At 39.2% G+C, this 144,179-nt stretch overlaps 4 protein-coding genes across 4 annotated transcripts; 3 read left to right on the forward strand and 1 right to left on the reverse strand.

Annotated features, from left to right (window-relative positions):
• Nucleotides 1–1,675: 1,675 nt before the first annotated feature.
• On the reverse strand, nucleotides 1,676–75,151 carry tnn (tenascin N). The gene is made up of 21 exons (XM_042497247.1): nucleotides 75,004–75,151; nucleotides 73,157–73,229; nucleotides 66,086–66,178; nucleotides 41,470–41,667; nucleotides 40,850–41,050; nucleotides 39,964–40,338; nucleotides 33,270–33,403; nucleotides 33,028–33,157; nucleotides 30,886–31,068; nucleotides 29,598–29,687; nucleotides 20,045–20,308; nucleotides 17,771–18,034; nucleotides 17,112–17,375; nucleotides 14,256–14,519; nucleotides 12,177–12,307; nucleotides 10,693–10,831; nucleotides 9,916–10,067; nucleotides 8,536–8,632; nucleotides 8,274–8,438; nucleotides 6,265–6,428; nucleotides 1,676–4,323 (listed from the first exon to the last, which is right to left on the reverse strand). Exons 3-21 carry the CDS (start codon nucleotides 66,102–66,104, stop codon nucleotides 4,174–4,176), a joined length of 3,384 nt encoding a protein of 1,127 aa, XP_042353181.1. The 5' UTR covers nucleotides 66,105–66,178; nucleotides 73,157–73,229; nucleotides 75,004–75,151; the 3' UTR covers nucleotides 1,676–4,173.
• mrps14 (mitochondrial ribosomal protein S14) lies at nucleotides 74,554–77,279 on the forward strand. The gene is made up of 3 exons (XM_042497246.1): nucleotides 74,554–74,658; nucleotides 76,313–76,477; nucleotides 76,677–77,279. Exons 1-3 carry the CDS (start codon nucleotides 74,590–74,592, stop codon nucleotides 76,857–76,859), a joined length of 417 nt encoding a protein of 138 aa, XP_042353180.1. The 5' UTR covers nucleotides 74,554–74,589; the 3' UTR covers nucleotides 76,860–77,279.
• A 627-nt stretch (nucleotides 77,280–77,906) lies between these two features.
• Nucleotides 77,907–83,243, forward strand: LOC121951058 (calcyclin binding protein). The gene is made up of 6 exons (XM_042497244.1): nucleotides 77,907–78,002; nucleotides 79,531–79,741; nucleotides 79,854–79,950; nucleotides 80,060–80,159; nucleotides 81,682–81,776; nucleotides 82,147–83,243. Exons 1-6 carry the CDS (start codon nucleotides 77,985–77,987, stop codon nucleotides 82,307–82,309), a joined length of 684 nt encoding a protein of 227 aa, XP_042353178.1. The 5' UTR covers nucleotides 77,907–77,984; the 3' UTR covers nucleotides 82,310–83,243.
• Nucleotides 83,244–85,165: 1,922 nt separating this feature from the next.
• plk3 (polo-like kinase 3 (Drosophila)) lies at nucleotides 85,166–94,591 on the forward strand. The gene is made up of 15 exons (XM_042497375.1): nucleotides 85,166–85,486; nucleotides 86,433–86,540; nucleotides 86,645–86,761; nucleotides 87,064–87,193; nucleotides 87,323–87,410; nucleotides 87,921–88,016; nucleotides 88,188–88,386; nucleotides 88,511–88,637; nucleotides 88,908–89,023; nucleotides 90,405–90,525; nucleotides 90,624–90,710; nucleotides 91,173–91,335; nucleotides 92,011–92,140; nucleotides 92,251–92,361; nucleotides 92,528–94,591. The coding sequence occupies exons 1-15, from the start codon at nucleotides 85,271–85,273 to the stop codon at nucleotides 92,723–92,725; spliced, it is 2,007 nt and encodes a 668-aa protein (XP_042353309.1). The 5' UTR covers nucleotides 85,166–85,270; the 3' UTR covers nucleotides 92,726–94,591.
• Nucleotides 94,592–144,179: the final 49,588 nt, after the last annotated feature.

Below are 144,179 nucleotides of genomic sequence, written 5' to 3' on the forward strand. Positions count from 1 at the left end.
TTGCCTTCCTTTTTTTTTTTTACACTTATCCAGACCTGAAAATCAATAAAATCTGTACTGCGCAGGAACTCTGTAGACTGAAATGTCACAAGGAAGAAAAGTGTGATTTTGTTCTTTAAGAGATCTCTCATAAGAAAGGGATGTCAGTGTTTAGCTCGGAGTAGTACGGCCTCTCAGAGATACGACCATGTCGGTAGACTTTCAGTCTTGTTGTGTTTCCTCAAGATGGATCAATCCAGTGAAACAGCTGCACCACAGTGGTAGTTCAAATACATAAATCCCCTCCTGGAATTCCCATGATAAATGTTCAACGTCCACCTCTGCAAAAAGGTACTGATTATTTTGTTCAGCCTGTTTCCCTTAAGACTCTAGAGAAAGACAATGTCTTCATGTAACAAAATTATTATTATTTATTTATTGTGTGAATGTGTGGCATGAATATGAATGAGCAGCTGTAATATTTGTCAGAGAATACAATTAGCAAAACAAAAATAGATTCATATACAGGTTTTTAAATTCCTCAGTGACTGTCCTTATTCTTGACCTTGAAAGTTTTGATTGAGGATGAACGGTATAAAACTTTATGGGTCATGAAGGCTTAAAAAGACATTTTTAGTGGATGCAAAATTTATGAGGAACGGGGACTATAGATCAATTCTGGCAGATCAGCAGAAATATTGATTGATGTGCTCCATCCCTGTCTCATAAAACAACAGTTTGCAATAAAAGTGTAAAAAAAAAAAGTAATTATGCAATAAAGTCAAAGTCAAAGCAGTATTAATAACCTTTGTCAGGTTTTTAGATTAAAAACAAGAGTTTGGTCATTAAGTCTCGCAGGACGGGGCAAACACACTTCATTCTTACTGACGTCTGATATAAACACACATCACATTGATTGATATGCACTGTCCCTGTCATATGAATGCAAAGCAGGAACAATATGGTCATTCAGGACGGCCAGCCATTGTTATTCTCCGGCTCGTCCTGCACACGCTAATGAGATGTGACAGCGTTTGCGGCACAGTGACAGCTGAATGTGACACAGCCAGCCAGCATCGGACTCAATAAACTCAGGGCACTAACTCGCTAATCGTTCACAGTTCAAACAAAACACACAAGCCTTTTTTTTTTTTTTTTTTTTTACACTTTTTAAAAAAACATTTATGTTGTTATGACAGTGCTGCTATACACAAGAAAAGCTGCTACTCAAATTCTCCATAGGACATGAAATAAACAAATAAACAAACACCCCGGGCTGCTGCCCTGAGGTTTGAAAACAAAGTTAAATTGTATGCAGTAATTGGATAAAAAAATTGGATTTCTTGGTTCCCAGTTTAATTAAAATCTACTGTTTCCTGATTAATAATTGAGGTTACTACCAGAATCAGTGAAACAGGATTTTTGAAAAAATAACAACTGTATTATAACTGATAAGACTAAACTTGTTAATGTTCAACTTCAGTTCACTTAAAAACAACCAAAAGGCAGTTTTCTATTCGTCACTCCTCCACAGTCACACCAAACCTCAGCATCTCTGATGAATCTCTTAGTATAAAAACAGATAATAAGTTACTTTGGTATATGAACATTGTCTTTGCCCAAAGAAGTGTATATTGTCCAAGAGTTTAGACTAGTGTTGTAGTCAAGACCACATAAACTGAGACCAGTTTGGGGCCAAAACCAGAAAGTAACGAGACCGAGACAAGACCAAGACTTTAAAGGGGAACCACACCCATTTTCAAAATTTTTCCTATTGTCTAAGATAGTCCAAAATATTATTAAACATGAACAGCTCTCTCCCAAATCCAAAATCTAGAGTGCTGAAACTCCAATTTGTGATGTGATAAGGTATGAAGTCTGCTTCTGCTCCACTAACGATGAATCATGACGCTGAGAGTGTACAAACACATTTTCTGGTTAAGAATTGAGAATACTACAATATAATTAAGCTCATTTGGGTAAAAAAGGAATACAAAAATTCTTTGGGATCCACAAAAGGTCTCCTATTCCCCGTCCATGGAGCAGCTCCAGACTTAATACCCAATGACTTAACAAGTTTGAGATTTCTCTGGTTTTCCGGCTTTGAGAGAGTGGCGCTCAAGTTCACAAATATTGACTGAAATTTCCTTAGCCATGACAATAACGAATTGGAATTCTTAATTTGGGTGGTGTTTCCCTCCAGAGGTTGAGACAGAGCGATGACCTGACCGTCATGAGTCTCGTACTGCATGTCAATAAAATGTGGAGCATGCAAACCAAAGGCACTCCAACTAATCTAAAAGATCCACATTCCCATAAAAAACCCACAGAAAACAAATGTGTATTTCCCTGTATTCACCTCCTTTATTGCCTAACTGTATATGTGTGTGTATGTATAAGCGTTCCACTAGAAACATCTTCAGAAATAAAATATGAAAATAATCATGCAAAGGTGAATTTTATGTATAGGTAATTTATCTTTGTTTTCTATGAGCGAGCAAATATAAACAAACACTAAGGAACTGAAATCAACTCAACCATCTTTATTCAACATTCCTTTTTTGCACAAGCAAGTCAGTTATGTCCCTACAGTTGTGGTCTTGACTAGTCTTGAAATAAAATCCTAAGCTGCATTTCATTAGCGGTTCCACCTGCCCTCCTTCACTCCCCCTCAGCCCTTGGTATTACCTAACAGCTGACGTCGCACAGAGGCCACTCAGAGAGCCGAGGGAAAGCTGGCGGGGGATTGATATGAAACACACCTGCCCTCAATCACTTTCAGCCCGACTATCACAGATCGACTGTCAGTTGCAGGATTACCGCTATACCACGTTTTAAAAACCACCAGAAAGACGTATTAATAAATACAGTAAATACCTGTCGACTACATTCTGAGAGCTAAAGGCGTCTTCTGCAGGTAACTACATCACACCAACGGTCACTTACTACTTAGCTGCATCAGTTTCTGATTTAATAACTTCTGATTGTGATCTGCATCATGATTATCATATTATTTTAAGAGGTTTATGATATCTTGCAAAACGGCTCATACAAGCTGAACAGAACATCAGTATATATTAACTGCAATTAATTAGCCTATACAGCAGTTTACAATGAGCAACTGTCTGCTGATAGACGAGTAAATGCAGACACATGTAAGCCGGCCTCCAGACCTATAAGACACGATAGAAAAGGTGAAACTGAAAAGTCAAATCGTGCATATATTTCATTTTTTATTCAATTACCAATTTATTCATTTTCTCCTTCTTCTGTGGTGCAACCAGAGTTCTACTTATAACTGCCCCCTAACCATCGATGTATTTTCTCGCATGACATGCGTAACTGCAATGCATTATGGGTGATATCCACCTCTGGAGCGTCCATCGTTGCTCACTCGCTCCCTCAGCCCTTCGAGGGTCCATCTCACCAAGTACACTTCCTTTTTTTCAGACAACTGGACCGGCCGTTGAGATGGCGGCTGGGATTGAACGAGGGCATGTTGAACGACTAACGGAACGCAGCGCCGGAGTCCTATTTGTCTGAAAGCATAACAAGACAAAGTAAAAATGCAGTCGAGCCTAAGACGAGACCTTCAACAGGGTTCCCACGGATGTTCATGGAAAAAATTTCCGAACTTTCCCCATGGTTTTCAAGGACCCATAACAAAGATTATGGGTCAAAAGACATAAAAAATGTTTTCTTGTTTCAATTGCCAACATATGTATCTGATTCAGACGTCAGAGACATAATTTCAGCTCGCTAAGTTAAGTTAAGGGAGAGACAAACTGCGGGAGAAAATGAAGAAATGTACACGATGGTTAACAAAACATTGTTCGCGCATCAACAATAATAAAGCTATGTTAAGTCGACAGCTACAGAAAATTATATTTGCCTTTATGTTACTTTACATAGAATATTATCCATGAAAGATCATTGTAACAATTTCATTACACACAACAAAATTTCATGAGTTTTTCCAAATAATTTTGACTAATTCCATGACCGTGGGAACCCTGCTTTAAAGCTGATCTTGAGACCGTTCTCGAGTACTACAACACTGGCTAGACACATGGAAGCATGTAGACCAGGGGTGACAAATGTATGTTCACATGTACAGAAACCAAAATCTAGCGTGACGTTAGGGTCTTAATGGCACTGATGACGACTGTTGTGTTTTTAGTGGGAGGGGCTCTATTATTTCTTTTGGAGGTTTGTGGTTCTGCTCTTCTCTCTGGCCATCAACGATCGCCTCTTCCTGCTGGACAAGGCTCCCACAGGTCGGATCTTCATCTCGGTGAAGTCAAGGGACACCAGGTGGCCCTTCCAAGGTTCCCAGTTCACTCCCTGACAGCAGATTGAGCGAGGAAGAACGGAAACAGAGGTGAGAAGATGTTGGCGTGATGAAAGAGAAAGGAGAGGGGAAATGAGGGAGACAAGAAACAGGTGAGAGACAGAGTCACGGAAGAGGCAGGCAGCAATGACAGACAGGCAGAATGACAAACACTAATAAACACAAGCCGCTGGCTTCATTTCATGTGAGTACAAACTTGTTTTGACTGTTATTGCATTTCGCCAACAAACATTGCGGGAGACATCTGCAGCGGCAATATTATGGATGAAATCTCGACAAGAACAGAGAAATCCCCTGGCATTTTCTTCAGTTGCAGACTCCCTTAGACATAATAACTGTTGTTGTTACCCTATCAGCCTGGTAAAAAACACTCATGGTTTATAGCTGGTGTGAGAAATGTGTTTTCTTATCACTGCCGATGGATTCAGGCCATTTCTGTTTCATCTGAACAATCCAAAACAAAACAACTAAGAGTGGGCTGGGGTGAAGTTTTCTTTGATTGCTGACCAGGGAATAGCCCCCCCTGGTCAGCACACTCTTTTTAGTTTTTTCTGTTTGTAAGTATGTGTCAAAAAAAACTCTAATGACACATTTGTAGGATCATGAATTGGTCAGTTGCAGTTTCTGTGCATCATGTTGGCAAATGATGTGAGCTGGTGGTGAGTGGTTGTTCTAGATCAACTGATTGTATTTCATTTATTTATAGATATACAAAATGAAAAATGAATAGAAATATAGCAGAACTCGAAACCTCCACTGACTGCTGAATGAATCAAGAACATCTCTAAATTAAAATTGTATTCGCCACATTGACATTTTGAGCTGAAGGGGACTCACCTCTGAATGGCAAACACAGAGAATGAAACAGCTTTGGGATCCAATTATTATTCATGGACAATAAGTCTCCAGTATAGCTTAACTTCATGAAGCAGATTTCAATGCTATAACTTCAGCCTACAGCTTTATCTCAAGGATTCACACTGATAAGTGGGAATCCTGGTTCGTGTAAATCTGTCATCAAATAATACTGTCAGTGCCACCTATTGGTTAGAAAGCACACTACAAGAGAAAAATTCAATACTTTATCCTTGATGTCAAACCATCAAGAGATGTTGTGTTTGGTCAGAGTTTTAATGTCATTGACAGAGCAGTATGATTTAAATGAATACTTAAACCACAAAATTACCATTTGTATGTCAATAAGTCACTGCGTGTTATGTTGAATTCACAAAGAGAACATGTTTTTTCTTGGATGCTTCTGCAGTGAACAAACAATCAAAACTACCGTATACAAACCCTAAAACAACTCATGCAGTATAATTCAAGTCCAATCCTATGCTCTACTCCCAAAACACATGCATGTTCGCATGATGATGTGAAACATAATTTTACAAAACACTTTGTCATGAACAGTCTCACACACAGATGAGTAGCGCACCTTGGCAACTCAGTGGACTGCATGCTTCTCCTAAGCACAAGTATTTGAAATTGTAAGGTTTCAGCAAAAATACATGTGTTTAGGAATACTGAGCATTTGACTGGATAAATGAGACTTTCATGAGTTGTGTGAGTTTGTAAGCGGATGCATTGACATACTTTAGCTGTTGTTAAATGCTGCCACCTTTTACCTCAATTCATCAAGAATGTTTGCCGTTTTTGCTCAATGTGAAGGCACTGAAGACAAAAATTTCTTCACAAATCCAAAAAAACACAGTGAGCAACTGATATAGAAATGGTCACATTGTGGATGAAGAATTCCTATAATACACATATTATTAATTTTGTTCATGTATGCAGATGTAAGCACCTGAGAGTAATGGATGAACCACTCTACTAGCTGCCGCTGTTTGAACTCACATTGGCAGATATTCAATAATGGCAGGATAGCATCATATGAGCATGATGCGTGAACCAACGCCTCACTGCTCACTCACCAAACTGTGCCTGTTGTCTCCCCATTTCCCGTTGAGATTGGCCAGGTGACAGTTTTTGTACCACCAGGCACCACGGTGGGTCAGGGCACAATTACCCAGGGCGATGTCATTATCTGAGTCAACAGTAGTCCAGGGCCGGCCTTGGTGGTAGGTCATAGCGTCACCTGGGGATCATCAACAATATTAATAATTAGTAGACTTTAAAGGGACGCAGAATCAAAATAGACAATTTTCTTTTTACATAGTGCTATTAATAATCTGTTTTGGTTTGAGTTACTGAGTGTTGGAGATATCAGCCATAGAGATGTCTACCCTCTCTCCAGTGTAGTGGAACTAGATGGCACTGGGCTTGTGGTGCTCAAAGCACCAAAAATATATATTTGAGAAACTCAACAGCAATGTCTCTTTCTAGAAATCATTACACAGTTATTCAAGATAATCCACAGACCTTGTTGTAAACAGTTTCAAGTAGAACATATTTTCTTTTACAAGCACCTTTAAAAGCACCTACCAACCGCATCACAGCACAGAAAAGTGCACATCTATTGCTAGCTCACTTAGCACCACAGAGCTAGCTGTTGTTACAGCTAAGCCGAGGAGGACGACATTTACGTTTAAGTCGCACTATTACAAGCATGAGCTTCTCCTCCATGAGCGGATGCATGCTTCCTTTATAGTTTTGAGGACACCCCCTGTTTGTTAGGTCCGTACCTTAACGACTTAAGAACAATTGGAGTTCTTAAAACACCATTTTGAGGGAATTTTTCAGCTTTTATTTCTGAGCGAGTACTCTCTGAGCACAAAAGAAACCATGAGTGACACAAACATATGGTAACTGGTCAAACACAGCTAATGCAGCACCAATAAATGGCATTTTGAAAAAACAGTTAGCTGTGTAAACAGCAGACAACACACAACACAAACAGATTGTAACAAAAACACAAACTGACTGACAGTAAAGTCCAGGCAATACTGAGCATATATATGCAATGATGGAAATTCAATGCAACACTGAAGTATCAAAGTGAAAGCGACAGCCAGCTTATAGCACGTTGCCTTGGCATTCCTACGACGATGAGAATGCAAACAAAAAAACAGAGTCCCTGAAGGTTATGTAGTTCCTTGGGGCAGCATCCCAATGGACAGTTTCTCTAACAGAGTCCCAAAAACTGTTTGGTCTGGAAAAGGTCTGTGGATTACTTTGAGTAACCAGGTCATGACTGGAAAAAGACATTGCCACTGAGATTTAAATTCACTTTTTTTTGCACTTTGAGCACCACAAGCCAAGTGCCATCAAGTTCCATTAAATTTGAGAAAAGGCAGACATCTCTACAGCCGATGTCTCCAACACTCCACAACTCACACCAAAACAATCTTAAACTGATATATGGCACTACAGGCAAAAGGAAAAATAAGGCATTTTTTGATTTGGGCTGCACTGTATCTTTAAATATTAATAACTCTACAGGAACAGTCTTGATGGAGTTTAACCTTCCTCTGTCAATATATTCTCTGATCTTGCTGCTCACTTTTTTTCCATGCCTGCTCTGGTTATAAAAAAAATGAATAAAAGTCTAAAATAAAGAAATACGGTATACATTGTTTCAGCACACTGTGATATGTGTAGACACAGCGTCCCACTTGCTGTGCGCTGTATCTGTCTAGCTTCAAAGCTCACTAAAACTCTGACTCTTTCAGATACCACCTTCCCTATATAACTCCTGTCTATAACTGAGCGAATATAACTTTCTGAAACAAATATCCCACCTACTGTTGGCTTGTATTAGCTTTCTCAGCACCCCACAGAATGATGGGTGGGGTGCCTACTGCTCAAAACCCCTGGATTCCCACCCCTGTCTGTCTCATTGCCATCCTCACACTCTCGTCTTCTCCATAACTCCTTCTATCTGAGTTAAGTGTCAGAGAGAAATTATAAGTTTTGAAAGCTACACCTGCTGTCTGTTGTATTGCTGGTAGTTTGGGATAAACTTTAAGAGCAAAAGGCCCACCTGCTGTCCCCCTGTATTTGCCGATAGTGAGTTTAAATTTCTGCTTGACCGGTGCAATCTTAAATTCGTCATATACAGCATAGACTCTCTCAGCGCCCAGGCCCAGGTCAAACCTCAGCTCATATTGAGTAGGAGTGTTGGTGAGCTCATATATCTTCTCCAGACCTGAGGGAATGATGACACAGAATGTGACAGCGAGAAGATATACTCCATTACTGTTCATATGTGCATGTTTCAATGTCCGCAGAGACCGAGTGCTCACCAATCCAGAACTCCTCTGTCATGTTGCCGAAGCCGGCAATGTACTGTCTCCAGCGTTTCATAAAGTCCAGCCTGCCGCTGGTGCGTCGCTGGAGCACCTGAACACAACAAGCACAGGATGTTCACTGACAGCTGTTACACAAACTGTCTGCCATCCCTACCAATAAACGCCAGCAGCAACAACTGTCAGCTACTATCATCATCCAATGAACTGCCTTTCCATAAAGTTAGGGGACTCAGATTTTAAAGGGATACCGTGGCGATTTTCAACCAGCTTTGTAACTAAAAAAATGTGGGTTGTGGGATTTTCTGCTCAAGCAAAAATCAAAATGGGCTAATCTGGTCTGTAATTTCTCAATATTCCCATGGGTTTGAATTGAGTCAGATTCTCACCAATTTACCCACGTTTTTTTTTGTTTTGTTTTTTTAAATGGCAGGTGTAATTGGCAGGAGCTGTGTTGAATCAAGAGGGAAAAAATAAAGAGGGAGGACAGCAACAGAGAGAGAGGCAGAACAACAAAGCGGGAGGATTGAGGGAGAGAGAAAGAGCTTGCTTGAGAGGGAAGGAAAATGAGAGAAAAACAAAGACAGGGGCTGCACGGTGATGTGGTTGGCATTTTTTACAGTAGAAATTCTGATTTTTAATCAGGCTTGGGCCCAAAACTGCTGCTGTGGTTTGGGCTCGAGTCGGGCTTATACAGAAACTGTGCCTCATATAGGATCTGGTCTGATATTTTGGGCCCAATCAAAGCACTAGAATGGAGGCATTCAGTCGCATAAAATCCAACCAGACACAGGGCAAATTAATTGTTGCGTTGTGTGTGTATGAGAAAGGGATAGAGAGCATGTGTGTCAGTGACGCAAGTGACAGTTATATGCTGCCAACATAAACTGCCAACACTAACAAATACTCTGTGCTTCCCTTCACCACACCACAGACTGTATGGGTTGTATGCTGCAGTGGTGGGCTGCAAGCAAAACCATACAAATAGCCACTTTTTCCATATCTGGTTACAAAAAGGATCAAATGTCGTTTTGACTGGAGGAGTTTTGATACTGCTTGGTTCTGTGTTATTTTGGTCGTTACATTACAGGTGTTGAGTATTGATGCCCTGCCCTATTCTTAAGGCAACCAACAGCATACAGTATGGACATCATCAGGATAATTTTTCAGACTTCGAAAAAAACATAACGACATTAATGCAGCTCTTCTCTCAGGCTAAGTCGTTCTTGTGACAAGTGAGTAGAATGCTCCCTTAATATTTACTGGTATAAATTCTGCCCATAAAATAACCATTACTGTGAATACCAAAACAAAAAATACACTGTATTATTTATATTCTGAAACCTCATTCAAAATACAGCCTTTCCATGATCATACCAGCCAGCCGCCTCCATCAGTCTCCATGTCACAGTAAACCTCAATGGGTTTGGAGCGGTCATTGTTAATATAAGCGGTGTAGATACCGCTCTTCTTATTGCCATTCTTCATGATCTGAACACAGTCCATGGGGAAGGGGTACAGGAGGCCAACTGGGGAAGACATGCCACAGCTTTATCAGTGTTTATTTAATACTCATGATGTGATAATACAGCACAGAATTTCATGACCTGATAAATGTCAGACAAACCAACATCAAAATATTATTAAAAAAAATATATCAAAAGAGCATCATACAGAGAAAACTGGAAAATCGGATAGGAAAGTGATTGCCTTGAAAAATGTAAGTAAATATTAGTTTTATTATTTATTTACATCCAATTGTTACGTTTAAGTTGTTAAGTTTTAAGGTGTATTTACTCAATTGTTTGAGGTTGTTGCAACATAAAAATGACAAGTTTAAATAAATTAATCTTTCTAAAATCCTCTTTGTCATGATCAAGTTAAGTCAAACTAACTTGGCTTACTGAAGTTGCTAACACTTAGAAAGAAAAAGGTAATTCCACTTGTCATTTCAAAGATGCAACAGCTTCACAAAATTAAGTAAATATAGTTAATTTTTGAGTAAACTTAAAAATTAGAAAGTAAACATAAAGTAAGATGAATAGTTATATTTACGTTCCTTTTTCAAAGCAATTAGTTTACAGGCTTATTTTAAGTAAGATCAACTTGTCAGATTTTACAGTGTAGAGACTCAGTAGAGGGAAGTGCACAGACCTGTTTTGAAAATGGTCTCTACCACTTTGCTCTTTTTGTTCCCCCTGTAGGCGATGATGGTGACGATGTATCTCTTCCCCGTCTCCAAACCTGATACAGCAAAACTGCTCTCGCCGGCTCTGAGCCGCTTTTCAGCCGTCTGAGAACAATAAATGAAAAATGCAGTTAATCTTACTGAACACTTGTAATAAAATGAACAGTCAAACACTGAGCCATGTATGAATGAAGTTTACTCCCAAGACATATCTCGCAAAAAACATTAAAATGTGATATTGGCTTATGACATTGACAAGATGTTGAAGTTTTGAACAAAACATAAATGTGAATTTGATTAAGTTCTGCATCATGTGTATGTGGAGGGTCTGTCTATGTTTATGGACAACAAATACCAGAATAAAACTGACTTTTTTAATGTATTTTGATTATTGCATTGGATACCGGATTACAATGGATGGTATTATGATTCGCAACAGACTTTTTCATTTATAGTGATCACTGAACTGTCGGGAGCTTGTCTTGTCTGTGTATGATTAGTCTTTTCCTGTTTATTCTGTAAGGTCATGTGTAACTTTTTTGAATTGAATATACATTATTTTGAAAACTATAAATAAATGAATAAATGAATGAATGAATAAACAAAATACTATGCATGTCAAAAAACACAAACAAAAAAAACAGTGAATACACATAAGAGATTTTCAGTAAGCAACAACAAATGTTATATTTCATGTCCAAAAAGGAGTAGGAAGAATAGAGCCGGTGTCTTGTCCTACCTCAGCTCTATTCTAACCTAACAACCTATTAACCTACATCACCAGTGGCATGCATTATGATGTAAGATGTAATGGTTGCGCTGTCACTTTCTCATTGTAAAGTCGGTTTTCATCGACCCCAGGAAGAATAGCTGCTGCAATGCTGTAGCAAATGAGGATAAAAAACACTCTGTATGAGTGATGACATTGTCTTATACTTCAATTAGATACAGGCCTTAAGTGGGCTCCTCAATTTCTATAAAATCTTAAAAAGGTGAAAGGAAAATGATCACCCATGTGCTCAAAATTACTTCAAGTAGATTAATTTTAGTTTTGACCACAAGAGGTCAGCGTTCCACAGAGCTTAAATTGGACAAACCCCTGTACTGTAACCTCAGCATATTTCAAACAGCAGACTTGTTAAGACAAAACCAGGACTTAAAACCCAGCTTTCAATATTCCCACTTGGCCACAGGACACTCAGAGGAGCTGCAGCTTTGCTTTTACCCAATGCAGAATAAAAGGTTTTTGCATCCTTCTACACAGTCAAACTCAGTTTCCATATGATGGTGTGTTGTGTTTTTTAATGTAACACTTGTATAAAAAATATATACAAATATACCTGAGAATAGCAAAATATCTTATCCCTGTGGATGGTGAGACAAAGAGTTTAATAACACAGTTGTGGCATATGTGAATACCTTCTGGAGGTGAGAAAATATGGCAAGTTACCTGCATGTTGCCATCCTCATCTCTGTAGGTCAGGATGTAACCGTCAATGTCAGCAAGCGGAGGAACCCAGGTCAAAAATGCAGACTCAGCCTTCACTTCTGTCGCCTTCAGGTCCTGCGGGGCATCAATGTCTGTGGATTGGAGGTTAAATGAGAGTGGATTATAACACAAGTACATAGTGTCTACCATGTGTTCATTAATAAATCTTATTGACTCAGGTCTGGATTGGGCAAGCGGAGGATTTTGATGCTGCTTTTGAGTTTGATCATGAAAACTCAGGAATATAATCAATTGTGAGTGGAAAAACATCTCTTTAATTCAACAGATATTTAATAAATGAATTAAATATTTGATTAAAATGATGTTTTACAAAAAATGTTAAAGCACAAACCTTTCTCATACTCACATGTGAATTAAGTGTTTCTCAAACACTTTGCGTTGCAGTTTTCATCCCTATTAATTCCCTTTATCTCCCTCAATGACGAGGCCAACCTTGACGTATCTAACAGCCTCTTTCCACCTAAAGCATGACTCACAGCCGCCTGCAAAGTTACAATTTGCCTCTGCAGATAAACTGGCATTTATTCCTCTACCTTGTTTAAATGCTTTGGAGCTTTGACCTGAAAGACACGCTGAAATAATTTGTCTGACACAAAGACACCTGCTGTAACAGTGGGAGCCTTAAGCTCCCATGGCTCAAGAAATTAGAGGAAGCGTATGTCACCATGACGCACCACATCAGTCTGAGCAATCAATTTATTTAATCTAGTCAAAACTCACACTATCAGTCCTTCATGGGTAAAATCACTGCCTTCTGTTTTTATTCCGGAATCATCCAATTCTCAGTTTTACTACCGTGGAAAAAAATAAACCGCTTTTCTGGTAATTAAATTGTAATGGGAGAACAGAAGTGTGAACACTGACAAATTTAGCAGTGCCATTTGCGGTATCATTAGTGGAAATCAACGCTGCTGAAAAAGTCTGTGAAACATACTGATGTTGGTTTGAGACAGTTTTAACTGACATATTAATGGTGCTTGTAACTGGCTCTAATAAAATCACAAATGTAATAACACATGCTTTTATTTGTCCCAGGTGATATCTTTTGACACAATGGCTTTCCTGTATGAACCCAGCACACCGCGTTGGTCTGCAGCCACCAATGGCTTCTAATGAGTTACGACACGACAAGTTTATAATCCAAAACTCGGCCATTTGCTGCCTAATTGAAAAAGATCCAGCTGTCACTTAGAGCTCCCAGGTGATTTTACAGATCATCTGGCTCACACAAAGATAGCCCTGTTGTAACCTGTTCACCATGTGCTGCTGCTGATATTTTTACCTCACACTAAGGCCCAATCCCAGTACACCCATTGCCCCAACCACTTAGCCCTTACCCCTCTATTTTGTGTGTACATATCTAGATGTAGTGTGTGCTGATTCTTGTTGGGATAGGGGCGTATGTGAAAGTGTTAGGACAAAACAGCCCTCAAAACTGAGGTTTTTTAGAGTAATTTAAGTTATGAGAAATAATCAGCAAGATGACAGTGTAATAATTATTCTGTAAAAAGAAAACTATATAATAATGATAATTAGAAATATAGCTCTCTGGAACATTTTCTCTAGCTTTTAAAAGAAAATCTCAATCTATTCTTGCAATATGCAGGAAATTTCTTAACAAGCTGCTCATGCCTTTTTTTGCATGTTTTTGAAAAAATCAAACCATTTTGCTCAGGGTTCAAATGTTGAAATACTTTTAAAAGGCACTTGAATGCAGCACAAGAAAAGTGATTGTCGATCCAGGTTTCAAAGGGTTAATTATTAACAGATAGGTAGTTCTCAGAGTGATATGAAAGTCAGATGAAGGCCTCCCTCATATGGAGAAAACTAATTTGGTATAACATCTACCAGTGAAATACTGTTTTACCTGTGTGTCAATTTCTGTAAAAACCTACATCTAGACTGCAACATTTTTCAAAAAATATACCTTTTTTAAGGTGTTATGAAACTGTAATTTCAAGAGAAAGGACAGTTGTGTTGTTACTGAAAGAAAAGCCCGCCTACTCATGGTATATTAACCTGTCTCAGCTTTTGTTGAAATCTTCCTGGTGGCTTTGCTGCCCTTGACGGCCCAGATGTAGACAGTGTAGAGGACACCAGGCCTGAGGCCGGTCAGCCTGTAAGAGGAGCTGTCAGACCCGACTGGGATCTCCCCACTAGAGCCCTCAGAGGAGCTGTAGGTTAGGACGTAGCCATCAATTTCTGCCTGGACTGGATCCCATGACACGCTGAAGCCAGACTCTGTTTCATCTCGGGCTAAGAGGTTAGCAGGAGCGTCCAGTTCTAGAGGAAGATGTTAGTGGAGGTGGTTATTACACTACAGATGCAAACTACATGAACTACTGATGCAAACTACAAGATGTATTGTTTCATTTTTTGCCCAAAGGCAAAAAAAAATGAAATCTTTTTGCATGCATCTGCTAAAAGCCTTAGTAATATGACAGTAAAGAGGAGAAGATGGATGTTTACCTTCATATATTGCATCATTTAAAAATAACAGAAAAAAAACAAGATTTACTGAGATGCAATATATGTTTAAATCTTTTCAGTAGCTTTGATCCCCCCCCCCCCAACGTCCAGATGTAGAGGATGTAAAGGAAACAAGGACTCAGGCAGTAAGCCTGTAAGCCAGCATGGGATCCCAGAGGTGTCTCTGTGCTTGAGCTCTCATCAGTACTGTAGCGAAACTTACATCCATTGATTTCTTACTGCACTTTGTCTCACGACACGCTGATGATGGGCCAAGAGTTTAGCTGGAGTGCTGAGGTCTGCATATGGAGTCACGGTTATAGAAAGAGCTAGAAATACTTCCTCTGGAATAAGGATAGAAGAAAGTCCCTGCGGCCGAGTAAACTTGCAGCTCCCAAGTTAGGGGCAATACCTGTAAGGAAATTCGTATGAAGTGAGCACATTGTGACTTTTTGAATGTGCATCACACAGAGAGTGTGATGCTGAATGGAATCTTATTGATCCTGGTTTTCCCTGGTGGATGGAGTCTGGTGCACTTGCATGTTGCAGGGGGGGGACTGTCAGACATTTAGGCTTCTGGGTTTATGGGAAATGACTGATATCACTGCCTAGAGATACAACTCTCAACATCAAGCCAAGTTTTCTTCTGTCCATGTATAAGCTCTGCACAGAATGGACTTTGTTGAAACTCTCGAGGATGGCAGCGGCATTGGTTATAAGGTGAAGAGTGCTTGTCATTGAGACAACCCAAGAAACATGGTGATAGACCGCAGGAGTGAAGAAGGCTGTCAAACTGCGGGAAGAGTTCTTCAGTTGCTTTCTTCTGGTAAAAGGTCACTTGTGCAATTCAGATAATTGGGCATTTGTTTCAAGGATCAGGTAAACCTGTAGTTTACACACAAGTTTAACATGGAACAATGACAATATATTGATGGGGGACTGGGTGCAGCAAAGCAGACGTTAAATGAGGTCATGCAAGTGACGAGACAGCTGAGTCAAAGAGTCGATCTTTAATCCATCCTTCGTCTTGAATGTTGGGTAGTAAAGTGATGATCATATTGTTGGAGATGAGAGGATGAGATGAGGTTTCACAGCATGTTGGCTGACCTCAGTCTGTGTGACAGAGTGAAGAGTCTCTTCCAGAGAAGCAGGTAGAAGTTTATTGGTCACTCGGAAAGAATGAGCCAGAGCCCCAAGTGCCTCCTTATGCTCCAGGCATGACTGACTGAGGGCAGTCGCAGGACATGCTGGAGGGATTACACCTCTGAGCTGGCATGGGACTGCTCAGGAAGAGCTGGAGTAAGTTATTGGGGGAAAAGGATGTCTGGGCAGCTTTGCTCGCTGTGACCCGCATAAGAAGCTGGCCAGGAGATGCATGAAATGATGGATGCATACATTGGAAAACTCCCTAAAACAAACAAGCTGATTAGTCTACCATGTGAGAAACTCATTTTTTCTTTCGGGGTTTACAAGCGAGTTTTCTTGTCAAAATAACTGTGTAGAAGAAATGATGTATTAAACATAAACATGGCTCCATGAAAGAAAACGTAAGGTTAGTATTTCAGTGAACTTTCCTAAGCCCTGCCCCTTTTCACTCTGTGCTCCAATAACAGTTGAGCAAGCTCAATAGCTGGCACAGGGTTTCCCACACATTCATTTATTTGTGGCGGGCTGCCATAACTAAATCATTTGCTGCCACAAACAGATTTTTGTAGCTGGTCTGGTTTTTAGGAGCACTTTTGGAACATGTATGCTGTTGTGTTATTTATAGCACAATTAGGGCTGAAATGGCACAGCAGAACATCAAGCACATTGAAAGTGACCATTAACTGATAATTCTGCTGGGTCTAAACGCTTACGGTCACTTACAAACTAGTGCTCTCATCCATCAATCTGATCTGATCTGATCAATTATCCACTACGAGTGACAAACTGCTGCTGAGAAAAAAGAACTAATGGAGAGCTCTGGCTGTTGCACTGTGTTCACGGACCCACAAAACCGGCCGAATTTAGAGAGAGATTATACAAAGGCATTTTAATGATGCCAAAAAAGTAAATACATTTAAAAAAAGATCCTTTGTTAATATTATCTCTGTAAGGCTATGTGCCAGCCCAAAGTAACTTTTTGTGTTGATTACTTGGACATTCACAATGTCAAGTATCTCATCATGAATTTATCCTTCCATCACATATTGTAGTTCTTGCCATCTGCTTCTTGAAGCTACAGTATATTGCCAGATGCCCACAAACTAATACAAACTGCAGCACCCAGCTAAACAAAACCAGAATTGCCACGTTTCTTTTTCAAGCTTGTCGAATTTAGGAACAATAACTAAAGGGGGCAGGACTCTGGATTGGTCAACTGGTAGGGTAGCATTGTTTAACAGATAATGGTAGATTTGAGACCTGTCTCAGCTTGTGTCGAGATCTTCTTGCTGGCTTTGCTCCCTTTGATGGCCCAGATGTAGACAGTGTAGAGGACACCAGGCCTCAAACTAGTCAGCTGGTAAGAGGCTCTGTCAGGCCCCAGTGGGATCTCCCCACTAGAGCCCTCAGAGGAGCTGTAGGTTAGGATGTAGCCATCAATATCTGCCTGGGCTGGATCCCATGACACGCTGAAGCCAGACTCTGTTTCATCTCGGGCTAAGAGGTTAGCAGGAGCGTCCAGTTCTAGAGGAAGATGTTAGTGGAGTACATTAATGCACTACTGATGCAAACTACAGATTACAGAGGAGCTGTGGCTCGACCGATATCCATCATCCTATCCCAAGACCTGGTCTCATGAAATGCTGAAGCTGGACTCTGTTTCACATCAGACCAAGAGCTAAATAGGAGTATGTAGTTCTAGATATTCAGATGTGGTTTTGTAACAAACTAATTACCCAATCATGTTGGTTAGACTATACTATAGAAATATAAAAATGTTTTAAAATTTACATTTCTTTGAAAACATTTTAAGGTGCTTAAATATACTAGTGCATTCAGCATTTGACCCCAAATTTTAGCAATAGCTGGTAAGATAAATAAGCACTTTGAATTTGAACAGAAAGTCGTATATTTGAAACCTGTCTCAGCTTGTGTTGAGATCTTCCTGCTGGCTTTGCTTCCCTTGACGGCCCAGATGTAGACAGTGTAGAGGACACCAGGCCTGAGGCCGGTCAGCATATATGAAGTGCTGTCAGACCCAAGTGGGATTTCCTCACTTGAGCCCTCAGAGGAGCCGTAGGTTAAGACGTAGCCATCAATTTCTGCCTGGGTGTGATCCCAGGACACCCTGAAGCTGGACTCTGTTTCATCTTGGGCCAAGACGTTAGTAGGAGCGTCCAGCTCTGCATGAGGAGTTCTGGTTAGTATAGACTACTAAAGAACATCACTACATCCAGCACAAACATAACAACAACTACACACAGCTGATCTAAATCAGTATAATGTGGTTACCTCTTACACATAACTTTCAGTTACAGTGTAAGAGGGGAGAAACATCAAACTTGGATCACAGTGCCGGAGGTTTGATGGGGTATTTTTTTGGTAATTTATTCAAAATTAGTCCTTTTGTCATCAAGAAGATGAACTCTTTTTAGAAACGGTGAATAACTTTCATTTCACAAATGCTCAGATTTTTTCATTATTAATTGAAGAATCCCATGTGACTGATTTTCTCTTGAGGCTTTTAATCCAAGTTTGACATCACATCACATTATGCAAGCAGGCCTACTATGAGTATACTATGAGCTATGTTAATTAAATAACATGCAATAGATGGTGAGAGAACATTGCTACAGTGAAGAAAAGTCTGGACCACTCATGTTGTGTGAAACAGTATCACTGCTTTGGCTTCTACATGAATCTGTTTGTATCTTTCCTTTGCTGCTTTATAACACTGAATGTTTGTATGTAAACTCTTTCATCCACTGTAGTTAACACAGTGGATATAGATAAATACCTCATACAAAGCCACTTCAAAAAATCCAAACTAACCCTTTAAAGTTAATTGAGGTCACAATTGCTCACATCATCAGCTGACTAAGTGAGTTTTAAGCCACTTCAGAAATTTTCATCCTTGAACACTCCTGCTGATTGATGTACAAGTGAGGCTATTGGAGCTAAAATGTCTGCTTCTCCCATCAAACGGGACCAGTGAAAAACTGAAAACTGAAGTTGTATGAAAAACAAATTGAAAATATAAACACAGAAAAAAAAGACATCAGGTGTATTCATCAAACACATCAGCTCAAAGCAATTTTTTTTTTTTTTACCCATTTGGCTAAAAGCTAAACACACAAACTCACACACACACACGCACACACATCACAACTAAATGCAATTGTGAAAATTATGAATTTAACAACATATAAATTATAAACCATTAATTACAGTAAGTGTGGATTGTGCTGTACAGATGTACATTTGCTGCTCTCTACATTATTAACACTGCCGATAGTTAACAGTCAAATCAATACAAATGTGAAAACCAGCTCTTTAGTGCCTCTCTCATTGATGTGTAGGAATGCCCTTAAAGTTCTGGTTTCTGAAGCATTTTGGATATACGCCAGTCAGTCCTCAAAAGCGTTCTTGTGCTGCCTCTCTTCAGAGATATAAAGGCGAGCAGACAGCAGCAGCTGCTAACCCTCACTACAGCTAAGATGAAGAGACAGGAGAACACAGGAGAAACAAAATCGCTGGCTTTGTTAACGAAGCAAAATTGGCTCTTCTTAGACTTCTTCAAGACATTCAGCCCCGGGCTAAACTAAACCGTCTTTAAACGAGTGTCCAGCCTAATTATGTTGAATAGCCTTATTTCATTGAGAGTTCAAGTTTCCCTCTTGGCAATTAGGCAAAGAGGGGTTAGTGTGCTCGGTGTAAAATGTCTACTGTGACACTTTTTACTTCTTGCCACCACAACAAAGACAAGGAAATTATGCGGTAAGCCAAAACACAAAAGATCAAAAAGAAGTGACTGGTGCATTGCACATAAGAGCTATTAGAGGTAAGAGCGTCTCGCACAAAGAAGCTAAAGAAAGACAGCTACTTAAAACATCTTTGTCTCTTCTCACAAGCTGTAAAGAACAAAGACAAGAAACACGCTGCCTGACGACACTTGAGATATCTGAGAATCTGACGTCAAAACGCTTCTTTTTTACTTGTACAGCTGTGTTCGGACTACAGTGTTAATAAAATATCTTTTTATGTCAAACCTTTGAGGAATTCTATGCTGACTTCATATCAAACAAACTGTCCTGCATTTAGAGAGAGAGATAATTTGCTAAGCTATTTCATCATGGACACACACAAAAAAATCGAATGCATCCATTTCTTCCTGTAATGAATTTAAAAGTTACCTGTTTCAGCTTCTGTTGAACTCTTGCTGCTGACTTTGTCTCCCTTGTAGGCCCAGATGTAGACAGTGTGGAGAACTCCAGGCCTCAAGCCAAGCAGCCTGTACGAGGTGCTGTCACGTCCTACAGGGATCTCAGTGCTGGAGCCTTCAACAGATTTGTAGCTCAACATGTAGCCCTCTATTTCTGCCTGGGCACGATCCCATGAAACTGTTGCAGTGTCCTCTGTTACTTCAGTGGTGACCAGGCCAGTAGGAGCATCAATGTCTGAAGGAGAAAGAAGCTTTTAAAAAAAGGAATAACACACAAATGACCCCTCTAGTCCATCCATATTTGTTATAGAAACTCAGCTGAGCAAGAAGCACAATGTAACAGCACCCAGGAGACAGAAAACAGGAGACGTATCCCTGAAGTACATAACATACTTTACATTCACAAGACAAGCATAAACAATAAAAGTAAAAACAAACACAGATTGTATCTGTCAGTAGAGTACTGGCAGGTACAGTAGGAGTAAACAGCACAAGCTGCGAGGAACTCTTGCGAAGAATAAAGAGTTGGCAACTTGATGACAAAGCTTGTCCGTCAGTGCCTTCCACAACTGCCAGTATGACAGTGATTCATGTGGTCTGCCACCTCTGAAGGTTTGGTTAAGTTTAGGCCTAACTACCTGGTCATAGAAAGAGATCATATTAACGGTTAGAGAAGACAAATGTAAAGGCTGACAGGAGACGAACTGTGAACTGCTATTTCCAGTGTTGGTTATTAGTAGTTTTGAGGAGAAATAATTTGTGTAAGTACTAAAACTCTGGAAAATGTAACTATTAGTTATCTTTATCATTTGAACAATTGACTGTTGTTGGGATTTTTCTGACGAGGACAGTCAGGACAGTGTGGACTGCATTTTTGGGACTGACTGATGTAGCTTACATGTGTCTTCGACTATTCTTTCTTTTTTTCCACATATAGCATTCGAGAGTTTGAAAAGGGTTTGGCGGGACTTTCAAGGTGACAGTGACATTCACGTAGGGTGAGTTCAGGTAAAGTGGGACAATTAAGCATTGTAATGATTTGATATGTTTGAAATTAACAGCCAATCATAAAAACTGATCTTATATTATTGCTACATCACTTCTTGACAGTAAACAATGGTTTTGATTGGTGTGATATCATCAGAATGGGCATGGTCTGTGCAGTCAGCAAGTCTGTGCAGTGCGAGCACATGGTAAGTTCATTGGCATATAACAGTGTTTTTCTCATTCATAAGACTGTTAATGGAATTTAAGGTAACAACATGTATAACTGGACCATAATGCAGCGGTTTAACCACCGGTTGGAACACACACAAAAAAATTGTAAAATAAAAGAAAACAGCGTCCTTTGTGGCTGCAGCTGCCTGTACAAAAGAGAAGCATGAAAGTGAGAGGGACGTACTCTGCAGCTAAATCTGGGAGTTGAAACATCCCCAGAAGTACAATGCACACTCATGAAATAAAAAAAAAAAAAAATCCTAAACTGTTCAACTTGAAAGAATGTCACTCGACTGAGGGGTCTGAGACTATTGATTCAAATCTCAGACTTTCAGGGGGCATCCCTAATAATTACTTTGGCCGCTAGAGGGTTTTGTCATTTGAGTGTACATATATTGTTTTGGGGCACTTACTCAAAGGACTGATGCTGTTGTACTTTGTGGGAGGAAAGTCAATGAAGCAGCGATGCCTTTTAGTTAAACTGCATGGGTGATGATAGTTTTATGTCCAGAATGGACAGAGTGGATATGAGGTTGGACTCCTGCTTACACAACAGCATTGCTTAGACAGGTGAGAGGAAGCAGTCGTCTGCAGCAATGTTTGGCAAGAAGGAACTATAGAGCAGTCTCAGGAAATGTCACTGATGGTTTTTCTTTTTCAGCTGACAGAGAGTGTATGTGGCACACTTCCAAAATAAATGTATACAAGCTTGTTCTTCACTTTTTTCTTGTATGGGCGCTGAAGATGATAAATGAACCAACGTCTCAAAGGAAGGGCTCATTGAAGCTCTTAAGAAGAGCATGACTAGCTCACAACCCCATGCATGGCCTGGTCCTGGTCATTGAGCTCCACAGGATGAGCTTCAGCGGGACGAGGACAGAGGAGCGAAGCAGAACACAGAGCTTCTTTCTGTAAAGTCACTAGGTTTAGTGAATCACAGGGGACATATGGAAGATGCAGGCAGAGCAGTTGGTGGTGCATCTGTGCGGATGGGTGTTAGTCGCCATCGAGGGAATCTCGATGAAAGTAAAGAGAGAGAGAGAGAGAGAGCAACACAGAGAGGGAGGGAGACAGAAAATGAAAGAGCCACAGAGGCCTAGTAAGAGAGACACAGAGGAAGTGAAGGGAAATGTAAAAGCAATCATCATTTAGGATTATTCCTCTGTGGCAGCGGCTCAGTGGAGGTCATTCTTGTGTCAGTGCGCAGTCTGCATCATGAAAACTGATTGATGATGCATCCAGGAGAAGAAAGGCACCACGCAGCTGTCTAACTCTACCCCCTCTTTGTCTCTCTTCTCCTCTCCCATTGTCACTTTTCTGTCCTTGCGGCTGCTCTGCTTGACAGTCTGTCATGAGCTAAACCACAGAAAGAATTTATAATGGCTCCATTTTTTGGGGCTGAGTGTTTCCTCCAAGGTCTAAAAACAAGAGGTCAATCAGTGGTCTAAGTACCTTAAGTGAGCGCTACTAAGGGAGCTTGGAAAGCATCTATCGCCACATACACAACGAAGAGCATATCAGGACTCCATTTTAAATGTCTGTTTACTCAGGATACTATACTGGAGACTTAAAACCTACATAACCTCTCAGTAAAAAAAAAAATCTATAGCAGCTTGTATCAATATGTTCCAAATAAATCAATAAATATTACATTTTTTTGCTAATCTTAATATTTGTTTATACTTTTATCTTTTACTTTTAACTATTACACCGACCAATTTCCTGTTGCACACCAGAACTGTGTGAGTGCAACTTGGCACACACACAGGCAGCATGAACTGCCAGGTAGGTCATGTTTGCATATTGTAATTTCATAGCAACTGGGAAGTGGTTGTCACACATACTAGTAGTAATTACATTTCAGAAGCACAGAAGTGTCCAAAATTCCTTTTTTGACTCACTGGCAAAGGGGAAAGCAAGTAAAAACACATAAGACAGGAGTGAACACATGAGAATGTACATATATAACAATGTGCATATATAGCAATGTAAAACAAAAAACAACAAAAAGACACTGGCAAATTTAATAAGCGGTGGCATCTGAAGTACACAAGGGTAACTGAAGTGCACAGTGACCCTACAAGATAGATAGGATGCATTACAAGATCAACATCTTTCAATCATGGCACATTTTCCTCCTCAAACACCCTTGGTATCTGTAGATCTCTATAAAATGTGGTCATCAGCAACAACCATTATCATTCTAATCATCATCATCAACGTCAACATCATCATCATCATCATCACCATCACCATCAAACATCACATAAACATACTGGGCATAACAACCAGACAGCGTTTATTGTGAAAGGTAGGAACTAAAGGAGTTAGGCTTTTGTGCTGCCATTGACATCTTGGAAGGCAATAAACAGCTTGCTATCTTGGTTCAGACTACAGAGCCTCCGTGGTGTTTTTCTACTTTATTATAAGTATGGGTGCAACTCAAACCCTTCTGCTTCACATTAGCTGGTAGCTAGCAGCAGACTGGCAGCAACTAGTGGATCAGCTATGGATTCTGCATGGTAAACAGAGCTGCAAAACTAGGAACGCTCATGACTGTTAGTTTTGTGGCACCTTTTACATGTGCGTAAAATCACATCTGTAGTGTGTGTGCTTCAATCTTTGACAGACCTGAGAGGAACAGCAGGGTAGTGTTTCAGTAAATGATGTCAAAAATGTGGTCGAGACTCAGCACAGATTTTTATTACATGAGTATTTTAGACTATTTACTTCCTAAATGGAAAATCTACCCCCATTTGGCACATGGTGTAAGTTGGTCACTAGCAGTGGCTTTTAAATTATTTCAAAAGTTGCACATGTAATAGTCCAGGAGTTTGCAGAGGCTAAACTTGCTCACTTCACAAGAGGAATAATCTAATAACCATGCAGTGTAGCCTATAACATCTACAGTGGTATCATTTTCCCTTACAACCAGACATCCACCGGTGCTTTCTGTCAGTGTGTCCCGAGTGAAGACAACAGTGGACTAACACAGACCTGAAGAAAGTAGAACAGTTTAACAACCATAAATAAATCTTAACTCTTTACAACAAGCACTGCTTTGCTACAGTCAGTCTGAAGAGAGTGAACCCTGTATTTTTAAACCAAAAGTGATGTTGGCAAGAGATCTCCAATAAATTCAATAAAAATAGATTAAATGAATGGGTCTCAAACTGATTTACAACAGTCAGGCATCCTAAATAAACTATGGCAGTTAAAAGCATTTGACAGTTTGATAGAGAGAGGACTATTGCATTTTATCCCTAACTACAAATTAGTTTAAATTTGGTTTTTAACCATCTGAGTACAGCTTGTATCCAATGCCTTGTTCTTCAATACAAAGGTTTTCCTTCTCCCTCGTTGGTGCTATGTTGTTACCCTCTGCAGTCCCTTTGGCTCTTCTATGTGGTATAGCTGCTGTCTCGGCTGCCTGATATATTCTATATGTTATTAGATCTTTTTTTTCCAAACATTACTACTTTCTGAGGGCGCCTTGCATTTGCTCTGAAGTTACAGTGCATGATGGATTGAGTTTCTCCAAATGTTCTACCCCACTAGCTGCGTAGTGACAGTGGCTACCGGGCTACAAAACACGAGCTGTGGCTTTGGCCATTTGGAAAACAGCTTATCCATTATGGGTGGCATGTTCAGCAGAGGCATCGACCACAAGTCGCACAGCAACAGGCCATCTTTCATCATTTACACCCTCACTGTACAGAGGAAGCCATATAATACTTCTGCGGATAGAGCAGATGGAAAATATGTGTCAATAGACACCTTTCTTTAAGACACTACAGTACGTCAGGTGTGACATATGTTTTGTTCTGGACTCCTCTGGCTACCACAGACTTTTTTCATGTTCATCCAGCAGTATATTTGTACCACAAGCAGCTCATAATTCTTTATGACAAAATTGACATGTCTATTTTGCTATGCCTAGAAGCAGAAGCAACATATGATATGGATGATATGAAAGCCCCCTTCTGTCATCATAAATCATCCATTCATTATCTATAGGCTATGATGTGGCATCGCCAGACAAATTAAAAATCACAATCCTTATTCATAAATTATTTTGTAAATTATTAATTGCATTATGTGCAATTCAGTGGTGTGTACAGCTGATGCAGTTTTGTTTATAATGTAGTTTGCTTTATTGTAACTGTGAAGGTATTTATGGGCACAGCATCTGTCTCCAAGACCAATTTCCTTATGGGGACAATAAGATGTATCATATCATATTCAACCTATCATATTGTATTTTTAATTTCCAGGGGGCACTATTAACAGGTGCAGATCAAAATGCCCAAATGGACGCAATTAGACAGAGCTATAACCCATTTAGAAAAAAATGTGTAACATAGCACTTAGCAGCATAAGGAAGTTGGTGTGGTGCTTGGTCCATTTTCAAGCAGGAAAAAATGGCGGCCTACTCACAAACATTCACAAATTACAGCTAAACTGTACACTAAAATGTGTTCGCAAAAACATTTGAGAAAAGAAACAGGCAATGCAGTAACATAATATGATTTATATTTGATCTGTGCTGCCTAGTTAACAGAGACAACTGGACACAATATCAACCAATCACTGGAGTGAAATGTGTGGCATGTGACTTTTCAAATCTGGACCTGTGACACTCTGCTGTCAGTCACCGTATCCAACCCGCCCCATAGTAGACGGATAGATAGATCATGGCCAGGTCGACTGAAAATCAGTGTGAAAAGAAGAGGGACCGCAGACAATGAAACATGAACTCGCACGTTCATCTGGTTCCCTGGCCACATTAACTGTACTCGTACTAATTTCACACCCCATTAGAGCAACAGAGTTCCTTCAGTTTTTTTAAATTAAGCCTCCATTAATGCTATCAATCACAAGAAATCAATATCAATGCATTCTTACTTCTCAAAAGAATAAATATCAGCTTCTATCTAATTTCTAATTGTGTTAACATGTTCAAAATTAGACGTTATGCACACACAAGGAAAAGCCCAGCCTCAGCACAGCCCCAAACCAATCATAACTGTAACTGATGCAAAAAAAACAAACAAAAAAACCTTTGAGTTGGTGCTGTGTTACAGTAAGTATGTATGTATTTATCTGTAACTGAGAGCACAAATAGCAGATCCTCCTCCAAATGCCTCACACAGAGAACAGCATCTTTCCTCTACCTGAGCCTTCGTACAGACACATGCATGTGCACTAGGGCTGGGTATTAAAAAAATATATCAGTACCAAAACCAGGAGTGACAGCAATAGCAATGGACGACCTTATTTGATACATTCAGTTGTGTAAAAAGGCCACCATACCCCACAGGCGTCTTGACCTGTGTGCACAAAGTATCAAATGCAGTTATGTTTGACTGAAGGAGTTTTTAAACTGCATGGCATTGGCATATTTCGGTCGATAACTTAAAGGTATTAAGTACCGACAGTCAGCCCTAAAGTGCTCACATACATGAGCCAGCCACTAGAGCTGTCTCTCACCAATATCAGACAAAGAGGGGTTAGAGTTCTCGTTATTATCTCTATAAAATGTCTCTTCTCACATTTTCACTTGTCATTTTTCTGGCGTCAATGGCACAGAACTGTCTCGCAAAACGCTGATGGACAAGTTTGAACAGACAAGGTACTCCCACTGGGCCATAAGAGGTGCTATAGTGTGTCCAGATAACATAAAGAGTAAACATTCAACTCCTCTGCTAAAGCCAAGTCCATCTGCTTTTGGTTACATGGGCCTTGGTGGTGACTTTATTGAATCTGAATCAGCAGTAGCAGCCGTGGTATGTTGAGTTTATACGCCTTATAATCTTTTGGCAGGTCAGTGACTGTGAAACGTCTGCAGGGATCCATTTGACTCTGGTGTTTTCCTCAATGTTAGCTGTCATTGAATCATTTTACGCTGGAATTGATGGCAGATAAAGGATACCATACAGCCACCCACAGAATCTCACACACACACACACACACACACAGAGTGTAGATGCTGTAAGATGAGCATAAGAGAGAGGATGATTTACAGAGGCACACTGGATGCACATATGGAAGTCAAGCCATACATAACAAATATATTGTGCCATTCAATAACCACATACTGAATACAGTTCACAAGGCCAAGGACATAGTACCAGGTTCAGCACCATCCATAGTGTTGTAAATGAAAACATGTTTTCAAGTTTGGGGCTACTTCATCTGAACGAACAACATTAATAAATTCCCACACTGGCTAATTATGAGCTTATTTAGTTTTTCAAGGTTTTTTTTTCCCAGGTGGCATATCAAAAGAGACTGAAATACCCTTTTGGGTTTATGTGTTAGAAAACTCATTAAAGATAGGCGATAGACTGCTTTCCCATTGTCAGTAGAGCAGCTTAGATGAATACGCCTTTCTGTTTTTTTTCCAGGTACATCAACGTTACAAAAGGGCCAGAAAAAAAGGTTAGTCAACAATAGAGCAGCATGGAGGTCAGTGATAATGTTACAGTGGTTAATGCTTTGTAATATATTTTACTTATTCAGTCTCTCTCTTAAACTTGGTGCTGACTTAATTTTGACTGATGTTTGAGCTGTGAGGAAAAAGACGGACAGTATTTTGTGGCGGCCAATCATAGCCTTTCCTGGTAATAGCTCAGTTTCGTACCATGAATGCAACTACATAGTAATGCATTACACATTGCTACATAGACTCAAACTGCCTCTTTGTGACCCATTCATCTTTTATATACTGCCTTGATCTTGCTCTTGATTTCCCTAAATACATCTTTCTATCTCACCGTATCCCTTTTGTCCCTTTCGATTCCCGCTCATTTTCCCCTCATCTCTTGATGTAACCACAGCACTTACTGTCTCCTTTTTTTATTGCTGTTGCTTTTTACATTTCCTCCTTATGCTCCTTTTTATTTCTCATTGCGTATAACCACACCGGCCCGATGCAAACAGCATGTTCGCACAGATAATAGGTGAGTGTGGTTTCTGCTGCACCATGCCAGACATCATGAAACCAGCACATCCTAGCTGGCAAGCAGAGCTGAGGACTATCCTCCTCAATCACCTCTAAGCCTTTCTCGTGCAACACCTAAAATGAAGGATTGTAGCTACTGGAGTGAAGACAAGCCAGTGTCTGTCTGGTGTAGATTAGCACATTCTCACACACACACACACACACACACACACACACACACACACACACAATTACTAGAGGAATAGGTGGCCCACTCACACACAGAAAGATTAGCAGTTGCAGGGGCCCTTGAGCACCTGACTGTCTGCAAAAGATGAGAGGTGAGTCTTGAAAATACCTAGCTAACACTGATGACTAAAAACCATTAAATTGGCTGCCTTGGGGTCTAAAAAAACGAAGAGCCATCAACCTGGAGAATGTTTTTGAAATAAGTAAGCGCTGAGGGTGGTTGAGAGCTTAGGTGAAGCAGGAAAGAAAAGAAGGGATATGAAAGACATGAAAGTAGAAAATAACAAAGCATAAATGAGCAGAATAATGGGAGAAACTGAAGACCTGTCATGCCATTGTGGGCCATTCGTCTGTCACTTAAATAATAACTTTAAAGTAACTGAATGCCATGACCTGCTGTGTAAGTGAAACTGCTAAATAAATTCCTCCTCACGACCTAAAATCAAACGTTGGACCAACAAAACACCACACCACTAAATTCAACATTACCAGATGGACTGTGTAAATCACGAACCTTCTCACCTAAACCATCATGGAGCATCTTGTAGTCGTTACACCATCCGTATAAAGTTTCCTCTTGGTGAACAGGCTGACCACAGCCATTACGACCTGTCCAGATTATTAGGCTGTAAATTCCAGCGCTCCGTCATTAACCAATAACCGTGCTCCTTGCTGGCTGTATTTATTATGCTATTATCATTGGCTGTGTGCTGAAGGTAATACCAAGTTGTATCATACCACATGTCAGTATTGTGAATGACAGATTATGTGTTTTTCCTATTAGGTTCCAACCACTGCTGAATTACTGGTGGCTTGACAGGAGCTAAGAGCTGTCTTTGACGCTGCACCCAACTCAAATCTAAGTGGAATATGGATGTCCTCGCTGTGTCTTTAATGTGTTTCACTTCCACAAGTGGCCAATCTATCATTTGAAGTGTCATCCAATTCAGACACAGTCGGTGGTAGCACAAATGCACGTCTCTGCAATTTCCGTCCAGCGGCACTCCATGTGGGGAAAATTGGACCCATTTTGTGCTTACTGATAATATACAGAATTTGCAGCAAGTAACACATCCCTTGAGTGGATCATGGACATTGATGTGTTGACACTGACCTGTGACACCGGTGACAGAGGAAGGTTTTCCCTCAGTGGTTCCTTTGATGGCCTGTACTGAGATCTGGTACTCTGTTCCTGGAAACAGACCTGCAAAAAAACCCCAAAAAACACAAGTTTGAATCTCTGTAATTTCTGTTAGACCACATGTTTGTTTTTCTGACTTTCTTTTTCTTTTGCAAAATACAGGATAGTTTCATCTTGTCAGGCCTAAAAATCCATCAACTGCGCTATCTGAGAAGGAAATTTTCTTTTTGGTTAACCTCATCATAACTCATATCCAAACTAAAGCAATAATCTATGATGGAGCTTCTCAAGTAGACATTGCTTCATTTTAATAGTTAACAAGACAAAAACACAGAAAACCACTGAGATGCAGTATTACATGAATGTTATTGTTGGTATTAAAATGTTTTGTGCATATTGTGATATAATGATATGTAACATAAATATATGAGAAAATATTGCACTTTTTACATTTGCATTACATGCTTTAATGATGTATAATTCTGTATTATTCAAGAGAGATGTATTTACATTTATGTGCTGTATGTGTGTGTGTGAGTGTGCATGGTTATTGTATGTGATTTTAAGTACGTAATGATTTTAAAATATAGCACTATTCAAAACAAAATTACTTCACAATAAAAGCATTTTCCACAATATGCAGGTTGGATAGTAACAAACACTATAGCAAGCATCACCAACTCGTGGACCGCGGTCCAGATCCGGACCCAAATGTCGTTCTATCTGGACCCGTGGCCAAGTTGTAATAAAATATAAGAATAAGAACAATAATGTCTATAGTGTAGCGCTGGGCAATTAATCGAAAAATAAATGAAACCGACATTCGTTCTGAATGTCAGTTTCATTTATTTCACACCTGTCAGCGTAAATCTGGTGTTTTCTAACTATGTGGACGCAGATGGGCAGAAAACCATACTGTGGACAAGAGTTTTCAAAACACTTCCAAAGTTTGGGAAAATATGAGAAACCACACATAATAAAAAAGATCCTAATAGTTCCTCGTCACAATCGTGCATCAGCATATTGCGCCCATTCACGAGGAAGTATAACTGACTCTTTTGAATTGGATGATACTGAGAAGAAAGCTAATTACAAAGACAGCAAATGTACAAATGTCTCCTTTCATTTTAAGGCGAGTTTGTGCAACATCCAGCAATAGAGACTTTACAATAAGTGCGCAACAGTTCAGTCAGGGACTTAAGGGGTTTTATGTGTCTTTATGTCTTCTGTTCAAACTCGATCTGTCTGTTACAACACTTACCGACAATAGTGTGTTTGGTGCGTGCCTCTTGGCTCCTCCGTATGCTCAGCTCCTCCTCCTGTCCTGCCGGGTCAGTGTGTGTGAGCCTGAAGTGATCCACTTCAGATGGCGGGTTCTCCCACTCCACCTGGATAGAGTCTTTTGTCTGGCCAAGAACTCTGATGCCATCTATGGTGGACACATCTGGGAAGGATACAAGTGTTGGACAGCAAGGTGGAACTGGGAGTACAGACGTGACCCTTTAACTGGAAAGCCTGCTTTAAAGCCTCTTTAATCATAAGCATCTGCCCTGCTCTCCTCCCATGTCCTTGAGCCACATGATGAATCCCTTCCACCCTGAAATGTTACCTTCATTTCTGGGGAAGAGGCCATACAGGAATTTCCTTTTTGGCAATCAAAAGAATATCATAACCAAATTTGACATCAGAAAGTATTTTGCCCTATTAAAATAAATAAATCACACCATGTCCTACCACATACTGTGGATAGCATCTTTACATAATTGTGAGGAAAACTGCACACTGAAGTTGCACATATTTAAAACAAATACCAGCACTGAATGACTGTCAGTTATTATTATTATGTTTGGGTACATTGTGAATGGTGTAGAATAATTATGTGAGTACTGCTTTTATTACACAATTTAAAAATACTCCTCATTTAATAGAATTCTTCTTATTAGAAAGCAATGTAACTGTATAGACAGCATTAACAATACATTTGTAGTTGTTTGCCATGTCACTAAATTAAAGTCAAAGACATCAAAAATGTCCACATATTGATATTTTTATGCACATATTTTAAGCACAAGTTAAGGTTGGTTCAACCTATCTCTATGATTGACATGACTCAGAGGTAGTACATTTGCCAAAGATTAGAAGCAAAGGCTTTTTCACACATATGCCTTTTGATAAATACATGAATGTAACTATGTGAACAGATCGGTACTGTTTAGGATATTATCATAGCCAGGAGGGAAGTCAGAATAGGCACCATACGGTGAAAAAAGACAGAATGAAACCATCACACAAAACAAACAGTACCAAATGAAAAGGGTTAGATTTTTTATGCCAGCTATTGAGTTTTTCCAAGAGAAAAAGAAAAACATTCACTTAAACCCTCCTTTGAAGTAGATCATCGTTTGAAGTTGAAAACTATGTAACCAGTCTGCCTCATGCTGTGTGCTCCTCGCACAACCATTAGCCAGATGATGGCATGTTTTCCCATGCCCATATGGGGATGCCATGCTCTGTGAGGTTTTCCATGGCTAACCAGGCTAACCACACATTAGAGTCAAACTCAATCTCTCCCTCTGTCTGTCTGTCTCGCTCACGCCCGCCGTTCCTGCCTAGTAATCTCTTTCTCTTGACATCTGTCTCTGCCACATCTGTGAGCAAGTCCGATTTCCATTAAACACATCCGTGGTACCATTTCCTTTTAATTACCTTTAAATTTAATGGGTAACAAAGCGGCGCTTAATGAAACACTTAGTAATAACAGGCTTCAGCTTGTTCATTACTTTCTGGCATAGTATTTCCCTATAAGACATTTACGTTAGATTTAAATACAGGAAAAAACTCCTCATTTTAACTGTAACTGCAAGTAATTTAGCATATGTGGAACAGACTGTTCATTTATGCACGACTATATACCTTAATCATGTGACCACCCACATCAAGAAATGTTACTGTTGAAATCAGCAAATATCAAATCAATGTTACAATTGTCAAACTTGTGTATCCTCTTGCCGTGTACTTGCCTCTTTCCTAAATCTAGATTCCTAATCTGCAACACCTCCTTTCTCTAAACATTTAAGAGCTCAAGGTTTAAGTGTTTTCATGCCTCATCATGCACACAGTTATGTTTGACCTCACATGTGACCCTTTAATCCTGAGTAAATCTATCTAAATCCCCATGATCTGCAGGCCATACCTGGCCTTCCTGCCTCAGGAGTCTTTAATGGGTCACATCTGCCTTTGATACACCACTGACACAATTTAAAGGCAACATGATGCACCCAGCCCTGCACCACTTCACCAGTAATGGATCGTACTCTGCGTCATGCTCGTTAAGTCGAAAAATGAACATATTTTGAGGTCTTATTATTGTTTTTACATCCTGCTCACAGCAGTCTGTGCTCACCGGTGGTAGCTTCAATCGTGTCTGCTTCACTTTGGATTTCTTTGATGACTGCGTACACCTTGACAATGTAGGTGACCCCTGGAGTGAGTCCTGTGATGAGGTAGGAGTTCTTTGTGTTGGGAACCCGGACCTAGGATACAGAGAGTTCAGACAAAGGTTAAAATATTAATAAAATCTGATTCCATTGTACTTTCTTCATTTGACATTCCTAGAAAATGATCAGAAAGAAACATAAAACCTACTTGCTCCAAGGCTCTCTCATCATCTTTGGGATGATATGTCAAAATGTAATACTCTGCTCCAGGAACTGACTTCCACTCAACCAGGAGGGAGACGTCGGTCAGCTGGACCAACCGCAGACCCTGTGGGCCGAAAACTGACAGAGAGAGTGACGCAGACACAGACAGAGAAAGAGACAAAGAGAGCGAAAGTTAAACAGAAGTTGTAGCACATTTTAATTAAATGTTTTATCACTCAGATTGTTTCCTCTGCGGTCATTTTCTTTATGTCTTTCATTCTCATTTAATACTTTTACCTACGGGCCCTGAAAATACTTTGTCTCTGTAACACTTTACTTTAAGTCCCAAATTTAACATGTATAGTGAAAATATAAATGTAAGAAAGGGTCCTAATGCAGTGGTAAGCACATATGAGGAAATTTTCAGGATTAATTACTTAACAGTGTTTGTCTATGATGCTAACCTGTCCTATGAGGACTATTTCCCTCAGTGTATTTTACTGTATTGTCATTCATTATTTATTTTTTATTTATTTACTAGCTTCCACTTCTGGTGTCCACAGAGGGAGTTAAAGTTGTTGTTAGATCTGTTTGCATTTAAATTAAAATTATTATAAAACCTTCATTATACGTTTCTATACTCATTACTAATGATAAATAGGTGGACTTAATTAAAGTGCTGCCATTTTTTATTGCTTATTACAATGAGCGATGCCGTTCTGTCATAGTTAGAACTATTTTGGTTATCTCACATTAGAGATCTGTATTTTTTTGTTTTCTCTGTGTTCTTCACTCTGGTTTGTAGTCAGATGGTCTCAGGAGAAAAAAGATGATTCAGCATCTCTGCACCAAGGTTTTAGCTACAGTTGAGTTAAAAGGTGATGATAAGGGTTATGTGATTACGTTACCAGCACTGTCAAACAAATCTGAATAAAGCTTTTCTTTAACAATGAATATTTATGTTTAGATATAGTCACAGAATATTTAAGATTTCAAACCACAATTTAAGAGGCTTTAAGGAAGAACCTATGTCAGTGTTTCTGCATATTTTCTTTGTACTACAATATTGCTGAGCATTTTCTAAATAGTTCCATACACATGTATTTTTGAAAAATATTTTTCTCAAGTAATTTAATCTAAATCCAGTGGAGACAATGAAGGAAATACATAATTGATACACACTGAATAAATAATCTTAGAATTTCTTTTTGTTTCTTCTTTTCAAAGTTTTTTTTTATTTTTTATTTTTTTACCAAAACGTGAGATGGAAATAGGTAAAAAAAAACCCAACTTTTCAGTGGTTTTACAGGGCCAATGGGCTTCATTGGAGGTAATGGAAAAATTATGGCAGGGGGCAAATCACAAGGTATATAACTTTGGTGGTGTACAATAACAACACAGCAGCCAAAAGACAGAAGACAGCAAGTCAGCAGTGTTGGGGCAAGAGGCTTTCCACAAACAAGAAGAACTTTCTGTGGGTACCATAGAGCAAAATAAATGGTAGATGGTGGTACATTTCGAGAAGTACGCACAAACGTAAGCATATTTCAAGGGGAAGATTGTGAGCTGGGTGGTGAAGGAGGCTGCCATAACTTTGGCAGGGAAGGAATTCACATCAGGTTCAGATGCCGTTCCACAAGGCAAAGTCAGGAAGCTTAATGTTTTTTCTCAAATGTAGCAATCCTTTTCCATCCAGTAGCAGTTAATATCCCCCTGTTGCTACTCTAGGCTTGACTATCAACAATCTTTACCCTCGAATAACATCTCAGAACAGCTGGGGTGAATAAATTAACATATTAAGATTGGAAAAAGTGGAATCTAATAGTGATTTGTGTCTTCTCTGAGGAAAATATGACTGAAATGAAATGTTTGGACTTCTTAAAAAGGCTATAAATCTGCAGCACATGAACACTGAGGAAGTATCAGTGTTAATGTTGTTAAGAACAAATGAAATGGGAATCAAATGGGAGTCAACTTTTTTTTGTTCCTCTGAGTCCTATCTCTTTCCCATGTGTTCATAAATATTTTATATTAGACATATTAATCAAGTCTCCGAGACAATTCACTTATTGTACACATAAAACAAGAAAAGTGGCTGAATATGGTTTTGAGTTGAGGACAAAAGTCAATGGGTACATTATGTTGAACATAATCTCAGACATTTTTCAGACAGTCAAAAAAGAAACATTAAATCCATGGCATCTGCACTGTGTTAATATAGCTCTAAGGAAGTTACAATATTCACTTTTAAAAATCCCACTGCCTTTATTAAGAGGTTATCTTATTAGATGTGGTTGCTAAACTTTCCTTTTTTTTTTACTCTAATCTGATGGATAGACAAAAGTTCAGGCTACAAAAATATTTTCATTGTTAAAGCACCACTGATTCTTTGTACCACATGGCATCTGCTTTTGATAGTGGAGATAAAAAAATAATATTGAAACTATACTAACACTGATGGTGAGGAATGAAACCGCACCATGCTGGATGTACAGTATATCTAAAGCCATATTTCAAGGGTCATATCATCACTGAGGGAGCAGATTGACATCCATCATCCAAGGTGCTGACATGGAAAGTAGCCACATAAAACAAAGAAATGTCTCTTCTTCTCCCGGTGCTTATTGCCACGACTATTACTAACACCTAAAAGCAACACTATGTATTTTTTTTTCTTACCTCCCACTTTCCCTTCCTCCCTGACTTTTCTTCTGACACGGTGCCACTATTGATGTTGGACTCCATTCAACAGCACCTACACACGAAGCTGCAGCTCTGTCTCTATGCTCTGCCTCTGCAGAGCCAAACACAGCTTGAAGAAACTAAATCACCATCAAGGGTTTGACATAGCTGACCTGCTACTGTGAAGACTGTGGTTCAAGACCTGAAATTGGTTGTGGAGCTTCTTTTGGTGGATTCATGCGTAGCAAATGTTAAAAAATCTCTGCTTTAAAGTATGTGCTCTGCACTCTTGGTTAAATGTAGAGGAAGAAATGCCATGGACAAGTATAGCCAAAGGTTGCTCTATATAGAATATTATTTTAGAGCATTTTCTGCCCGCCAAGAGACGACACTTTAAAAAAGCTAAAATCTGTGCCGTTCACCTGCAGCTGAATCTTCAAGATATCCTAAGAAATAACTGTCAGAGTGTGAACTCAGTGTATTAAACTGTTCATGCCTGGCTGCTGCTGCTCACCTTTCTGCCTGCCTGGCCTTAAATTGCCATAAAATGCAATTTTCTACTCTGCTTCTGAGGCGGTACAGTAATAGTGGTTTAGCGAGCAGTGCATTTAACAGGAAAGGTGATGATTCTTCGAGGGGGTCAAAGCCAAATGGAGCCCCAAAACACTGATGGGTGTTCTTACATTCCCGTGGTATGTGACCTGATGTCATATGTCATCCAGAAGCGATAGCTGTCAGTGGTCATGGGGTCAGCCCACAGAAAAGGCCCCATCAGCTGCTCTATCTGAAATAACTATCTGAGAGATGCTTTGAATTCCCCAGAAGTAGGCCACAATGGCTACCATAATAACTGCCGTCCCTTTAGGTTCAGTCAGAGACACTTATGTCAAAAAACTGACCATCTATTGCAAATCGTTTGGGTCAAAATTTGGCAGAAAAGACTCCTTTTTGTAGGAGCTCTCAGAGTCAGCTGGTTATAACTGTATCTTTTAAAAAGTCAACAGTATTATTAAAGCCTAAAAACACAAGATAGAGTAGAGTTGGTGAAGACAGCAGAAGCAAGTGTTATTGGTAGAGCATTTAATTCAAAGTCTTTTTTCTATCTGACAAACTGCCTGCTCAACGCAGATTTTTTATTGAACTTTTTAACTCTCCTTGGTCTTTATTACTTGTAAAGACCACTGAACAGAACATTTGGGTTAAACAGTGTAGTCCAAAAAAGGGCGACTCTTCATAGAAGGAATTATCTTGCTGATTATGTCACATCATCTCAGGAGAGACCCCCAGAATAAGTTTCATCAAATCATACCAAGATTTTAAGCTGATTTTTTCCCCCTTCTTTTACTTGTTATTGTGCTGCACCTCTAAGATTTGGCACATATGGCTCATCAAAAATAAGGTGTAAAAGTAGGTAGGCTATAGTGTTATTTCTATGTGTCAGATACATTTAATAGTCATTTTAATAAGGTATTCAGCATACAAAAGGAGGTTCACAGTGCTGCTGTTAACCTCCTTTTCAGGTTGTGTGCAGGTTGTCAACATTCATTAGACAACCATTCATAACTGTAGATGCTGCAGATACTAGAATTATAGTTATTTATTATTATAGTTACTTGCAAGTATTTCAAAGTAAGTCAACCTGGATTCAATAAGGGATTTGACAGGATAAATACATTAGGTGGAAATAATAAATGAATGATGTCTGAAATGCAATTATGCGCTTTGGCTTCAGGGTCCTGGTATTGTGCATGCTGGCTCACTGCCACATTATCAGAGCTAACTGAGACACCTGAACACAACTAAACGACCATTAATGTTTGTAGTAACATTTGTACTTTTTCAACAGTGAAAGGTCATAATGTCAGCTGTAAAAGATGGTCAATGAGCTGCAGCATAATTCCAACAGATGATAACAGATAAGGTGCAAGCATAAGTGGATAGCTGTAAGTCTTATGAATTAATTCAGTTACATCCTAAAAGTTTTAACTGAATGATACAGGAATTAAATTTATATGAAGGTGAACTGGGCTTGAGGGGCAAGTGTTATATTTTTAATGATTCCAGAGCTCCTTGCTAACATCTGTGTTTGCCATGTGATGGCTGTTAACATTCACAGCTTAATGTCAGCAGAGCCATAGAGGTGACTAAATAAAAAGGCGAAATGTGAATCTTGATTCTCACAAGAAACGCAGATCAAACTTAATGCAAGCCTGGGTCATAATATATTATTATGCTGTCCTGCAGATACATAATTCAATCATAAAAAGATTATAGAGTGATGCTGGAGAATGCATACTCATACACTCCAAAAATGTTGGTGTTAGCTAAGATAAGAACAAAATTAAATGTCTGCAGGGATAAAACAGACTGGAAAATATGCTGATGTTTTTACTTTCAGATATCCTAACCAAAATTTCCAACATGGTCATCAAAGTCAATAACAATACAAATTTCAACTAGGCTTGGGCTGTATCAAGGGATTACCTATACCAGGGTATTTAGAAATCCTGATGGTAGGTTTTTTACCGTAAGAAATAGATGCTCCTCTGTCTATTAAACTTGTATGAAGATGCTGTATTGAGGCAAAACAATTTCGTGCACAGCATGCATCACTAGAGTCTTTACTGATTGAACAGGCATCTTACTTGAGAAATGTTGAAGTATCAGAGTCCACTATGGTGTGTCATCATTTCCTCCAGCAAGAAAGACGCTTACTTACTGCTACAGCGACAGCAACGCATGTAGATGCAGCAACCTGTAGCTCCTCAAATCCTTGCTACTTTTTAGCTATATTTTTCTATTTTTTCGACTCCATGGCCCCTTTTGCTGAAGCAAGACTTTTCTAAAAAAAGAGAAGCACTTATCATCAGCGGGAAGAGTTGTGTGGAGTTTAGAGTTAATGCAGCAGACCATGAGAGGATCCCCATTAATGACATACGCCAAGCGGCCAGTCAGACCAAAGGGGAAAATGAAACCGAAAGCACCAGACAAAGAGAGAAGGGAGAACCGTCATCAGGGCGAGGCTGGACCGGCTTGTATGGGGGGCTGCTCCTCTACCAAGCCTTCTTCTGGCTAATGCCCGGTCACAAGAGAATAAAGTGGATGAGATGTGACTGAGACTCACTTAGCAACAGGAAATCAAGAGACTGCTCTGCGCACATCTTCACAGAGACATGGTTAACCCATTAAATCCTGGAGCAAGCTATTCTACTGGATAGATGGCGCCATAAGAACACAAGACTCTGATGCTTATTCAAAAAATGCGCTGCAGGAATTGAATGATGTAACCAGCAGCAAATTTCCCAAATAACCAGATGGAATTAGCTGCTGGTTTTAATCAACTCAGATGTAGCAGGATCAAGGACAAATTAAATTTTGTTTTTTAAACTTTAGTTAATAAATCTACCTTCTTCTTCCTTCTACTTTCTATCTATTTATTATTTTATGGGCCAAAAGCATTTAAATCTCTCAAGACTTGTCAAAGAAGGCCAATTGCATTAACTGTCACATACGGTACAGAGCGCCCCAGGGACGAGATTTTAATGTGGGCCAATATGGAAGTTGGCATCAACCTGGTTCCCTCGTCAAAAAGCCTATCGGATTTTTCCATTGGATTATGGATCATGGCAGAAAAGAAGCAATGTGGTAAACAACCACTGATGACATTTGGTTCAGCAAGATAACCTCCACGGATGAACACCACTTTCAGGAGTTTTGAAGCCTTAATGCAATCACCATAATATTACCACCACTACAATGCTGTAAAGCTGTGTTTGGCGCAGTTTGGCTACATGACATTCTGTAGTCTCATTTAGCCACTTGTTAGCAACCGTCTTCTTCAGTTCATGAGTGGAGTATTGACTGACATATTTTATGTCTTAGAACAAAACCTTTACGTAAACCATTAAGATTTTACTACCTTTGAATGGATTGCGCTTTGAAGTGCGGTGCTAAAGCTCATGCACACAATAGATACAAATCAACAGAGTTCTTGTTTTGAGCATTGAATAACTTACCTAATGAACAGTCTTTGCCATAAAAGCCTTCTTCACAGATGCACTGACCGTCCACACACTGGCCATTACCGACGCAGTCATTGGGGCACTTCTGGATGCTGCAGTCATCGCCAGTGAAGTGCGCGAAACACACGCATTTTCCATCGATGCATTGGCCCTTGTCGTTGCAGTTGTCTGGACACATGAGCTGGCTGCAGTCATCACCCGTGTAGCCCTGATGGCACACACACTTCCCATCCACACACCGGCCATTGTCATTGCATTCGTCAGGGCAGGAGGAGACGGAGCAGTCAGGGCCCTCCCAGCCAGGGTTACAGAGGCAGCCGCAGGTGTCCTGTTGGTAAGCACCATGGCCACTGCAGCTTGTGTCCAATCCTGGAGAGGGAGAGAGGGGTGAAAGGGCTTAATTACTTTTAAATAGTTAGGTTTCAGTTTCAGGGTGCCAGGGGGAGAAGGATCTAGAGCACCAAAGGAGCTAGAACCGCCACTGATTTTAACGCCTATCTCTTTAAGCCCCCTGAAAAAAAGCACAATCTGCTCTGATCGGTGAGTATCTCAGAGTCTTGTGCTCTCCGCATTTTTGCAACATTATTGCAGTCAGTTATTGCTTATTTTCTGTATATTTACTATTTTCTGTGTGCATTTGTTTGTGGATTGAGCGTATTAATACTTTCACACTATTTATATGCATTCCCTATTTCATGTGTCCCCGCCATGTTAAAATGAAGCCACTATATAATAAGTAAATCATAAAAATCCAGTTTCGAGGCAAAGTGGAGCTACCTTCCTACTACAAAATCTTTTTTCCACTTGTTTATGTTATGAATTTTTGGTTCAGTTGTCAAAAGTAGGTTTCATTAAATTATCTTGTGTTTTATAAATTTACCTGCAGCCCCACGGCTCCCGCAACATCCCTGAGTACACTGAGTCTTAAGGTAGTTAACTTCTTCCTCCAGACCATTGACTCTGTACAGGAGTGACTTGAAGCTATCTGACTCCGCACAGTCACATGTTGGTGTCTGTAGCCTGATGTTGTGTCTGAAGATGATGTCATTATCGCCATTCGTAGTAGTCTCTGTCTGCAGGCCTACAGAATAGGACAAATATGCAAGTTTTTAATTTACTGCCATAGGCAGACAGATAGGCAAACACAAATATACAGTGGCCAATATCTATTATAATATTTATTACCAGATGAAAAATCTAAATAAGCATTACTTACTAGTGGAACATTTCGCAACGTAAGGTAAAATGCTGTAAATGGTATGACCAGTACCAAACCATAGTCATTTAAGATAGCTTAATAATCTTCACAATGACGTACATTAAAACAAACGTACTTCTCTGTTGAAACTGAAAAAAACCCACTCCTATCATCTTTATTACAAAAACAACTCCACTCTGGTTATTTATAGATTTCTATCCAATTTTCTGAGCTTTCTGCTTACTCATACATCACCTCCTAATGTAATTATTCTCACTCTCATTCGTATTTTTGTTTATGACCTGTTTCGTCCTGGGTTGACAGGCGCTCAACTTTACAGCTGGAGCTCCCCGGGATGTCGATTTTATAGACGTGGCTGAAGGTGACTCCCTGCTCTGGGGCTGTGGGGTCTGGCTGGTTGGTGGCGGAGCTGAAGGGTGACACAATGCAGAGTAGGACCAGCAGGCACAGGGCCCTCCACAGGAGTCTCGTGGTCATGGCTAGGATGAACAAGATAAGAGCGGAAAATTGTTAATTTTTATGATCCCACACTATTTTACATTGACAGGGGGGATTTTCAGAGCCGTCAGGAAACGTATGTGCGACTATAGAATGCAATAAAATATATGTTTCTAAAAAACAGCATTAAGGGAACCTCATTTTGATATGAAATTTTTTTTAACAGTATATGTGCACAAGCAGAACAATCTCTGAAAGGTAATCCTTGAAAACTGTATATTCACAGAAAGTAGGGATTGGCTCCTTCCAGATTTTATGAATGCAATGTTTACATGGTATAGTAAAAAAACATCATAGTTTGTGGACTGAACAGCAGTTATTGCTCCAGGATAAAAAATTCTGGTAAAGAAGGTAAGCTCAGCTCGGCAAAGAACCTGCTTACCTCATATGCACATTTCCAAAAAAGTTGCATTACTCATTTTAATAAAGTTGTTTTTAATAGTTGTTTTTAATAGTCAATAGGAGGACCTGTCAAATGATTATTTTTTTTAATAGTGATTAATTGTAGAATTTCTATAGTTAATTGTGATTAATCACATTTTTTAATAGCATGTTTTCAATTCCATTATTTTGCATTTCAAAACAGTTTTGAAGTCCATATTAACAAGGTGAACCAATTCTTACCAGATTGCCTTGATTAGGAATCAAATGATAGCAAAAGCTGCATGGGACTCACATAAAGTGGACATGTCTGTTTTCTTTTCTTTTTTTTTCTTCTAAGAGTTTGGGGGGCTTTTATCGACTTCATTAGATAGGACAGACGTAGCATGAAAGGGGGAGAACATGCAACAAAGAGCCAAGGCCAGACTCAAGCCTGTTGCCCCTGCAGCGAGGACACAACCTCTGTACATGGGGCGCCTGCTCTACCGACTGAGCCACCAGGCGCCCCCACAGAGCCCATTTTTATTCAGATATCTTGGGGTGAGAGTTTATGGGGACCCCTGTGAAATGGGAAACCAGTCTCTTTACTGTAGATTTAAAACTCAGCCTGGTACAGCCTCTTAAAGACAGGAATGTGGGCCAGCCACTAACATGATTAAAAAAAATGTAACAGGTTAATTACGAACCCTAATTTCATCGTGATTAACGCATTAATGCTGACATCCCTAGTTTTTAACTTACACAATACAAATATCAATAAAACAAAACTAAATTCCTCACAGTTGCCTCAAAATCACTGAGATTCTCACACAGAGATTTTGTAGAGATTGGATCTTTGGCATGAACTTTGTGTAAAAGGCTACCGAAACTGTAGAAGTTTGTCGTCATGGCTGACTCGAACTGAGTCTGCGGGATGAGTAAGGGCCACATTTGTACTTTCCAGTCAGTGTTTAATAAAGAGTTGAGGACAGATATACTATCTGGACAATAAGTTACATTAAATTCAGTGGGGCACGCTGCTGTATATTTAATGTCAGGAAACCTGAACCATGATGTCAAAGCAGTGTGTGTGTGTGTGTGTGTGTGTGTGTGTGTGTGTGTGTGTGTGTGTACTGTTCCCTCTAGTATGGCAGCAGAAAGTGAGCAGTCATCACTTTACCAAAGATCCTTTCCTCTAAACCATAAATTGTGCTCAGTCAGGCATTTCCGAACTCGTCCTTGGTGATGATGTCATCGTGTCTAATGACAGTGATGTCATGTGAACTTAAAACCTTGTAGCAGCAAGCGGCTTCCCCAGGAAGCCAAATTACATGCTTTCAAAATAGTAGGCCTGTTTGATCCTCCAGCTGGTCCTTTTTTGGACTTTGGTCTGAATTTAACATTCTGGTGTAAAAGTTTGAATTGCGGCAGAAGAAACTTCTGATCTAACTGCTGAGCCTGTGTGGTCTATGGAAACACAAACCCTCTAATAGAGTGACTGAAAAGAAAAGCTCAGTAATAAAATGCTGTGGGCCCCGCTGTGATGCTTGACAGCTGGAAACAGCATACATGCTTAAATAAATACATTGGATTTGTTTGAAATCATACACGATTATTCAATGGAATATGCATGCTCTGCAAAACCCCAACGTTGTTACAATACTGCACACACTGTATATAACCACAGAAGACAGCAAGAGGAAAGAGAGGATGGGGAAGGCAACAACGGAGAAGTAAAGTGAGAAATCAGAAAATAAAACGTTTGCAGTGATCTCATTAATAGTTGGTCCTGGCTTGTTTTGGGGGTAAAAACAATTATCTGTAAAAACAGAAAAAAAAGTTTGCAGGTAAAGAATGTAATCTGTGATTTTGAAAATACTCTTCATTTCCACTGTGCATAGTGCATCTCCGTTGATGACACATCCTTGATTACTAGCCCATATTTCACAATGGTGAATCGGGTCTGGTTTGTTAGATAGCACAAAGCCCCCAACAATCCTGAACAGAACCGATTCAAGAACCAGAGCCCATTTTGTGGAAAAGGGTGCATTGTTTGTGGTCTCCCCTATTGCCTTCCCTCTCTATATCCACAAAAAAAGTCTAAGCTTGTGTCACATAAAGACTAAAAGACTTATACTGACCAATTAAAAAACAAAAGCAGTATACTGTATCAGCCTCTGCAATAAAGACATCCTATACTTTCTAGTATTGGAATAAAATCTGACTTTTGTCATGTCTTTCCACCAATACATTTCTAAAAAAAAAAAAAAAGGGTTCCATTCTATTCTACAAATTTTCAACTTTTTGTGATTCAGAGCAGTTTCATTATTGCGCTTGTTGTGGCGTAGGAGATATTCCTCTGAACTGACCAGTGTCTTTCATGGACACTGATTAGGGGCTGTTTGTCCCTTTTTTCATGTTTGTGGGTGTGTTGTTTTAGTTTTTGTAGTGTATTAATATTTTATTTTAGTTATATATTTTATAAATATTATATGTATTATTTTATATATTTTCGATATTTAAAAAAATATTTTTATCAGTGCTCTCTCTCTCTATATATATAGTGTAGTGTAGTATGATATTGTGATGGAAGATAAAATGAATTTTTTAATTCTTTCTTATTGCAATAAAAAATGGTAACGTCAGGAACTATATAATTTGAATAAAACATTTGCATTTTTATTTTGTAAATGTAGTCTGCTGTTTGCTAACTAGGTGCAACTTTGAAGAGGATAAATCAACATTTGACTGTTGAGCATCAAAGACTTAAACAGATGGAAAAGTAAAAAATGTGCAGGGAGAGAGAGAAACGGATCCTAAAAAAATCCCACCGGACACTGTGAGTATTCACCAGAACATTAAAATGTCAACAAGTGGGTGTAAAACCTGCCAATCCTCAAATGATACTATTATCAGATTAACAGAGATTCAGAGTAAGTGAGATTACCTGATCTTTTGAGTATGTTAAGTTTTTTTTTTTCAATAGCTAATGTGGAAAGCTACTTCACTTACTCAATTGGACACAATTTGTTTTTAGTAAAATAAACGTTGTCCTCCCTCTGATGATTTACGCAGGCTGTAACTCAAGTAGTTCTGTGAATTAAAAGTCTCCAGTCCTTTAAATAAGAGTGTTATTACCATGACCTGTATCTAACTTATCCAAACTCAATGCAGCTGACCCTGTTCAGTTATTTTAGCTGCCTATTTGCTTGCTGCTGGTCAAAAGTTTGAGGTTGGAGACTGGTGCCTGTGAAAGAAATCCAAACTATGACATCACTGCAAAAGTGCTTTTTTGACCCTATATGTGGTAACCAGAACTTTTGTGGGTGTTTAATCAATGTCCAAGTCTTTGGAGGGCAACGCAGAGATGAGGTAAAAAAGGCATCAAGAGAAAGAGATGGAGAGAGAAAAAAACAAAAGTAAGGGAAATAGAGATGAAAGAGAGATTAAGTGAGTGCCAGAGAGTGAATAGGTGATAGAGGGAGTGATGGAGAGAGTGTGTTTGAGTCGGTGACAGTTTAGCAGTTAGCCACATTATAGACAGTACAATAGCCACGTGGAATGGCTGGCGCACAGAGATGCTTAACAAGCATGTTTATAGCTCCCTGTCAAGGTTTTTATTGATGCTTGCCATTTTCAGGCCCTTTTCTTGTTTCTCTTGGAGCAGATAGCACTGTGACCTTCCAAGCATAGCAGAGGGCCGCTACCAAGGGCTAAGAATGTCCTGGTGTGAGAAGGAAAGGCAGACGGAGGGATTAATGGAGAGAGGAAATGGGGAATAGAGAGGGAAGTGGGGCAGTCACATTGGAGAGTTACTGCCAGAGGGATGGATTGATGGATGAATGATGGATGATTGGGTAGAAAAGAGGTTGGATGGAGACATAATTCAATGCATGGGTGGATGGGTGGAGGGCTAATTGAATGGATAAATGTACAGATGCATAAATGAATAAATTAATGGATTTATGCATGAAAATACTGATTGATAAATGTGTAGATAGATGGATAAATGGATAGTTTAAAAAATGGATGAATGGTGGGACGGATATATGGATTAATAGATTAAGGGATGGACGGATTAATGGCTGATGGATGACTAATGAATGGATAGATTAAAGAAAGGGATGATGTAAGGATGGTATAAGGTAGGCTATATCCTCTCGTATAATATACTTTTTAGCTACTTGAAGATTTATAAAAGGAGTACTTTATCTCCGAAATGGCCGTTTGTACATCAATTACTCAACCTGTGTTATGATGAAATCATGAAGAAACTGTTTTTCTTGCATGTCTCTGGTGAATGAGGAATCCAAAAATGAAGCAAATTCTTGATGAATTGAAGTCCTAAGGGTCTGCATTTAACAACAACCAATCTATTATAAAAACATCAATATATAAGCTCTTACACAACTTGTGCAGTATAATCCAGATCTTATTTATCCATTTATGTTCAGTACTTAACAAACAGACCAGCCAATGGAGAACTGAGCTACAAGTGAAACTTACATTGTTCTGTGCAAAGCCATACTCCATTGTCAAAAATTGTATTGCGGAATATAGGAGCTGTTAATTAGTGTTATTACGTTATTTTGGTGTTTTAAAGTGTTAGTTCAGATACAGTAAAGTGACACAATAACACAAACCACCTACCGATCGAGGCAGTAGTAGATCAGCAGCTCTTTTGCTCAACAAAGACCCAAGAGTCTGGCATTGAAGAGAGCATGGATAAGTTATATGTTTAGAAAGGGCTGCCTCTTTGGGAAGTAATAAGCATCAAACTGATGGAATGAGACTTGGATTATACTGCACGAGCTGTCTGAGAGTTAGTGAATGGGTGTTATGATTTAGTTTTGAGGTTGTAACATAAAACTCGGCCATCTATGCATCAGAAAGACGCAAATGCTACATGCAACTGCTACATGACTGGAGAAAACAGGAGAAAAAGATTGTAGCATTCGCTTTTGCTCAAGATGTAGAAAACAAACAACAACCAGCCTGGAGCAAGTGAAACTCTGCTGGGTGACGAAAAATACGTCATGCGGTGCAGTTTCACCAGGAGGGAAGGCGGGATATCTAGTCACTGGTTAGATGGTAGGAGGGTTTACCACATTTTATCTACACACACTACCCACACTGTTTTTACACAAAGCTGGTTGAAAATCTGTTTAGTATCCCTTTAAACCTGGACCCCTATTACTTTTACAATTTATTAAGAATTTTCTTCATTTTTGGATTCCTTGTTCACTGTGGAGGCATGAAAGAAAAATGTTTTTTCCACAAATTCAATGTAATACAGAGTGAGTAGTTGATATACAAATGGTCATTTGGGAGGGTATTCTTTTAAAGGATGATTGGGAAAGATGATGGTTGACAGTGAAATGACAGGAACGATTAGGTACCACTGAATGAAATGCTAGATGCAGCACTAATTGACTGTCCTGACACAAAGCAGGACAGAATTTTTTTCCCTTGATTATTGTGAAAACAGAGACATTTACTGGATATTCTCCAATGGACCAGCAACACAAAGATGCTGAACTCTGGTTCAGTCTAGTTTGACATGAGTATACAGCACATTCATGATGTAAAAGCAGTTCACTGTCATTAGTCACCTTGAGTCAACATGCATTAGCAGAATTAAGTGGGAAAACAGAATCACTTCAGTCCAGTGGACGCTCTCACTCAGCACATGGCCCGACCAGATAGCATTTCAACCTGGCTTCCAAAGCCTCTCAAGTAAAATTCAACATGTCCATAAACACAGTTTAAAATTCCTTCCTGACAATAACTTCTCTATGTCAAAGCAGAACTATGCCAATGGGCCTGTAAAATGTTAGTTGACTACCTGCGATGTGTGTTCACTCTTTTATATGGGAGAAAGAAGTGCGTGGGACTCTGCCTATATGTGTACAGTATGTGTGTGAAACTGTCATTTATAGCTTACAGAGGAGAGGGGGGATTGCCTCCACATGTAACAACTGCACCTTAATTACCCAGAGACAATACTGTCTGGATCCACAGACACCTTTCACTGAAGGCTTCTTGAAAAGCTGTAGGGATGTTTGTGTGTATTTCCTTAAAAAGCTTCGTATTCTCTCGGGGCTTTGGAAACAGTGAATACTATCAACAGTGGGTTAAGATAAACAGGGAAAGGGAGGGGAAGACCACAACTGAAACAAAGACAAACAGCTGTAGACTAAAACTTGTTTTAGGAATACAGAGAGAAGAAGAAGACTTGGTCAGTCTGTGCACATTTGCCCTATCCTCTCTAGAGAGCCATTAAGCCTCAGACAAAAGGCAGACTGTTTCAGCAGGTTTCAACTCAAGACAAATCTCATTGGGCCAAACCAACAAGCCTCAGAAAGAAAGGAAAGGGGGGTTTAAAAAGCAGGGCTGCTAGGTCAAGCCTTTATGTGCGGTTGCAAATGTGTGGACGTTCCCCTCCCCTTCCTCTTTCCCTCCTTCACAGCAGCTTGCAGACAGAACAGGGAAACTGAAATGAATAAAATGAAGCTGAGAGCAATTATCGTCTGAGAGCAGAGCTCATATCTTCACGGTTCTGTCTGCCTCCCACTGCCTTACAGACCACAAGTAGCCCTTGATAAGGCCCTCACTTCATCACAGCCATAGAGGCTCCATTCCCCTTAGTGGAGCTGTCAGATGAAAACCTAACCAACTGAAAAGAAAGAAAAATAACACAACCCGAGCATTAATAAAAAACTAAGTTCTAGACAGAGATAAGTTTATGAAATAATAAAAATGTGTTAGGAATAGCTTTTCCATGCCAAAAGGCCATTTTCAATCAGCGAAAGTAAATGAAAAAACAACAACAAAAAAGAAAAGGAGTTGTGAGGTTTCCATGAAAGCAGTCACGTTATGCAATCTGAACACTTTTTCATAAGCCACCCACTCAGGGTTATGTGTCTCTCTGTTTCTCTCTCTCTCTCTCTTTCTCCCTCTGCCTCCCTCTCTCTATCATTTTGCATGGCTGACGGCCCACATCTGTAGCTCATTTTGCAGGGGCTTCTGTGTATTCCCTGAGCCAGCACAGTAGCATTAAAGGTAAATCTACTAGATCGACAGCCCTGTGAGAATATCTATCACCTCGGCTCATAGTTATTATAAATATTTATGTTATTATCATAGAGGAAAATTAGTGCTGGCAGCATTGTTGACAGACAATATGGGATTATCTACAGTACAAAGTGGAGCTGGATATACAAATCGTAAATAATAACTCACAAATTCTTTTTTGCGGGAATTAAAGGCTGTCGCAGCTGCTCCAGAGGGAAAATAATTTTGTCGATTTAAGCATCATTGTCTGAACAAGTCTGAAAGTTCAAATTTTCAGTACTTTTTAAAGTAGCCTTTGTATTTTTGCTACATGCACTGTAAAAATAATCTGTTTGTTTTAACATTAAAAAGTTGGTTTTGGGGCTGCCTTAAATTTTTAAGTTAATTTGAAAGGACAAGTTGAATCATTACAAAATTTCCTCAACTTGTCTTTTCAAATTTAGTCATCTTAAAATTTTAGGGCAGCCCGGACACAAACTTTTTAAATTTAAAACAAACAGATTATTTTTACAGTGTGCTTTATTCAGCAGCATACTATGAAAACAGTGTCAGTGGTAAAGGAAGTATTCACATCATTTACTGAGTAAAAGTAGCAAGACCACTCTATGAAAATACTCCATTACAGGTGAAAGTGGATTCAAAATATAACTTGAGTAAAAGTACTCACAGTTTAATCTATAACAATGCATCAAAATTGTATTATTAAATAGTTATGTTTTCTTAATTTGTAAAATAACTAGTGACTAAAGCTGTTAAATAAAACTGTGAGGTAAAAAGTACAGGATTTGACTATTAAAGGTAATGGAATATAAGTATAAAGTAGCACAAAATACCCAAGTAAAGAATCATCACATTTATACTTAAGAAAAGTACTAGAGTAAATGTACTTAGTTACTTTTCACCACTGACTAGGGCTTAAAACACTTAAACACTTAAACACTCACAACTTCCTTTGCTGTGTCAAACCCCATCACATATCAGCATTCATCACTGGCCAGGATTTCCACAATGAAACTATGAGGACAAATTGTTACCATGCAAACCCAAACTAGCATAAGGACAACTTCACTCTCAGGACACTTCATAACTTCCAGGTGTCAAGTTAAAGTTTACACTGTCATGTAACTGACAGCAGGGTCAGGGTGACAGGCTGCAGATGTGGACTGTGTCTATCACGTCCTACCATCCATCTGATGATAGCCCGGTAGATAAAAAGAGGTGAGACAGGGATAAACGAAAAAGGAGAGAGAAAGGAAAAATGGGAGTATAGATAGATGGAGAAAAAGAAAGACAGAGAAAGAAAAGCTGACCTGTAGCGTGATACATATGTGAAAAGAAAGAGTACCAAAAGGAAGGAAACACATAATGGTCCCCTTGGGATGATGTAGAAATAAACAAGAACGCTTTCTTAGCACAACCCAATTACCAACTTTAAATTACCAAAGTTTATTTTTCTCTTTATAATCATCAAAAAAATGCTTCCATTTGGTCTACTACATAATTAGAAATGTTGTAAAATAAATTACTTTAAATCTTACCTTGAACTAAACAAAACTTACAAAAAACCTTCTGAAAATGTGACACAGGTTAATTGGACTAATAATAGCCAGTAAACTAAATCCTTCAACAATAAAAGGCATATTGAGGACAGTACAAATTAAGTCACATGCTTAGATCACTGAGAATTACAAAATGTTGCCTTACCCGTGAGGGTTTTCTTTAACTTTCTCCTCCTCTACTCTCCTACTTTCTCTCTTCTCTCTGAACGACTGAACGTCACCAAGTCTTTCCCTCTGCCACCTGTTGATTCAAAGACCTCAACACTGCCAGTGACTTTTGCTCTCTCCCTCCCTCTTCGATTGCCAAAATCTCTCCCAAATGCCTATAGGCCAATGGGCAGTTAGTTTGGGAGTGTCTCCTCTCCTCAAAGGATTGAATTGAGAGGGAGAGGAGGAGGAGAGAGATAATGAGCAGCACTTACTACTCTTTTCTCCTAAGTCAATCATGCCTTTTACCTTACTTATTCATCATCTCAACACTCGTGACTTTTTAACAACTCTTATTAATAATGACAATAATTTAGCCTGTCTGTATGTGTTTGGTTATTGTAACAGAGGATGTTGAAATTAATCCATTTAGCAGACGGTTCTTATATGCAGTAACTGGATAAAGGTTGGATTCATGGGGGCGAGAACGAAGCCAAGAAAAACATAGTCGGCTTAGGATGGAAGGCACCAGTGGTGAGAGGTTATTTGAAAAAATACATTTTGTTAAAGTCTACATAACAAAACAATTGGGATTCAAATAACATGGCTCCCTAAGAAATCGATCAGACAGCTGCAACTGATTCAGAATGGTGCTTACGTCCTCACTAAAGCCCAGTTCACTGTGCGATTTTGGGCTGTTCCAGACGAAAGATGACCAACGTGAAAGAAACGTGGCAATATCTTTGATTGTAGCTCTAAGATGGTGGTCCTACGTCCCACAGTGAGAGAGGTTCAGGGATGGCCGTTGTCACTGTGTGACTGCGGTTATGACGTCAACTAACCAATGAATAGAAATGCAGCATGAAATGATGCATTGATGAGCACAACACTGCTAAATGTTATTAGATGCTAATAAATACTTTGAGCTCTAGTTGCAAAATTGGCATGCCAAGTTGGCCTCTTTTCCCCAACCATGACCGCGTCCTCTGTCTTCTGCTCCTCCTCTCCTTCAGACTTTTTTTGACACATAGATGCCACTGTAGCAAGGGCTCAATTCATGTTTGCTTTCATTTTTTTCTTACCACGACAGCGGTGTAGATGGATGACGCACGCTGACGATGTTTTATTCTTGCATATTGACATCAATGGATGTACTGTATGTTGTAACCTGTGATTCAGTAGGTGCACAGTCTGCAAACATCAAAGCTGATGTCATGTTCAGGTTTATTAGATCCATGTCGCACAGTGTAACACTTACACTTACACTTAACTAATAATATTGCTAAAATCTCACAGTCTGTAGGAGGTTTAAGACCAAGAAAGTAAATCACATTGCGCCAGTTCTGAGGTCTACGGCATCCTGTCTCAAAAGTATCAATTTCAAAATACTACTGTTGATTTATAAAGCATTGCATGGTTAAGGATCCAAATACATTTTTGACCTTGTGCTACACAAACCACTGAGACCTATTAGGTCATCTGGGACAGGCCTGCTTCGTGTTCCCAGAGTCAAAACTAATCAGACAGCATTTAGTTTTTATGCACCACATATCTGGAAAAAACTCCTCAAAAACTGCAAGTCTACTGCAACTCTGAGTTCTTTTTAATCAAGGCTGAAGACTTTTCTGTTTGCTGCTGCCTTTGAGTAAATCAAATCTTTTCTACTCTAGTATTTCAAACTTGTCTTAGTAGTGTTTTTTTTTTTCTATTCTCTAGCGCTTTAATGGCATTTTTAATTGTATTTCAATGTCCATTTATAATGTTTTTATTTTGCACTTTGTCTATTTGCTTTTGAAGCTTTATGTAAAGTGCTTGGAATAGCCTTGTTGCCGAAATGTGCTACATAAATAAACTTGTTTTGCCTTGCAGCAGTGGCATACAAATCTTATTAAAGATGGAAAGAAAAAAGCATTATTTCCTAGAAAAACAACTTCAAGGGGTGTGGGTTTTAAAAAAATGGTGCTAATATTCTTTACACAAATGTCTTGGTCAGATGATTGGCAGTGAGACACCATAAAGTCTTGATTGATGATCTGACATTTGCGTAGTATTCTCTATGAAATGTTCCTCAGTTTATTCCTGTGAAAAAAGCCACCGCTAAGAGCGCTGTGAGGACGCATAGCAGGCTAAGTCCTTCAAGCCGACAGAAATACCACAAGCATCTCGATCAAAAATGTACCCCCTTAGACTGCAATATGACCACTTTGAAGCATGCAAAGGTTTGGTTTCTGTTACACAAGTATACAATGTGAAACCATGCACACAGCTAAGTGCATATGAGGAAAGAGCACACACATCAGCATCTACCACCATGACCATCAGCAGAGACCCCAGGTGTCAAGGTTGGCAATACTTTATGCTGACAGTGGCAGTTTGTCTCTAAATATATAAGTAAGGTTTCGGGTTTCTGTGGGAACCCTGACGATGGGAGGATTGTTCTACTGAAACTGGAGCTGCAGCTGAGGGGCCAGGTGTGGTTGTTTGTACAGAACAAATGTTGCTTGAACTGTGCTCTGTGACATAAAATGGCACCATTGCACTCTGCATGCAGGGAGACAATTAGCAATACATGAAATCCAAAAACTGAGATGTATCAGTGAATCATAGCAGCTGATCAAATGGGACCACTGAAAATCTTGGGGTGGCACACCAAAACCAAAAGCCACAACTGAATTTCAGGTATTCTGGTATTCTGATATGCTTTTGTAGTTTATAGGCCAGCTGAAAACTATGTCTGAGAGTTAGGGAATTGCTGATTTCTATGTGCATATGTATGCAGAAATTATAGGCGATAGGAAACTTTATGTGGCTGAAGTGTTCTGGTTTCCATTCGTTGTCCGTTTGTAGTTGGAGTAGCATTAACCTATCATGTTTTAATGGCGGGTAAACAGTGTGCACGGACAGGCAAAATGCACTGGCTGAAATGCACCTATTGTCTACCATCTGACAGGGACAGGCTGAAAGGCTGGATTTCGCTCTGATGGCTCATTATTCCCAAACCTTGATAGTACAAAAACTGTCCCACTGGACCAAGAGCCCATTTGTCAGACAGCCCGGTATCCCATAAACAAACACCTATTGCTCCAAAGGCACACTGCTCTGAAAATTCACACTCTCCCACATAAATAATCAGACCTTTCAAAGCGCCTGTTTTTTTTTTCCTACAATGGCGAAGGCATGACCCTCCCAACTCTGCCTCAGACTGGCTTGTACTCATTGCCTTAATTGGTTGGTTTGGTTAAATTTAGACATTAGAAATAAGATTGGTTAAGGTTACTTAAGAATATCAGGGTAAGCCAGTCAGAGGCAGAGTAAGGCAAGTGAATCATTCTAACGACAGGGAGAATCTATATTTTTGGCACAGTGAGCATTTGTTATAGGGATAGTGAGCTGTTGGACCAATGGTCTTTATGTTCACAGGGACGTTCTCCAGACTACTGGGGTTTCAAGATGAGCTGTTGGAACAGTGGCAAGGCACCTGTCTGCCTTTCTTGCTTTCAGCAGCTAAATGGTTAACCATCTCGAATAGTTGCTAGCTTTGTTTGTATGCCGTCTGGTGCTGGGCTGGTCTATGTGTAATGAGTTTATCAGAGCTTTTTTGCTGAAAACAGCTTCGTTGAAATAATGCTTTTAAGTTAAGAGGTGTAAGATTAAACCTGAAATTTTCTGAGCATTCATCACTTTTCATATTACACCTGGCTAATAGATCTATGGTTGACATGTGTTTTGTGTTTGGATGGATGATGTTTTTTTTTTTTTTTTTTTAAGACAGCATATTTGCCTGTGTTTAGAAAAAAACAAGCACTTTCCAAAGGATTATATTGTTAGCACTGAAAGACAACATAACTCCTGCAAGATAATATCTGTCATTTTGCTACAGTTTCTGCAGTGTTTTCTAAAGGCAAACTGCTCCTTGGACTGAGGACAGAGAGGGATGAATCACCGGATGCTCCATAATGGCACAGCCATTACTGAAGGTTTACACTTCCTCTGGATGTTAAGATGTAACCTTGGAACATCAGTGCATATAATGTAAGCCTCAGATTTAGAGCTGCAGTGGAGCCTTCAACTCATCTAACTAATTTCCATGATCAGAGAGCTACGAAACTAGGACTCTTTCAATTATGCTATGCTGAGAGAATAAAGACTACAAAGATTAATTAAGTTGCCTTGAATTTTCATTTAATCATGTTGAAAGATTCTTTTTAAGAAGTACAAAGCTCTTCAGTCATTATCATCAGAAAGAGGAATGGATGTATTAATTAACTTTGACAGAGTTGAGGGTAAAATCACCTGGAATCACATTTTTATGGAAGACAGAAGAAGAAAGGGAGACTGATACCCCATTACCTCATTAACAGATAAGCCTCAAAACACATTTTCATTACCCTTACCATACTGATTAAACTTCAAAAATCAATGACAGAAGAATACTCCGATGTGGCATTACATTAAAAAATGTTTTCATGTTTGTCTGAGCTACCTCCCACAAAGACTTAAGATGGGACTCACACTCTGTTAAAGCAGAAGTGTGTAAGATTCATTAGGATTTAGTGGCATCTAGCAGTGAGGATCGCAGATTGGAATTAAGTGAAACTTCTCCTGGTTAAAATTCCTTCACTGCTCACTATTCAGAGGGTTTTGACTGAGAACCAAATTATCTGCAGAGGTCTCTTCTCACAAAACAAACAGACCAGGCGATTAAAACAAGCAAAAACACTGAATAAAGCAGTTTCATGTTAAAATCAATGCTTTTTGGCTTGTTGGAGATGGGCTGCTTGCCCAGCACCTAAAGTGTGCTCACCTTTTTTATCTGATAACTTAAAATCTAGACATTCAGCTGTTTTTACAGAGATGAATTATGCACAGAGGTCTCTTCCTCTAAAAAATAAATGGTGATTTAAACTGGTAAAAACACTGAATAAAGCAGTTTCACCTTAGAAAATAAATGACTTGTCTTGACTTGTCACGGAAGGGCTAACTATGGTGACAAAAAATGTGAAAATGGAAATGACTCTATCTAGAGCTAGTAATTGGTTTGTCCCCTCTGGACTACTGTAAAAGCATGGCAGTGCAACATGGTAATATCCGTGGATGAGGACCTGCCCCCTATGCAGATATAAATGTCTCACTCTATGGTAATGACACAACAACTCCTATTTCCAGGTGATTATACACTAAAGAATACATAATTCATATATTACAGTCCATTTCTGCCAATATATTCCTCAACACTGAACCCTTTATGGCAGTATACAGTCGACTATTTCTTATAAATTCTATTGCATACAACTACATAAATGCTACTACATGAAACAGCGGCAGGTAGACCTATACTGGTAGGCAGCATTTGCAGTATGTGTGCATGTTTGTATCACGGTCAGCATGTCTTTTTGCTTGTGTCCTTTATGTCTGTGTGTGAGAGCAGTGATATGAGCAGACTGTTAGTTGCTTATCTGAGATCAGCTTCAAATGTTTGGACTCAATTACTGACTCTGGGATCTGAATCCATGCAGGCAAACTGGTTTAAAACCAGCCACATGCAAGCACGCATGCACAAGAACACACACACACAAACACACACACACAAATGACCACTCAAATAGCAAACTTGTCAACATGTTTGTCACAAATGTCAACAGGCATTAAGTTTCTATTTCAGTTGACAACTTGTCCACAAGTGCTTTTACTAATTTTGGAAACATTCGGCATATCAAAAGATCTTTTTACTTTGGCCCTTTGTGGTTTGGTTGAAAATATTGACCAATCACAACCACGACAACTTCAACTACAGTTAGTGGCTGTAGTTTAGTAGTTACTTTGCATGAAATTGTAAAAATAAGAATATGGTAGGGCGTCCCATTCCTTCCGGCTCCTATCTATCTCTTCATCTCTCCTTCCTCATTCAAACTTAACCAATGTGTCCATCACTCTTAACAAAACACGGGGAATCCTCAGCTTCAGTGCATATAGAGGATACACAGAATGTCAAATCGGCACATTGAATTTGATTCATGTATTCTTGTGCTGGGTGGGAGGTGATGATATTCACAGCACTTCATGGGACAATGAGAAAATATCTCATGCACGTCACGATACTTTCAGGGAAATGTGACTGTTTCTGAAGTACTTGTTTTTTTCAGCCCTTGTCGGGAAATGTACCCCACATTAGCAACAGATGTAACAGAACTCCCACAGAACTCACAGCAGGGTGAATTTTATATGACGTTTCCTTTAATGTGATGCGTGTCTGAACTTTGTTTCCTCTCGCTGAACTCTTATTAGAAGTGTTCACACACCTTCGATTTCCCCTCAAGTCAGTCTTCTCCTTTTACTACCAGACCAGAAGTTGATATCAAAATGAAAACCATGACAAACAAAAAGGTCAACCCACTTGCTGAACATCTGGTCTGCTCCAATTGATTTGGCCTGTACTTAATAAGAAGGTGCTGGTTTCAGCGATCTCCATGTGTCAGTTTATTTTCTTTGGTCTCCTTAGAGTCCTCTTTAATGGTTTACTATGAAGGAATTTTTAATTACGTTGCCAAACAAGTACCACCAATGAAAGTGCAAGTGAAAGCCATCCGCAGATGAATGTATCCTCACACTGCGGCTTGTATGATATCTTATCAACTAGAGCCCTACGAATGGTGCCGTCATATTACATACTTAACAACTTACAACTAATGTAAAGTTACATACTTAATGCAAAGTTAGGCTGGCTATTTTTAAGCAAGTAATGTTATGTATAGGTTTAGAAAAAGAAAAATGGTAAGGCATCATCATGTTACATACTTGGCGTAAACTTATGCAGGCTAGGTTTAGGGCCTGTCAACCTGTATGCAAGCACGTCCATATAGGAAAACTAGGCAGTTGGCAACACTTTGGCAAGGTCGGCGAAATGTGCGCTTAATATTTAAGAGTAAAATCGTGGAGTAGTAACCAATAGTAGTAACTAACAGCAGTAACTGCAGACTCCTTGCATACTAGGCTACACTTTCTGTAAGAACAATGAAATGTGAAGACGTGTGCCAATCACGCTGCTCCTACAGTTATGAATATGATATACAATTTTTGCCAATAGATACCCCTAAATCCTACATACAGCTCCTATAAAGCCAAGTTGGATCTTCCTGTCCTGCTTTACTCTAAATTCAACTAAAACACAAGAAACCTGTGCTCCAAGTTTCTTGTGTTTTACCCACCTTGACTACATATCAGCAGCCTCTTTTACTCTGTGTGATGGATAAGGCTGCATATTGTATACTTGCTGTCACATACTAGATGGAGAAAATCTCCAAGTAAAACACTTACAAAAACAAACTTGTCATACAACTGACAGATTTACAATGTACAACTTTGGGTAAAAATGTCTGGAAATTACTGGTGGGCTGTACAATCACAATAAAACTTTACTGTGATAAATTTCCTTTCTTGTGTTCACTTGATGACCGTGGAAAATATTGACGCAGACATCGCTTCCATCTACTTTTCAATTAGGTTGTGATCTGGTTAGTAGGGTTAGTCATGAAGTGGAAAGTGGTTTGCTTTTTACTCGTGCTCTTTAAACATTGACCCCAAACTAAAGCTTCAAAAACAAAAGATATCCTAATTATCAGGATAGAAATGTGTTGTTGTGAGTGGAATGACGTTCCTCATCGTTATGGTTTTGTATTTCTTAGATGATTAGTGACCTCAGTAAATACAAAACCATGCTGGATGTATACCAAAAACCTTCATTAGACCATAAAGTGCAGAGCTAACCAGAGCTGTTGTCTTTGGACATTACTGCTAGTTGGTTGCTATGCTACAGTTTATGAAGCATCCTATAAAGCTGAGTCAAGACATCGTGGTCAACAACATTATTTACTATGTTGCTCATTTGAGTTGAAATGCATTGTTAAAACTTTAAGCACACTGCATTCTTTCCTGAGGCTACAAGAGAAGAGCAACATCAGTAGCGGGAATAAAATTAGAAGCTTTATTTTAATTGTAGGGGAATGACAGAGGGGCAGTGCTATTCTTAAATTATTTCCATAGATTCTTGGTCATTTTGTGCGGAAGTTTAAAATTTACAGTGCTTTCAGTCTCTTACTCACAGATTAGAAGAAGATTAATCATAATGAACACTAATTAATCAAACAAAGCAATGTCAGACTATGTCAAGCAGTGTCTTTGAAGCGATGAGTATTGCTGACATACCTCTATTTTCTCTCCCAACATATTCTCTTCAGCAAGTTTTGGATTTGAGTTTGCCTGCTAAATAGAGGAAGTCATTTATTGTCCTTCTTGCCTGCTGCAGCTCTTTGCTATCATCTTGTGTTTCCTGCCTGCTAAGATAAATAGCAGCCCTCCTGATGCTCATATATTTCTAGTTAGAACAACCATATGTGAGGACTTGCACGCATTGTTTTCAAAAGGAATTTAAGCTGCCTAATGTCATGCCACAGTCAACATCATATTTGGAACATTACCAGTTATGATAAAGATGTCATTAACAATGGTAATAATAATCGCTTTGTTCCCTTTATAACAACTCCTTGCTCAAAGTGAGTCTCATACTAAACTCAGCATACAATAACATGTATGACATCCTAAAGTGCCATGTATACCTTAATATGGTGCATACAATACTAAACTATTAAAATAATAATTAGAGAGATTAATATATTTATACACCATGGATTCATTCGACAAGGATCAGTGGTCTACAGTAAGTTTATCATTAATGTTTTGTAGTATTAATATGTAGTATTATGCAAATTAGTATTGTTTTAGGGCTATGGAATGATCTGCCTGATGATCTCCATCTTGCTACATCACTGTCCTCTTTTAAATCATTTTTAAAAATGTATTTTTAATCAAAAGGCATTCATTTTTAATGGATTGCTTTATTAATATATGGTACCTGAAATTGCACTTAGTCTTGCTCTGCACTGTTTTGATTTTATTTTCAACCACTGATTTTGATTTTTTCTTCCGTGTTGTATTTTTTCCTTTTCTATTATTTTCTTCTGAGTGTTGATCTTATATTTTTTCTTTTGTGTTGCATTTTAAAAATTTTCCTGTGTGTGTTTTGTGATTTCAACTTTACAGCACTTTGTAATGTTGGTTTTGAAAAGTGCTATCTAAATAAACTTTATTATTATTATAGTGTGCATTAAATTGGTTGCTTTGTTTTGCTTAATTTATATGATTTTTATCTTTGCAAATAATCTGTTGAATTCATCAAAAAATTCAAATGGGCCCCTGCAGTAAGTCTGAGGACTCCCTTGCCCATGCCTTAACCCTTTGAAACCTGAGCACACTGGCTGGATTTCTTTCAAAAACATGGGAAGAAAGGCAATGAGCAACTTAACAAAAAATGACCCTAAAATTTGCAACAATTACGTAAAGTTACAAGAAAATTAGCAAAAAGAGCACAGCATGGCGCCTCATCATCTGAGATTATGCCTTGGCTTGTGGTCATCATATGCAAAGCATAGTCTTTTAAGTTTATTGTGTAAGTTACACATTTCCAAACTGCATGCTTTGCATCAAAACCTTTTACTGAACAAATGTTGTAACGGTCGCAAACTGCAGGTAAGTATTTTGCAATTTTGCGTTGTTTATTTGTTAGGCTCTTGGTGCATAAAGGTATTTAGTGCGTATTAGAAGAACTGTCGCTGAGGCTTCTGTTCTGACCGCAATATTGTGGCACTGACCATTTATAACTACTTCATGTCTATCTGTGCTTAAACAACCACTTTCAGTAACTAAAATCTGAAACTTCATTGGTTCCTTTAAGTAAACATACAAAAAGCATGTTAACTCCACTCTTTGAACCATATATTTAATCACCCGCAGGCTAACTCTGTTTCCCTGTAGATCTGGAAACTGTTGATTGAGGGTGCTGATTTGATCTGAAGGGGAGCTACACTATGAAGGGCTTTGTGCAAAATAGGAACTGACAGATAGACCCAAATAGCAGCCGCAGACATCTAACACATGAAAACACACGATTTATGTTTAAAGTCTGACTAAATGTCTGGCTAGTCTGGGTGTTATTTGGCTTCATTCACACAGCCAAGTCAAAGCTGACAATTTCCCATCATAGTGGTAAGAAAGTTGGTTTTTTCCATTCCTGTCTAAACATTTAAAAATAGGGACAACATGTTTTCTCATTGTTTATGTGGAAATGACAAGATCAGATCAGAGGAAGCTCGGTCAAAGCAGGCATCAATGTCACATTCAGCATGTTTACACTTGTGAAATGTCTCGAAGGCTGTTTTCTGTTTTTTACCGGTGTAAACTGAACATGTGTGACTTTGGTGGACGGTAGATCAGATTAGAGGATGCAGTGTAGATAAAGCCTAAATCATTTAAGGGGAAACAAACTAATGCCATATGGAGGTTTGGTGGATGTGCTCCTTTTTGTGTGTGTTTGGCTTCCTTTGATGCCTGCCACATTGTGCACAGATAAACAAAATTGTGGGTGCACATTAGCCCTCACACAAACCCACACTATATGCATGTTTATAAACTATAAGATGTTGCCCTGTTTCCATCTGTCATCGATCTTTAATCCACACCACAGTTTGGTTTTTTGTCAACCACAGGGTATAGAAAAGGCAACATATGTGCTGTAATTGTCCTCCACATTGTGATTATCTACTAATGTTGTTCAACCACAGTCAGCGGTCAAAACACCCAGCTTACAGATTCAAAGATTGTTTTTAATGTAGCTTCTGTTTTGTTAGATAGCATATGGTAAAGACCAACAGAAATGATCTGATAAAGATATGAAACAATGACTGTGGCCTGGACTAAGACTTCATAAGTGCAGTAAACATCTGTATCAGATCTCAACTTTAAATCCCAGTGAGCAAAAACCTCAGACTTCCGATCGATCTGAATACTCTGTTTCCAACTGTTCCAACTTCTACTTTGAATACAACATGACGTCTTTACGTGCTCATCTGGTTTTATGGTAAAAAGTGCTGCTATTCTCCGTTACAGTCGATCCCCCGGCTACAGTGAAGATGCAGAGAACTGTTGCCAACTCTTTTCCAACGAAGATAGCTAGCACTAGCTCCAAAAACCACTAAAAGTTGCCAGGTGACATCATATGCTCATTTCCACATTAGTGACATAATTGCACATTAATGGCAGCATAAAATATTAGATTGAATTAGATTCAATATAAAATCCTCAACAAAGTGTGGCTGACCAGCTTATTTACGGTTTAGTGCTCTGCTAACTTAAATGACGATGAAACTATTCAATTTTGCAACTCTTCTAGACTACTTATGGATCAACTCACGATGGTGAAATCATTTAATGAGGGCATTAATGCTCACAAAAGTTTCTACTGATTTACAGATGTCCCAGAGAGGGAAAGACCCCGGGCTGATGGCTGAAGAGCCATGGACTCTGATTACTTTGAGCAGTATGCAAGGTAATGAATTACAATATTTCTCTACAGAATTTCTCTCTTTATCTCTAAAGGTCAAATTAAGTCGCTGAATTTGTCGCTTTTGGGAAATAAAGTTTTTAAAAAAGGGGCTAAAAATTTGCTAAATCTAATGAGAAAGTTGCCAAGACATGGATGTATTTAGAGAAATGGACACAGTGTTGAATGTGGGGCTTGATCATTCCCATGAAAGTTGCTCAGTGGAGCATGAAGCCAAAATTGTTCAACTGCCATGCATGATCTGCAGATGACTGGCACTACTTTCACACTGTGGAGGCCACAGAGCAAGTGACTAGAGTCATATGGCAGCCGAGTGCAGCTAATTCCGGATCAGTGCTCCGTGGACTTGAACGGGGATAAAATTTGTTTACTGCGTGGCTCTTCTAGACTTTTGCTATCAGACCAAATGGCTCAAATGAGTCATTTCGCCGGCATTGTGATGCTCAAAAAATGTATCCATGGATTTACAGACCTCTCTCTCGTCTGGTAAAAAGTCTTTGTGGGCCGCAGGGCATCACATGATGATGTAATTATACAATTACAAAAACTGGCTTCAAAGACTAGTGAGCTTCGTGGGGTCCTGTGCAGAGAGACTGAATGTGGGAAACCCTGACCAATCAGAGCGGACTGGGCTTTTATGGGAGGCCAAATTTTTTTCCTAAGATGGCAAAGGCATGACTCTCTCCCTCTGACTGGCTAGTACTCGTTTGCATCGTTGGTTGGATTGGTTGGGTTTAGGCATGAGGAGTGAGACTGGTTGGGGTTAGGATGTCAGAGTAAGCCGATCAAAGGCGGGTAGGGTGAGTAGGACGTGTCATGCTTTCACCATCCTTGGAGATAATGTCACTTTCAGGAGGCAAGCTTAAAGAGAAAGGCGCAAAAATAAAGCCTACTTAGACAGAGGGTGAATACAGGCGTTCCAGCACAGACAGTATGAAAGAATTAAATATTTTCTTGATCATTAAAACATATAAACATATTCTAGTAGAACCCAAAATACATATATGAACCTAAAAATGAACCTAGTAGGTCCCCTTTAATTGTTCACACAAAAGAACAAGCTTCAGTAAAAATAAAGGCACTTAATTAGGCATCTATGTACACTACACTTCACAAAATGAGATGGACCTGCCATCAGAATGATAATTAATGAGTCCTTATTCATGTGCTGGCACATTAGCAAATGAGTTAATTGGAACAGACAGCAAGTCAAGCAGCAGTCTAACAGATGAGCTGGTGTCAACAGCTGTAAGGGAGCTTCCTGTATGGGCTGATGTGGATACCAGTCCACAGGGTCGGGACATCCTGTCATGAGACGCCGCGTTGAGACCTGACCCCTCGGTCCACTGGCTGACATTATCCAGTGCTGCTCATGCTTTTGATCTCTTGGACTCACTGGTGGTTTTTTTGGCTCAAAGGAGAGAAACAAGGTGAGAATTTAAAAAGCTCGAGAAGGTAAAATAGCATTCACTGCATGCCAACATTTGTGGCTGATTCTTAGTTTACAGAATTCATTGAGGAGACTGTGGTGTATATTTCTGCTTCCATTAAAGATACTCGTGACCTCAGGAAGCTATTTTTATTTATTCATTTTTTAATAAAAAAAAACACTTGACTTTATTTTAAAGAAAACTTGCAGTATATGGTGTTGAAGATTTCAGTTTTGACTAAACATTTGCTAAAGTAATTTATTGGAGTTTAGTTTGGTTATATTTCAAATTCTAAATATTAACTGAAATATTTGAATTTTTATTTTAAATGCATAATGGTTCCAAATATCAGTTATTGGTCTCATTAACAACTAATAATCAGCATTGGCATCGGCCCTGAAAAAACAATATCGGTCGACCCCTAGTACTCATGGGCTTCAGATTCAGAACACAACAGGAACAAAATCCTGTGTAACTCATTGTGGTATTACTGCTGCAAGCAGGACAAAAGAAAACTGTGTCCAAAAAAAACCACTGTGTCAGATATCTTATTTCACATGACAGTAAAAACAAAGTTAAGATAGCCTTTGACTGATAGGCCAGGACTTTTAGAGTTTCTGCTGGAAACTCAAGGCAACCAGTTACAGACACAGTGACAATGATTAATTACATACTATTAACATGACCCTATTCTTCACAGGGAGTTCTAAATAGCTAATTTCCTTCTTGTATTAATATAACTCAAACAGAAACACGGAAAGAGTGAGGTCATATGAAGCGAAACTTCCTCAAACTCTGACCAAAAGGAAATTATTTCAGCTTTGTAAAACGGCACCAGGAGTTACCCTTCACCTGATTCTCTTGGGTCAAGAAAGATTTGTTTTCAAAGCTTGCGGCCTACACTTCCGAGAGCACTGGTGGTCCCACCGTAACTAAGTATAATCACAGATGTGTCTCTTTCCCTCTCTCCCTCTCTCTCTTTTGGTCTAACCTCCAAAGTAACTGGACTCATTTAAATTCAGATCTCATCATCTTTTAAGTACTTCTGTTCTTCTCCTTCACGATGACATCAACACCTAACCATAAAATCAAGGGAATACTCTTTGGGCTTTTAAAAATTTCCTCTGAAGTGGGGAAAAACACAAACCAGCTAATGTTTTTCTTTCTGGGGTTAAACATAAAACATTTTATTCAAACAACTAGTGGAGCGGCTCTTAAATAGAAGAGTTATAAAATCCTCCCCTCAGCAGAGCACAAGTGAATGCAGCAAATCTGCAGATGGAGCTCATCATTTTTACTTGACCCAAAAGACTCCGTTCCAAGTCTTACAATATTGTGATTGATAATATTGAGTTGGAAATGTATCTGCCAGCACAAGAAAATGATAAAACAGATGCTATAAAACGATCACGCATACGACTGATGCCCACACTATCACGCAGAATTTAATGTGTTTGATGGGTACAATTTTCGAAAATGTTAAAAATGAGGAGACTTTGTATTTTGCACATTCATGGAAACATCATAAATTAAAAACGAAAGCTTTAACAGTTAGACAAATGTATCATATGTTTTCATTATTGCAGTATGGGAAAAGAGGAAATCTTTTTTTTTGTAGTTACACATAAGTTTTGTGTATAGTATATGAATGCATGTACTGTTAGGGACTGTTTGTTAGTGAACTGGGGGGTTACAAAAAGGGGGAAACATGTCAAACTCTTGGGAGGAACTTGTGATTCTAATTCTGGCTCACGGGAGGGACGTATAACTTTAAGGTTACATTTTGCACTTTTTAAAAATACCTGTTAAAACTCAAATCCCCCGAGGAGTTTAAAAGGCATGTTTTCCATAAAAATCACAAAAATTACCCCAGATATCTTAGCCAGAAACTATAATAACATAAATGATGGGTTAATCACATTTCCGACAGTCCTTAAACAAATTATGCACAACAAAGAAAGCACTCATATGCACATATTGCTAATGCAGCAATGTGTGCTTATTTCCCGTTGTATTGACTCAAATAACTACATTTGGTGTGAATATATGTAAAAAAAAAAAAAAGGTTATTTATGGTGGAGGGAGGGTCATGCATATTTTTCCAGTCATTTAATATTTGTAACATTAGGGATGGTACAACAATATACATTAATTAAATTAACACCCAAGTGTAATTTTTATTTTTCATTTGTAAACTGCTATAACTTCAGATTTAAATCCTATTTCCAGAATAAAACCCCGTCCTTTGCACTCTAATAAAAACATGCTAAATATAGTGAGGTAAAGAGGATTTTTGACAATCATCTGCTTTGGTGTGTGATTCACTGCCTTAAAATGTTCGTGTCAACTTGTTCGTTAAGTATGTGAGAATACTTACCTGCTTCCTTGTGTGCCATAAATCTGAACAAGCTCTCTCTTTCTTCCTTTCATTCTTTCTCTCTCTCGGGGGGATGCTGGACATTCCTAAAGCCTGGAAAGCAAGAGACCTCTGAGTCAGTCAGGTCATGGCCTGCCACTAAATGAGCTGAATCTGCCTCAAATGGTTACGATTATTGTAACCCTGATTACTAAGACGAAAAGAAATTTGTAGACATGTTGGTGATGGTATCATTACAGTTAAATGTCTATGACCTTATGTCGATAGTATGCACCAGATAACCAAATAAATGATGGTGCAGAAATATACAGTTCTAAAAACATCATTCTGAACACGTTAGAATAAATAATTTAAAACAGAGGTTTATCATACAAAAGTCAAACACTGCAGAGCCACATGTTGATAGTATTTGTTTTAATGGTGTGTTTAGTTATAAGGTGCTGGCAGGTCTAAATGATCTATTTCTACCCTAATACTGCTGTCTCACTTTCTCCCAAAACACACTTGTACAGTGTTATATATATATATATATATATATATATTGTTATATATATATAAATATAGTTGCACGACTGAATGAGTTTTCCATGATCAAAAATCCAGTGTGAATGGTTTGCTTTGTCCATGATTTATTAAATCACCTTTAAATACTGTAACATGTGCTTGGTGCTTTACATTTGGCAAAAAAAATTGTCAGCGACGTCCGGGATAAAACAATGGTCCAGTTGAAGGCCTGAAACCTGTGGCTCCACTTGTGAAGTTTACGACATCTCATGGAGAGAGAGAGAGTTATTTATTTTACCCAGCGAGAGAAATTCAGGAAATGTCTCACAGTAAGATTTTTTTTCCCCCTCTTTGCACCATGTACTGTATGCATTTGATTATAGTTTCATAGAATGAGTGGAATATTTAAAATGGACTGAAACCGCATTTGTATAGACTGGTGATTCAAGACATAACACTTTCTTGACATAAAGTGATAATCATATGTTTGGCGTGTATAAAAATAGGCACTCGCAGAACTAAAGTAAAGAAACGTGAATAAAAGAATAAACACTTTTTGTAAACTGATTCAGCGTGAGAAGAAGTGGCTCAATTAGGGTATTTAATAGGGGATTTGGCAACCATTGGATTAAAAAATGTAAGACAAGATAAGTGTTACTATCTCAATGATAGTTATCAATATGTTTTTCTTATGACTTGGTTGTATAACTTTAATCGCTGCCATAGATTGCACCAGAAATGAGCACTCCATGTTCCCTCATCTTTAAGTCAATGGGTTATTTAAATGGGTTTTTGGTCAGATGCCTGAACCAAGGTCTGTGTTTTTCACAAGTTTAAGAGACTTTCACAGTTCTACGATATATAAAATGTTGCTCAAGATTTCACTTAGAAATTTTAAGTTTTTATGCCTCTTAAAAAAAGGCAGTTGCTAAGACTCCTGAACATCACCATACCAAAAAACATGAATCTGTAGTGAAGTTTATTTATAACCTAATTTTAGCTTTTTTCTTTTGGCGATTGCATTTAGACTTCAAAACTCAAAAAAGTTGCATTCCTTTGTGAAAATTATTTTGCTAAACAAAAATGTGTAAGTATCATAAACGTTTATTTGCCACACCGCTTATTTTCTGCAATAATCCAAAAATCCCATTGGCTTTTTGGCGAGGGAACAAGGACGGAGCTGTGCTGTCGCACTGGCCTACAGAAAAACATCAACAGCAATCTATATCTATACATCATAGACTGGGCAATCCGAGAGTTACAAAGAGGCATGGCACCTCTGTTTTCGTGCCAACTTCCCTCACAATATATCAACATAATATTATGTTAGGGTATTGGAATATAAGGAGAATTTTCTTTTGGCAGCTGAAGATGACTGCACATGATGTGATGCTATATCCTAACCATGGCCTTGAGTTTAAACTGAGATCACACTAAAGTTCAGCTGTGTTAGGTTTTATTAATATATACATTTCACCGCTATTTTACTGCTGACTGGTACAGTGTAATTATGTTGGCATGATGTATGTTCACAGGCTGGACATGTACACAGTTAGGTTGAAAGTGGGAAAGCCCACCCACTTTGAAACACAGCAGATTGTTTATTGCTTACAAGTTGTAATGTACCTGTAATGATGTTGTCTTAATCAGAGGAAGCAGACATGTTCTCCCTGGAGCTTAGACTTGTTTCTGTTGACATATTTGTGGCTTTGTGATTGGATTAATCTTGTTGAGGGTCAGATGAAGATTACCTAAAGCTGTATAGCAGAAGTTGGTGTTGATCAACATCAGAAAGGCCAGCTGGCTGTCGATGGCTGTCTAGTAGTTGTTAGTGGAAACTAAGGTCCTGTTTACACCTGGTGTCCTCAAGGCGTCTTGAGATCCAATCGCTCAGACCACATTTGGAGTTGGTCTGAGCTGTATTATGGCCATATTTCTTAAGCAGTGTGTGTGCTTATATGTCCTGGGCCTACTAAACTGACGTTCTTGCTAATCTGACTCCTCACTTTCTGTTGCTGCCGACACAGCGCTGATGGACTGTCTCTAGAGCCATTCGCTCTCTGGAGAACAGTCAGGTCAATATCTGCCTGATTGCCACAAGCTCACACAGCAGCAGCTGTTAAACCATCCCAACAAACTCAAACTGACACCGAGACAATTCGACTGTCGTTAAATCCATTTCTAACTGTTGAGTAACATCAGCCATGTGAGTAACATCAGCCATGTGAGCTTGTGCGAGTAAACTCTCACCAACTGTCCTTGGCACAGAAGTCTCCTGCAGCAGTAGTCTCGTAGACTTGGGTGCTTAAGTGTGTGTACAATGGGACAACCTAGCTTTCCTGGTAGAGTGTGCACCCCATATAGGATAAATCCTTTGCAGCTGCACAGGTTCAATTCCAACCCATGGCCTTTTGCTGCAAATCACACCCCTTCTCTATCTCCACCTGCACTATGAATAAGTCAGTCATTAAATTATTAATTATTTTTAAAAAAGTGTGTGAACATCATGAAAACCTTCTCATTAGTTAAAAACATCAACGCATTTGGTCTTTGGGAACGGACATGATGTATGTGTATATTTGCATATGAAGCAGGGACATGAGAACAGATCACAAGTGGTCATTTGAGACATATGTGAAGATGTATTTTAACGCTAGATGTAAACAGACAGACTTAGAGATGTCCACTTGTGATTTGATCAACCAAGATGCATGTTAATACCAGGTGTGAACAGAGCTTTCCCTCAGACTTAATGTGTCACATGTTGGGCACAAGCCAAACTTCAGAGCTTTAAAAGGACTCTACATCTCCTGAACAGGGCACTAGTGCCCACTCAGGGATTCAATTTAGTGTGAAGGTCAGAATAAAGCCTAAAATTCACATAACCACAAGTACATGATACATACTACAATACCTTTTTTTGTATAAAATGTGTGTTTGCTACATGGATGCAGGCAGTCCATCCACATACCTGGAATAATAGTGGATTACAATAACAGGTTTAAGATAAATATAGCACTTCCTGTGTTTCACGTGGTTAAAATTCTACATGATGCTTCAATCCCAAGAAGAACCCAATGCACCCAGAGTCTCAGCCTCAATAACATCATTTTGACCATGTTCACTGCCCTGCTATCATATTTATGGATGAGGCCACTTGTCTGCTGTACCACTGAGTTATTCTAACCTATCTCAGAAAGAGATCAGTTTCATATCGCACGGCTTCATTCCCAAATCTCCCAAGTCTTTGCTATAATCCAGCCTGAGGTCTTGATCCCTTAAAGGCATGAAACTGCACTGTTAAGACACCTGTCTGCAAGACACCTTTATATTCAATTGCTCCTTTGATACCAACTGACAAGAGACTGCATTGTTGTCATTCTACTGTCATCTGTATGATCCACTTTTAATGTTCAAGGTTTTAAGGATCTTTCTTTCCACTGGTCCCTTAACTCAAAGTGCTCAGAGCTACACCAAAGCTCAAATGCTTCTGATTGTCACTGACTTCAGTTTGAGCCGATGAAAGTCTCATATAAATCCATTCTTTAAAGTGTCAGCTGTCAGTGCTGTTCATACTGAGTAACAATATAAAGCTTCAAAATTGGATCAATGTGTTGTTTAAATGCTCTGAGCTATTACCCCATTGAATTTAATTTTCTACATCTACTAATTTCTTGCCATTTGTGAAACACTTCTTACCAAGTTTTTCAGTCAAAGTGAAAAGTGACATGGCTCAAGGTTTCAAAGGGTTGGACCATGACATATCTTTTTATTTTGTCAAATGCAGTTGACCAGCACGATTATTATGTATATTTACTTAGGGTACAAGTATTCAGTGCTGCATGTGCCAGTTGCTTCATCCTGATGTCATTTAATCTGAAAGTCTTGTTGTTCACTCAAATCAAGCTGTTTAAGGTCTGATGAAAGAACTCCTCCAGCAGAGAGGTATTCTCACCAATCAACAAAGCGTTACCCCTGCTGGCAGAACCTGGCAGCCTGGCATTTATCATACATTTTTTATACAATATATGAAAGAGTGGAAGGTCACCTTTCAGATCCTCTCAAGCATTTGACATCTCTATGTTATGGAAGTAAAAAAAATTACAGAGGGAACGAATTTGACTTCCAGGTGATCTTGGAACAGCCCCCTCAGGGGTTTGAGCTATAAGCCAAAACCAACTGAGGGCCAAAACACAGTTTAAACGAATACTTCACCCACAAAATGACCATTTTGAATCAATTAGTCATCCTGTGTTACCTTCAAATCATGGAGAAAGCTTTGTTTTTACTCGTGGCTCTGCGTAAAATGTTTGATTGGGGACTGCATTTAATAGCAGCAAAACTGTATCAAAGCATCTGTTTATAAACTCTCACACAACTTGTGCAGTATAATCCAAGTCTCATTTATCCAGGTTTATGCTCAGTACTTCCCAAACTCAAACATTTAAGCAAAAAAAACAACAGAAAAAAATAGTATTGGAGTCTGGCTTTGAAAAGAGCATTGACAAGTTTCACATTCAGTTCAGAAAAGTTTAAGTGAAACTTAAAATGTGAGTTTGGGAAGCACTTAGCATACAGCTGGATATATGAGGCTTGGATTATACTGCTTGCGTCGTGTCAGAGTTTGTTAACGAGTGTTTTGATATAGTTTTTGAAAACTTTGGCTGTTTGCTTGTAATAAATCAATATGTTCACCATTTTCTGCGAAGGCATATGAGGGAAAAAAAGGGAAAAAAAGTTTTCTTCATGAATTATAGGTAACACGGCATGACTAATTATTTTACAAATGGCAATTTCGTGGGTGAGGTATTTCTTTAACTATGGCACACAGTGCTGCTGTCAAATGAAAAGGCTGTGTTTTCCAAATCTCAAAAACTGAATATTTCTCACCTGACAACCATGCAATTGTACAATTACAATGATCTGATAAGATTTCTTGCCCACTAACCCATAAAATAAAAGACAGGTGATTTTTTTTCCCCTCAGCTTATGCAGAAACAAAGATACTTAAATACTCACTTATCATGGTTGTGGTGTTGTTCTGATTCTATTATTACCAGATTTACAAATACCACTATCTGTTAAAAAGCCATACTGATGCATTTAATCTACTGTCATTATTCATTTAATTCAAGCCTGTACAGAGTTTCCAGGTTGTTCTTTATAGAGGAAGCACTGCCTGCAGTTTGTCATGTGTTAATATTTATCCAAGAAGGCATCCGCTCAAGGCTCCAATATAATGGTATTGTTTAAGAAACCTTTAATGGAATCTGCAGCAATTGTTAAATGTTTTTTTTTTTCTATAAAAACTTTTAAGGACAGCACCCTGCTGAACCATATGTTGAAAGAAGACCAAAGTGCACCATTATATGTATGTACTTCCTTGAAGCACAAGAGTTTCATTGTTAGTGGTATAAGGGAGGAAAGATGTGTCTGGGTTTCAGAAGTCTGAAGAACAGGATCTCAGTCAGACATAAGGTTTATATTCAGCATGAAAGACCACACTGCTTTGGCGGCAGTGAGAAAGAGAAAATATAAGCTTAGACTCATAGAACAACACTGCCACCTGTTGGGTCTTAAGTAGTACTACATGCATCTAAAATGCAGGGCCCAACCTTGGAGTCAAAACAGCAAGAGCACACAGGGAATGAAGCTGGTGTTGAACTCATGTACACTGTAATGGTTGGGGTCTTTATGTTTATGTTATGTATATTTTATGTTCTTTACAGTAAACTTCTGGTGATGTACCATCAAAGGGTCATAGTTGATCCATAAGGTACTAATATGTACCTTTTCTTGGTTGAAAGGGTAAATAGAAGTTGCAAACTAAGAAAGTTTGTACCATTTTCCCAACATATAAGGGTACAATAAAAAAGATGTTAGTCTGTGACCATAATTCTGTTGGGTGATGGGATGGTCAGTGTGCCAGGGCTGGTAAGAAAATTATAAAGTTCAGTTAGAGCATTCACTTACTTCTATTGAGCATAGGTTTGTGGGGAAAACAGCCTTTTATTAATGCTAGTGAACTTTAGAATATGGAAAAATGTAGTGAAAAGAATATTAAAGATGTGTAAAGAATAAACACACCCATACTTTTGCAGTAGTCTATAGGTCTGCCATTAAGGTGGATGAAATTGGATGAGCAATGGGGCTTAGTCTAGGCTACATTTTAAAACAACTATTTCTGAGTTATGCTCAATTTTGTGTGATATTTAGGCTGAAGCCTTGGCTGGCAGTATAAGCCTAATTTTTAAAAATGTATCCTCAGAACAGCATTGATGATTAACTATTTCCATGATAAGGAAGAGTTTCAAACACAGCTACACTGTTTCAGACAGAGGTGTTGCAACAAAGGGCAATATGAGATACATGATGTGTTTTTTTAACTTTATATCGTGGAAAACTATTCTAGTAGACCCCCAAAATGCAAATATGATCCTGAAAATGAGCAAAATGGAGCTTCTTTAAAGGGGCCCTATTGTGCTCATTCTGTAAAGAAATGTCTTGGCTAAACTTGTAATGGTCAAATGATCAGTTTGCCACAGGAGGAACTTGGATCTTACTTACAGGGGTGTCGTAGTGCGGGGAGGAGAGGGACTGATTACCCAGGGCTCCAATGGGACGAACGCCCTCGAAAAGCCTGAAATGAAAAGTGTGGTTTTATTTGCCGTTTTTTTTTTTCTTCCTCCCAAAGTAATTAGTGCCCTAACTAAAATAAAACTGGCTGAATAAATTGGTTTAAAGACTGCAGTTCATATAAAAAAAAGTAGTAAAAGCTCTCTGAGGTCCGCACCCCCCATCGCAGCACACATTCATAGTAATCTATTGGTCATTCATAGCTTGCCATAGCCTTCATGTATATAAATCAAATACACGACAAGGATAAAAGACTATCTCCTGCTCGGCTCCCCACAACTACCGCCACCTCCTGATATCGCGCTAACCCCGCCGAGAACCCATTTCTCTCATCCCAATGAATCCTGTACTGGCACAGCACGCTCTTCTCTCCGCTCCCCCTATCCCTATCTATCTCAGCTCTCACTTAACTCTATATCTATCGAGTTACTGATATTAAGTTTAGAGCAACAGTATATAACGATCGTCCAGAATCACTAAGAGACTCATGAGAGATCGACAAGTGCTTGGGCACTCGGCTCTTACACACCGGCACCACTGCAGCCCCCCAAATCAACACTTATCATAATGTGATATCCTGCTATCATCTCCTAACACATCTGACCCCTGGTCACGTAAGCTCACGCGCTCGCCCTCCCCCCCCCCCCCCCCCCCCCCCCCCTACTCCCCCCCCCCCCCCCCCCACTCCGCCCCTCCCTCCCCCCCCCCCCCCCCCCCCCCCCCCCCCCCCTCCCCCCCCCCCTCCCCCCCCCCCCCCCCCCCCCCCCCCCCCCCCCCCCCCCCCCACCCCACTCCATCCCCCCCCCCCCCCCCCCCCCCCCCCCCCCCCCTCCCCCCCCCCCTCACTCCCCCCCCGCCCCCCTCCCCCCACCTTCCCCCCCCACCCCCCCCCACCCCCCACCCCCCCCCCCCCCCCCCCACCCATGCCCCCCCCCAAATAACAATAAATAAGTAATAAAATAAGTATGTACATAGAGGAAAAAAGGTATGTACACATAATAAGTAAGTAATAGAATAAGTATGTACACAAAAGATGGATTTGAGAATAGAATTTACAAAAATTTGTTGTGCAAATTATTCAGCCAGTGATGCTGATGTTATAGAGTCTTATTGCAGATGGGATGAATGACCTGCGGTAGCGCTCCTTCTTGCAGGGTGATTATTATTATTATTGACAAAGTAAAACATATTAGATACATAATAATAAGCTGATAGCAACGCTGATTGGAAAAGATGTTTCGGACTGAGCCTTAAAATTTGCATTTGTTTCCGTTTCTCTCTCCACACTCCTGGTCGATAGGTGGAGACATTTTCGGCGTGTTATTTTCCTCCTTTGGTGGTTTTGGACCACAAAATCATTCAATATGGCAGCCCACAGGATAGCATGTTTAGGGTTGAATGCCCTTTATTCCTCTGTCTGCGCCCCAAAGCAGGTAACATACTGAGTATAACGCTACACTTGGTAATTTAAGTGTGTTTTTATGAAGACTGCATCGCTGACTAACGAGACGGACGGAGAAAGCAACGTTTTCAATATTAGCTAGTGCTCTCATTAGCTTTCCGACGTTAGCTTCATAGCTAATGCTAGTTAGCCTGCCTAAAGACAAACGCCTTTTAATTTCGTGCTAAATAATGTCCGACCTACAAAGCGCAGTAGCTATAGTGAGGGGTATGACTTGTTCGTATTATAACCTTTACTTACCGCAGACAAATGTGAGAGAAAAGTGAACACTTTAAGTCATTTCTGAAGCTAACGGTGTCTTGAGTTGCGTCCTTACCTGTTACACCACCGAGTCTCTAATGTCAGCCTGTTGTGCAGGTAAACCACTAAAGGAGGTGTCATTATCTCATTTAGACAAAATAACAAAGGACTATCAAAGAGTGATAAATAAACAGTAAGCGCGCAGGAACATTCACAGCCCTGAGAGGAAAACTGAGGAGTCGGTTTGGTGAGATTGTGGTGACGAACGGGCTGCGTTCCAAAAGTCGTTCAGCGTGCCCTTGGCACTTACCTTGCCGTTCTAATAGTTTGTAAAATTTAAGTGAACTTAGTGAAATAGATCCTTGGAGGGCTGAGGGAGCAAGTTAGAGGTCGTCAGAGGTCTGTATCACCCACAATGCATTGCAGCTATGCATGTGAAGTTATAAGAAGAACTCTGGTAGCACCACAGAAGAAAGAGAGGATGAATAAATTAGGGGGAAATTAATTAATTAATTAAATGCAGGTACATTCATCATCTGATGCTTTTCAATTTCAGTGAAAGTGAAATTTCCTCTCTCACCCAACTGAACAGCAAATGCTGCTTAAAAAGGAAAACTGATATGGCCCTATGCCCAGCAACCTCCATCCAGCCATTTTTACACTCATTTCACTTTGATACAGTATCACGGGGTCACTGCTCAGCCTCTCTTTCAGCTAAGGCATCCTTGGCTTTAAAAACATTGAAAAACTGTGGCTTAATGCATGAGATCCATGGTCAAATTAACTTAATTTTACAGTTTTTCCGAAAGTGCATTCAACTAAAGGCAGTAGAATCAAGTTCGTTTTGTTTTTTGGATTTATGCTATATTTGATAGTGAGATAGCTACATGGAGTATAAACTGTTGCTACAATGAAGATGAGATGACGTTGAAATAATCACAAATCCCACGCTGACTCTGTCCAAAGCAGATAATAGTGTGGATGAATCCAGATCAGATGTATGTGGACAAGAAACAAATTGGTAGGGATAGTTTTGTTTTTCTGGAGGTTGGTAGGGCTGCAATCAAAGCAGCAGCCAACAATTTAAGAAGATGTAAAAAAGAAGTCATTTACTGTGCACAAGTTAAAGGAGCTGATGGGATTTTATTTCACTGGAGTTGTACCTTGTATAATTCCTTGTGCCAAATAAATGATCCATTGACAGCATCCCTTTGTAAATCTACACATATATATCAGTATTAAGTGTTTTCAATCCACTGCCAAAAAAGCCTTAAGAACAGCCTGTAACAGTAGACCTAGATCTTTAAAATAAGTCAATTTGTGCTTTTCACTCAGTGTGTTTTGTACCAAGGGGCGTGATATTAACTGTCACTTGCTGTGTGCAGGCCCTGAGGAGCTGCTGGGGGGCGGTGGAGCAGGTGCGGGGTTACTATGTTGACTGGAGGATGCTGAGAGATGTCAAGAGAAGAAAAATGGCCTTTGACTATGCTGATGAGAGGCTACGGATCAATGCATTGAGGAAGAACACCATCCTTCCCAAAGAGCTTCAGGTACAGAGCAACTTTTTGACAGTGTGTTGTAAAACCAAGCATTAAATCAATGTTCACATTTATTAAATTTCACCTGAATCAAAACTTTTGTGATCATATATTTATAATTATTTAACAAAAAACAACAACCAGTGTGTTTCTGAATGATTTAAAATACAAATAAAGATTGAATTCCTAACAGTTTGAAATCGTTTCGCAGGAATTGGCAGATCAAGAAATTGCAGCTTTACCAAGGGACAGTTGTCCTGTGAGAATACGCAACAGGTGTGTGATGACTTCCAGACCTCGGGGTGTGAAGCGGAGGTGGCGACTTAGCCGGATTTTCTTCCGTCACTTAGCTGACCACAACCAGATGTCTGGGATTCTAAGGGCGAGGTGGTGACCGGGGATCCATTGGACACTACAGTCAGACTGGATAATAAATACAAGCTGTTTCTGTGGATATTGACTAAATTCAACACAGACTTGTTTTGGCCATTAAATGTCTAGAGTCTATCGAGGCATTGACTGTATAAAACAGTTCCACTAATGCCTGGAAGATGTTAATGTCTAAAGTGTATCCCCTGAGATTACTGCAGCATATTGTCATTATTCTGTATGTGCTGAGGACATGAATATATCCTTTTGGTAGATTGTTTGCCCCAGTCAGTATGTTGCTTTTGCTTTCCTGAGGCTCCTCTATATGAAAAACCGAATATTTAAAGAGAAATATTGTTGTGACTCCTAGGAAAAGCAAATATCCAAGTAACTTACTATACTCAGAAATGGATGAATAAATTCTGTTGTACATTACAAACCCTTATCGCAGTGGTCTTGGTTTATTGTGTAGAATGTGATGCATAGACTGTAATAAGTATAAATGTTGTCAAGGGAAACATGGGTTTTTGACATCATATTTTATCTGGGAGGCACTTTGTGCTTAAGATCATTATTATTATTATTATATTTGATACTCAATGGTCTAAATTGAATATTATTTCCCATATTTGGTGAATGGCAGCAAAACTCTGTACTATCCATATTATTTTACAACGCTTAGTCTGATAGGCATAATACAAAATTCAAAGTGAGAGATGATTTTTATTCTGCAAACACAATATGCTCTTTCTTAGTCTGAGAAAAAGCATACTGGCTCGAAACGTCACAGAATAAAAATCCTGAAATGGGAGCTCCCTGGTGTGCTGATCTCTAGATCTTCACATTTTGTTCATCTTGGATCCAGCACCCGCTACGGGGTGTGCATGTCTTATTTTGAATTTCCCTTAATAATACAAAATTAAGTCATGCTTTTAATTACTTGAAAGGACATCGAGAGAAATAAGTTTATTGTTATATTTATGGATAACAACGTTTGGGTCCTGTAGGTGGCGGTAGTGCACCAATAGCACAGCTTGCTAACTGAAGAAGAAGAGGCTGCAGTCTATCAAGTACATCAAGGATATGCTGCAGACTCAAAGCAGAGAGCAAGACACATCCGAGCTTAGCTTAGTCAACTAAGAAATCCTTCATGGATCTGACAGAACAGGTAAACGGCACTAATTATTCAGGTTATTACATGCTGATAGGACTTAACTAGGTTTTTTATGGTATCGGTTAGCTGAGGTGGTTTAGTTTAGCTCTATGTTATAAGATTCAATTCATGCTAATACGCAATGCTACATTTGCTAACGCCAGTGAACTTAGCTAGTTAGCAAGCAACCACGAACCTGCGATGTGATCTGTCATTTCTATCTGTATTTGACAATTGTGTTACGTTACTTTTTAACCACAACTCGCTTAAACTTCCGACATATAATAAAAGTGCCCAGTCACGTCTGGCAGCGTGTAGCTAACTAGCTAGCCAACAGTAGGCTAGCTGTAACTGCAGTTTACAAAAACATTTTAGCAACGTAATGTCAACATAACCACTATTAGCTCACCTCGACGTTATTGTTTGTCGCCACGACAGGTGAAGAGATTCACCGAGAGGCTAACGTTGAACTAATGTTTGGCTGAAATGTTACGTCAAGAGTGCACCGGTTAACTAATTCAAGTTTAGAGACAATGTCCCATTTACCTTAGCAGCCCTCATGTGTTGAGACCGGGAAACAGTCCTCTTCCACAAACTGATTTCACAAGGCAAAATAAATAACTTATATTGACTCGGATGTGTGCTAATGTCAGAGCACGTCAGTGTAGGCCTACAATACTGTTATAGTAATAGGGTGATTTGCATCAGATAAGATGCAGGGTCCCCGCGGATCCTTTAAACCATTAAAGGCATTCAATTCATTAATCTAAAAATTTAATTGATATGTCTTAAATCAATATTTCAAAAGTCTTAAAATGCAAATACAATATGGGATTTAATAAAATAATAATAATAATAATAATATAAATTTACTAACTGTTTTGAGGTTTTTTAATATTATTATTAAAAAACCTCAAAACAGTTAGTAAATTTATAAAAAAAAATAATCAGAATTTACCAAATGCTTCTAGCATAAAAGTCACCATAAAGTCATGTTATGTGTTACAATAAATATTTGGGCAAAATCATGAGAAATCCAAAGTAAAATAAACATCTAGAATTCTAGTTTACCTTTAGTTATACTTCTATGCAAGTTCTTTGTTCTTCTTTGTTTTTCTTTTCTCTTAATATTTGTAAGACTGGTGTTAAATTTCATTTTTAGTCGCATTAAAAAAAAAGCCTATAAAAGTCTGAAATCACTCTTGCTTTAAGCTGTAAGGAACCCCGAGATAGATCACAGAAAATAAGATAAAAAAAAGAATAAAATAGTTAGCATGGCTGAAACCACATTTTTATGTTTTGTAACAAACACTTATTACAACCAATATCTACAAAAAAATACCCCCATTGTGTTCTACATCTAATTAAGTGAAATTCAAGCAGAGCCTTGTGCAATCTCTGTGAAGGAAATGCTTAGAATTTTTAACTTGACATGAATTACCCCTCTTGGGCATTGCCTCATTATCTAAAAAATGTTCTGTCTATAAATGGTCGGCATTAGTTGTTTGCATTTCTCAGTGGTTCAAATCTTTCCCCAACACAGATCAACCAGTTGGAGGCAGATTTGCAGGAGCTGGGGTCACTCTTGGAGAAGGCAGAGAGGAAGAGAGTGCAGGAGCTGCTAAAGCAGGAGCAGAGTAAAGTGGAGAAGGAGCTTGCAATCAAACGACAGCAGAAGGAGAAACAAGCCAGGAGAGAGGCAGACCCATCTGCTGCCTCAAAAGCAGCGTACACAGTCAAGATCACCAACTATGGTATGATGCCACTGAGACTATCAGTCGTTTCTGAGAAAATACAACAGTTAGGATTTGTGCAAGAACTGGAAAATATGTGAAAGTTGTTCACACTTTTGTCTCTTCTCTGCAGCGTGGGACCAGTCAGAGAAATTTGTCAAAATTTACCTCACACTGAAGGATGTGCACAAAATTCCATCAGAAAATGTGGAGGTCAACTTTACAGAGAAGTATGCTGATAATCAACATATTTAAACTGATACAGATTTCCAATGTTTAATATTCATCACGTGTCATAACTATAAAATTGATTTTATTTGCTCATCGTGTCGTGTGCAGGTCATTTTCTGTGTTGGTAAGAGATCTCAGTGGGAAGAACCATCAGATGACAATTCTCAACATGTTGTATCCAATCGACGAAAAGGAAAGCTACAAAAAGGTAAATGAAGCCTGTTTTTAGGTAAGAGAATAGACAGTGTTTTTTTCATAGAAGGTGGCGTGAGTTCTTTACTTGTCACTCAAAAATTGGAAGCAGGAAATTGGACTGATTAATTTAAAAAGATTTAAGCCATACTCTGCATCTTAATGGCCCAGTGTGTAGGATTTTAGGGGGATCTATTGGCAGAGACTGAACATAATATTCAGAATGTTGTTTTCTATTATGTATAATCAATTCAGACTAAGAATCGTTGTGTTTTTGTACCTTAAAATGAGCCCTTCATATACTAAATAGAGGATGAGTTCAAATCTAAGTCATGTTACAACAACATGTTTCTGCAGTAGTCCAGATCGGATAAACCAAAAACTGACTCCTGAGAGGGCCTTATGCGTATTTATGTTGATATGAAGGTCATCCTGGGATCTCACAGATGCTTGGTAAGGGAGAGGTATTCAGTTGATTGCAGACTGTGACCTCACTCTCAGATTTTACTCAAAAATTCCAAATTTCTCATGCTTTATTGTGCCGTTACACCTTGTTACATTTGAAACCATTTTGAATTTAAACTGTTTGTACACATGAGAACTTGCTCTGGTACCGTTTTTGTTTGGATCAGAAATGTGCAAATGTGAATGATTTAAATGAAGCAGTTTACGACCACTAAAGGACAGAAAGTTGACTGCAGAACAAACGTGTAATAATCCTCTATTTACTACAAAGAGTGCTTATGGCTAAATGCAATCGCCAGATGTTTCTGAAACCTAGTTCAGACCAAAGACAAAATGAGTTGAAGAAACGTACAACTACTTGAAATGGGCTGGTCTGCACTGTTGTGAAACCTGCCAGTTTACACAAATGCAACGAGACGGTGTGTTGTCTTCATAGCAAAGATTCTCTATACTTCAGATGCAAGAAACAATTGAATGAGTACTTGTGTTTTTGAGTATGTTGCACACGTACAGCCAAAAGCAGCAGCAGTGACTCATCATCTGATACTGACACACCGCAAGGACAGAGACAACATACACGTGTCAACAGGAATATGAATGCGACTGAGTGGGGCTTGGCGGGGATGGAGGGCTGTTGTCAGAAAATGCTACAGCTAAAATACTGCCTGCTGAGAGTTTGTTACTGACTTGACCAGCTGACTTTGCTACAAGCTGATTGGCCGTCAGCCAATAAACAGGTGACATGCCTTATTTTCTAAAACCAGCGGCTTTCGACTTGACAAGCTCAGTCGCAGGTGACACCATCAGCCGACTTAGGTTGAAACTTTCTGAAACAGTTTTGTTGCATCGCAAATCTTGAGTCTGAACCCTACTTTACACATCCAGCAGCAACAAAGAAACACGGGCATGAAGAAGGCCCAGTTCCCTTTCTCACCTACTGCTGAATTCAGGCTCAGTGTTTGCATTTTACCTTTTTTTAGTCTCCTTACTTCTGGGGAAGACGGAACAGCAGAGACTTGTCGGCTTTTCAAAAGGCCCGTCTTTCATCTTTCTATCTTTCCTCCCTGCAACAGATAAAAACAGACATGGTCCTGGTCATGTGCAAGAAGCAGTCAACAAAGAAGTGGGAGTGCCTAACAACAGTGGAGAAGCAGTCTAAAGAGAAAGAGTAAGTTCAAAGAAATGGGTAATTTTGATTATTTGAATTTTGCACAAAACAGGTTTTTTAAGTGACGTAAAGCTATATATGAGTCAAAATATGATGATACATATGTTTAGCACCACTTCTGATGCCAACGTGTTGTCTGTAGCTAAGGACACCACTTGCATAAGCGACTGTGTAAAACAAAACTATTTGAAACCATGCCACTGTCCTCATACACACCCAAACAGCACTCTGAGATATTGCAGTGCAATACCACATCTGTAAGCCAGATGTCACTGTATATGTTGCAGCCCGTGCATGCTGCAGATTGGGAATGAAAATCCCAGCTATTCCAATAACTGCATACAAATGGTTATCTGACTGTCCCCAACAGTAAACCCAGTGTTGATGAGAATGCAGACCCCAGCGATGGCCTGATGAGCATGCTGAAGAAGATTTACTCAGAGGGAGACGATGAGATGAAGAGAACCATCAACAAAGCCTGGTCAGAGTCCCAAGAGAAGAAAATTCGAGGGGAGGACATGATGGACTTCTGAATGCACTCACTGCGTGTCCATAGCAGGACCAAGTGCAAGCTGCCAGGGAAGCACCTGACATGACTTGAATATTAAAGGTTATGGGGTGAAACTTAAGTCCTATATGTAAATCATATTTCCACCAAATACAGACATTCAGTGTACAGCTCATAAATAATGTTTTGGGAGTAACGTCTAAGCTCTGGATGGCCTAATTGAGGCCCTGCTGTCCTAATAGTCATGAGATATAAGGCAGACCTTTCAATAAGTCGCACGGAAACGCCTTTAAAAAACATCGGGGCAGTGTCCAGCAGATGGCAACCTTAACACAGCAGTGAGATGTAAAGGGTTAAAGGACCACAATGTAGTTGTTTTCTTTGAGATTAATGTCTATTAGTTAATTCATATCTTAAATTGGACCAGGGTGAATTTAATATGTGAGACATGTTCTGTAGAGTCACATCCTAAGATTGCTCTTGTGCAGAATGAGATGTTTCCAATTGTAGATTTTCCAAAGTCATGCGCTCATATATGAGACAACTCCTTTTTACGTCATCATATCAGCCTTTATTTCTCATTCCAGAAAAAGCTCAGATGATAGCTGCAAAGCCGTCATTGCTCATGCATCGGTCCAATGTAATAATGAACATTGCTTCATAGGTCTGTGCTTGATATTTAATGCAATTTACTCATTCCTGTTGCATAGTGTAATGCTTGAAAACGCATTATTTGTTAATCCCTAATGTGACTATTTTCATAGTATCACCAGTTTCTAACAATAATTCCTGTTGGCAGTAGCACTGAAGATGCCTAGATCCCTTCAGCATTTGTGAATATCTAAAATTTGTGTTTCAGATGTGCTGATTATTTTACTTTGAGTATTTTTGTCATACATGTATTGTTGTGCGCCCTCAGGTTGTTCATGAAGTTCTTACAAATACAGATCTTGATCTGAGTCGGCTCTGCCTCTGTTTGTCTTATGGTTTTGAAGTCAGAATATTTTACTCTGTGTTTGTGTTTCTGGACCCACTCATGCATGTTGTATTCATGTATTGAAGAGTAACATTTTTGTGTTGTCCTTATGTAGATATGCCTTCAAAGAGGCCTGCCTGGTCAAAGAAAAGTTGCCATTATATTTCGATTCTTTGACTATGTAAATTTGAACCCCTTTTTTAAATAGGAGACTGCATAGCATTCGAGCAATGGTCCAGACACTGTTTGACAACAATGGTTCTTTGCTCCTCTGAGAGTAAACTGAATATGCCATTTGCCATTTGAGGACGTCAGTTTGAGCTCCAGAAAACACTGACAACATTTTTTCACCGTTTTCTGACATTTTATAAACTGTACAACTTCTCAACTAGTTGAGAAAATAATCAACAGATTAATCGACAATGAAAAATAATCATCATTTGCAGTCCTTCAGCAGTGTGGAGCACTGACTAAAGGAAGTTTCAAATCGTTTGCACAAAGAGTTTTGCAGAGCATCAGCTTCAAGCTGCATGTTTTGTCCACCAGGTGGCAGTTAGGATGCGTAGTTCACGTGTTTCTTTGGGGATTTCACACACACACACACACACACACACACACACTGGGAAAATCTCACCCAAGATTTTTTGAAAATATGAGCTTTTATTTTGTAGAATTCTGAAGCTTTTGGCAGAAACACAAACAAATTCCTTTGCATATAGTTTTGCTAAATTAATAACAAGACTGAAATATTTCTTTTGCCATTTGTAAGTCCTGAATAACTTATGAGTCATAATTATTTCAGACCTACAGATAGGGGTCATATTATATGACACTGTGTAATATTTCCATGGTAGCATGGCTGTATGGTTGCTCAGAATAAGTTGTGCAATTTTTACATTAAAAACGTTTAGCCCTTTAAAACCTGGAGCCACATCACTTCTCTTGTGCGGCTGTCAGACACCTATCACAAGTATTTAAATCTTAAAGCTCTTGGCAAATTGGTGTGATTTCTTTCAAAATATAGGGGAAAAACGCAATGAACAGCTTGATTCACAAATTGCAGAAAAAAAATTAGATGTAAATAAAATAACTTTTTTTTTCCCCCAGGTAATTTCTATGTTGTTTATGGTTTACTTTCTTTTTCGTTTCTTTTTTTTTCCTCTCTTAAAAAAAAAGATTTTTCTAGGTAATTTCCTTGTACTTTTGACTAATGTCTTGCTAATTTTGAGGGGGTCATTTCTTCTTTCCTTGCTCATTGTCTTATCTAAATGTTTCTGAAAGAGGGTTTGGAAAGTTACAAGGGGTTAATTCATATGATAATTCATGTGCGCACACTATAATCTCCCTATGATGCATGACTGACTGAGGTACACTTGAAAGCATCATGCACAATTAGTAGCTATTGTGGAGCAGAATTCACGTATTTCATGAAGAATTCTCTCATTGCTGAACAGTACTAAAGGTTGACTCATTACACTTGCGGATTTTCTTTTCTTAAGAGCCCAGATTCATCACTTTAAGTAAAATGAAAATTTTGCATCGGAGGGGCCACGCGTTGCATCATCACATCCGTCTCAGGGACGCATCCAAAAAATGTGTGGATTAAACATGACCAGCAGTGGAAACCCCCTGTGCTCTGCTCGGGGTTGCAGCGTGTCACTGGCCTCACAGCAGCACTGAAACATGAGCTACAGCAACGTGAGTTCAGCCGATCACATTTTCATGAGCTGTTTTCATTCATATTTCCTCCATCCCAGATATACCTCTTTTTGATTGAGATTTTGTCTGAGCAAATCGTCTGCACTTCTCCGCCGGTGCGCCACCTCGCCCCGCCCCCTGCTCCGTGACGTCGCTGCTCGCCTATATAGCCGGAGAGCTCCGTGCCCGGACACGCCAGATGGATACAGTTGGATGAAACAGACGGATCATTACGCACCAGACTTAACAACTGAGAAAATAATCGAAAGGGACATTTATACACGAACTGATTATTGACATCGCTGCTGTTCAATGGATACCGGTTGTTTCACCGCGGCGCAGCGTATTTCGTGCCACGCCATGAATGCGGATTTATTTAAGCCTACTCCGGAGCGTGGACCCCAACAGTCCTCTGCGCCGGTGAAAACCAACAGGAATAAACCCGAACAAACCAAACCAGAGCTGGCGCAGGTGGTCACAGACTCCAAAACGGGCAGATCCTACAGTAAAGGGAAGCTGTTGGGAAAGGTATGGAGATGTTTAACATGGCATGTGCTTGTCTCACTTCACCACAGGGACATTTTTGAAGCGACGTTGAATATCTATGAACAAATTGCTGTTTGTAGCTTGACAGGGAGTTGTGATTAAAATTAATTAATTATTAGCCATTTTTCAGGTGTGACACTTAATGCGGGGATAGGGAATGACCTCGTGGTGGTGGATGTGGCCAATCTCCCCCTGGCTTTGCGCGTCATTGCTAAATGAATCAGACGCAAGGTGTGCCCAGGTCCTGTGCACACACATGATTGGCAGCACCTTATAAAACCCGAATTATTATACACTCGTATTTTAACGCCATCTCAGACTGCTGTTAACCCATTCATGCCTGCCTCACTATACCACGGCTCCTCTCCTTCACAATATCGCCGCTGTAATGATTTTTTTGCGCCGTGTGTGCGATGAAGCGACTATATCAACATGTTGCTCGTCATCGATACGCTGCGTCGGGCAGCCGGCCAAGTCTTTTTCCTCCGCTGCCTGCCGCAGAGCTGGAAACGTCTCTGTCAATTTCACGGTTAATGAATGCAGTAGCTTCGTCTGCCTCAGCCCTCAATGTCCTCAAAGCCTCTTGCATCTTGAAATGAGCGTGAATAAACAGCAGTACACATCTCAGAGGCTGATGGTCGAGTTTTGGAAGCATAGCACAGCATCAAATGCAACAAAAGATGCTTGTCAGCTGATCATCTTGATTTATAAAATGATGCATCTGGATAGATTTGATCCTACATTGTTTATTTCCTCTCCTTCTCGGTGCACACCAGCCTTTCAGAATCTGCTAAATCATTCATTTTGATTGCTGTGCTGCTATTGATCCTCAGACCAAAGACTTGCCATTGAGGCAGATAATTTATGGCCATTGCAGGTAATCAACCTGCTGCTTTCTTAACTGATCCCCCTGTTTGTTTCCCCTAAGGGTGGCTTTGCTCGATGCTACGAGATGACAGACCTCTCCAACAACAAAATGTATGCCGTGAAGGTGATCCCACAGAGCAGGGTGTCCAAACCGCATCAAAGGGAAAAGGTACACGATCAAGCTCGTTTATGTCTTGCAGAGAGGCAGAGTGCATAAATTCAACATCTGAGTCGTGTTGGGGTTGAAACTGACAGATTTTCCCATTTGAACAGATCACGAACGAGATCGAGCTCCACAAAACCCTGTCGCACAAGCATGTGGTGAAATTCTCTCATCATTTCGAAGACCAAGAAAACATCTACATATTCCTCGAGCTCTGCAGTAGGAAGGTGAGACTTGAGAAATCTCTAGAACTGTCTGCACAGCTTGCACGTGTTTTGCTTGCTCAAATACAGCTTGTATCACTCCTCAGTGGCACAATACAGACTGTACATACAATTTAGTTTACCCCAGTAAAAGTATATAAAGCAAACAGCCATGATGAAAAGTCCCCAGGCACCCACACGACTTACAGCATCATCTAATGTCTCTTCTGCTGGCGCCGTGCGTGTGATGTATATGTGCAGCAGCGTTGTACAGTCCCAGTGACGAATGCGGGGTTGACGGTTTACTCATTGCTCTGTCTCTGCAGTCCCTGGCACACATTTGGAAGGCGAGACACACGCTCACAGAGCCCGAAGTGCGATATTACCTCAGACAGATCATTTCTGGCCTCAAGTACCTCCACAGCAGAGGGATCCTGCACCGGGATCTCAAACTAGGTATGTTAGCAATGTGACTGAAACGTAGCGCACGCACACGACAAGCACGCCAGGAATCCGCTGTGACTTTGGGTCAGGCATATGTTATGCGTGGAATGCTGACTGGACAAATGTTTTTGTCTCTTTCAGGCAACTTCTTTGTCAACGAGAACATGGAGCTGCGGCTGGGAGACTTCGGCCTCGCTGCTAAGCTGGAGACAGTGGAGCAGAGGAAAAAGTATGAATTTTTTAACTGCTTTTTTTTTATTTTAATGGGCGGTAGCCACAAAAAATCAGGTGGAAGAAATGAGTATTTGAACATTCAAACTTGTTTTTGGAAGAAACTTATATCCATATTTGGTTTTTCAAATGTAAAAACATACAAATCGCTGCTCCATGATGGGCTACTATACATAAACATAACATCCAGTAACCTAAAAATTACACTCTTAACCATTTCCTAGGCTTGCATTACACACAATAACCTAAAACCATTACGTCAGTTACTAAGCACCTTCCTCCTCCCACCACTTTCCCCCCAGGAAGTACCTAACTGAACCGGTTTCCATGTGGCAGTTGAATGTAGCGCTTAGAGTTAAGTTTCAATACTAGTCTGACACCTTCCTGTTGAATACCAGAAGAATGAGTGCAGCAGAAAAAACATGCAACCACTACTTCCTTGTGTGCACGATGCATCTGCAAAACAGAAAATCATTTGAAAATCTAACCTGTGATTGGTTTTTCTCAGAACAATCTGCGGGACTCCCAACTACTTGGCCCCTGAGGTGCTAAACAGACAGGGCCACGGCACCGAGTCTGACGTCTGGTCCCTCGGATGTGTCATGTGAGTTATTTGCTTTGTTCAGTCACATGTGAAAAAACATTTGTGTGTTTTGGAAGAACAGGTTTTCAGTGTTGGAATAAAGATAGCACCCAGCAACCAAGATTTTTTTAACCAAAATCATTATTTTGTGTCTCGAGTTGACCAAGAGTTGCCTTGTTTGTTTCCATCCAGGTACACACTAATGTGCGGCAGCCCTCCTTTTGAGACTCTCGACCTGAAGGAGACCTACAAGTGTATAAAGGAAGTTCGGTACAACTTGCCATCCTCACTTTCCCCCGCTGCACAGAAACTCATCTCAGGCATCCTTCAGAAAAACCCCAGTGACAGACTCGCACTGGATCAAATCCTCAACCACGAATTCTTCACAAAAGTATGCAATACTCTTGCTTATTTCATCAGTTCAAAGAAAAAGTAATGACATTGGGATAGCGTATCATCATGACATGCCTCGTACATCCTCCTCACCCTCTCTGCTCTTTTTTTTCCTCCTCCAGGGTTTCACCCCTGATAAGCTCCCCCCCAGCAGCTGTGTGATGGTGCCAGAGCTCCACCCACCGAGCCCTGCCAAGAAATTCTTCACTAAAATGGCCAAGAGCTTCTTTGGCAAGAAGAAAGCGAAAGGTAAGTAACAGTAAAGTGACTAATACAATAACAAGAGTAGGTCATCCGTTAGTTACATATTTGTCCCTTCCCAAATGTAATCATGTCCACCTGTTGTGGTGTTATTCTGATTCTGACTCAGAATAACGCCACAACAAAAATGGATCAACCCGAGAACAGGATTGTGTTCAGTTTCGGGTTTCCGTCGAGCATTTCCTAGAACTGTGAAACCGTTTTATGGTTAGACACATATTTGTTGTGAGTACAATGCTCGAATCTTTGTTTTGGCAGTGGAGAAGATTCCATGCGAAGAAAAAGATGACAAAGACATTTCCAAGCTGGTGTCTGGCATCGTTAAATGTTCCATCAACAGGCAGATCAGCTACAAGACAGTCGGACCCAACGAGGTAAATATGTCAACCGTTTTTGTGCCCTACTTCAGCCAGAAGAAAATGTTGGCCTTGTTTACTTAAAACAAAAATAGGGCAGGCACAAGTACTAATAAGGTAATCAATTCTTACATGTAGCACAGAAGCATATTTTCATGGCATCCGTTATGACTGATAATCTACTGTTTGAATTAACACTGCTGCATCATGTTCATTTAAAGAAGAAAACTATCTTTTACACAGCACTGCAATTTAAACTGAGTGAATAAAAAAGTATTTTAATCATAAGAGAATACATGTCTTTGAATTAAAAAAGAGAACGGCATTGCAAATACCAGCTTTGAGGACCAGCTTAGACTGACTGAATATGGGGCAGCTATGTTATTTGAACAGTGAATTGCCATGCTTTCTAATTATACAGATATTTCAAAGGAATCATCCTTTTTCTTAAAAGGATTATAAGTTTGTTTTTTGTTTCTGGCTGTTCAGTTCAATGTCATTGACATCGCATTGGAAGATTCTCCCAGAAGTCCTTCAAGTTGTCAACAGAATAGAGAAATTTAAAAGAAAAATGATGTTAATGTGTTAATATTTAGTAAGAAACTGAAGTGCATTAGATGTGTGAGGCCATTTTTTCTAATAACTGGAAAAAAAACTCGTACTTTGCATACTTCAAAATCCATCCTTCCTTTTTTCTCTCTACTTACATACATTTAATCCTTCCTCCAAACTATCTCTGGATGTATTCATTTAAAAAAGACTCAGAGCCAGAGCTGAGACGAAATGCCAGAACAGCAGCAGGAAACTCAGATAGCCAATCCCTAATCAGGCTGGTCTTGCTGCTATTTATAGAGTCCAATAGGAAGTAAAATGTTTGCTCTTTGTGTGAACGTTTCTGTCAGCTTGGTAATCAGCCTGTGCCGGGAAACCAGGTTGTAGTCAGGAAGCAGATGCTGTTGAAAAGCATCACAGCATCAAAAGTACCTTGTTTTAAATTTAAACAAACAGATCACCAGATTATTCTCAAAAAGATCATTGTGGTAACACGACATTAGAAACTTCATATCACACTTGCAGCATGCCTGCAAAGCACACAAGGAAACTGTGGTACCTAAAGTAGTTTCACCTCTGCAGTAAAATAACTCGTTCAAAACCAGTGAGGCAGCAACTGTTAAAGCTGTTGCAGAATATAGAAAAATAGCAACATTTTTTTTTTAGACCCACAAACACTAAACGTTAGTGTTTGTGGGTCTAAAAGCTCAGCTCAGCTCAGCTCAGCTCAGCTCAGCGGTCACCTTTTTTTTTTAACTTTTTTTCCCCCATCCTCTACTCTCACTGTCACTTTCGGTTGTTTTTTGCGTCACAAATGCATTAAATCGTATCTTTTGTTGCCGTTCAGGTGCCCTCTCCCGTCGGTCAGCTGGTCAGCTCCGTGCCTCTGGAGCCGACTCCTGCCGAGGAGGAATCCAGGAAGTCGATCTCTCGCTCCTTCAAGGGCACGACGGCCAGCAGCAGTGAACGTAGGCCCTAATACTTTTCTGAGTACATATACATTGCATTTTTAATTCATTTATCTCATTCTGATCCATATTAAACGCAATTCTTGTTTCCTCTGCAGCGTGTGAGGACGTCCTCCTGACCCCTGCAGCTGTGTCTGAAGCAGCCGTCAAAGTTCTCAACAGCTGCCTGGCTACCATGCCTGCAGGTATGAGAGCACTTTAGGCCGACAGCATAATTTGGCAAGTCAGACTTGTTTCTAAGCTCGAGACACTACAAAGAAATGCTGCGTTGCATCTTTAAATCTTTGGGCTACAGAGCATCAGCACGACATAACAAAAAAATCCTGCTTCCTGTAACACAGTCCTTCTCTTACTTTCTGTTGCATTAAGTCACAAATCATGCAGAATCATTTAGGTTTAATCAACCGGATCTTTCCGTGCCTCAGCCATTTCTTCATTCTCTGAATATCTGCTGACTCATGTCGCCCAGAGTACCTTAAAGCTCACAGCTTTCTGACATCTGTAGCATCTTTCTTTGTAAAATGCTGACTTGTGGGCTTTGGAAATGCAAACATTTTTTTGTGTCCTCCATTTCCTTAGGATTAGGAACATTCATTGCAATGAAATGTTTCCATAGTCCCTAACATTTTTATCTCTTATCTCTCCAGCCACTAGAAACCCGCCCTGTTTGTCCAGGCCCCAGTCCTTCCTGTGGGTGACGAAATGGGTCGACTACTCAAACAAATACGGTTTTGGCTACCAGCTCTCAAACCAAAGCATCGGGGTGCTCTTCAATGAGGGAACACGCCTTAGTCTGTGTGACCAACGCAAGTAAGTACCATAAGAGCTACGGTATTTACCGAAGGTGTCGCGCAAACATTTACGAAGAGCTTAGAACATCTTGGCACGGGTAGCTGAATTGGTCCACTATTTGTTTCAGCTTTACTTATCAGGTTCCACAGACAAACAAGATGACCTCATCAAACAGCATTAATCATCTTTAATTAAAATAAAACTTTACTTGTCTCCCATCACACTATTTTAAAGGCCCATATCTGACTGTGTGATGAAGAGGGAAAAAAAGTCCTTTTGGTCATGAGAAACTTTCTCTAAATAATGAGAAACATTCTCAAAATGAGAAACTGTCTTAAAACAACTTAGTATCTCAAAATAATGAAACATTTCATTAGTATCTCAAAAGAATGAGATTTCAAAAAAACTTTAAAATCTTAAATCTTTAAATAGTCACTTAGTATACCAAAAGAATTAGAAACTTTATGATTTAGTATCTCAAAAATGAAATTCTCTCAAAAATAAAGAAGCATAAAGCATGTCAAAAATAATGAGAAAAAGGGTACGAAGTTAGCATTTGAGACAGTATCTCAATATAAGCACTTACAAGGTTGTTTTAATTTCATCACACTGGCAGAAATTGGCTTTTGAAAAGAGTAACTTTTCATTTATGGTTGTTTTTTTTTTTTTTCCTTTTTCTTTTTCTCTAAACAGGACAGTCCACTACTGCCTGCCGAACAACAAACATTTCACTTTCCCTGCCAACGCTCTGCCTGAGCAGCTACGCAGCCAGAAACAAATTGTAGAGCTCATGGCCAACTACATGGAGCAGAACCTGATGGAGGTATGAGCAAAGTGCTTTTTAGTCAGAGGACTCCAGTCATCAGTGCATTTTGAATGATTTAACATGCCATCCATGGATGTATGTAAATGAATATTTTCTGTCCTCATCAGGGTGGAGATCTGCATTGTGAAGATCAAGTATCAGGTTGTCCTCCTCTGCTGCTCCAGTGGGTGAAGACTGACCTTGCGCTTGTCATGCTCTTTAACAACGGCACTCTACAGGTGTGGAAAAAGTTTGATTCATTCTATATTTTGAGTCCTAGATGCCTTTTTTATAAAACTATTAGTGTTAAAGATGCAATAAAAGCCATTTCCAGGCTTTGGTAGTCTAACACTTGAATTGTATTTATTATGGACCACCTCATCTCACATCCATGTTCTGTTTCAGGTGAACTTCTACGCAGACCACACTAAGATCATCCTGTGCAAGTCATCGGATGACTCCTACCTGCTCACATACATCAGCCGGGAGCGCGTCTCATACACGTACCTCCTCAGCATGCTGAACGAGATGGGCTGCACCTCTGAACTGAGACACCGTCTGCGATATGTGGCCCAGCTGCTCCAACAATACGCCGATGCCTGAGAGCGCAGCTTAGTGCCTCCCAGGCTGCCTAGTTCGGGCAGATGCCTTAGAGGCGACCTGACTGGTTAACACCTCCTCTTAGGCAGCCTGACTGGTTGATATAATTTCTCAAGGCGGCGCGGGGACGAGCTGACGGATGGAAGGGAGGAGCTGAGCAAATATTCTGAACTGGTGCTTAGGCAGCTGATTATCAAAGTGATTGACCTTGATAAACATCAAGCAGTCAGGACGTTGCCCAAATGCAGCATCTGCCTCAAGGGTTTGTGCCTGTCCAGCTTATGCCTCAAAGGTATCCACCTGGAAGGTATTGATACCTAAAATAAGAGCCTCCTACTTGGCCTGAAGACGGATCCCTCACAGGCAGACTCCTAAATGAACACCCACACTCCCGATTACCTTCCCTCACTCACTCACTCACTCACTCACTCAAAACCACTGCTTCTTGGCTGGATCTTTTAAAGCCACCAACCAACCCTGCAGCGTTCAGCATCCCCTGATAGCCGATAACCCAGGCATGGTTTTAAAAGGTATCGAAACACTAAAATTGTCTTTTTTCGCTTGCAACGGAACAAGGATAATCTTGCAGTTGGAATTCTTTTTGGCTCCATTTTCCAAAAAAGTGTTTTAGCAGCAAGGTCATTTAGGTTGTTGACTTGCACTGGAACCGTGATCTTGCAGCAGAGATGCTTTGGCAAGAACTGTGGTTTGACTGGAGAGAGAGAGAGAGAGAGAGAGAGAGCGAGACCCTCGTACCCTCGGTTGGTTTCTGGCCTCATTGGACTATGGTGCACACATTCATTTTTTCTCTTCTTTGTTTTTAAAAAAGAAAAAATTGAGCCAGCTATATGATCACAGAATGATCTTGACCTCACATGCACAAATAACATTCCTGGCCTTATTTGATGATAGTGATGCAAAGGTTTGGAGAAAGTTGTTGCTTCTTCTGATCCAACATCACTTATGTCTTTTTTTTTTTTTTTTTGTTAAAGTCGTTGGAAACAAATTTCACTGATGTGGTACACAGCATACTAAAGGGGCTATGGGAGCAACACAATTTTGCACTCTTTTTTTTTTCTTCTTAATTTATAAATTCATCTACAGAGCGAAACATTTTACTACCACATGTTATGTTTTATTTGTTTTTAACTAGATACCAAAAGGCATTTTTCTTTGTTGGTTTTTAAAATGATTGTTTTAAATTCACAATACGGATGGTGAATGTGTGTGTGCCACACATGTGCTGGTAAACAAAACTGCTGGTTGGAAAGTTAAGGGTGGGGAGGGGGGATAAAAGTGCCTTTCTGAGGGATGTCTGTATAGTGCAATAACAACCCTTTGTGTGAATGTCAAGCTGGATACAAACAAGAATCGAGAGATGGGTTTTACAGGTGGGATTTACTTTTATACTTTGAGCAAAAGTTTAAAAGTAAGTCAGATAGCACTACACTCTCACTACCTGGTATAAGCTTTTAGAACAACTGGTAACATAAGTATATATCCCAGTAATATCTACTATGGAAAAAAACATTGTACTCTGTTGTACTGTACTGTAATCCTTATCGGTTTACATTGCTTTCTCGACCCAGAGTTGTATCCTAAAAACTGTGACCTGGAATGCAAGTAATACGTACATGTGTTTTTCAAAAAACCCAACATTGTAAAAGCCATCTGCCAATTCAGAATGGTCTTTATTTTTTGGCACATAATGTCCTGTTTATTTATTTTTTATTTATACATGTTTTTTATTTATTGTTGTGTAAATGTTCCGGTCTTGAGACACAAGTTAAATGTTCAATTCCGATCACCTTTTGTATGTAACATATTTGGGGGGGAAACGGGACAAAAATAAAGTTTATTGAAAATGAACTTATTTTGCACTTTTTGTTACTCACTGAAACATGTTGCATTTTCTACTATGGTTCTGATTTCCCAAAAGACTGGAAATGAGGAATGAATTAATTTTCAAAATTTGCATCCAACTTTCAATGGGCTTGTTATGATTGCCATATTCACAACAAATATACTTTCAAGCTCCTTCTTGGTGTATCTTTGGAGCATAATTAATCTCTTTTAAAACAAACTAAAATTCTGCAGTTATTTCAATATACTGTAAAGAGGTTTTTTTTTATATTTCAAATAAAATCTGTGGTTGGTGACAAATATCTTCTGTCAAAATGATAATCACGTGATTTTAAATGCATTTCTCATGCTACTTGGTCAAATTATTTTTTTATATGTGTTAAAACATAACAAAGCAAGTGGATTTGTCAGTGAAATGTTTGATACTCAACTTATGGCCGGTGGGCCAAATCTGGCCTGCAATGTGGTACTGGATGGCCTGCCAACCATATTTTAGTTCACAATAAAAATAAAATAATTCACACTAGGGAATTTGTTTTTACTTTGAATGTTAGTTAGGTGCCAGGGTGCATTAAAAAGCTCACAGTTAGAGCTCGTTTATTTGAGTGTGATAAAAGTGTTGGGGAGAATCCCCCTGCACACCCCTACTGGGCCGGTTAAGCCCTGAGTGTCCTCAAATCCTTGAAACACCCCCTGTGCACACCCAACCTGTGCAGGGATGCTGCGACTGGAATGACTCTTGGCAAAGATGACAGAGGACAGCAAACATCAAAACTCTAAAAAACTGAAAATTCATTTATTATATATACTAATAAATATTATTTTTTGTTTGTTAACAGGCTCCTGGCCTCATATCATATTGCAAAAGTGGCCCCTTGGGCATAATAAGCTGAGTACTTCTGGGCCTGTACTCTTGCCAGAAGTACTCGATAAGCCTGTCCTCTCATTGAGACTGTTCGAGCCTCCAGCAGTGACTGTAAAGCTCTACAGCCACATTTAAAATTATAGAGGTGGACTCTATGCAGATGACATTCTTTTGTTTATAGAAAACTGGTATTATCTGCTCCTGGTTTTGTGGTTAAATCATAGCAATTAATGTCCTCCCCTGATTTCTGTATCCTTTAAGATTCTACTGTTACGAGCATCTGGGCAAGGAGCTTGACCCTTTAAGTAACTAAAATAAACTTTTAATTTGTGTAAATTTGAGCAGCACCTGTGGAGAATGGCAGCAATGTTTCCATGAGCACCACCACCTTGTGGTTGTGGTTGTAGCTTGTTGTAAAGATCATGATCTGGCTAGTGGTTGCAAAGAAAGACACAGATTTTTTAAAATAATATTATTCTTGTTTAAACACAGCTGTTTGCAGGATGCATAGCGATGAGGTAATGTATGTATTTGTGGCCATATAAGGTTAATGAGTAATACAACAATGGTAAAACAAAGCTTTTTAAGCCACAAGCATAAATTCATATATTTCATATATATATATAACCACGTCTAACAATGTATTTCAAAAATAAAATAGACATACTACATCTCTTTAAGGGCCAAATCAGGATTGTTTTTAAATCCTTTCAAATCTAGCAATTCTCTCCATCTGTTTAATGGCCGACCAAGGTTGACTTGTATTTTTGCCTGTGCTTTATCACTGTCCCCTTCAGCTTTTTTTGGTTCTTTGGTCAATTATTTTCTTCCTGTCCATTTATCAGCCATCACCACAAAATACAATGTCAAAAATAAAATTCTCTGAGAAAAATGTCTTCCTGTTTCCTTTTAACTGGCTAACGTACTACTCACTATGAAACTTTGCCTTAGGAACCATAAACATGGGAATCGGACCTGGGGACAGACATTAATTGAATACCAGGAGGGAATCAACAATCTGGTGCGCAGAGTGGTGCGCAGAGAGCAACCCACTGCTCAACATCAGCAAAACCAAGAAGCTGATTGTTGATTTTAGAGAGAAGAAGGCAAAGACACACACCCCTGTCCACATCAGTGGAGCTGAGGTGGAGCAGCTATTGGTTCCTTGAGAAGAAATCTTGATCATCACACATCTCCACCCAAATTAAAAAAGCCTACAAAAGGCTAAATTCCGGAGCAAGAACCTGGTTAACTTCTACAGAGGAGCAATAGAAAGCAAACTGACTGGAAACATCAAAAACTGGCATGGTTTGTGCACAGCCCAGGACAGGGAGGCTCTACAGCGGGTGATTAAAACTGCCCAGAACATCACTGGTTCTCATCTACAGAGCATCAGGGACCTCAGTGAAGTGAGGCGTCTGCACAGAGCCCAAAAGATACTGAAAGACAGCAGCCACCCCAGCCACAGTCTGTTCACCCCGCTGCCATCTGGGAAAAGACACCGAAGAATCCGCTGCAGTACCGTCAGACGACAGAGCAGCTTCATCCCCCAGACTGTGAGGCTCCTAAACTCCTCCTTCAAAAAGATGTAGCAGGATCAACAATATTCTTTTTCATCTTTTACACTATATTATAAAAAAAATGACTAATAAACCTTCCTTGTACCAAAAATAACTACCTAGAAAAAGGCAATCTTCTAGCTGATGTTCTTGCTTGCTTATAAAAGTCAACTGTATTAAACTGAGACTTTCATAACAAGTTAAAAACTTCTTAAGCTGCAATAACTACAATATAATGAAGTCTGAGCAACAGGAGGCCTGAGCAAACTCACATTTGTTAAGACACAATTTACTGAAATGGAAAAGTTTAAAAGTAAAGAATTTAAATGTTTGCACACCCCAAATTTGTATCAGGTGCATTGGAAAAAGCACATCACATCTCATCTGAAAAAGGTGTATTGTTATACTGTTAAAGCTGTAAACATCTGACGTGTGCTCCAGGCTTTGGACGACAACTATAAAATTACACCACACTGCACTATTGTGCTCTACACAGATCCTTGGCTCTTCTTTGTGCCGTCTATCCTAAAGAATGTTGACATTTCCTTGTCTGAAAAATTAAAAACAACCATCACGTTTCATGTGACACAAGTGAGTCCTAAACAAGCTCTGCTGCTTGGCTGTTGGTTACAAAGAGGAGCCTCTAAACATGACCTTTCTCTTGTTGCCCTGCAGCCCTCAGCAGTCATGTCACTGACACCCCCAACTGAGTTCCTCATCAAAGCATCTATACACTGACAAGAATAACTTCATTAACTAAACAGTGTATGCACGGTGTGCTACAACATATATGTTCCTCCTGACAGCTTTGACGAAGACATGAAGAACTGTAAATAGTCTGTATGGCACAGTACAACACCCTACTGCGACTTTTCTTTCATTTAACAGTGTTGCAGGAACCCAATATGTCAAAATCCTTTCTTGATGCTCTCACTATAGTAATTTGATGTTGTAAATATTCTTCATTTTGGAAATAATAGATATTTCCGCTTTAATTTAGGTAGGAACCTGTAATACAAGGTCACAAAATCCTTATATATAATGGATTAGCCAATAAAAATGTAAGACAGTGGACATTAACAAAGCAACTATTTTCTTACTACAGCAGCCAACTGTATTACTGTGCAGATATCTCCGACACTTTTAAACTCACACCAAAAAAGATAAACAGCTCCACAGGTTTGAGAAAAACATGTATTTTTGATTTTCGGGCAAACTGTCCTTTTAAATCCTAACATAACCAGAACTGGGAGAAACAGTCAACTATCTAGTTGTAATGGGGGATTTTTGCTATTTAATTGAAAAGTTACCACAGAGAAAAAAAAAGATTTGGATACAAACTGTGGTATTTGGTTATCTGTCTAAATCTGCATGCAGTATCAGCTGCAAGACTCAATCTTCAGATAAGAAGAAAATAGTTTAAAGTATGACGTCAATGAGAGTCTCACATCACTGTTTTAAACTTGTTGAACTAGTTTTATTATCTGTAAAAGATTATTATTTTATTATTTTTAATTATAAGCCATGTATCATTGGTTTTATTGGCCGGCAGACCTCAAAGGTAGTGAAAGTTAAAATAGGGGAAAACAAGCAAAAAACAAATGGAATAGTGATAAATGGACACAGACGCAGAACTGTGATTTTACATATGCGCACATAAACACGTGATTTTCACATACACATGAACAAATCTGACTCATACACACACAACGTATACACAATAACAAAACAAACAGACACAAATAAAACCTGGCTTCCTGTCACACACTCAGCAGATGTAATGATGCAGCAGAACTCTTTCCAACCATGAACACAGTCAGGGAGGCAATGGGAGCCAATGCAGTCTTGTTAGAGGCCCGCTTTGTGTTGTGAAGAGTGTTTGTGTATATACAAAATAAAATGGCCTGCAGAAAGACGGGACTCTCTTGGCAGCTATGCTATGAAACCCCATAGAGACGTAACAAAGAGAGAGAGAGAGAGAGAGAGTGAAATGTGGTCAAACTTCCCTCCTGATTGCACGCTGGAAACTGGGGCAGCAGCTAGAGATCACAAGGCGCCTTGAGGCCAAAATGTGCTGATTTCACATCTTTAATTGCAGCGTGAGATGTTCACTTCACTCCACTTCAATCAGCAGCTTACCTCAGAGGTTTAAATGAGAATCTCTACTGTCAAATTATTTTTGAATTCTGTGCAATTATACTCCTCGTATTCCTTTCTGTACTGCAAATCTACATATCTAGCATTATGCTTACATGACTGGGCAAATAGTGCTGAAATGACATTATCAGTTCAGTTTATAATTGTAACTGGAATAACTGATACACAGTTTAGCAACACTGTCTACCATGAAAAATCACTAGTGAAAGCTTGTTAACCCAAATCTTCACAGACAGACATGTTACGACAGGAATACCATCCAAATTCAGGGAGAAGTTAACAACATTGGCAACCGAGGTTACTGATTACCCCGACTGTGGCATGTAGCTACATGTAGCAGTGTACTTGTAGGTAATGACTGTTGAGTAAGTTGAGTAAGTAGCTGCACTCTCTATCATGGAAAATCACCCAGAAAAGTTTCTTAAAGCAACGAATATTTCGTATTTTCCTGATATTCATGTAGCTACATGTAAAGGTGTAGGCGACATAATGTAAACACTTACAGACGCGTGCCTGGAGCAAGAAATTTGCCACAAGTTGATGTCAGCTTGTCCCAGAAGTTGAAAACGAAACATATACAGAGCCCGAGGTTTCTTACAGTAACATTGTACTCAACTAACAAACACAAGCAGTCAGAGGATCACACAGGTTGTTAACAGTTTAGCCATATTATCCACAAACTGAAGATAAACTGAAAGTGAATTCCCATGAAATAAACGAAATATCATCGCACAGGAAAAGCACGCATATTTATGGCTTGTGGATTAGGTTAGAGTTAAACCAGGACATTGTCTGTAGACTGTGAAGGATGTTTACAACAGACAATTGGATAATAATGTCACTGTTTGCCTTTGTTTTGTCTTGGGAATGATTGTTTGTTTACATCCTGTGTCACTGTCTGACCACTTGTGTTTCTTGTCCCATCTGTCTATTTTGCAATGTTGCTGCAGTCATAAATCTCAGCAATCTTTTAGCGAGGATGTTACCATGACAGATAGAGTCAGTTGCCAAACAAATGGAAATAAAACCCAGTTAGTTATAATCTGCCATTATCCTTTAATATAACTTCCGCTTCACATTAACTATTGTTACCCATAAAAAGAGTTTTAAAGCATTAATAACCTGTGACATAATCTGTGACACAAATATCCTCTTTGCTTCTTTCTTTTTACGGAATGATGTAATACATTAGCAACCCAGTCCATATCCCGTTTATGAAAGCTCCCAGAAAAGACATTTGTTGTCTTTTCTGGGAAAAGTCACAGATGCAAAGGGAAGTTAGGCATTTTTTGGTTCTAGCAAAAACAGCAGTTTGTTTGGAATAAATAGAAGATTTCAATAGACAGCACAGAGCAACCTAATTGCAAGAATAAATACTGACATTGTACATTTTACAAACATGGATATATTATTTTACATTTGTATGTTTCACTTGCAGTGGATAAGCTGACACTTTACATCATTTTACATTTCAGTTTTGAATTTGGTGTTGTTATAATATTGTGGTTAATGTGTGGTGGTTTAGGCACAAAAACCACTTGATTAGGGTTAGGAAAACATCATGTTTTGGCGTTAAATACCAAGTTTGGTCACAACAAATATGACTGGAGATGTCACTGGTCTTTAACAGTTGTCTACGTGGCAGCCGTCCTGACTCGGTCTCACTCCATCCACACTCCACTCCTCATCCACTCCTATGTGCTCTGAACCACATCACTTTAGAAATGTTGATATGATACGCATGAAATGTGAAAATGTAACGTGTCTGTGGTTTGCAGAAACGTTGCGTACAATGCTAACATTTCATTCTAGCAACTGGGCTGCAGGCCGAGGAGACAGAAAAAAATCAAAGCCCTAAAAACATAATCAACTGGGATTCAAACTTATGGTGACTTCCAGGAAATGTAGGACAAAATTACAGTTTTACGAAAAAAAAAAAAAAAAAAAAAAAAAAAAAAAAAAAAAAAAAAAAATAAAATATATATATATATATATATATGCATATATATATAATTACCTTATTTTAATATAAAGGTTGACCACTTTAATAATGTGTATTTGAATTGTGCTTTTCTAAAGCACACTGTATGAAGACAAAAGGCAAAAAAACTGAAGATTGATTATTGATTAAAATCAGACATTTGTAATAATGTTGAGTATGGATGTATCCCAACATCCTGACATATACTACATCGCTTCCACAGCAGAAAACACAATAGGAGAAAGCAGTAGCAGTACTGTACTAAAATGGTGATATGCCAACTCCCCCCTTCTGCACGAAACTCCTTCTTTCTTTCATTATGGTAAAACGATCATGCCTGCAAATAGAGTACAATACGATGATTAACAGAGTCAATTAATTATTACTGATGAGAGATTGAGTTCATCTTTCAAAATGTGTTTATCTAAGTGAGAACACTGTCATTGAAAAGGGATAGTTCAGAGTACAGGAGTGAGACTGTGACGTGATACAACATGTCTAAACAGGCCTGGTGACTCTCAGTGGCTCTGTCACAGACTAATGCCACAAGAAACTGGTCGTGAATGCAGATTGTTTTGTTCGCAGTACTCATCTAATGCTACAGTAATCTTTAGAAATTAATGATACTGTAATATGTACAATTATTATAGGCCTAAATGTGAGTAATTACCCTCATGAAAAGTTCACAAACATGTAAAAATACACCATTCTTTCTAAAGGGAGCAGAACATAGCATTTAGAGCAAATCTGTGATTCAGAGTCTTATTCAGGGTGTCTGCACACCACTCTCAATAAGCAGGTGGCTGGCAGCTAACGGTGCTAACAGCCTGAACAATGCTAATAACTGTAACAGTGCTGACATAGCTAACAGTGTTAACTGGGGGCATGAGCTAGGCACAATTAAGGTAGTGGGTCCATACAGCGTTATCAGCTGTAACCGCTACAAGTGCAGTGTAGGGCGACAGCAATGTGCTAGCCAGTGGGATACACACACGGGGACTCACATGCAGAAACATGCACAGCCATCAGACTGTCTGCCACAACAAAGAACAGAGAAGCTCAGAGTACAACACACACACACACACACACAGAGAGAGAGAAGAAGTTTGACTATGCATTTGCCACTATATCTTTACATATCAAACTGTTGTATGCTGATATATTAATTTCCTGAATGTCACATAGAGCCCCCTTAAGTGATGTTGTCCCAGAAGCAGGATGGAAGGAGAGAAGTCTGTTAGCAAACGTTACAGGGAATACTTTCAAAACTTGCCGCGCATATGTTTGTGTGTGTGTGTGTGTGTGAAAGAGAGAGAGAAGACGTCTTGTTGCAACACTTTTCACACATTTAAGACATAACACCCCCCTAACACGGTAAATTACATCATGTTTTCATGGTAAAGTCAACCACCCACTCTCACTTCGGAGATGATTTCCTGTGAAAGGATACACCTGTAACAATGAGGCAGAGTACTTCATATTATATTTAAAAAGATTTTAAGCTTCACCTATGATAAAATATCTTGTTTATGGTCTGCTCTAGTACCATTAACAATATCTTTTGTAGTCTCGGTGCCTTATCTAATAATCTCAAAAAATACGACCATAACCTGAGTGTTATTTTTGACTCAGCACTGTCTTCTGATGCCCAGTTGACTTAACTGAAACATTTAATAATGATAACGTCAATTCTTTCATTTCTTCTTCACGTCTTTCATCTCCTTCAGACTTGATTGTGGATTTCATCAGCAGGTAAAACATCCAAAGAGTCCCACTCATACAAAATGATGCTGCCAGACTTTTAACTTGTTCACACCCATCCTTTCTGCCCTTCACTGGTTACCTGTGAGCATTAGAATTGACTTTAAGATTAAGCTGCTTGTTTAAAGCCTTGAATGGTCAGATTTGATCTGCTCCCTTGATTGCTGCCTGGGATCCTCCAACAAGGCTCCACTAATGGTTCCAGCAGCAGCCAATCAGCATAGAGATCTGAACATCTACCGTCTTTATATTTTACTTTGTGTTAAACTGTTCCCGACTAATCAGCTATGAGTAAACATTCAAGCTTTGTTATCTCATCCAGTAGCAGCCTTTTGTTTTCATTTCCTTAACAGCAGATTAGGATTTCAATGATTCTGATCAATATCAATGCAATTTCTATTTGACATTCTTCAAACTGAGACCTGCAAACGCATTTTGTTGTGCTCTTATGTTTATATATCTGATGAAGCCCAGCTACTTCTTCTCGAACTATCCATTATCACTTTCTATTTACATTTATTACTCACTTCAGGAAGAAATTCAGCCAAAAACTAAAGTATGTTGAGTTCGTGCGTGGGTGAATAAGTGTGTGTGATGCTCACATTTTGACACGGTTTTTCTCTTTAAAAAGTTCCATAAAAAACCAAAGTGATTACGTTCCATGTGAGGATTGTTACTCAAATTAATCGGGAAAAAAATCATCATTATGCTTGTAATCGGTAAACTCTTTATAAAGGAGTGTGAGGTAAGGCCAAGTGGGTGGCGTGAAAAGGGAGTCAAAGGAGGGGACATCCTTCCCTTTTCTCTTTTACTGTTCCACTGACCCTTGGCCACATCTTTTTTTGGCTGTGATGTGTGTGAGTGTGTGTTTATGTTGGCTGTGGCGTATCTGTCAAGTGAAATCCTGCGGCTGATGTCACATTCCTGCCTGTTAAGGCATCGCACACACGCTTATGTACGTCACAGGCCAGTCCTACAGGAAATGTGTGTTTCCTTTTACGATTCTCCCTCTGTTTCCCATTAAAGCACAAAGGAGAATGTCATCCACTCTTGCGTTGCCAGACTGAGATTTTCTCTCCAGTGAATCAGAGAGCGCCACAGTGACTCAGAAAAGATGGTGAAGTTGTTTCCAAGCATGTCGACTCTAATCATACGCTATTTATTGAGTAGTTTTTAAGAATGCCGGTTTACTCATATATTGAAGCTTTAAGTTTACAACCTTGTCACACTTTCTTTGGCTATTAAGATTGACATGATATTAAACAAAAAGACCACTCTGGACAGGCTACATGTCTGACTGTGAACTCTAACACATCGGCATGCATGATCCCCTCATATGTTTTTGCTAAGGAGAAAGATGTCTTCACTGTACTCACAGCAGGATTTGGCAAAGTTTGATATACAGACTCATAATATACCAGCTCATTTCTACACACTGTAATGCTTTACTTAAGTGTATTAATTTCCCAAAGGCCCGCCCTAATGTGCTGTGATTGGCAATCTACACCACACGGACCTGGTGACTGGTCGCTCAGCAGTTTTTTATAACATATGGTTAAAACGCTTTAGAGATCAAAAATGGAATGAGAGGTTCCAATGTAATTCCCATCTAGCATTTGGGTCTGACTAGCGACACGGGGTCTTTTTACCCACTTTGGTTCGTCAGCTCTATAAGTCATAGTAAGCTAGCATTAGCTAATGCTATGCTATCACTCCACAACTTGGCAGACAAGTCTGTCTCAGACTGACATTTCGATGTTTCCTCCTTATTTGCTGAAAAATGAGAACCGGGTCTTAAATACACTTTTGAAGGCTTCGTACATGATCTAATGGCAACAAGCCAATATTCTTATCAGTTGATGATTGATGTAGAGGACATGGAAATAAAGAGGCAAACATTGTTCTGAGTCGAGCTACTAAGCCATAGTAATATAGTACTGTAATAATTTATAGACACAAATGCAACTTTTAACATGTGCATTGAACAGTTTGGATGCTTACAAAACCTGAGTTGGACAAGCAACAAGGTGATTAAGGCTATAATTTAGTCAGTGTTTCCCATTAATAACCATGAGTATGGCGGGCCGCCTAAGTTGTCCCACCATAGTCTCAATGGAGCTGGACTGTTAATTAAGAGCGTTATTAAAACACCGTTGGGTTATTTATAGCCCAGTAGCGGCACCGACGAGCAGCAGAACGTCAGGCGCATTAAAAGTGAAACTAAACCGTTCATTCTGCTGGGCCTAAAACTCTCTTTCACTTACAAAAATCTGCAAATATCTTCTCTCATCTATCTGATCAGCTGTGAATGTATCAACAGATCAATTTTCCATCCCATGAGTGACTTTCAGCTGCAAAGGAAATAAAAAGAACTCTGCCTGCTGCGCTGCATTCACGGACCCACAAAACATTAGCGTGAGACCAATCTCAACCCCCTTATTTATTTAGCTAACTAACTTTAATCTTGCTCAATTTCAACTTGGATTTCATCATTGGATTATTTTTAACTGTCTTGCTACAAAGTTTGGGTGTGCTTACCACTGCTGCTGTAAGTGGATGATGATGAAGACAATCGGTGTAGGCGGACCAGTGACTGGATCTAAATGACATCACTCAACTCGGGATGTAATGTTATGTTATTGGACAAACAGGACTTGATAGCAGTATCGATAAGCTCAAACGTTATTGATTTTCAGATTTTTAAAAAGCGGATCTGGGTCCTTAACAGAATCTGGTTTCAATCACCATCCCTAGTTGAGGTTGTTTGCAAACTCAGGAAATTTGCAAAAAAAAAAAACATTAAGGGAAATTAAATATACATTTCATGTCCATTTTGGTCCCCAACAGACTTCATATTCCTATTCCAAGATATTCTATATACATATGGAGGCCATTGAAATCTATTAAAACCCATATCCTGTATCTTATGTCTCCTGTTTAATCTATTGTTCCTGTTTTTTTCTGCAGCCTCTTTCTTCTTACTCTCTGGTGTTCAGCTGGGCTCATTATTCATCCTCACTAATGATCAGCCACAATACATCCTGCTGTGACAACAGAACATGAAACAGCACTAAAACCAAAGAAAAGGCATCAGGAAGTTAAACATCTGGAGGGAGACAGATGAGGGGGGAGAGTAAGAGAGAGAGAGAGAGGGAGGGAGGGAGGAAGAATTCAGCCAGACATCTAACTGCTGTGGGACAATTTTACCTAATTAGTAACTTCTGTTTTCTCAAGAGCTTTCGCTCTCCATGGCCGCCCTCAGTATGTGTGTTTGAGTGTGTAGATGTGTGTGAGAGGCCAATGTAATGCTCTTTCCTCATATGAATTCCAGCCAAGGCCACAAGCCAAGGCCTGTGTGAGTGTGCGGGTGGGTTTCTGCTTTTGAAGGGTTTCTTGGCTAACACTCATTTTCACTCAGGAACACGCGTTTCTGAGTCATTTGCATCAGTTTGGTCAAACCCTTTCCCTTCCCACGACTCTGCCTTCAGACCTGCTACATCCTTGTGCATTGTTCAAATCTGCACCCCCATTTCCCAGATAGATTTATTATGTTTATGGCTTTCCCATTCACAGCCTTCACACTGAAAATGATGTCTCCCTCAGGAGGAATTATGTGTTCACACAAAAATAATTCAGTTCTTTCACAGCATCTCAGGTGTCACCTACAACCTGCTTCCTGGTTCTGTTTTCCCCATTCTAGATCTAATTTTTTTATTCTTTTATTCAATATAAGTACGTTCAGTCCCTTAAATTATGTTCTCATAAAGGCACCCTGTGGAGGTTTTGACCACCAGTCGTGCTATGGAGTTGATATTTGTGGAAGTTTTATATAGAAAGTCAGAAAACCAGGAAAAAGAAAAAGTTGATCAATTTTCCAGTCATGAAAACACATGGAAAATGAGACAAAACATAAAGTGTCTTGTAATATATAATGTTTCCCTGGAAATTGATTTCAACATTCTCCTTTTATATCTTTAGCGGCGACTGAACTATAGGCTATGCATCAGAGCTTCCCAAAACGGACACCACTATCATCTGACAATGCCACCTCATCATCGGTCCGAGCAAATAAATCTCAGATCTTGCTTTTTGCAATATCTGTAGTATTTTCTGTAGCCACGCAACCAACCATTCCTGTTCACATCAGTAAGCACATGCCCTGTCTGTATATATGGTCATGTGATTTCAGGCGTGTTTCTACAGACAGAGATTCGTACTGAAACATTGCTAAAACACTTGTGTGGACGAGATCGTTTTCATTTTAAAATGCAAATTTAAAACAGAAACACAGTATTGTGGCTCTGGCCTTTGTCCCTCTGAATTGTGTTTGTGTTACTATCTCGGCAATCTCCATTTTGGTCTCATTGGCACGACTATGGCAATAAGCAGTAATTAAAATGTGTTTTTGGCAGACTTTTTTGATTTATTGCTTGTTTTATGAGCTCTGCAGCTGGTGAGATGAAAGAGTTACCACAGCGTAGACCGTGTGTATGTTTGTATGTTTGTGTGGGACAGCGGATATTTAATGGTGCTCGTGATTTTTCTTGGGAATACCACAGGCGCTTCAGCAATGGACAGTGACTTAACAGACATTTATTTAAATAAAAAGCTTGGAGATTATCACCTTAAAACCCCTTTGAAGTCAATTCAGAAGACAAAAATGACAAATTAATGGTATGGAGAGAACTTATGAGGAACAAAGATTAACTCAAACCTGTTTTAAAAAGTCTCTGAAACACACAGCTTTTTATACATGCTATACACTTTTCAGTGCAGATATGAGCTGACAGTAACACCAGAACATGGCATGAAACAGTCTAGACGTAACAGATTGTAAACAGTCAGCCTACATCAGCGTAGATCCACAGTTCTTTGATATCTGATACAAGTGTGCTGCTAATGACAACATAACTGTCCAGATGGCTTTCAGCCCTTTGAGCTACGAGCCAAGTCAAAACTGTGACTGTCCTCACTTGTCTGAGTGTGTGTGAGTGCGTGTGTGTGTGTGTGTGTGTGTGTTATGTGGGGGCATGCTTGAGATACACACTTCGACACACAATCATACTCATGCGAACACGTGGAGACAGAGAAAAACTATGAATAGAGTTGAAAAGTCAAAGGGGGCTAAAGTGGGTGGGTGTACTTCGGGGAAAGATCAACTATGATTAACTTACATCCTGTGGTAAACACACTCACACTCACACACACACTCTCACACACACACAAACAAACAAACACAAACCTTCCCGTTTGTCAGGTGCAGAGGAAGCCAGAGACAGTGCCTACGCAACAACAAACCTGTGAGACCAAGCTAAATAAAAACACCTCCATTGTGACTTTTCCATCAGTCATAAACATCAAAGGTTTCACGAGTTGCCGTTGCAGTTTTTCAGTTTACTTCTGTTGGAATATGAGTGTCACACAGGTGTGACCTTAACACCAGTTTTACCTTACATATTCTCTTTAGTTAACACATTATGTGAATTCACAATGAGCAGGGAATTTGGCTGCATATTTTAATATGTAAAACACAAATTAATTATTCAAAATAGATTTATACTCATTCAAAATCTCAATCCGGCCCTCAGTGAGGTGAGTCAGAGGTGTATCTGCCTTTCTGGTGACACACTGTTTTCATACTTGGCTGCTGAGCCACATGGGAAGTGACTTTGCAAGATGTTAATACTGTATTTCAGTTTTATATGCAAATGTCTTCTGGGAAAATGGCTGCTAGAGGATTTTTCTGAAACACTCACAAGAACTTAGTTAGTCTTCTCTTTCTCGTTTGACTTTTTTTTTCGGCGGTAAACTCAAGGATGTAAATTCTTGAGCGTTACCGTCTGAACATGTACATAATAAACTCTTTGTACTGGACCACTATTACTGTTTTTTCAATAGTTAATCTCTCTTTGTCAGCTTCCCATGAGACAGCATTTTTAATGTTTTTGGAAACAGCGTGTCCACACCCTTGAATAATGTGAGACACCTTGTGTGAGAGACTGTTAATCCACTAATGTCTCTGCTAGGAGGAGACTCTGCTGACAAGACAGAAACACAGAGAGCCTGGAAACAGATGGCCAGAAGACAGTGATGCAGAGCATGCACTGAGCCTCCAGATTAACTTTTCTAAAAGGATTTCATAGGGCTTGCACTGTAAACAGATGATGTATTTCTGTATAGGCAATTTAAACTCATTATCGAGTATAAACTTAAGTGACTGATTATCGAATATAAACTTAAGTGACTTGACTGTTGCGCAGAAGCCGTTTTGCATTGTAGTTTGGCCACAGAGTGTCATCGGCTAGGTTTAAGCAACAAAACTATTTGGTTATTGTTAACAAAGATCGTGGTTGATATTAGTCAATAAATTCATGTGAAAAACAAATGACTCAAAAAAAAAAAACTCAGTGATGACTATTAGTTTTACATGGGACACGAACACAGATTTCCTGGGTCAAAATCCTGTATGTGTTTGACACATCTACCTCCCATTCACCATGAGTGGACTTTCATACTGCTCATACAATGTTTGTCTCTATGAAAATCTAATAATACTGCTGATGGATTTGCATTAGGCTTGGTTGAAAGCCTGGTGTGTCTCATTCAAGTGGCAACCTCTGAGGCTGAAAAATGAAGCAAATGTGGAAGTGCCGAAGACTGCAGTTCCTGTAATGGCCACTTGAAGCTGGATCCCAAAGCGAGTCAATCTCCATAGACCCTCATGTTAAATTGCCCAACTTTAGAGCAGAAATAAATGTTAACAGCCTGAAAACAGGTTCAGTCTCTATAGCTTATTTCAACATCTATGACAACTGTACATGAGGTGAATCTTTATGTAACTTATCTGTTGAAATGTTATTAAGGTCTAATGTCATGTGTAATTAAGGGTGTGGTTGCTTTGAGTAACAGTTGGGAGCTGTTCTTTGACAAGTCAACGTTGGTTTGGTTAAGTAACTTAACCACGACATAATCCCAGAGTATATTTGTAACTGTCATAAATTTAGTATGTTTTCTATTCAAGAAATCTAATTGTAGCATTTTGGTTGCCTAAAAAAGTCTTCTGCCTCCTCTAGTTGGTTTTAGACTTCTTAAGGAGACAGCTATTCAGTTATTTCAAAAATTACATTTGGGGGTTTTTTTGCTTGGAAAAATTTGTATTAGTTGCCTTTTACTTAATCATAGCTGTAAATGTACGGTGCTTACCAAGCTAGCAGCTGGCATTAGAGTTAGCTCCACCCTTTTGTCCAAATATGGTAATTTCTGACCTTGAGGCTTCAAAATGAGAGTCCACAATCCAATGGGTGATATCACAATGACTACTGTCCACGGTTTTGTACAGTCTATGGTCTCATACAGACACTAAAGAGTGCATTGTGCGTTTGAATCGATGCTGAGAGCCGCTGCCTGAGCAGCGTTTTTAAAGCCCTTGGGGTGAGGCCATGCTGACCATCATTTGACCATCAAATGAATGTACTGAAAGTGAAGTTTAGCGTATGACAGGCACAAACAAGCGTCTCAGACCACACTGTGGTCAATAGCACTCATGTGACAGGAGGCATGATGGGACAGACAGCTCATCCTCCGGCTGTATGGGATCATTAAGAATGGACAGATCAGCAGCTCCTACACTCATATGACGGCAGATCAAGGTCAGCAGCCAGGTCAAGTGCCCACATGACAGACACCACAACTGGAAAGAGTCATCAAAGGAAGAGTGAGGCAGCAATTTTATCTGCATTGACCTGATTTACTACAGATATAATCATCTTCTTTTTCAGCATGGGCTGAAAAAAGAAACATTCAGGTCATCCAGAAGCTGCAATCATGAGGTTTTTTTTGTCCCACATCCAACATTTAATGAGTCGATCAGTGGATGACACATTTGACCTCAGAAAAGGACATTATTGAGTTTATGTAGGCAAAAATCCAAGCCAGCCTTTTCAGCCCTTATCTTCATCAGCTGATAAAATTTCCTCTGAGATGGTTTTGCAGACATGTGAGTTCAGTAGCGGTTCTAATTTCACCTATAGAACTTAAAGAATTTTTTTACCATGAATATTTTTTTCTCAATTTTGGAAATAGTGCTTAGTCTGCTCATTAGCTACTGTTGACATACAAATGTCAAACAACCCACTTGAGTTTCCAAGGTCAACAGTGACATTTTATGCTTAGTTTCATTCAGATAAACTCAGTATGCTTTGGAAAATCCCATGTGACTCCTGGGTAAAAAAAAATCTGCATGTGATGATCATGTGGTACAATCACATGGGAAATATACTGGGCAGGTTTTAACTTGAAAATGTGTTTCTGGAACATTTTCTTATCATGACATGACAAAACACAAAGCAGAAAACATTAAGTCAGATGGGAATTTTGTGCTTGAAATTACCTAAAACAATCTCACTTTTATTCTCTATTTGGGCTTAATTACCCCTTTGGTTCAGCAGCTCACAAGATCACAAAGTCAGATTTACAGGCCCAGCCTCTTTCAACTAAATGTTTCTCCTTTTCACTGAGAAGTGTTTTTGTAAGCCCCGAGACAAGCCTTTTTTTCTTTTCACCATGCAATATCTGAAGGTTACTTTCTCTGTGTGACAATCAAGACCCTGAAAAGCCTCCTACTACAAGTATGTTTGAGCTACAACTCCGTCTGTTGTAGAATAGGAGCTTGTTGTAGGACAAGGCACCCTGGGCCCTCTCACACATCTCAATGGGACACTTTGTGCTGTGTCCATTTCTGTGTGGGGGTTGTCTGAAAACACCCCCAGGAGGCTTTATTAGCTCCTAATTCAAAGTCAAGACATGGTAGAAAAATACAGCTGGCAATAGAAGAAAAGATCGCACAGTTCTGAAAAAACATTACTAATTTAAATGATCTAGATGCACAGATTTAAAAAAAGACCACAGATAAGAGCATAGGATATTTTCACTTCACTTTTTTTGTCCGTTTCTCTTCCCCTCTCTCTTCTCTTTCACCGCTTCTCTTTCTGCTCTCCGCAAACCCAAACAAACATTAGCGCTGAAGAGATTCCAGACCAGACCAGACTGATAAGAGGGGAATTCCCACACTGTGGATCATTTAACACACACATGTTTCGCACACACACACAAAAAGCCACAGGAAAGAGCCAAGTTTTACCATGAGACAAGTTCAGCTAAGATGAAAAGTGCATGTTAAGACTTAAAGATTTATTTTAGCATTAGCTTTGATTTTTGGAAACATGAAGGGAAAAATGTTTGATTTACAACACGGGAAGTACCTGTGATGTGATTCCCCTTCATATACAGGTAGTTAGAGAAAACAAAGAAGACTTGATTATGAGATTCAGCCTATAAATTCCCCATTTTCCTGTGAATTTACATAGAGCTATCAACAGGGCCGTGACTCTCCTTTCTAGTTAAAAGGTATACCAACTATGAATCACACTCAGCAGTTGATGTCATGAAGTATAGTACTTAGAAGCACAATTTAGAGAAACGATGTCTAAGGTATAGGGGGATTTGGTGGTGTCTAGCTGTGAGGATTGCAGATAGCAACCAGGTAAAACTTCTCCCGGTTGAATTCCTTCATTATTCATTGTTTAGGAGGGTTTTACCAGGAGCCAAATTATCCACGGAAGTCTTTTCCTCTCCAAATCAAACAAACAAACGTGGTGATTTAAACCAGTAAAACACTAGATAAAGAAATCTGCGTTTCTCCCATGCCATTTGGCGTATGTCACAGACGGGCCGCCAGCCCAACACTAGCCTATGGACCTTATTTTTGATATAGATGTTCAGGAGGTTTTTAAAAGGAGCCAAACTTTCCGTGGAAGTCTTTTCCTCTCCAAAACAAAAACACTTTGTGATTAAACCAACAAAACACAAAATAAAGCAGTTTTAGGATACAAATTAGTGTTTTGTCAATGCCGAACGTCACAGACGGGCCTAGTACCTGCTAATGTGTGCTCATCATTTTTCCCTGACAACTTAAGATCCAAACATTCTGGAGATTTTTTACTGGGAGCAAAAGTATCCATGGAGGTCTCCTCCACTCCACAACAAATTGACCCAGTGATTTAAACTTGAAAAAACAAACTAAAGCGGTTTCCCCTTAAAAAACTCCGACGCTTTCGTTACAGAAGGGCTGCAAACACAGTTTGCCAACACAAGAAGGCAATGGCCCTATCTAAAGCTTGTGTTTGATTTGTCCATTCTGGGCCTCTGTATAAACATGGCGGTGCATCATGGCGATCTCCATGGATGAGGACCTCCCCCCACACCCCCATGTATATAAATGTCTCATTTTTTTAAGGTAAGAAAAACACAATTATTCTTATTTTCAGGTGATTATACACTAAAGAAAACATACTTATCATATTGTATTTCTTTTCTGCCAGTTTATCCCAATAACCCTACACACTGGACCTTTAAAACCTTGTGACAGGATTGTAAATATGGTATTTGGTGGCCATCGGGAGAACACACAACTTTAAAACCCTGAGGCGAGCTGACAACAATACATAATAAAGAGATAAAAAGAATTTAATCTAATCCAGAAGGAATGAGGGGAAAGCCCACAACCTGACTGACTGGCTGGCTGGAAGCAGCGAGCTGTGATAAAGGGATTATTGTGCTTTATTTCAAGCTGTCCTGTGGCGACAGCTAAGATAGTTGTATGACTTTGTTTACTACAGGAGAGGTCTTAGACCCCGTGAGCCCCTAGAGCTGAAAACCATGATGAATGATTTTTCTGTCCACCGCCCATTTTGGATCCCATCCTGAGCTTAAATGAGAAACAGGATGCTGTGGATGGCAGCGGTTGACCACAAGATGTTATGAAAGGCAATTTGTTTATGTTATAGGCAGGGTGAAAACGATTAAAATGTAATTAATATGTTGTCTTTAATAGTTATTTGTCATTAGGATATAACTGATTGATAAATAAAAATAAAAATACAATTCGATCGACCACATGTTGTAGACCACAACCCTCATCACTGTGGACCACATGATGAGGGCTGAAAAACAAATCGTTAAGTGTCCTTGGAACAAAATGGCTGCTGTTCTGCAGCTATGTTGATGCCATCGCCTGGCGCATATGCAAACAAAAGTTTCTAGCTTGCGAGTTTACTTCTGTAGTATGTGGCCCACTGAATTTGCACTGAATTTGCACTGAATTTGCACAGTAGTGTTTCTCCCACGGTCTCTGCCTGCCAGGTTCTCTTCAGCTTAAACTTCAGCAAAACTAGAGTAAATATTGGTGTGGCTTTCCAACGCTGGAGACAGCTCTCGGAGAGAAAAACAATGCGGTTTGATTCTGAACTCGTAACATTTCTTTTAGACTAACATATCTTCAGTGTTACTAATGACAACACAAACTGTCAGTTTACAGTTTGCAATAAACTTTCCAAATGGCTTGATGTGACTGTTTTCTTGTTAATGTGGCGTTGCTAAAACTGAGCTAAGTAAGCTTTACAGTAAACTACACACATACACCACACAAGAAGGTCATAAGACAGCAGCCTCATTTTGACTGACTGTATTCTTGTTCTGCTGCCAGTTATAAGTTGCCTTTACTTATGACTGATGACTGTAAATTGCGGTTATATGGACACAGTAGATCAACATTTAAATGGTGAAATACTGCCCCCTGTGCAGTTGGACTGGGTAGCTGGAAGTTACAAATAGCTCTTTAAGGTCTGTTAACCCAGGGTTAAGAGATTTTCACTTTTTATTTTGAAGTAAATACCACACTTGTAAATTTTGAAGATTTTACAGGTCCTAAAAAAAAAGGAGGTTGCTATCAAGTGGCTAAATAAGACTACAGAATGCCATCAAGCCGAACATGCCTTTACAGCCTCGCTCTAGCGACAAAGTCGACGACATAAGACTGTGGTGTATACGTGTGTATAGCCTTACGTTAGCTACCTTTGGCAATGCATTAATGCTTACAAAAATAACTTTTTTTTGAAAAATGTGTTTATTTGTGAAGATTATCTTGCTGAACCAAACATGTGTAAACCTTTGTTTACCACAGAGCTTATTTTCTTCAGCAATGAAAAGCCAATTGAAAAATTCCATTGGCTTTTTTGGCAAGGGAATCAGAGCCTATAAAAAGCCCTGTCAGCCCCGCACCTCTCTATTGAGAAGACAATTAAACATAATCATCTTTATAAGGATCAATCCTCTGTGACCATCACATCAGCTAGTAGCATAATGGGGCTGGTAAATGAAATAAACACTACCTGGATGTTTCTATGGGTTTTTTTTATTGTTTATGTTTGATAATTATTTAAAATGCAATATGTCCAACAGCTAAAGGCATTTTTACTTGTGCATTTCAGTATCTGTAACGTGTCTTGAGCTTTTTCTACCAGCACCAGCAGTGCTGTATTAGAACAGGGAAATTCTGCAAGGAGGAACTAGGTAAGTCACTCCGTCATTTAATAACATGGTAAACAGTTGTCACATAAAACAAGGAGTGTGGAGGAGGGACAACAATAGTTCTTTTAGTCAGCAAAACACCCAGTCACCCAGCTCTGGATCTCCCCACCACAGCCTCTTCTGCTTTTCATAAAGGCTTTTGATGTATTTCAATAAACTGTGGGGCTGTCCCACGGGTGCCACCTTCATCAGAACAACCCACTGTGTGTGTATTCATAATCAATCTTTCAATAAGGGGATCCTAGAAAACCAGGCTTCACATTAGAGCAGTATGTATGTGTTTGTGGAGGTGTGTGTGTTGGCGAAACCAAAGTGAAAAGTACTTTATCTTGAAGGGCCTAAAGGTTTCTCTGCTTGTCATTGCGGTGTTTACCACTTTTCCTGTAATCTTTACAAGGTTTACCAGCATGCATTTCCCTGTTTAAACAAAACAGTGGGCTTGAGTGATAAATACTGCAAGGTCATGGTAGGAAATGACATTTAAAGGACAAGTAGCACCAACAGAGGAAAAACACGACTGAAGGCAATCGAAACAGCTAATAACGCATTGCTTATCTGAACATCGCACTAAACTACAGCTGACTATAAACAGCCGAAGTCTGCAGGCATGTATTTTATGATTGATGACAGATAAGGCTGGTATTTAAAGCTATAAATGTCTGCTCATTTTGTTTGCTCGTGAAACTTTATGGCCTGTATTCATCCACTCCGACATATTCTCACATATAACATCATGTTTTGGTCAAATACAACTATGTAAGATGTTAGATTTTGGGTCATTTTTTAAATTAAGCATTCATTCTCTGTTCCATGAGGTTTCAGCTTATTTGTTGTGCAATAACACACTCTCTACTTTATGTCATGAACTTCTTCTGATTCCCTTGAATCTCTGGACTGCAGAGATTCAAGAGAATTAGAAGAAGGAAGTGAACGGGCAGTGAGCGAGTAAGAAAGTACTGAGCTGGTCTCACAGTATAACTATGAAAATTTCAAGGGAAGTCTATTAGTCAACAGATCCAAATTAGCTCTCCAGCATGTAAACACAATATTCTCAATAAACACCACCACAAACATCCCACACGAGATTGGGAATCAGAGGAACCTCATTGTTTACAGAGGAGTGAAAGATGCTATGAACTGACTCTGACCATGAGTGCATTTATATTAGTTTTATATGTTAGACAAAGTTCAGTTTTCACCAGTAGCAGATATGAATCCAATGGAAAAGTACCCGTGCTCTAGAGTAAGAGCTTCCTGACTGGGGAAGGGCACCCCAATCCCAGCCCCCCCCCACCCCCCCCACCAGGGTTCAACCAGGAACCCTCTTACTGTGAGGTGACAGTGCTAACCACTGCACAACATGAACTCAATCTGTAGTTCCATCTATTAAAATTGCATGAGTGTAATTGGGCGATTTTGACTGGCCCCAGGACATTTACATTACATTTAAAATCAGCAAAAACAGAACACAACTTGCGATGATACCACTCAAGCCACAATATAGCAAACTGCATAACTTGGTGGAGTGACATACACCCGTCCCTACTTCCTACCCACCTACTTCGGGCTCCTTTGCCCTGACTAGATCCATGTCTGAACTCGGCCTTGGTTCTGATCTCAACCACACACCTGTAAAGTTTTGTGACCCAGAGGCATAAAGTCGGGTGGCCAGTGGCCCCTTCTCTACCTCATACCCTCCTACTTTCGGCCCCCTTGCTCAGAGCACAACCATCTTCAAACTCAACCTTTATTTTGATCTCAACAACACACCCGTAACATTTCGTGATAGCACCGTGCACAGTTGTGATGCTATGGTGTCAACAAAATCTGCAGACTGTAACAAAACGGCTTCTGTGGTAGTTCCCGCTACAGATAGTGTAACCAGGACCACATTTCGCTATGATGACACACTAACACAGAATCAAGAAGTGAAAACAATACCAGCCGTCATGACGTTGTTGCAGGTATATTCTAATATCTGACAAGTCGATTTTACTTCAAAAGATCTAGTAAAATGATTGCCTTTAAAAATGTAAGTAAATATAACTATTCATCTTAGCTTATGTTCACTTTATATCTAATTAATTGAAATTAAATTTTAGTCATATTTACTTCATTCTGTGAGGTTGTTGGAACTTTGTTTACACCAAAGTTTTAGCGGCCTCGGTTAACCAAGTTTACTGTGCTATATTTATGTGTATTCTACTAGTTGCAAACTAGTCAGTCATGTTTTTATTTTCTTCTTTCTTCATCATTGGGAAATTCTCTTTGTGATGATAAGTTTTAGTCAGACTAGTTTTACTAAAGTTGCTAACACTTAGAAAGAACAAAATAATTTCACTTGTCAAGATTTGTAGTTATATTTACTTTCCTTTTTCTAGGTCAGTCAGTTTCCAAGATTATTATTTTAAGTAGGATCAACTTGTCAGATTTTATGGTGTAGAAACAAATTGTTGACAAACTGGTGAAAAACTGAAATGACAGAATAAAGCACCATTGAGATATGACAACAGGGGCCCGAGTTGGTAGGATAAGGGTGTTAACGGAGTTCTGGTTAATGGTGATGTATCCATACTCCTCTACTGTATTCAACTTCATGCAGATTGTTTGGTCTCTAGCAACGTTTTGTGGATCACACAACTAATGTGTGTTCACCATTCACATCACACACAACACACACAAACATACACACAATGGGTTACATAATTATGATCAAGTTGTTGTTCACACAGCGTTAAAAGAGAGTGTCATGGTAACTGCCTTCACGAAACAAAAACTAAAAGGGCTTTCAGTGATACTTCAATAAATCATGTTAATTATCTTCCTTTATTGTTCCTCTATAAAGCTTACAAGTATACAGTGTATCTCTTTGTACGTGTTTACAAGTGTAAATTAACCCTGGAACCCTGAGAGTCGGTTTGGATGGAGTTCAGCTCAGGGAGTCTGTATCAGTCTGTGTCAGGCTGTAAAATGTTTTTTTGCACATTTTCCTGTAAGCAGTCAGCACTCCCACCCTGAGAGTCTGCAGAAATTCCAAGCCAATCTTTGCAGGGACGAAACTCAGCCCTGCATGAAATGTTTTCTGATCTGTTGTGAATTCTTTGTTGTGTTATGAATATTCTTATCTGTGTTGAATATTCATACACGGCTGTTGTGTGTGTGTGTGTGTGTGTGTGTGTGTGTGTGTGTGTGTGTGTGTTTGTCTGCTGTCAGTAGAGGTTGTCATTAATTAATCTGTTCCGGGCAGCATGGTAGTTAAAAGTGACTCTAGTGGAATTTATTGCTCTGTATTGTGTCAGCTCAGCCTGTCTTAATCACATGTCGCACGTGTATAAATCACACATCTGTACTGATAGAGTATGACTACACACACACATGCACGCGCACACACACACACACACACACACACACACAGGCTGTCTGCTTTACAACAGCTGAACCTGAGAATGAAACAAAGATCACAGACGGATACAGCCAGAGACAAACACATTGCTCATATAAGTGCATAACCTCTGCACGCACACACGTCTAATATATGCAATCGCACACAGATTCTTGCAGCACATACATTATCACTGGCATATCTGTGTCCACCGTCAACACAATATTCAAGCTCGGGCCCCATGCTGCAGCACACTATGTCACTGTTTTATCTTGCAGTATATTTCATTCGCTGATATCTAAGTTGCACACACAAAACATTAGCATTATGTGGGGTGAGAATATAAATGAACCTTTCATTAACACAAACGAGGGGGATGCTACTGTGGCCACTGAATGAAAGTAATAATTTTAAGTTATTTCTGGTTCCAGACCTCTGAGTCACCGCCAACATCGTCAGTCGCTCTGCTGTTGTGCCCACTGATGGCTCTCAGAGAAACAATTGAACAATCAGTGCTCAATGGGTGGTTTCAAGAATGGTGGTGTCATCTTTGTGCAAAACATCCTGTGTAAATTAATGAAATAAAGCAACAGAAAAATATTGACAAGCTTGGACTAGATCAACACATCTGTAAAAATATTAACTCTTGAACTGACATATTTCTTAAATCAATGTTAACAGTGTTAAAGGAATAGTTTGGACCTTTAAGTGGGGTTGTATGAGGTACTTATCCAAAGTCAGTGTGTTACCTACAGTAAATAGCGAGCAGCACATTCCCAGTTTGGAGAAGAAGGCAGAAGTACTGTCATGGAAGATAAGCAATGTACTGCTGTGGATGGAGGTCAGCAACAAAATGTATTTTAGCCCCTTGAAAAAGTCCTGACTAAAAAAAAAAACAAAATCAGTTTGACTGTACGCTACTTTAGAATATTTTCATTGCTTTACCTTATTATCAGACAGCGATCTCCGGCAGAGAATTTTAGACAAGGCAAGGCAAATGTATTTTTATAGCACATTTCATACACACAGGCAACCCAAAGTGCTTTACAGAGCAATCAAGTCAAAGTTCATTGTAGCCCAATCACAAAGCATGGCCCAAAGGGCTGTATAAATAGTAATTTCAATTCATATTCGATTTGATCTCTTAAGTCCAATGTCACAAACCCTATTTAGCCTCAGAGGGTTTTACAACATACAACATCCCTCTGTCCTTGGACCCTCACATTGTATAAAGAAAAACTCAGGAAGAACAACTGAGGAGAGATCCCTCTTCCAGGACGGACAGACAGCAAATTAAGCCTCTGTATTGCTCTCTTCGAAGCCAAACTCCATACATTAAACTGTGATTTATCATTAATGAACACGGCATTAATGAACACAGGACCTGCTGGTCTGACACTGCCTTGCTACTTGTGCTGTTTTGTCACTTTAGCGTTTAAAATGGTTATTTCACACAATAACATTAATTAAGGCAGCGGTAGACCAGCAACTCCTGTGTTCAGCAAGTCATAATTACAGTTTTTTTCCAATTCAAAATTTGCTATTGGTCCCTCCACAGCAGTAGCTACATTACTTAGCTTCTGTGGTAGTACTCCATCCTGCTTCTCCAAACTGGGAGCATCCCGACTGACATCTAGTGTATGCAATACACTGACTATGGTTAAGTAAAACCCAATTTCAAAAAATTCAAACTATCCCTTTTAGTTTACTGCTCATGGCATCCATCAATGCACATAAGTTGTTCACTACTGAACATAAAGTGAAACAAAATGGCATTTTAGTCTGATTGTATCCCTGGAGCTGCATGCACATACGTATATAAATAGTTAGGCCCATACTAAGTTCAACTAAACACAAGAAACTTGTGCTCCAGAAAAGGATAATTACTCAATGAAGAACCTAGGATCACTAATCAGCTATTATGGATTTAATATAAAGGCCAGTGAGCAGTGATAACTAACATGTCTTTGGGGTCATCAGGTGGGAACCTGCTTTCATCAGTGTTTCACTAAAATATGATAACACGTTTTTGCCAGAAATCTTTGACAATAAGTATCAACTTTAGGATTAGTAACACACTTTAAATGTCATGTTACAGCAACTATTTCTCTTCCAGTGAACCTCTCACTGTGCAGCCCCCATGTCACATTGAAAATATCTGTGCTGCTTGACTCTGTGCAATTAAGGGCAAGTGTGACATTACTGCCACCTTCCACCCACTGACACACAACCAAACAGACACACACACAGAGTTGAGGCATTAGCACATTACAGGATGTGTTGCCATGGCAATGCGACAACCCATAATCACACTGCGAGTGTGTCTCTTGGTGAGTCACCCAGTGTTAATCCATACTCATGTGCTTATTTCTCTTACATTTGCCTTCATGTGTGCAGCAGTGTGGACTTCTGTGTTAACATTTATATCAATTATCATATTCATACTGCTGAATTTAATCAGTGAAGTTTATTGTATTTGGACACCTTATCTCTACTCATTTCATGGATTGGTGAGTGTGTGTCAGTGATGTCTGTGTCCGTGTGTAACAGAGAGAAAATATGGCATAGCTACTTTGTTGAGAAGAGTCCCTAATGTTTTCTCCAGTGACCACCTGCTCCCCTCTTGCTGTGCCTCACTCTTGTTGTCCCCCCCTCCCTTTCTCTATTTCTTTCTCTCTTGCTGATGTATTTTCCAGAAACTAGGTCCTCACTTTTTCATCATGCACATCCTCTCCCCTGCTGAGTCTTGTATAGTCCCAGGTGCAAAGCCAAAAACAGTACTTTGGAAAATCGTGTTTTTGGTTCCACAGTGCGATAAATAAAAAAAAAACAACAACATTTTTTTGTAAATACAACCCGGTGCATTACTATGTTGCCAGTTTTTTTCATGTCTGTCTCAGATTTAATTAACACCTGGATCAGTTTTCTTTAGCTGCATTCAGATGCTTTTCCAAAGCATGTAAACCTCTAAAATCTGAGAAAATTGGTTTGATTTAGTGAAGGTTTAGTTGATTAGTAAAAGGTGACACGGAAAGGACCTGAAAATTAGCTGGAGGGGATTATTACACATTATCAAAAACAGGGAAAAAAAATATATAGAGAAATATATTTATAATTCTCCTAATTATATATTTAAAATAATGTTAAAGAAAAAAAGAAAAAACATATTTTTTTCCAACACTTTCATGAGGTAATTTTCTTTTTTTTTTTTTCCTCTTGCTTTTGTTTATTACTTTTTCCCCTCCTTACTTTCAGGTCATTTCTACCTAATGTTTTTACCAATTTCTTGCTATCTTGGGGGGCATTTCTTGTTAATATGCTCTTCCTATGTTTTTCTGAAGAAATCAAGCCAATTTGCTCAGGTATCAAAGGGTTAAATAGTAAAGTAATATTACTATGTCAGGCCTTTTGTAACACTCTGAATACAACTAAACCCTGAGTAAGTTGCTGTTTAATCAATGTACAGGTTACTACAGTACAAGGTTGTATAAACAGAGAAAATAAATGTAATACTACTGTTACCATTGTTGTTGTTGTTGTTGTTGTTGTTGTTGTTAATGTTTCATGTTTGAATGCCACTTAAATAGATTTATGAAGTCAGCATTTTTAAAGATTCCTCGTCCATATCTGATCTGTATGCTGTGTCTAATCGTGTGACTTTAATTTGACCAATTCTAATGTTTCAGTATTAATATTTGTAATGTTTAATTATTCAAAAGAATAATGAGTCTAATATTGAAACTCGCCTGCCTGAGACCAGACCCCCTACAGCCTTCACAGATCACTGTACCCCATACTGTTTCATTATCAGTAAGGGAATGGGGGTATGTGGGTGTGTGTTGCTGGGGTTTATGTTATCTGTGTTTGTGTTTAACACTTCCTGTGTGAATCATGGGCCTCATGCAGAGACGGTGATCTATGACTAGGACTGGTGTGAAGTCTTCACAGCGACTCTCTCAAGCAGCTAAACACACGATACCGGGGGTCTGAGACAGAAATGATAGCTATGTCTTTAAAAGGCATTTCTGGCTCAGCTCCACCTTTCAGATACAGTCAAAGGCATTGCAGCACAGTGAGGAAAACAGTCAGCAAATGGTTAAATGGAATACCTCTGGCAGGTTTGGAAATAGGGATTTTAGACTGTGATTGTGACAGTTATCTTGTGAATGATTCAATCTGGAAAATGTCACTGTAAGCATACACCCTACTCAATATTGAGGACATAGGCAGATATATGTAAATCAGATACAGATTTGTCTCTGTGTGTCAGTGGACAGAATATTGATGCACATAATACAAAAGCATTTGTATTCAAAGTTTTGATTTATGCAGTGTAGGGAAAAGGTGCAGTTGGGGGTTTCAGTTTAATTTCAAAGAAAAATACTCTCACTTAGAATAACTCCTTTCAGAAAATGGCAGATGGTCAAAACCCCAGTCTTATTATACGCTGAATATTGCAAAGTAATTGCAGAGCATGTCAGCTCTGTGCAAATAAACTATTGAAAATATTAATGCAAGCATGCATATTACTTGAATTATTTCAGTCTAAAGGGTTTGGCAACCACAACGGGAAAACTCAAAAAGTAAGCTATCCATCTATTTTCTTTACCTGCACATTCTGTGCAGGCTGCCAGTCTATCACTGGAAAAGCAAAATGCAAAAGTTCAAACGTTTATGCAAACCTACATTTTTGCAAGTAGTGAAATCATTTCTCATTGCTTTGTATATACTCATTATCCTCTATAGGTACTTCATGTATCTAATTCTAGAAATGGTAAAAGATTTTTTTATTTCAAGATTACATAATGATTATAGTGCACAAAAAAACATGCATTTTCTCCTGTGAATAACCACTTGATTTGAAGAGGGTGATGTAAATCGGAATGATACCTTGTCACGATCCAGTACTCACCAGTTCTAAGAAGACGCCCGTGGAAGCGTATTTACAAGTTACGTAAGACGAGGGACGATAATAAAGATGGTTGTGAGTCACATGAAAGTGCTCACTGAGAAAATGACATTCCACTTGACAAGGATGAACACCCACAGCATCTACAAGCAAGTGCTGGTAAAATGTGCCAAAGTGCTCTGACAATATAAAAGTAATTGTGTCCAACTGACAGTAATATTTGTCAGTTATTGGTCCAGAGAGTGGGTTTGTAACTGGCAGAAAAACATTGGTGCTTCTGCTATGGTGCGTCCTGCCACTGCATAACAATAATAAAGTTATTTCAGCGTTTTTAAAATGAACAAAAATTTGAACACTTTTGTTTTAGCATCCATTTTTTCCAGGAATTTTTCACACACACAAAAGACTTTATTTCTCTAAAATTTTGGTCCCAAATACTTCTTCTTTAGCATCCACCAAATCAAGAGGCTGATTAAACAGCATCATTTCTACACAGGTGTGCCATGGGATGGTCATAATAAAATAACCCTCTAAAATGGGAAGTTTTTATCTTGGAAAAAAAACCAAAAACACACATTAGTTGGAATTTCTCCTAAATTTTTGGTTGCAATTTAGTTTAAACTTCTTTTTCAAGATAAAACAGCCACCTGACAGGTGCAGCACATCAAGATGCTGATTAGACAGCATCATTACTACACAGGTGTCTTTTGAGATGGTCACAATAGAAGAACACAATACAATGCCACAGATGCAATGCAACAACGGCGCGTTTAATTGATGGCAATTTGAATGCACAGAGATACCATGATGAGATCAAGAGACCCAGAGACCTTTTCACAGCACATTTTGAAACGTCACAGCAGAAAAAGCACACATGTATTTAATAACATTAGTGATAGCTGCATTCCACTTAGGGGAGGTCCTGGTATTGTACATGCTGGCTTACTGGAATAGCTTACTGGGAACGGAGCCATCGTTAACATTATAAATTTCACATGCTCTTGATCTTCATGTACGACAGCATGGTCCAGTTCCTTTCAATATGCAGCCATTTTTTACAGAAGAGGAGTTCCACACTCCACAAGCCACAATCCACAACTCGATCAACTCTGTGTGAAGGAAATGTGTCGTACTGCATGAAGCAAATCATGGTCACAACAGATATTCACTGGTTCTTTGACAAAAACATGTATTTCTGTAGCACCAGTCATGTGAAATCTTAATAAATGTCCTTTTTCAAGCATTAAACTGCACATTTTCGAGTGGCCTTTTATTGTGACCAGAAACACCTTTGTAACAACGATGCTGTTTAATCAGCATGTTGATTTGCACCACCTGTCAGGTGGATGGATTATTTTGCAGTGTTCATTAACATGGATTTTTACAAATTTGGGACCACAGTTTGAGAGAAATAGTCTTTTGTATGCTTAAGAAAAGAAGTGTTGTTATTTATTTATTTTTTTTTGTTCAGTGTATAATGGAGTAATTGTTGCACATAGTGACAGTTTATGCCTGCTTTTACACCATGAGACATGTGCTTATCATGTGACTGGATAAGATCAATGTGGACTAACCAAGATCGCACTGAAGCTGTGGTGGATGTCTGTGAATTACACCACTTTTATATCTCTCAAGAGATTTGCAGATTTAATTTTGTAGAAATAAGCATAACAACAAAACATGCTGAATGACAGAACCGATGAGATTGAATCTGGGAAAAACTTCTTTTTTTAAAAAAAAAAGACTGAAATCCCATACGAAAATAGGAAAGCATAACGAATAAAATATTGAATGTACTGCAAAAACTCAGTGAAAAAGCGATGATGTAAAAGTTTAAAATATGTATCTGAACATCTGCTGCTTTAGTTCTCGGCATCCACCGTTTGTTCATAGAAAAAGACAAAGGGTAAAGGAGGATTATGATCCAGTTGCCATAGCAGCTGTAACTTGGTCAGTGGGATGCTAGTGTGTGTGTGCAGCATGACTCTACATAATGCATTCAGACCTGCCTGACGTAAGCATTGTACGTAAATGTTGCCATGCACCGTAGCTTAATCAGCACACATGCTTGAACATTATTGAACTCAGTTACCTTTGTGCTTTGAGCTAATTAATAGATGTAACACATCTCACATTGATCATTATTTTGTTTTTTTTGGCATCCAATGAACAGGAAGGGTGAACACATGGTGCACACATTTATCATTAGTCAAGTTCTATGTACCAGAAGAACAGGATGCAATGGTTAACACATTGCAGAGAAGTCATTTATATTTGAGAGTCCATTCTGAGCCCACAGTGACGTATTAGCTGTGGTTGTTTATGTTCCTTAAATAAAAACTTACAGAAGATATTAGAACAGAGAACACATGTTTTAAGAGTCAGCATGCACATATTTTAGATTTAGAGAACAAAAGGGGAAGCTACCGTACAATGAAGTTCAGTTAATTTCATTGCATTGGAGGGATGTCTAATTAATCTCAAACCTGGCGTGGCTTAAGGTTAATTCATTATGAATCACCAATTGTTTTATATTCTGTAACTGTTAGCTATGCATGAGTGAAACTGTTTCTTACATTATGACCTCAATGAAACACAGAGCTAAACTTTTAATCCTTTGTCTTACTTCACTTTTCCTAACTGCATTTAGAAATTCAAAGCAAGAAATTGATTCACCATCTTACTGTATGTTTGGTACAATGTCTAGTTCACTCAGAGTGAGGGTTTCCAAACACACCGATATTATTTAATGAAATACTCCCACGTCACAAAACAAATACATCTCGTCATCAATTTTTCCTCCTTTAATCTTTTGACCATCCAAGAAGCATTAACTTAATTCATTAGAGACAATAAACTGTCTGGTTTCTTCAAATTTCACTAAGAAGCAAAATCAGCCTTAAAACTTGAAAGGAATAATGATTCAACTTTTTGGCTTGATAATTATCAATGTCAACCAATATTAAAAGATTTTATCGTGATAACCTTTTCAGCCATATCGCCCAGCCCCATGTTACATGATAACTGTCAAAATATTGCCATTATAGTTGTTTTATAAAACTTGCATCCCAAATGTTAACTGGAAAAAACCTTCTGAGTTAAATTCCCAAAGTGCATGTTAATTTAGCAAAGCTATGAGGTCCCCCACCCAGATCAATAACCTTGGAGAGAAACAGGCAAATAATCAATACAAGTTCCAGAGGGAGTACGTCATGCATCTGTTATCAGAGCGAATCTACGCAGGATGAAAATTAGGTTAGAATGAATCATGACTGCCAGCGCGCATTCCTTTACTGGAGACAGTAAGTTTCTCTACAGTCTGAAATGAATAGATATAATAGTGTCCTTGCATTTCTGACCCAGCAGATACTGAGGCAGAGTGGCCTCTCATTTCTGAATGAATAGATCCTGCCACATAGCATCCTTGTTTTTGTGAATGTGTGCATATTTTCTTGCCCTGGGAGTGCAATCAAAGAAATAGTTTATGCATTTTTGTACCTTGATTTGAACTGAGATCAGCATTTCTTCACACCGAGGTCAATTAAATCGAAATGAATATTTGTGCAGGTCCTTTTGTTAGCCCACATTTGGTGTACAGTTCTGAAAGCTGGTTTGAAAAAAGAAGAAAGCAAGAAAAGGAGTGCATAATTGATGGAGTGGGACGGTATGACAGTGTGCATCATGCCTCTCTCAGCACAGAGGATCTGGCTTGCCAACAAGTGAGAGCAGGAGAGAGGAAGACACCGGTATAATGGCTTCCTTTACACACAGCCAGCCGACCGTCCATGCATTCAGACACAGACAGGTAGTTCCCAGAGGTGCTCCTTTGGTGAATAAAAATGGGAGGCCAGGGTGCAGCATTTTCTTTCTGCCTCTCATCGTCAGTCCTCCCTTTGTCTCGCTCTGCATCTCTTCTCCCTCGTCCTCTCTCTGCCTGTCTAATTCCCTCATCTTCATTGCTCATCTTCTTCATTTTCCCCCCCTTTCCTTTTTAACCTTTATTCCACCCCCAAATTTTCTTTAATTCATGCACCTCTTCTCTCTTCCTCCTTTTCTCCCTCCCCTCCCTTGCTCCTATTTCAAACCAAGCTGGGAATAGAGCGTGGTCTTTTGGAGTAGAAGCTGCAGCAGAATACCAAATAGAGGGCAAGACTGGAGACAGAAAAAAAGACAGGAAGAGAGAGGGAGAGAGCAGCGCAATGATGTCACAGCTCAGACGTGATCTGCGTACATAACGGGGTTACCACTACACCTGTCATCCTCGCTGTCATCATCCTCTGCTTAATGGATCAGTGCATTTTTTATGTGTTTCGTTCATTCATGCTTTAACGTAATGGCTTGCAGAAAATAAAAATGAATGGGAACATGATCAGAATCTGAATCAGAGTCAGAAATACTTTATCGGTCCCCGGGGGGAAATTGCGGCTCTTCACAGTCACTCTCTGATGCCAAGCATAGAGAATTATAAAAGGTAGAAATAAGTACCAGCGCAAAGGGTGTAAAAATAAAAAATGAAAATACAGTGAAAAAAAAAAAAAAACAATTAGCACCAGTATGTGAATGTTTAAAAATTATTATATTAAATTATTATAAGAATTGCTTCATATGCTGGGTGTGTAAATTGTGTACAAAAATAAAGATATATATATATATAGATAGATAGATCATGTGTATGATGCAACAATGTACAACACAATATATATTTAAGTACAAGTAACAGTAAGAATATATATAATATATAAATATGTGTAACTTGTTAAATAAAGCCTACATTCAAGAGTTGAGAGAATATTGCACATATGAATAATTGCACAATGAATTGTTGCAGTTGAATTATTGCACTTATTGTCTTTTGGAGTAAAGACAGTGTATTTAAAAACTATTGCACATTTAAATATAATAAATAAATTAAGAAATTATAATTGAAGATGGGTCATTATAATATTATTATTATTATCTGTCTAATGTTTAGTCCTTTTATACACAGAGTATGATTACTGCCAGTTCAGTAGCTTTTACTGTTCTCCAGATTACCCAGAATGCACTGCTTCTTCCTCTAAGTAAGCCAAACTCTGACACAATCACACTTACAGGGAGTCTAAATATTTCATATCTTTAATAAAACAAACTCTGTTATGTGAGACCTCTGCAGCTGGTGTGTTTTGCTGCTTTTAGTCACTCCCTGTGAGAACAGTGACTCATTCGAGTCTTTGTGAGATGTTGTGAATTCTTGTGCTCAAATTATGCTTAAAAATGTGGTTTTTTAGAGGCCTGCAGCATAACTGGTGATGAGATGGCCTTATGTATGTGTGATTGTGTCTGTGTGATAAATCAGACAGCTATCAGCTGACATTCCCCAAAGTCTCACATTCAGATAAGGTCTTTCTCATTATTTATGTCTATGGTTATGCACTGAGAAATTTTAAAAGGATGAAATGCTAGTCATTACCAACCAAAGGGCAAGTATAATAAAGTCTGTTTTATGTAAACAGCCTATAGCGGCCGTTTCAATATACCAAAGTTCCTGGGCCACTTAGTCTGCAAGGTGTCTTGGTTTTGACTCGTGTTTCAGCTCCTTTTAGTGTAATTCAAGTATGGCATGGAAAAACCTGAACAAGGTTTATTTGAGAATATAAACAAATACAGCAGACACAGTCCTTCCAAAATTATATCTCCTCTGGACCCCAATCGAATGAGGTCCTATTTCTAAATTATCTCATTATAACCTATAACCTGAATTACAACAGACCTCCAGCGGAGTTGACAAGGGTCAAAAACTGGTTTGCAGTCAGGAGGGGTGAGTGAAATGTTGACCGAATGGATCCAATTCTTAATGAAGTCATTTCATAGGGGTTGTAACAGTAAAAACAACAGCAAAAAAACAAACAAACAAAACAACAGACATCTCTTTCATAATGTAATCCAACTGTAAAAAGTCCTTTTGGGCCCAACTGCATCCCATGATGAGCGCCAAAGTTGTAATTCCACTTTTTGGCCACTATTGACTTCCTTGGGGCTTGAGTTGGAGAGGCTCATTGTGGATGACTAGAGGCTAAGCTAGTTAGCTCAGCTAAGCAAACGGTTAAACTAACAAAGCAGCAACAAACCTTGTAACACTAAAATGGCTTCAAAATGCAAAGATAGCAGAAAGAATATTTGTAGAAAAATAGAGAAGATTGAAGATGAAAGGAGAATATTGACAGCAATGTGCGTCACAGGGTCACCTAGAGGCTGTTTTTTATTAGAGAGGACACATAAGCTGGGCAGCATATGAGGCACACATAGTTTCAATTAAGTTTTAACACATTTTTTTTAATGTCAGTATTTAATACTGAAAACGTCTCAGTGGCTAGCATTGTGTATATGCTTGGCAACCTTAACTCATTTAACATTCACTCAGAAAGCACTGGAGCTGTATTTTCAATAGACTGACCTTTTAACTAGATAGGTTGCTTTGCTTCAAGCTGTAAAGGATTTGGAAACCAGACTAAGCTTAATGAAGGGGGATGCATTGGAGCAGCTCAAGCAGCAGTGCTTACGTGTGCCATGCATTAATATTCATATGACCTCTTCCAGACATCCTTTTAGAGAAGTGTTTATTACGGCTGCAGCAGATAGGCTGAAAGAAAGAAAGATTCTCAAAGAGCAGGCTGCAAGGCAGCAGCAGGAGCAGCAGCTTTGGGGCACGTCGACACTGCAAAGCTTTGTATGGACCTCAGCAGGTGGGATCAACCAGAGCTGCCCGCCTACCCACACCCCCCTTTAACCCTGCTCTGCACAGACACGAGTATATGTGTACACATATTTACTTGGATGCCTGGAAACAAGCTTCAAACAGCTAATTTAGTCATTTGAAACCTGAGCAAATTGGTTCAGATTCTTTCAAAAACGTGGGGAGAGGCAACAAAAAGGAACAAGAAAAAGATCCTTAAAAAGCGCTGAAAATTACCCCCCCCCCCCCACACACACACACACACACACACACATATATGTATGTATGTATGTATGTATGTATGTATGTATTATATATAACTTATTATAGGTTATACTTTTCTGCAACTTTATTTTAAATTTAAAAAAAAATCTAATTGTAAATATAGTTTCTGGACATTTTTGCAGATTTTTCCATTTTTTGGGATAATTTTTTAATAATCTTGCCCTCTTTTGTCTTATAACACTAATTTTTAGGTAATTTTCTTGCTCTCTTTTAATAATTTCTTGCAATATGTGGAAGAAAACTAATCTTGCCAAGTTGCTAATTGCCTTTTCCCCGATGTTTTTGAAATAAATGAAACCTATTTGCTTAGTTTTCAAGGGTCATATAGCTTGTAGGAAGCGTCTGAACGCAGCACAACAAAACTGATGTCAATCCAGATTTCAAAGGCTTAAAAAGCCAAGTAAAGAGATAACCAACAGTGGCTGCACGGTAGAAACAGACAATAAGTTGAAGAGACACACAAAAACTCCATCTGCTATGACGAAAGCAGCAAACGCTGACTTGACACATGACCTTAAGCCTCGACGGCTGCCACTTTTTCAGCCCTACAAAACCGTAACCGCTGCTGCTCCTCCTCCTCTCCCTCTTCCCCCTGCTCCTCCTGTCTTTACTAAGTGACTACAGACTCCAGTGATTGCCACTGCTAAAAGCCCCATAAACCCACCAACCGTCTCCTCCTCCTCCACCACCTCCTCCTTTCTGCGGAGTGATCTGGGGCCCCTCGGCTCAGCACAAAGACACGGCTGCTCGTCTGTCAACCGGAGGCACAGGACAGAACGGGGCCCCCACTGACTCCTATTCAGCTCCAGTGAATGACATTATTGAAATCCCAATTCTGACTGTGTGCATGTGTGCAGGCAATAGGCTCACACCTGTCCTCTTAGCGTGCCTGCCCGAAAAGACAAGACAGGATGGGGGGGTGGATGGGCAGAGGAATGTGTTGATGCACTACCAAACCAGCTGTTTTCAATGAGCAGTTAGCAAAATACCTCTTGTGCTTTTTTGCTTAGAGTGGTGGTTTTGCCTCTATAGTAACACTATTTTCAATGTTCAGATAAGGACATAACACCAAATGATATATTGTTGCAGCAAAATTGGATCTAAAGTGAGTCTAAAAGCACCGTCAGTCTCACTATTCTTGCTCTGAACTTGAGCATGGGTAGACTTTGACAAAAATGAGGCAAGATGTAGCTCAAAACTTGAAATAACCTTCAACATTTTGCCATTGAATTTAAAGGAGCCAATAAAGCAGGCTATACTTGCTAGACCAGCTAACTGAAAATATAAAAACCACATTTTTATTCTGCCTTAAGGTTTGGAGGGCAGCTGTAGGTCAACATTTTACTGCAAGCTGACTACAAGGCCACCTGTTCCTCAGCTGCTATGCTGCTTTTCAGTAGATGAGGAATGTGGTAAAGTGTCTTCTGCTACTGGTCCAATAAATAGTTTCAGCATGTATATGGTGTGAAAATGTTTCTTTGAAGGTATCTGTGGAAAGAAATTGAGTTTTATTGCAGAACTGCAGGATCATGGTTCTGGGAAATACCTTATTTAACCCTTTTCCACCAAAATAATTGTGATTCTTGAACCAGTTCTGCTCAGGATTCTTGGAACCTTGGTGCTATCTAATGAAGCATATCTGCATACAACAATTTGTACAAAATCTTACAAAAAATGCACATACAATGGTTTGTATAACATCTGTATGTATAACATTGGTATGTATAACATCAATATTAAATGGAAATTGTGACGTGAGACTAGATATCAATAGATATCTTATCTATATCATAAAGTGACGTAATTTGCTGAACTTACTAGACTGTGTTAGCTATTCACTTTGTTTTTCTTTGCCCACTTACACATTCTGTCCACATAACTGAGGATTATTTACAAAAAATCTCATTGTGTAAATATTTCGTTAGCTGGTCCCAATATCAATATCAAGATCAAGGTATTTTGTTAAAAATACTGTGATATTGGGTTTTATCCCTATCACCCGGCCCTATATGATATCTAACAAATTAACACCCCATGAATGAGGTACGTACTTAACATAAAGCCACATATAATTTAGGTTAGATTTTGGCAAGTAAAGTAAATGACAAGACACATGGTGACCCTGTAGCTTAAAATAACTCAAAGTCTACCTGGTTTCCCACAGCTCTGATCACTATTTTCCCGGGGGAGGGTCATGTGTTTTGTGACCTATCCACCATGAACACCCTAACAGTGCAGTAAACAGCAGTAAGATGTTGGATCTCATTGATTTAGCTGCAAGCTTTTGTTCTGTTATTACAAATATTTACATTTTATTTAAAAAAAAAAACAAGCATGGTTCAACTATTATAAAGCGCAAACTTTTTTTTTTTTTTTTACAAAGATTTCTCACTTGTGTTTTCTTTTGTTGCCCTTTCCATCCCTTTCTTTTCCAACCTGTAAAATATGGCACGCCTACTGATGTCGTCACTTTTCTTAATACATGTGAGGGAAAACGTGCTATTTTTTCCTTCCAGCTGTGACGGTTCAAAATTAGGTGTACGAACTTCAATGGAACCATGTTGGTGGAAAGGGTTGATTGTTGCTTGTGCAGTATAAGGCTGAGTGTGTGGTGCTCTTTTGTGTGTGTGTGTGTGTGTGTGTGTGTGTGTGTGTGTGTGTGTGGAGGATATATCAATTGTCACTTTCATCTGTGCTATTAGAGACAAGTCTGTAGTTTCCCATCTGTTGCTTGGTTCTTCAATGCCCAGAGATTTATGTGGCTATTGTCTCTCTATGTTGTGTGCTCATGTGAATCACCGTCCCACCTAACCGACTTTAAAGAGTGAATTTGCTCAACACTGTGGATAAGAAACCACCTGTTTAAATACAAAAAAGCATTCCAGAGGGAAACATTTTCCCCCTGTGTTTTCAATATTAACAGATTCTTCAAAGGCCACACTAATCATGACACATTTCCCGTTTATCTCTGTGTGCTCTGCTGTTGGTAGACTGAGGCTGATATTGATTTCCAGGTTGGGACAAGCCTCAAGGGGTTCACACAGGATCAAGGCCAGTGCTTGTCTGATAGACATCGGGAACACACATCAGACACAGGAATTGACAAAAACGAGTCTGCCTCTCACACTCACGTGGAGCATGTTATCTTTACAAAGTGACTCGAATATCACTGGATATGCACGTATCTTATAGCAAAGGAGCAGCAGCTGCAGTTTGTTGTATTCATCCAATTCATAAACCTGAATCTGAAATGAACTAGACATCGGTTATCGAAGGTTAAGAGGTAAGATTTAAAAAGATGTTTCAGCGGTTTATGATTAACCCTTTAACACCTGGACAAAGTGGCATGATCTCTCACAAAAACATGGAAAAAAGGCAATGAATAACTCTATAAGAAATAACCCAAAAATTAGCAAAAGTTTAGTAAAAAAAAAAAAAAAATTCACAAAAATAACCTGAAATTAGCATATAAAAGAAAAGTAACAGAACAAAAAGAAGGAAATGAAATGGGGGAAAAAGTTAATAATAGTTATTATTAATATTTTGTATATGACCTCATCTTAAATCTAAATTATATTAATTATAAATATAGTTTCTTTATATTTTTTCATAATTAATTTATACGTTTCCAGTGATTCTTTTTTTTTTTTTTTAAACAATAATTTTTGTGGAAAGCAACTAAATGCAACATGTCGATCTAGATTTCAAAGGGTTAATGTAAGACATGACTCTTCACTGAAGTTCTACCTATTGGAGCGGGACCGTAGTTGTGTTAATCTAAAGTAATAAACTGCCTTAAATAAACAGGACTAGACCACAGACTGAATATAAAGATGAACAAGGTAATTAAACACTCCGCCTGTGCCTACCTGTCTAACTGAAAACTAGCCGACTCTGCGTCACTCTTCATCCTCTCAGAGAGACTGCATCAGAACTAAACGTAAATGTATCCAGTGTCAACTATCGGTGAAAGGTGCAAACAAGTACACACATCTTTTTTCTTTTGTCACCTGTGTTCCTGTTAGCTGTCATTAATTATTATTTGAAGTTATGTGTTGAAGCTGCAGCTTTTAATAGCGGGAATGTTGATGTATTGCTGCTGTCACCGTCTCCCGTCTTCTCTCAGAGGCTTTATCAATGTCACCTTTGTCAGTGTTCCCGTACACAACCTTGTAATTTGAATTTCAGCTCTAAACTTGTTTGACCTTCTCTGTCAGTTCAGTCACTGGCATCTTTTTTTCTTTTTTTTTTTATTATTATCGTTATAATTATTATGTAACACATCTCTTTTATAACATGCTCTTAAATGAAATCCACTTTCACTCATACCCACAAAACACACACACACACCTAGAAAACACATGTAAATTCAGACACTTGCATAATACACACACACATTAGTACAGTAAGTCTTAAACTAATATGAAACACCACTGAAACCACCTCAGGTGTTCATGTGAAACTCCGGCTCCTAACTGTTCAGAAGTGCTGCTGATGAAGTCTACGAGTATGTAAGACTGTGTATGCTTTCAGATACTTCAATTAGTCTGTTTTTGGTCACTTGGGATTGTAAAAAACCCTACCTTACTTTTGTAAAGTTCTTATGACTAGTGCAAAAAATGTTCCCAGTGTCCACGCAGACAATACATTGCATTATCCGAGGATCCTGGAATGAGTACATGCATGTATCAGATTGGCCAGAGCAGTATATTGGTGAATGATGACATCTTGCATTGCAGCAAAAGTTGTGCCAAGTTAACCTTTTTTATGTGCAACTGCATGTATTTGATTGGGGCCCCCTTGAGACTCCCACTACATAAACACAGTGGTTTAATTGTAATGAACATTTTTTAAACTGGACTGCAGCATGCGATGCCAGCCCTATCACACAAAACAAAATCACGAAAACTGTCAGTAAGTGATGAAGTTACTGAAGTTGCAGCATTGGTCAGTGTGACTGGTGGTGTGATGTTTCTGTTTCCCCGTTGGCTGTTGTTCTTTAAAAAATAATCACAGTGAACAGACTGACAGCTGCTGACAGTCCTATATTGCTGTAACTTTATTCCTCATTCTCCGTAAGCACTGTAACATGGCAGCATGGTGGAAATAGCAAGCTAGACAGCTAACTAGCCATTCGCAGTCGTTATGTCAGTTTTGGACCGAGGAGAGAGAGGGTTCACCTCTTCAGTTTGTTTGAGGGACAGCTGTGTCTGTAAGACACAAGCCTTAGATTTATTTAAATGTTACTAATAGGCTTTGTGTTACAGTGTCAAAACAAGTGCACTGCCATTGACACTGATTGAAACTGAAGTGATTATTACATATTACAATGTTGGATCGGACGGTGTCACAATGACAAAATTCTCCGTTTAGTAATCAGTGGCAATAGGACGATTCACAGCCTTCACCAGTCACAAAATGACGTTCATCACCGGATTCGCTGCAGAGGAGGATGCGTCGATGGATCACACTGTGTGACAGTGTCTAACCTAAAGTGTACTGTTACTCCATTTTAACATGTTTAGGCTACATGAATTTCGGGCTGGACTGCAACAATGTGTTTAAATACACCTCTGGTTCTGAACCTGAGGGTCCTGACCCCACTATGAGTTGCCAAAGCTTCCCAGGGGTTGAGAGGCCTTCTAAATATTAAGGATTGTTTAAAAAAATTAAAAATTTAAAAAAGAGCAGTAGGCCTATCTCTGCATTTTATTAATTTCAATTAAAATAACTAAATGCAACTGCATTTTTTTTTTTTTATCTCACGGGGCACAGTGAACACAAGCAGTATTCACAGAGCCTTCACTCTCTTCAGTTTCAGGAAAACTCATATCTGATGCAATATTCACAGAAAATAATCAGCTAAAAATTCATCATCATTGCTAGTCTAACACAAACTTCTTGTAGTTAGACATTTGGTTTACTGTACAGTTTATCAGTCGTTCTCGACTGTTTTTGTTAGGAATTTAACATAATATGAAATATCCCTAAAATATGTCATCAGTTTATTTGTTGATAGTATAGAAGTCCCTGAAGAAAAAAGGTTGAGAACCACTGTACATGGCCTAGTGAAAACTGATTTTAACCTAGTCCTGTTTACACAGTGTTAGTCTGAAAACAGCCTTGTACATCCAGCCTGATGAAAGTCAGGCTGAAGACTAATATTCACATCTTTAGCTTATTTTTTAAAAAAAGGTCCAGAGATGCGGAGCCTCAGAATTTAGTAGAATTTTCTGTGGCTTCAACACTTGTGTAAAAAAGTTGATTAGTGAAGCTTTAGATTAAACTTCCTTTATCAAATGAAAAGAAAAGAAAGACAAGGGTTTTAGGTTAATGCATGTGTCTGTGCATTTTCCTGATTGAAAGCAGCTCACCAAACAACATGAGACGGAAACGTTAAGAATGCAAAGAAAGTGTTGTGGCCTGAGCTATATTTCGAAATGTAAAAACAGAAACAAGGCCACGGAATCTACAGAAATAAACATGTTCGATTTAGTTTTGGTTTTTCTTTTCATACCAGAGAAGCAGTGTTGACCTCACACTGCTATATATTGAGCATCTGGCTCACCAGCACTCAGCTAGTCCCTCCAGTTCAGCAAGTTGTATTTGTGTGGTTTTTAGCTAGAAGACCCCACAAATAACTTGATGAAAAAGTCCACAGAAATTCCTACAATGATGCAGTTTTAGGGACTTTGTAAGGAGCCCATTCTCATACCCAGGGCATTCAATACGGCAGATTGGTCAGTGGCTGTCTGATTCTGACACACAAGGAACCCTTTGGCATCTGAATGAGACTCATCGGAAATTGTAGTGTAAAGAGTGAGAAAGTCCAACATGTTCTCATCCCAAGTCATCACATACTGCAGCTTTCTCAGAGGACCTCTGCATCTAAATATTACGAGTTAGGTGTCCTTCTGTGTCTGCTATCTATGTTCTGGGATGCCGCTACCGTGATGTCAACAAAAGCACATGGTGGGATATTGCTGCACAAGGTTATGTTTAGGCAACAACGGCACATGGCAACCAATGTCAGGATGTCAATAAACACACGTGGCAGGCATTGTTAGGTTTAGATGAAGGAGCCACATGGTAAGGTGTAGAGAAAAAAAAAGGATTTTTCCCTACTTTTTTAAAAAATAATTTTGACTTCAAAGCCAGTATTTAAGGAACACATAACACATTGCGTTTACTGTCCTGGTTCCTGACCTCTAAATCATCACCAGCATTTTGGATTTTTCAATGAAATCAAATTGGTAATTCAGTCTGAGTATCAGTCCGGGCCAGATTTCCCATAAACTCTTCAACTGCACTCCAATAAACACAGACTCAAACTTATAATTGTTAACCATCAGAGGTAGGAATCAGTCATATAACAGTGAGTGGTGACATGAACCCAATGCCATATTTTTATATGGTATGTAGTCACTGTCTGTGTCAACCCTCCCTAAAATGCAAGGTCAGCTGAACAGAAGCTGCCCACTCAGACACTCATTCACTAATCCACAGAAGAAAGTGTGAAAACTGGTGCTGACAGCAAAACGCAGAATGCTCCGAAAACAACTTTACTATAATAACTGCAGTTCGGCTGTGGTCTGATTCCAAAAAGGCTTACATTCCTCCGGCTTTGATCTCTCGTTCTCTCTCCCTCTCGCTATCTATCTCTCTTTCAAACATGCACAGACATGTCCAGACTGGCGAGCAGGGAAACTCCTGCACATGTTGGGGAAGTGCTGTGCATCCTGAATTACAGGAGTGACCTGTTTGCACATGACACACAACACTTTGGATTTGGGTTATTGGAGTTACAAGGTTTAAGTCTGATAATCAACACTGCTTTATTTTGAGCTGATGAGGGGGAGGCTAAACTAATCAGGTCAAAACAATACCCTGATTAGAGAGAGAGAGAGAGATGATGATGGGTCAGAGGCAAGCAGATGGACAGACCCACAGAGAGCGGCAGACAAAAGCAGACAGAAACCTTTATGAATATGGATGTGTCTACATGAATGCGAGATTAGGCGCGAGCTGCACGTGTGCTCTTTGTGCCCGTCCATATAAATTTGCTTATGCTTCAATTCTTCCTTCCAGGGAATGTTTGACCTTTGACCGTCTCCCTGCACCCCACACACCCCACCTCACCTCCCTATATCCTGGACAGCTGTCGGCAGGGACCTGGCCAAAGAGAAAGACCCATCTGTCGCCTTCCTTCAAAGGTCAGGGCTCAGGGCTCAGGGCTGTGTGTGTGTGTGTGTGTGTGTGTGTGTGAGAGGAAGGAGGGAAGCTTCTTTTCACTCCGTTAATCTCTGCTGTTGTTCTCTCTCGCGCTCTCTGGCACACTTCTAAAGAATATGGCTGCTTTAAATGCAGACGCCCCTCATATCCATGTCTGGTGTGTTTAGTTTGTATATTATGGCCTCGCTTGTTTGAAGGTGAGAGTTCCCTTTATGTGTATGCACATCACGGATCTCATATACTGCCCCTTCATATATTAACAATACAGAGCTGATGCATATCTCTGAGTGAGATAGACAAAAAGCCACTAGAGTGACAATCAGGCAGAGCCGCACTGATGTCAGTTTTTTTCTTTAGTCTTATTTCTTTCTTTTAATAAAGGTACACTAAATGTTCGTTGTGCATCCTTGGCTTTGATCACACTATTTAGATGTGGCACAGTCAAAAGCCTCACTGTTTTTGTTTTGTTTGAGAGTAAATCAAGAATTCATTATGGTAATAAGTGAAAATATGTGATGTAACAGCACAACTATTTTTAACTTGTAGGTTTCATGTTGTTCAGGACATGTTTGGGTTATTCCAGGAAATATTAACAATTAATTTAAAAAAAAATTAAATACCAGCAGCTTTAATCTTCATTTCTAAACTGCAACATTATGTACTTAGTTTGTTCAAAAGCTCTACCACACAGTTAGCAGAGTAAGAAAGGTCCTGATTTTCCCATCTTAAATCTAAAGAGGCCTGACTTTACCACTGAACGTTTTTGATTTGCTCCCCCTGTTGGTTCATATTAAAACAACAATCAATATGACTGTGTGTTGTCAGTCAGATTGAGTTAGCAGAAAGTAGCAGAATATACTGCTTACAGCACAACTGAGACATGCTGAATAAACAAAACGTGTCAGTTTTACAATTAGATTAAGTTTAATTGGAATGACTTAAGATAAATACTTTGATAATACATAAATATGTCCACATGGTTACCCCTAGAGACCAACCAGGGAGCTATTTTTGTCTTTTTACGGGAGCACAAGGGATCTTTATGGGGAGATAGCAGATAAACAGTATATGACACAGAAGCAGTACAAATACCTAACAGCTAGGAACCTAAAGATTTGTTTTAAATGCAGATTAGTACTGTGTGTTAAGTTTTTCCACTTATAAAATTATAATAAACACTGTGTTTTGATTAAGCACCTATTCAAACTTGTTGTGTAGTGTGTTTAAGGGCTTATAACATTATGAAGAAAGTAGGCTGTAGTATGGCCATTCCCATGCTCAATTATGTATGCAGTTTTAGTGTTTTTTTACGCAGAATTGGTGATAGATTTATGCATTTTTGACCACTTGAGATTTAATGAAAAAAAGGTCAATAAACCTCTCCAGAACACAACACAACGACCCTGAACAGCATAAAAAACAATGCTGCAAGTTGTTATCAAAAACATCTCACATTTGAAGAAAATTAAATTTATTCGCAATTGGATGCCGAGCACTTCTGTTCTGGAAACTGCTCAAAACCCCTCTTATTGTCAATATACCTATATAAGCAATACATATTCTGAAAGTCTGAGGTCCCTGTGGTTGTAAAGTTTCATGAGGCTCTGACTGTCCCTTTTCTGATAACCTGTTACATGGTTCGTAACAATGGATGCCCTGATTTCACCTCCTTCATGCTAACATAAAAAATGAGTGCGCCACAGCCTCCAAAAGACAGTGATGTAGGGCGAGATCACCAGTAGTCGTGCTAAAGGTTAATACATTCTCCATAAATTAGCGTAATTGAGGGGCTATTTATTCACAGCTTATCCCTAATGGAATTATAGGGGTCTTTATTTTTGTCCGTACAACCAAAGTTCTGCTGTTAAATAACCAGAATAATCTTGGGACTTGTGCCATACACACGATAAACTCTCTGCAGAATAGGATCTTCCATTTTAAATCAGCATGAAAACCTCATGCATTATTGTTCTCCAGAAAAGCTGCACAAAATCTCTGAGGAAGTTCAGTTTCTCCAAGTCATAAATTCCCTTTTTATGTCCTAATCTCCATTTCCTTAAGGACAGAATATTAAATTGGAAATCCCCTCCTCGTCCATGCTATTTTACAACATAAGTGTCCAAATATTCCTCTGGAATTACAATATGTGCAACAATATAACAACACAGCGGCTGATTTCAAGGCTCAGATCTTATCAATGCAGCAGATTACACTTTGGATTTCCTCCAAGTTGTGCTGTACAGAGCAGTCAGAAGGCCAATAAAACATTTTGACAGGTAGAAGCAAGTCAAAAGCGTGATAACGTGTGAGAGAGAAAGAATGAGAGATTTAGACCAATGCATTAATGTTATATAAAGGGATTTGGGGAGAAAACAAAGGCTGTCTGTGTGCCATTACTGAGGATCATACACATAATCGACTGTGTCTAGCTCTGTTAGAATACACTGCTGGGACAAAAAGACATGAAATTAGAGCCACATGGGCAACAGGTAAGCAGTTGTATAGTAAGTTAACACACACCATTCATCGTTATTTAATTGTAAGTGTAATTGGTTGTGGGCCAAGCTGTATAAAAAGTTTCCATTTTCTCAGTTGGAAAAAATGCAAAACACATTGTTTTGCTCTCTTTAAATCAAAGAAAGATGGAAACCATAAAATATGTTTATCCTGCTGCCATCTTTGTTTGGGTAAAGAAATGTGTGAAGTGCAATCAGATTAGACTACCCAAGGAAATACAACAACAATGTGTCATTTTTTGGTCATGTGATTAAAACTGAGCTATTACTCCATGACAAGTGAGTTGACTCAAATTAAACTAACTATGGTAGCCATTTAATTTTTATTGTGTCTAGTACAGCACTTCCCAAAACTTTCCTTGAGTAGCCTATGACTTGTCCTGCATGTTTTAAATCTCCCTCTGCTGCAACAGCTGAATTAAATATTCAGCTCGTTATTAAGCAGCTTCAGGGGCTCATAACCAGTTTATCATTTGGATCAGCTGTGTAGGAGCAGTTTTAGAGACATCTAAAACATGCAGGATAAGTGGTACTCAAGGAGAGGTTTTGGAAATGCTGATCTAGTATCTTTTTAAAATCCCTTTAATGGAGCTGTATATCACATTAATAGCAAATCTGTGATTCAGGGTCTGATTCAGGTTGTCTGCACATGGTTCCCAACATGGAGGTAAGCCAGCAGCTAGCATTTAATGTTTCTAACAGCAAGAACAATGGAAACAGGAAACAGTGTTGACTCCTGAAAGAGCTGATGGTGTTAACTTGGGGGGTGGGGTGGGGTTTAGGGTTACCGGAGGGTGGACACTACGCTTCTTGGACGCCGGCATCTCAGTATAACCATCATATAAGCACAATGCAGAATGGCGCTGATTAGGTAGCCAGGGGGATCATGGATGAATGAAGAGAAATGGATACAGGGTTGACGAGACCCAATTGTTTCTTGTGAAAGTTGCTCAGTGGCGCATGAAGCCAAAAATGCTCAACTGCCACGTATAACATTACCCAAATGAACAGCGCTTCTTACACATCATTGGGCCCATAGAGCAAGTGCATGAGAGACTTCTGTTAGTCGAGCTGGCTACTACTACGGTTTATCACTCCGCTAACTTAAATGGGGGTAGAATGATTTAATCGTGCAGCTCTTCTAGACTTTCAATTCTAATGTGATGTTGCATCACTCAAAAAAAATGTATCCATTGATTTAAAGACGTCTTTTTCACAATGTCAGTCTATTGGGAAAGGTCTTTTTAGGCCCAATGGCATCACATGACGGACTCTGCATTTTTAATGTTCCACCACTACAAAAATTGGCTTCAACACACAGGGCTGTTGCTTGGGGCCTAAGTGGGATAAAGACGCATGCAAGTCCCTGAGTGTATTCGCAGCACCATATACCACAACAAAAAACAGATAAGCTTGGATTCCAACACACAAAGAGGTAGCATGACTTCACTCTTTCCCTGCTATATTATTACTCTGCATATCGTGTACAGCTCCTTATACTCTGTTTTGATTGTTTCCATGTGATCAGGTGTCATAACTCACAGGAAAAATACGTTTTGAACAGTGCTTTATAAGCTGACTAATCATTTGGATGTCACTGTAATGGAAAGCTTATATTTGTACTGCACACTGAAAAAAGACCTTCATAATGAAGAGAGTTGCACCATTAGTTTTCATTACAGAGTGTTCTCGTCATCTACTCAGCTGGGGCACAGTAAACACTGTGAGCAAGAGTATGAGGCATACCACAAAAAACATTCATCACTGACACACCCAAGACAGCAACAGGACACGCTGCATGCAGTTGTTACATTACAAAAACTCACAGATTAACACCATTTAAAAAGCAAGAAAAAAAAACATTGCCATTACACAACCACATAAACACTACACTGTATGTGAGAAGAGACGCAGTCGGCATGACCTGTCTGTCACCACCTGTGTCACCACAAAATGTTCCATGTTTGGAGATCAGATGCTCTTTTTTCCCCACACTTTTTCTTATATAACATGTAACTTCACAAAATCAGTATTTGTCATATAATATATATTTAACTGGCCATGCCAGTTTTTGCACATTACATTAGAGCAGATTAACACACTTGTAATGTATTCCTTATACATTTGGTCTTGTATTTTTCATTTTAGAAGGGTAAAAAACCCATAACTTTTCCACATTTTCTAAATGCAGCTCTTACTGGAGCTCCAAGTACGCTGTGTCAATGTGTAGACAAATCCGAAGCTTAACAGGCCTGATGTAACATGTCACAGTGACTAATTCATGATTGGACAAGGGTTATTTAGCGAACGGTCAATTGTCAGCAAAGTTAGAAACTGGGGAGTCATTTCCTTGCTAATGCCTTGAGGTCAAGATGCAGTGGGAAGAAGGTGTACAGGCCTGCAGACGAGGCACGTTGGCACACACATGCTACTCAGAATTGTAGCTGATTCATCTGCAATCTTTCATCTTGGAACAAAAAGGACTCGTAGGGACTAAGTAAGTGCGCGCACACACGCACACACATACATACATACACACACAATCCATTTACCGGAAGTGGTTTTACAGCAGGCTGAGCTGATAAAAAATAAATGAATGCAGTGATGGAGGGAAATAGAAGGAAGGAATAAAAGTGGCAGTAGAATGGGAGAAAGGAGAGAGAAGAAAAGTAAAGGAAAGAATGAGACAGAGAGACAGATGCGAGGGAACTCGCCCAGAGAGAACAGACAGAGGCAGGGGAGAGAGTGATGCAGTCAAGCAGCCGTGGGCGGTTTGCGAAATGCTGGGTGATGGTTTGGGGCAATTGCA

This window comes from Plectropomus leopardus, chromosome 12, assembly GCF_008729295.1.
Source record: "Plectropomus leopardus isolate mb chromosome 12, YSFRI_Pleo_2.0, whole genome shotgun sequence".
NCBI lineage: Eukaryota > Metazoa > Chordata > Actinopteri > Perciformes > Serranidae > Plectropomus > Plectropomus leopardus.

Bases quoted from the DNA above. Each gene is read 5' to 3' on its own strand.
- plk3 (XM_042497375.1), top strand. From the start codon at position 85,271: ATGGATACCGGTTGTTTCACCGCGGCGCAGCGTATTTCGTGCCACGCC. The intron at 86,762-87,063 runs GTGAGACTTGAG...CTGTCTCTGCAG, and splicing joins TCGAGCTCTGCAGTAGGAAG to TCCCTGGCACACATTTGGAA. The intron at 91,336-92,010 runs GTAAGTACCATA...TTCTCTAAACAG, and splicing joins AGTCTGTGTGACCAACGCAA to GACAGTCCACTACTGCCTGC.
- mrps14 (XM_042497246.1), top strand. From the start codon at position 74,590: ATGGCAGCCCACAGGATAGCATGTTTAGGGTTGAATGCCCTTTATTCC. The intron at 74,659-76,312 runs GTAACATACTGA...TGCTGTGTGCAG, and splicing joins CTGTCTGCGCCCCAAAGCAG to GCCCTGAGGAGCTGCTGGGG. The intron at 76,478-76,676 runs GTACAGAGCAAC...ATCGTTTCGCAG, and splicing joins TCCTTCCCAAAGAGCTTCAG to GAATTGGCAGATCAAGAAAT.
- LOC121951058 (XM_042497244.1), top strand. The intron at 79,951-80,059 runs GTATGCTGATAA...TGTCGTGTGCAG, and splicing joins GAGGTCAACTTTACAGAGAA to GTCATTTTCTGTGTTGGTAA. The intron at 81,777-82,146 runs GTAAGTTCAAAG...TGTCCCCAACAG, and splicing joins AAGCAGTCTAAAGAGAAAGA to TAAACCCAGTGTTGATGAGA.
- tnn (XM_042497247.1), bottom strand. The intron at 14,520-17,111 runs GTCTCAAATCTA...ATCTTCCTCTAG, and splicing joins CTCGACACAAGCTGAGACAG to AACTGGACGCTCCTGCTAAC. The intron at 6,429-8,273 runs GTGGGCCTTTTG...GATGATCCCCAG, and splicing joins CAAATACAGGGGGACAGCAG to GTGACGCTATGACCTACCAC.